Here is a 120349-nt window from a genome sequence, read left to right as displayed (position 1 = left end):
AAATGGAGCATAAAAACTGTGAAAAACAGAGCTGGTCTCAGGTCTAGGCCCAAGAGAGGGTACAACATCACAATGAGGGAAGAAAAACTACCTAATATTAACGATATGACCTCATGCATCAAGTCTAGAATGATGCAACACTCTATCCTAACAGACTAATCAGTCTGAAGATATTTCAGTGTTGTAGATGGTATTGCTTTTTACAACTTTAAACAGTTTTAAGACAATGCAGACATATGAACATATGATAAAAATTTGAGCTTATTGATGATGTCCAATAATGGATGCAGCCAATCGTCGTCTTTGGGATGATGACGAGGGGAGTGTGTAGGTTGATGTCTTTAAATTGGACAAATGGGACTGCAGTCAGCTGCCAGTCTTTTCCAATCTATCATTGGACACATTCAGTGTAGACTGATAGAGATAGAGATGAGGGGGATGATGTGCAGCAAAGGGCCACAGGTTGAACTCGAACCCTGGGCCGTTGCAGCGTCATCCTCTATACATGGGATACACGGTCGACCGACTGAGTGACTGTGGCACCCTGAATTTGCGCTACATTTTTACACAGTGGTGTTTTTCATATTTAGCAACAGCTGCCATTTTTTTTTCCATTTGTTGGTGCTAGACTATACCAGCTCTAGCTAATAAACATTGACTCCCTCAGTTGGTTGTCTCCAGCTGCCTCTTCTGATAACAAGAACCATGCAAAAGGATCTCAATTTTGCACTTGATGGCAAATAAATGAGATAATGAGAACGAAATGTTTGTTTTGTGCTTTATGTATCATTGTCCTTTCTTGTGCCTTGTCAGGTGTATAGCATTGCTGTTGCTGTTCTAATGTATCTATGTGTCTATGGAAGCTGTCATTACACCTGCCCAGGGAGTGCAGTTGAAAATCAGACCAGATGGCTAAACTGACACATTTATAGAAATGTTATTCATGTGCAATCTCCCTGTCACTCTAAACTGTGTGAATGAAAATAAATCAAATTAATGATCTTAAAAATGTTAAAGCCTTAATGTCCTAAAAAGTCCTCATCCAAAGGTTAAAGGGTTAAATAACAACTACAATAAAAGAACAGCTTTGGTTTGTATTGTATGGTTAAGCGCATAAGCCTCAGTATTGCACTATATACATGAAATTATGGGGGGAAAATGTATTTCTACAACACTGTTCAAATGTTTTCCATGGAAGTAGGCTCAATGAGTTACTTGGACATCCGAGGCAAAGGTTAATTCAGTGGCTTTCAAATGTTTTGGGGCAGAGCCCGCCAGCCAGTATATACAGATCCCTTACCACCGCACATGAGATAAATGTAGGCCAATTATCTTCCCTGAATATTAATGATGATTACCATTCTGTGTTAGAATGTCATTGAACCCCAGACAAACAGCTTTAATTGAACAGTTGGTTATCATAGAAGGAGGCGTAAGAGCAGCATACCAAGGAAAAAGTCTGAGGCTACTAGGAGTAAAAAGCAAAAGAATATGTAGCCTACCCAATTTCACAGGCCGATTTGTCTTAACTATCAAAGGAAATGAGCTAAATTGCTAATTATTGTGAGCCCTGCACTATGTGGTTCTCTGTCAGTTTGTTCACTACCGGTTGTATCAAAGTAGTTTCAGTTGTGATGAGTTGGACTGCATGGAGGACCTGGCTGTATCCTTGCATAATGAGATACATTCATGGAGAAGCACAGAGCCTGGTCCTCTTCCAGAGAGCAGGGTAAGGCTGGGCCATACTTGACCCACATGGTGCCCCAGCCAGAGGTGGGGAAAGAAACAAAAAATTCACGGCTAGACAAAACAGTTTTAGAAAGTTGTGGTGAGAATTTGCAGCAGTGGTAACTCCAATGTTTGACATGGGAGGAAATTCAAAGCTTCAGAGCCCTCTTTTGCCCCGATATTATCCTTAAGCAATAATATGGTCAATATCAACTATCTCGACTGCACAGCATATAACACCCACTCTACGGCTGTGTCGTCAAAGGTTTACATGCACTTGTAAAGAACATGTTTATCAAGGCAGTCAATTTCTACAACTTAAATTTTTCTGTGAGACTGTATATTCAAAACACTCTGTGCAACTTTTGAGTTTGACAACCCAAGATAGTTGTATGATTTTGGTGTTAAAACGTAATGTTATGAATATAACTTCTGTTCCCTGAAGGAGAGGAACGAGGTACAACACATATATTATGGGATATCACGCCCCCGCGTGGCCTGACTGAAGACACCTCTATTCACGCCTTTAAGGCAGATGACCTGTGGTGACGTATGTGCGGCCCCGCCTGCACATATATACGTGCACCACCACAGTCATCCTTCAGTTCGATAGCCGCTCTTCACCGAGCCCGGCTGCGCAGCGGGGCAACGTAGTGTTGTACCTCGTTCCTCTCCTTCAGGGAACAGAAGTTATATTCATAACATTACGTTCCCTTTCAGTCGATTCACTCGGTACAACACATATATTATGGGACATGTATACACGCCCAGCAGAGCAGCCACCGAACCGGAGTCAAACCTCCAACACTCTAGTGCATCGTAGACCCAGCAGAAAGGACAGAGTGAGCCACCGTAGGGGCTGTCACGTCCAAACGATAAAACCGAACAAAAGTGTGCGGTGATGACCAACTGGCTGCAGCGCAGATGTCGCTCACAGAAACCCCTTTAAACAAGGCCCACGAGGCCGCCATGCCCCTGGTTGAATGTGCCCTGACACCTTGGGGCAACGAAAGACCCCTGCTGCTGTATGCTACGGAGATAGCCTCCACAATCCAGTGGGACAGCCGCTGTTTAGACAGCGCCTTGCCCTTAGCCGGATTAGCAAAACATACAAACAACTGGTCGCATAAACGCACACCCTTGGTGCGGTCTATGTAAGTGCGTAGTGAACGCACAGGGCACAAAGAATGTAACCTCCTCTGCTCCTCAGATGCAAACGGAGGGGGGCAGTAGCTCAAGAGCTCAAAAGTCATAGAGCTATAGGCTGTGGGGATAATCTTAGGCAAATACGCCGCATTCGGGCGCAGTGTAACCTTAGATCCATCCGGAGTGAACTGGGTACATGTGGGATGCACAGACAGAGCATGAAGGTCGCCCACTCGCTTTGCAGAAGCCAGAGCAAGCAATAGTGCAGTCTTGTATGAAAGAAATTTCATATCTGCAGACTCAATAGGCTCAAATGGGGGTCCACAAAGAGCCTCAAGCACCAACGCTAAATCCCATGAGGGAACGCTGGGTTTAAACACAGGCCTCAGCCTGCGGACTCCCTTCAGGAAGCGCATAGCAAGAGGGTGAGCGCCTGGCGTCACTCCATCAAAACCAACATGGCATGCAGATATAGCTGCCAAATAGACCTTAATTGTTGAGAAAGAGAGACCCTTATCCAGCAGCTCCTGAAGGAATGTCAAAACATCCACAATAGAGCACTGAAATGGGAGTACATTTCGGTCCTGACACCACTGCTCAAACGCCCGCCATTTGTAGGCATATAGGCCCCTAGTAGATGATGCCCTCGCACTCTGGATCGTTGCAACCACATTTGGGGGCAGACCCTGAGCTATCAAGTTGGACCTCTCAACAGGTAGGCATGTAGTCGCCACAGCTCTGGGCGTGGGTGAATCGCCTCCCCTCCCGCCTGAGAGAGGAGGTCCCTGCGAAGAGGGAGCTGCCAAGGCCTCGCCACCAGCAGACTGATTATCTCGGCGTACCACGACTTCGCCGGCCAGCGAGGAGCCACCAGGATCAGGGAGAGCCTCTGCTGGCGCATCCTCTCCAGAACAGACAAAATCATTTCCACCGGGGGAAATGCATACAGCAGCGTGTTGGGCCATGTGTGCGCTAGCGCATCCATTCCCAGTGGGGCGTTGCGGTCCGTTATGGAAAAGAACAGGGGACAGTGGGTATTTGCTCTGGAGGCAAAAAGATCCACTTTCGCCCTGCCAAAGCGGTCCCATATCTGAGCCACTACCAGTGGATGCAATCTCCACTCCCTCACAAGAGGGCCTCCCCTGGAGAGAAGGTCCGGTCCCAGGTTCAAGTGCCCTGGAACATGTGTGGCTCTGAGAGACAGAAAATGAGCACTGCACCACAGCAACAGAGAGTGAGACAGTTTTAACAGGGGGAGGGAGCGTGTCCCTCCCTGCTTGTTTATATAGGAAACCACCGTGGTGTTGTCCGTCCTGATCAGAACATGATGGCCTGTCAGAACGGGACGAAAATGCTTCAGAGCTAAAAGGGTCGCTAATAGCTCCAGGTGGTTGATGTGGAGCCTGCTTTGTGCTGGCGTCCAAACCCCTCTCACTGCTGCGCCCTCGCACAGAGCCCCCCAACCGCTCAGGGATGCGTCTGTGGACACCACCTTGCAAAAAAACACCCTCCCTATCGGGGACCCCTGTTGTAATAAACCGGGTTCCCTCCACGGGAGAAGAGCCGACATGCAAGACGGAGTTATCGTCACCCTCCTCTGGAGGTGACGCGCGCACAGCACGAGAGAGTGAGCCCAGCGTTGAAACGCTCGCATCTTTAACAGCCCAAGCGGCACTACAGCGATCATAGATGCCATCATGCCTGTCAGCTGTAAAATCGCCCGGAAACGCAGTTTGCGTCCCAACTGAAATTGAGCGAGGCAGCGGTGAAACGCAGCCCCCCGAAGCTCTGACAGACGTGCTCGGCTCGAAACGGAGCATATTTCCAACCCGAGGAAAGAAAACTGTTGGCTCGGGGTCAGTGAGCTTTTCTGTAGATTTACTGAAAAGCCTAGCGTTTGGATGTGCGACAGGGTCAGTGACAACTGAGCCGCTGCTCGCTCTCTGGAGCTCGCAATAATAGCCCAATCGTCCAGATAGGCTAATATGCGAACGCCTTTCTCCCGGAGCTGAGCCAACGCCGCCTCTACACATTTGGTGAATGTTCGGGGGCGAGTGACAAGCCGAACGGCAGCACTAGGTATTCGTAGGCTGTGCCCTCGAATGCAAACCTTAGAAACTGCCTGTGGTCCGGGTGAATCGCTACATGAAAGTAAGCGTCTGTCAGATCGATAGTTGTAAACCAATCTCCCGGTCTGACCGCGCTCAGTAGCTGTCTGAGTGTAAGCATTTTGAACTTGTAAGTTCGTAGGTATTTGTTTAACACTCGCAAATCTAGAATAGGACGGAGCCCTCCGCCCTTCTTCGGAACAACGAAATAACGGCTGTACCAGCCTTTGTTCGTTTCCGAGGCGGGAACAACTCGTATCGCTCTCTTGTTCAACAAGCTGTTTATTTCTTCCCTCATAACTGCTGCTGCTTCGCCTCGTACAACTGTGTTTATTACAGAGTGAAAGCGAGGCGGCCGGGCCCCAAACTGTAAACGGTAACCCATGGCAACGGTTCTCTCTACCCAAGGTGAAACTGCGCATGCGCGCCACCGAGGAGATGAACAGCTAGCCGACTGACCTGCAGCACTGTGGGGGAGGGGCTGTCGCCCTCTAGCGTGCCGGGGGGGAACAGCAGCGCTGGTCTGCTCCGGCTTATTTGATTTGCATGTTTTGAGAACAAAACGAAATCTTTATTGGATTCAATAAATGCACATTTACAACATTCACACAGTGAACAGGTACCATTTTTGGGGCATTTGTGTGTGAGAGGGAGTTGTGCTTGGGAGACTGTGTTAGGGGAGAGAAGCGCCTCTCGGGACTTGACCCCTGAACAAAACTTAAACGCGGCCTTTTTGGCGGCAACAACCGAGGGGCAGCAGTGTCTCCCTGCTGCTGTAGCCCCTCTCGAGCCGATCCCGAACTAGGACGACTGCTGCTTCTTATTCCTGGGCGCCGAGCCCCTCTGGAGGCCCGGTGGCGGACCCTTGCTCCAAGCCGAGGGGCGTGGGTTGTGACCGGGTGCATGCTGCTTCACCGGCTGGGGTCCCGACCTCGCCGGCGTCGCAGACCTCTTGGAGGAGGCGGCGGTGCCGGTTTGTGCAGGTTGGCTGGCTGTTTGGGCTTAGCGTCCCGTCTGGGGATGATGCTGCTCAAAGCCTCGGTCTGTTTCTTTCTTAGCTCAAACTTAGCCTGGATGGCGTCGAGCGACTGTCCGAACAAACCGTCAGCCGACACTGGCTCGTCCAAATAAACAGCTCTGTCCCTGTCCGGAACGTCGGAGAGAGTCAGCCACAGGTGCCTCTGCGCCACCACCGTGGAAGCCATCCCTCTTCCCAGGGAGAGCGCTGCACAGCGGGACACTCGGAGGATGTAATCCGTAGCGATTCTAACCTCGTTAAGGAGAGGGGACAGTGGACTGTCAGGAGGCATACGTGACCCGAGTTCCGCCAGACACATAGCTTGATATGTCTGAAGCATGGTGACGGAGCTCAGTGCACGGGCCGTGTGCTGTGTTCGGTAAATCTTCTCCAGCTGGGACGCGGAGAACCTGCAGTGCTTGGATGGGAGCGTGGTGGGGCCGCCGACACCATGGTTCTGGGCCGGGGCAAGATATGCTGCCAGGGACGCCTCCATAGGCGGAGGGTTGACCAAACCAGCTTTTTCAGCTCCATCCAGGTCCAAAAACTGTCCATAGCCGGGCACCGTGGCGCGGGTAGACAGTGGTTTGTTCCACGTCGAGGTGAGCTCCGCGACAAAATCAGGGAACATGGGCAGGTTGTTTCTGACAGTCGTCGGTTCGGGAGGAAGGAAAAACCCCGAGAACCGCGACTGCTTCTGAGCCGGTGGAGGAGAGGGCCAGTCCACTTCCAGTTTCTCAGCTGCACGGCGGTACAGTGAGAGGAAGGATGTGTCGACCTGGTCAACCGGCGCAGCAGCGACGGCGTACTGACCCGACGACAGCGGCTCCTGTTCATCCTCCGATAAGCCATGCACATCCAGGCCGATGTCCAGCACGTCATCGTCCTCATGGTAAGAGGCTAGCCCGGGTAGCGGCTGGCTAGCGCCCTCGGAGGGGCCGGTTCCAACCCAGCTAGCCCGTCAGCACACTCCATATGGTCTGCCCAGCTTCTAACGGGGTCTTCGACCAAGAGCTCCTCGCCGCCGGACTCGGACGAAGCCGGGTCCCTCGACTCGGAGAGGAGGGGGTCGTGCCGTGCAATGGCTGTCTTTCCCAGGACTCTCTCCACGAACTTGACCCGTCGTTCAAGGGTTGAGCCCCGGAGCTGGAGACAGGACTCACAGGACTCGGGCTCGGTCAACGCTCTCCTGGTGTGGACAATCCCCAGGCAGACGGGACACGCTTCGTGGAAGTCCTTTTCGTGCAGGGAGAAGCCGCACCCCTGAGGACAGGGGCGAACAGAAGACTTTCCCTTCGCTTGCTTAGGCTGCGCGCTCATATCGAGACACCAAACCAGAAGAAAGCAGACGAAATTAGCGCTCCGCGGGTAGCCAGTGGCTAACACCAACAGGGGCAGTTAAGCTAATTTCAAGCTGGCAGTAGCCACAACAAGACCAAGCTAACTGGCAGCAGCTAGTTAGCCTGACTCGGTAGAGGTGTTCTTAGCGAGGTGAAGAGCGTAAGAACTGAAGGATGACTGTGGTGGTGCACGTATATATGTGCAGGCGGGGCCGCACATACGTCACCACAGGTCATCTGCCTTAAAGGCGTGAATAGAGGTGTCTTCAGTCAGGCCACGGGGGGCGTGATATCCCATAATATATGTGTTGTACCGAGTGAATCAACTGAAAGGGAACCAATATTCATTGATATAATGCTATATCCATTAAATGTGGTTTGGAAGACTTGTGGAAGAGTGAGGCATTCATTTTCAAGCGACTAGCTAAGCTGGCTTTTGTGGAGCTTACAAAGAAATCAATGATTCCCAGTCGTAATTCTGGTTGGTACAGTAATCATGGTCATTCCCATGTGGCATGAGTGATGCATAACCCTCCAGAAAATGAATGGACCTCTGCCAATAAGTTAATTTAATGTGAAAGTGTTGGAAGACATTCATGATTGGCCAAAGGGGGACTGCACATCACCGGTGACCAAACTAGGGCTTCACAGAGAAGAATAAAAGAGGACCGAGGAGGAGCATTTGGTATTAATGGGTGAATGGAGATGAGCAGAGGTGTGAGGCAGACGCAGAGCAGCAGCAGATGAAGTCACAGAGGAGGTGAGCATGGAGGGGAGATTAGAGGGTAAGTGGGAGGCTGGCAGTGGCAGAGGGGGAGCTTGCAGTTACAGCAGCTCATAATTGTTCTTCATGCCTGGGTCCCTAGTGAGCCACTGCCTGGTCCGGTCCCAGGAGGCTCAGAGGTGTGTGTGTGTGTGTGTGTGTGTATACCAGAGTAAGATACAATTTAACATCCACTGAAAGAATGAATTTTGAATTGTGTCACTGTGAGTATGTTCTTGGTGTATATTTATGTTTGTGTGTGTGTGTGTATTTTGCTCTCATAGCATATGTAATGCATGTCACCTTGCTTCTGTGTTTCTGCATGTTTATATTCTGTGACTACAGGTGTGCAACTGCCTGTAAGAAGCATCTTCTGAGTGGAGGCTGTGTGAAACAGATTTCACGTATGTGCCTGCATGAATGAGTGTGTCCTCATTTCCAGCCAAGCCGAGGTCAAAGGCCTCAACAGAATTTTAAAGTCAGCCCTGCTCCTTGAAGACATGTTTAATTCAACCAGCTTTGTTTCCTTGAAACTAGTCAATGGAGGACTGTGAGACTTCTTTCCCCTTTTTTTCCTCTCTCTTCTTATTCAGACAAGCGCCTCATTGTTTTGTTTACCAAGAAAATAAAGACACGACCAAGCACACTCATCGGACTCCATCACCTTATTCATCTTTGTTCATCTATGATTTAAATTATGATTTAAATCATGACTATTTTCTATGAACTCTGTGCCTGTGTTTGTGTAGTCTACAACGTGTCGTTCAGCGTTTGTTTGTATCAAGCATAATCACAAATCTGATAGTGTTATTTCGTTTCAGCATGAAAGACTCAAATGAAATGACGCCGTTGCTTCCGTCCTGGCAGGATACAAATAATCAAACCTGTCATAAAAGTCAAATTTAGCCTATGTTAAAAAAGAGAATGATGGCATACTTGATACACATCACTCTTTTTTTAAGTGTTGCTGTATCCATCAGTACAAATCTCAGTGTGGTCCAAAAGTATCAGACCTTATTGAAAACCTCTAATATCGTCACTTTAACCTGGAGATAATTTGAATGCTTGTGGATTCAGAAAGTTAGTTATGTTATCAGAAGTCAAATTGTTATTTTATTTTTTGGCATAAAATCATGGCTATCAAGGTTTCTAAGGAACAGTGCATGGAACTGCAAAATGCTTTGCTGACACTGGATCAGCTGTATCCAAAGCACAGTCAGGCAGACCAAAGGTGACCAAACAACCAGAAGATCAATACATCAAGCTTAGTTCACTGAGAGACAGAAAAGCAACCTCACCAGAGATACAAGGCTTGAAATACCAGAATTTTGCTGGGGAATGATCTGTTCACTGATTAATCTAAGTTAGAAATGTATGGCATAAACAGGAGGGTGTATGTAAACAGGCGAACAGTGAAACATTCAAGTCTGGGACTGTTTCACCTCCTCTGGAGTTGAACAACTGGACAGAATTGACTCCACCCTGACAGTCTACAACCCTCTAGTGTGCATCTTCATGGAGTAGGATTCATACTGCAGCAAAGCCCGAACACACCACAAAGCTTTGACAGAACTACTTGGAGCCTAAAGAAGACCAAGGAGTCCCGACTGTCATGGACTTCCCTCTGACGTCTTACCCATTGAACATTTATGAGGGCACTTTGAGACTGAGCAATCTGTGACATCAGAGGAGCCTTTTTTGGAAAACTGTCATATCATATTGTGATAACATGAGTCATCAGGTTTTGCAGCAAAATGTCTCTCCACCTCTCCCTGTTTGGCTTATTCCTTCTCAATCGTTCCTTCCCAAATTGTAATTTTGTAGGGGTGTGGGTAGCACACTCACGTAAGTACACGTAAAGATACTTTGTGCGAGTAATCTTTCCTCAGATGGCCAATTATCCATGTGTTAATCGACCAGCTGCATTAGGCTTAAACAACATGTACATAACATAACAGCAGCAAAGGGCTGCTCTCTTCACTGTTGCAGTTCATTATTCCTCAGATAGGCCCTCTCTCTCTCTCTCTCTCTCTCTCTCCCTCTCTCTCTCTCTCTCTCTGTCACTCTCTCTCTCTCTCTCTCTCTCCCCCTTTGAAGGACATTGGTCAAATTAATTAAATGAAGGAAAGTCTATGACAGTTTGCTTTGATATGATCCCAGAGAGTGTGTGGCAGCACGTATGAGGGATATGGAGTGTTTGTGAATATGCCTGTGTTTGTGTGTGTGTATGTGTGTTTGCATCATGGGAGTCTCCACAGACTCCCTGTGTTGCAGTCTGCCTGTGGTGATAAGCAGAAGTGTGTGTGTGTGTGTGTGTGTGTGTGTGTGTGTGTGTCTGTGTGTGTGTGTGCATGTGTGTGTGCGCACGCGCTCATGTGTGCTACCTGAGCCTGCTGTGCGTTGTTAGACGAGGGGAGAGGGTTGGACACCATTGGTCCAAAGATGTCCAGCTCATCGCTGATTGGTTCAGCGCTGCCCGAGCCCTTCCCACCACTGTCTGGAGCATCTGAGAGAGGGAGCAGGAGAGAGAAAGAGGGATCACAAACACAAAAAGAGTGTCCAGGTGATGGAGACATCAATTTATGGCATCTGATGCAGTTTTTGTAACACCTTTTCTTCATTAGCAATTTGTTTTCTTGACGTTTATGTTGAAACATTGTAGATTCTGTCAGTTTACAGTACAGTACAACCTGATGTATATTTTAAATGATGTTCTATGTGTTCTGTGTGTCCTCCATACTGTATATCCTTAAATGCTTTGGCAACACCGTGCAGTACGTTACCCTTGATAATAACCGATTCAAAGATAACTGCTAAAAACATACATTTTTTAGGACTATTGAAGATATTTCTTGTACACCCCATGGCAAAGAATTCTTTGGCACTGACAAAATAAAATCTTTCTAAAGAACTCAGAAATCGCATTTTAGGATTTCTGATGAAAAATTATGTAATCACATCAAAAGCTGCCGAGCAGCTGCAAAATGGACCTTGAGCTAAAGTTGTTTTCTCAATATATACTTAAGCACATTCAGGGCATTTACAATGTAAGACTTCTATTAGACCAGCATTTATATATTCAGGGTACTCAGGGTAGACTGAAGGCACTGAAAGCATTACCAGTTATTCAATACAACCTTTACATACTTAAATAAGATTTCCACATTCGCACTCATTTGCATGATGCCCCACACAGCTCAATTTACAATTATCATGCTTATTAATTGGAACATCCTCAAGAAAATTCTGATGACTGCACTCCTTCAGTAGTTAGCTTTGCACTGAAAATGATTTCCTTTTATACTTCTCCTTTTGCCCTTGGAAAAGTAATACTTACTAATTGCAAATATATTTAAAACTGTAACACAGCACTGAATTAGTTTCTGGGTGTGACTAAGCTCAGTTGAATTAATTAATAGTCTAATATTATACAACTCAAAAGAGACGTATTCAAACTTTGAAAATTAAAAAAGTTTCAAAAATATGAACTGGAACGAGGATATTTTATATTCCCAGTTGGATCAAAAATGATTTGTTGCCTTTTGGGGGGGTGAAATTAATACACTTTCGTCACAGCAAACATTTTGTTGCACACATTTACCCTTTGGGACGGCTTAATGGCGCATCGATGGAAAAAAGCCATCATTATTACTGTTAGTAGTTTAACATGTGTGTTTTTCTGCTCTGACCAGTGCTCTGTGTGCTGTGAAAGGGTCTATTGTGTCATTGTTGGCCCACTGACAAGATTTTATAGGACACAAAAATAGGGTCCCAATTCGTGGAATTGGTAACAACGGTGCTGTTTTGGCTATGACAACCAAAATGTCTGCAGTGAAAAAGCCAGATGTTAAAAGGATGGTGGACTGGAAGTGAATGATTTGGCAATAGCCATGCAATATCTGTATCTTATTTCTAAGTTTTACAAGTTAAATTTAAAGAAAACAACGGTCTCAAACTGCTGTTGGCTCCTTTTAGTGGCCTTTTACCTCACGATGTCCACCACCTGTGTGCCATTATAGCACTGAATATGACGAGGACTTTTCAAGATTAAGAAATAGTTAACCTTTTCCAGAATGGAAGATAAATTAGAGAATAAATGAACATCTCATGCCAGTGTGTTAAGTACATAACTTATTTTTAACTAGATTTGTTTGACTTTTTTTTATAAATAGTCCCCAGCTATTTCATTTGTTTGGAAGAATGCTGCAACACCATTTTGCTGTGAAGCTCCAGAAATGTACAAAACTTCAACCTCTTTCCATCAGCATGGGGGTGAGTAGATACTGACTGAATCTTCATTTTTTGGTGAATTTTCTGATGGATTTATTTGTCCCGTGGTCAGCTCAGACATGTGAGCTGAACTGAAAATATGTCTGATTTAAGTTTAAACCACAGTATCATTACGGAAGAACTGTGTTGTCCAGGGATGGACCCTAATGCTGAAGAAGAAACTCTGCGAGTACACAATGTACAGTCCTCTGAGATGAGAGAGAGAGAGAGAGAGAGAGAGAGAGAGAGAGAGAGAGAGAGAGAGAGAGAGAGAGAGAGAGGAGAGAGAGAGAAAGAGAGAGAGAGAGAGATAGAGAGAGAGGTAGTGATGGAGAGGCAGAAAGGGGGAGGAGATGGAGTGTGTGAAAGGGAAGAGAGTGAAGAGAGGGGAACTATGTGTGTGTAAGAGCGAGCGAGCGAGCGAGCAGCGGAGGTCATTTATATAACCGCAGTGATGAAACATCCATAATTTAGCCCTTTTTAAAGTGTGAACAAGACGGAGCTCCTTTAGCCAGACTGCAGGTTACAAGGAAAACATTTACCTAGAGAAGCCCGGAAGACCTCCTATTAAAAACTCAAGCTCAAGAACTACTTTGATTGTGACGTCTTCCATCCTAATATTCAAACTACAGCTTGTTGCCCCCAATTCATCCCATCATGCCTTCATGTCACTGCCTGGCTTTTATTTGATAGTTAAATCACTTGTGATACGCTTGTAAAAAAGGTGCTTGAAGAATGAAGCCTATTATGGCTGCGACTGTTACTTTAGGGGCTAACATAACAAGGTGCGTGTCACGTTGTTGCATATTGAAATAGAAGTGAGAAAAATAAGGATCATGTGCATCAATTACCCTCCAGCCACTCTAAACCCCCCTCTCACCAAAATACTCTTCACCCCATTGCCATGGAAATGAGCTGCAGGGAGAAGAGGGCCCATCATCATCATCACTGCCACGTTGGGCAATGCCCCCCCCCCCCCCCCCAAGTGGGATAGAGACGCTTCTTGAGAGCACTCTCGACTTCACCCATGGAAACAATAGTTCAGGCTGGGGGTGTTGTTTTATAATCTACTGAAACCCTTTGCCCCGAGAACACACACACACACACACACAGACACATATATAGAGTTCCTCAGTATATCCAGTGAATGGGAGCGACCTCATTCAGCAGTGGGGGGCCGTCACATGAAGGACTTGGCAACCACCACGAGGTGGTAGGTGGGCTGGTATAAATGTCTGAATTGATTAAGCCCCTGGCTCTGATGCAACATTTGATTAGATTTCACATAAAAACATGTGAATGCACTCTATAGTATGTGACCCAGTGGTTTCGAAACACTTTTCCATCTCGCCAATAACAGATTTCACGGGGGTCTTGTGTCTTTTGAAGTACTGGTACAGCCACAAACCCAAAAGCATTGTTAATTAACCACTTTTCCCCCCAAGAAAACAAGTCAGAAACTAGGGCATGAAACAAATTTAGCTTGACTCTGGTGCGAGCGAGTCCAGAAGAAAAGGGAGCAACAAGCCCAGGTTGTGTCCGCAGTCATTAGCTGCTGGTAGTCAGTCATTAAAAAGAGGGTGGTGTTGAAAACAGAAACAAAATGAGCTGCCGCCTGCTGGTACAGTATGTTGTTTACAAGTGATAAAGGAGTTAAGACGCCCCTCTGCGTCAATCCATCAGACAGATGATGTAATGAGATTGTGATGTTGGGTGTTTTGACGCAACTCCCTATTAATGGATTTTAGAAGGGAGAGAAGAACAGCCTGCAAGTTTCAGAGTTGGAAAATTATGTAACCATGCAAACAAACATCGGCCAACAGACAGAAATGGCGGACAGTTTCTTTGTTTACAATAGTTTAAGCTTGTTACACTAAGTCGGATAACGGCAACAAATTAACAGTAGTCTCAGTCAAGACTGCTTCCGTTGCTGGGACAGACTGTACACTGCATATCAATTGATTTGAGTAATCTTTAATAAGTTTATTTGCAATTTTGAAGTGGCATAGTATAATCAACCACGGTGGCTTCTGCATTATTACCTAATCTTACAGCCCTGGACGTGTAGAGCTGTCCAGTATCAAATATTATTACCAAAAACTTAATCATGTAAGACTATGTTGTGCTCAAACTGTGCAACACCCCTCAATAAAGTTGTAATAATTTCTTTACAACACCATGAAAGCTACTGACATGTTCGTCCCTATGGTCACGACAGGGTCTACGCAGAGGTAGTTGCACCTCTAAGGAAAAAGGACATTTTAAAAAGAAAAGAAACATTTTGCGACACAGTAGCTGGTCAAGGATGCATGCAATGCATTCTGGTGAGAAACGATGAATGAAAGTATGATTCGATTTGTTTACAAGAAGACTCCACAGGGTTCCTTAAATGAGATGATCTGTGTGGCCTTATCAGATATATTAACATTAATAAAGAGTAACCACAGAGAGGGCTAGAGGCGACACAGTGATGTCATTACTGTAACACTGACCCTGACGAGACTAACATCGCTGTGTTTTCTAAAAGACGTGTTCTCCCGGGCAACACTGAAACTGATACAGTATGTGTTGGACGAAGAAGCCAAGCTGAAGGGCCAAAACAGAGTAAAAAAAGGAGTTTTCACATTCAGCCTTGGATGTACTCTTAGCATGCCGATGCATGAGGTAGACACATTGATAATGATCTTCACTGTTTTGGACAGCCCAGCTGTATACTTAACAATTCTGCTGTATTTCTCTCTTTTTTTTTCCTCTCTCAGGGGTAAAGATGCCAGAGGCGTTTGGCAAAAAGATCAATATGTTAGATCATGCATTCAGAAAAAGTTTGAACTAAAATTAAGTGAACTGAAGCAAAAACTCAACAAGAAAAAAAGCTTCATCCCAGGCAATTTCCACAACAATAAAATGTTGTTTCTTTCAATTGAGAATACTGAAAAAAAAAAAAAAAAAGAAGAAGAACCTCAGCATTTCTACTCGAGGTAAAACTAAACATTGCTGCTAGAATAGAGGCGACAACACGGAGGAAGACTGCTGTTTACTCTCCCCGGACCCAAGTTTCAATTCAGCGTGTCAGGACCATTAGAGTAGAGAGAGACCGAAGTAGAAGTGGAAGGGACGCGGAGACAAAAAAAACAGAAACAAGCAGACAGGGGTGCTCCATCAATAAAAGTTTTTCAAATTGATTTAGTGGCTCCTGAAGGGATCTAATTTTGGCAGGATGGAACATCTCTGGCATAGCATTTATCATGCTGGGACACAAAAACTATCCAAAAAATGTTTAAATAAATAAATACAAAACATATTTTTTCAATGCTGATGTATTATTTTATGACCAGAGATATTTAGCCAATATTTACCACATTTTTTGAAAACCAAGAAAAAAGCAATTATGGACAGAAAATCTGTGTATAAACGCATTTCTGAGTGGTCTCACGATACTATTTTAATCTCATTCCAGCAGAGACGGCTAAACTGAATTAAACAGAACAGAGGAATTGGCAGACGCACACACAGAAGCAAAGGGAAAAAGTGTCTCTTTGACAGCTGCAGAGCGAGGTAAGTAGAGACGAGGAGGGATGGACGGAGTAACGAGGGGATGTGTGAGTGCTGAAGGCATACTGCCACGTATTTGACTTATTGATTATGTGTGAAATCTCATCCACTCGACATAGCTGCAAGGTGTGTAGCATTGGTTATTTATAGCGCGGCATCCACTCCCACTCTTCCATGCTGCGGTTGGGAATGTTTGATCAATGCTGTCTCCACCGGCTCTTTCTTCTGTCAGCTCAGCTTACCCTCAGCAAAGTCTAATACAATACAGTATTGTTTTGGAAAAATGCAGGAGGATTGAGAATTAAAGATTTATGGTGAAGAGCCTGAACCGAAGTCGACTTTTCTTTTTTTCTGCTGTGTTTTTAATGTCCAGGTCAACGAGCAGGGAGCAGAATCTCGGGGCGGTTAACGGGCTGAGTACTCAAAATGTCACAGGTTTGAATCCAGCTTGTGACCTTTGTTGAATGTCACATCCTCGGTGCATTCAATCTTTCCAGTGGCTCTGATGTTGGGTTCTTCAATTAGGTATACATGGCATTAAAATGCATGCGTGCATAGAGCTGGGCAGTATATCAGCATTGTATCAAAATTGAGTTATAAGACCGCGTGGCCGCTTAGAATTTGGTATTGATATGACATAAGCGTTGCCTTCCTGGTTGCATGCTGTGGTGAAAAGCAGCAGGACAGGAAACTGCTTGGGTTAGGATTGTAAGCGTAAAAAAATTGCACTTCTTTGCTCGATTGGCCAGCATGCTAAAAACAGTATTCAACAAGGTGCAAATTACACTTAGCTTCATGATGTCATCGAGTTGACGTTAGCTTTTTATCTAACAGTCGAGTGTCAGCACCCACTGTCCCTACAGCCAGGCATCAGCTCTCCTTCTGTACTACTGCAAGTCTCATCTTTACAGTGCAGTTATTTATCCTGAATAGGAGGTCAATCCCACACCCTTCCTCTAACTGGATGGATGCTGCAGCATTATGAACAACATTATGATTTCGAAAGTCAAAGTAAAAAGGATTGAACTTTAAGCAAGTGGAAGGAGGAGGGGATTACATGTTACCCTGTTCTTCACCGAAGTGAATGGGAACACAATTGGGTTTGACTTCTTCCTTCTCCAGCTTCTTTCTACCTTTGTTGTCAGAAAAATGCACCTCAGTGAGTGCAGGCTGAAGTATCACTCCGATTATTGTGCTGCAGTTAAATTACGTATTAAACTAGCTAAAGACAGATGAAATGATCATGTAAACCTTTCTTGGAATCTTCAACCATTTTCCACTTAATTGTTGCACAATTAGTCCATTATCTTCTTAACTGAGTAATAGCGCAGTGATAATGTTTTTCCAGTTACAAAATAAAATGATATTTCCCAATTTCCCCAAAGAACAAAATAGTTTACTCTGTCTGTTCGGATTACAGATGAAACATAATTAGATAGTCGAGTACATGACTGGACAGTTGTGTCTGACATGCAGGTCTGAAGCCATCAGAGATGTACTAACTGCCAGACAGTATAATAAGGTCTCCGTCAGTGACTCAAATAAAGCCTGACAGCATTAAACCTTTCCCCTTATAATGTCACACGTTATTGAACCTACAATTATTACCACATCAATCAAAAAATGTTTTTACATCACCCAGCATAATTGGTTTAATTTACATATCTGACACATTAGGCAGACATCTGAATGCAGTCAGACAAGTTATTATATTGTCCAAGGGTTATTATAAATAGGTAGAAGACTGTACATGTCTTACCCAGGCCCAGCAGGTCCACAGCCAGCTCGGTGCTCTCCATGGTGCTGGCTTTACACTCTGACTGTTGAGAAAGACAAAAAGAAAAAGAAACAAAGGTATGTCAGTATAAGGTCCATTTAGCCCTAGCTCCTATGTGCTCTCTGATTTACATTTTTATAGAATAATCATGGGCAAATAACTGACTTTGGATAAAAACCAAGACAAACTATTCTGCTTTCTACTGAAAAGTAGTTTGTTAGACAGCCAACGTGACTCACCAGTCATACGATGAAAGCCATTGCACAGCTGTAAGACTATAAAACCATTTCAATTGTGCTTTTCATTCATCATGATTAGATTTAGTGAACTACTGTTTTATTATGTAGAAAATGTCCTGCAGTTTTGACATGACAAGAAGTTTGGGGCCATTCTGCTTCACTCAAAGAAAGAAAAGAAAAATAATCCATTATCCTGGATTTCAATGGACAATTTTCTTGTTTAAAGGGACCCTGTGGAGCTTTTGATCACTAGTGACAATGTGGAGCTTTGTTTTGAGGCCCTGAGTCCCTGTTTTGTATCTTGTACTCTACTGTCATGCATTATGCTGACAGATGACGTAACCTTCCTGCTGATGGTTTTAGTTTTAAGGCGAGAAGCATAACAACGCACAAGCAAAAAGGCAGGGTCTAAAAAACAACTGTGACCTGAATTGATTGTCAAAGCAGCAATTAATATTTTTATGACCACTGGTCTGAGGAACAAGTTGTAAAAGCCATATGGACAAATTATGACCTCATAAAATTGATATGGTGAACGTCTCAGCAAACCTATTAACATCAGTGTTTCCTCTACATTCATTCAGGGGTGGCGGCCCGCCAGGGTCGGGTGTCGCGAGTGCTGAGGTAAACTAGATAAGTATCTTGCTCAGTATCTACTCTTTGGAGTAGACACCCCCCCCCCACCCCACCCCCCAACAAGTTACTGGTGCCATCGACGTTAATGACTCGCGAGAGCGCGGCCAAGCACCCAGGCACCAGGTCGGAGAGTCAGAGGAGTGTCATCTTGAAAATAGGGCAACGACTCACGGAGAAAAGGTAGACTTATTAGCTATTAGCATTCGCAAAATATTGATGGCCAGCTAAGGTTACGTAACATATCAGTAGCTTATTAATTGGGCCCGGTGCCAACTCAACTCAGTGTCGCTAACGTTAATTGATAGCATTAAGCGAATATATACACGCCATGATGTAACTGCTGACTGCATTTTCAGATGAGCTTGATCAAATATTTCTCAAAGAAGAGAAAGACACCTGATGAAGATGACGTTAGTCAGGTATCATTAGCCTTTTACTGACTCAAATGATGATGGTTAGGTAAAAAATTGTGTTCACACTTGTAATCAGATGTGATGTGAGTCTAAATTATCTAACGTTAATGTTTTATGTAATCGTATAAGACAAGTAACATTAGACAGGGAGGAGCAGTGGAACAAAGTGAAGGAAGTGAAGGTACAGCAGAGGGAGAGCCAAGTGAAGGAGCAGGAGAGCAAAGTGATGGTGCAGGAGAGAGAGATGAGAGTAGAGGAGAAAAACCTAAAGGGAAGCACAGGCTATCAGGCTGGGACCCTAAATTAAATTAAATTAAAATTAAATAAAAAAAAAAAGCCATTTTCCATGCCAGCCATTCAATAAAAAGGGGGATTATGCTGGGCATAAAAGTAAAATCTGCAGTCAAGTGTCATTTGTTTACGAGAGCCTGCCCCCGCTGCTGAAAAAATCCTAGAGGAAACACGGAACATATATTGAAGGCATGGAGTAACGTGGGCATTATTCGGAATAAAATTTCGTTCCCCCCAGATGAATTTAAGCCCAACATTCTCACTCTTTTAAGCTCTGTTTTGTTCTCCACCAGCCACTGAGAAATCTGGCTCTTTAGCTGCCATATTCTCAGAGATCACTAGCTAGCTGCTAACTTTGCCTGCCTGCTGTTGGCTGTTGGGTGGTTGCCAGAGATTTTCATTGAAAACTGCATAGTTGATCAAAGATGTAAAAGCGAATCAAAACAGAACAGCTGGAGGCTGTGAACCAAAACAATGAGCGGAAAGGAGTCAAAGAGCTTAGAGGGTAAATGCAAAGAGTACTCCCTCTCAATACTTCTTTTAAAGCAAATCAATGCGATTCAGATTGACAAAAACACCAGTCAACAGCAATATCGTTAATCACCTAATCTTTTAAGTCATGTATCGAGTGTGAATTCCACATTTTTGCTGGTTATATCAGCTGTTCATCAGTGGTATATTGCCTCGAAAGTGTTGCATCGGACGAGGAATCATGCTAATTGAGTTCTTAAATTGAAAGCAAATTGGGATAGGATAAAGAGGCATTGAAGAGGAACAGGATGGAGTAAAAAACAAAATGAAAGACAGACGGAGGGAAGAACAAAGATGGAGAAATTTAAAGTCAAAGGGTAGGAGAATGAGACAGGATAATGAAGAAGAGAGGATGAGGCTTGATAGAGTCAGAGTGAGACTGGAGAGAAAAATGTGGTGAGGGAGAGAGAATATACGAGGTTAACGTTCGGGCCACGAGAGATCTACAACGCTGGTAACAAACCCAATTTCCCCCCAACAAAAGATCGATGGACCACATTAAATTCAATGTCGTTCCAATCCAAGGCAATGAAAACAATTACCGTGTCCACGCCTAATCAAGAATGCATTGGCTGTGAATTGATGTGTGTTGGGACTGCAGAAAAGCAGCAGCGAGAATCACAGCAGGAAGGTCGTTTGTGTACAGCAGCGAGAGGCTGATTTGCGCTGTGCATCCATATTGACCGACAGTGAAGTGCAGTTGTACAGGAGCCTAAAATACCTGGTGTCACAGGGGGAACATTACCCTAAGTAGTAAGGGTAAGGGCAAAACTGACTTCATGAGAAATTAGCATGGCACTCAGTAGAGCGCACACCTACAGAAAAGGAACAGTCCCCTTTAATCAAATCACGAATAATCAAATATCAAACTCAATAGTCCTGTATCACCGTAATATTAAACCACCCACAACTGCCTCACTGCAATTTAAGCTCAACAGATCTGTAACAGCCAACCACTAGGACAACAAAACAATGCAGATGGAATCATAACCCTGCTTGTGTTGTGGAAGAATAATAAGCTGATCAAAAGAAAAACAATTCGAGCTGTGATGAAAAGAATGCATTTTCAACCATTTAAGCAGACATCCACAGTCCTATGAGCCCCTATTTCACAATATATGGCGGCAAAAATGATGAAAAATCAATTTCTTTGTATCTTTCTATTATGTGTTCATCCTGAAAAACAAAATGTGTGCTTACATAAGCTTGAAACAACCAATTTCAATCCTTTAATATCATGCAATATCAACCCCTCAATCAATCTTCAACTTCGAGCTGTGAACAAGTTGCACGGAGCGAAGATTTCATGTCAGAAAGATGACATTGGAGCAGAACATTTAGGCAGAGGCCCAGGCCTCACTGATTAAGGTACAAAAATGATCATTTATATTTTCAATCTGAATATTTTAAATTTATTCTGAATTTATCTATCTTCTGTTAGTACCCTACACACCAGTCCTCTTCCTTCTCAAATTTAAAATCTTTGAACCCTGACTCAGTGGATCTCTTGGAATTATTTCTCTGTAAAGTAAGTTGAAGGCCACGAGTTGCTGTGGCACAGCAAGTCCCTGGCTCACCGTGGCGGAATGAATGTAACTTTCAGGAAAAACTATCACTATCTTAACACTATCTATCTAAAAACATAAAGATCTTATAACACAAAATGTTTATCCATCAGCCAAAATTAAAGCATATCGATCAAAACCACAACATGATTGTGGCTTCTGTAAGAGCCCTCACCTCCATTAAGACTTTTTCCAAGGAAGGAGCAACAAAAAAACACATTTTATGGTACGCCTGTCCATTTGATTTCAGACACCTCAGACCATGCAATGTGTTCCAAAAAAGAGATTACATAGCCTTTCAATGCTACAACCCACACAGCTGCTGTGAGACAGAGAAGAAAGAAAAACTCAAATCCTAAATGTCACTCTGCATAAAAAGCTTAAATTCCCCGCTGTATGTCAGAAGGATTTGTATAGACAAGCTGCCAATAGTTTTCTCCAACACTGGCGCACACGTTGGGTTTTCCAGTTGTTATCCGGGATGACACCAAATGATACAGCTGACGGCTAGCGACAGACTGTGATTGGCTGTCAGCGTCAGTTGTGTTTGAGGATAGAGAAAGTGAAATTGGAGAGGAAGACCAGCAATCGATAAACACCCACACTGCCGCCGTACCCCCCGAACAGGTGAATAGAGTCTTCCGTGATGAAGGCGATGCCAGTTTGAATGAAAACCACTGAGCAAACCAAACCCACCGACGACTGCTGTCACATCAGATCGCTGTCAAATACACACCAGACAAAGCTATCAGCTGATGGCTGTCACACCGAGCGTCTGAGTGAGGGCAAAGTCTGCTGAAAGTTCGTCCCTAAAGTACTTCTACTGAAGCCAAGACAAAAGCAGTGACAGTGAAGTACTGCTTAATAATTGTATTTCCCACACAAGGTCAACAGCGGAAAATAATTCCATTTGCAGCTACTTTGATGTTGTGTCATTCTCAGTTAAAGAAACCCAACACCTTCTGCCAAATGAAAAGGGAGCAAGTTATGCCCTTTGAGCTACTAGAGAATCTCTGCAGGAAATGTTGAGTTTATTGACAGCAGTTAAGCAACAAACCCCAAATATGTTTAAGTAAGAGATTGAAATTAATTAGTGAAGAACAAGCTCAACTTAAAGTACACTTAAAGGCTTTCCTTTAGCTCTTAGTCTGGCCCACTGGAAGTATACTGTGGGCCAAAAAGCTTGCCACTGGGTAACTATTTCACTCGGCAATCTCCTCTTTTGCGCTAAATGCATGTCACTCTTTTCAAAATGCCCATCTCTACGAGAAACAACAAGAACATCCGAGCTAGCAACACACACGCATGGCAAGCTACTCTGGCTAACCCCAACCTGGTCACTGAGAGTACAAATTTAAATTAGCTGGCAGCTATAACCTTCTCTTTTGCAGGGATCTAGCCATTTTAATGTCAGCGCTCACCTCCCCACATTCAAACGTTCCACCAAAACAAGTCCCCTTTGACACTATTTTGAAGGGGCACGGTTTGCATTGTTGTCCAGGGCTTTGCGATGCCAAAGATAACATTGATTGGTTTCAGGAACAGCAAACAAGAGCTTTTTTAGCCCTATAGCAAAATGATAATAGGGGCAGTCAGGCCTTTCTCCAGTGGTCTGGTAATGCGAGACTACTGAGCTTTGACAGAAATGGGTCACAGCATTGAAGGGAAAGAGGTCGCATTCAAAGTCACAGTGACTCATATTCCGCACTTAATTCAGAAAAAAAGTGTGGTGTGCAGATTGGAAATAAGCTGATTTGTGGGTCAGTGTTCAAGGTATGGGATAGGGCAAGGTTAAGATAGGGTTAGGGTTAGTGTAAGGGCATGGGTTAGGGTTGGACAAGTAGTGGTTATGGTTACAATAAGTCTCCAGATAATCAATGTAAGTCTTTGTAAAGTCTCCAAAAGTGACATGAATCAGCATGTGTGTTTGTGAAAAGGTGACTAATAACCAAAATGTACCACTACTACTGTTAAAAAGAAAGGCAAAGCAACAGTTGACTAAATTGATGTACTGATGGAAATGTGGTGTGGTGCTGTGGAATTGTGCTGAATTGCTATTATTTTAATATTTATATTATATTTTTTATAAGTTATTCAGTCCAGTTGTTACTGTAGGGTATTATTGAGTCCCATGTATCTTTTTTCTTTAAATCACACAAGCCCAGGATTACAGATCATACAAGAGTTCCAACATCTCAGGATAAGGTTCAAGACAAAAATTTAACAAAAATGACTGAAATGCATTTTTGAAATATTTCTTTAATATTCACATCAGGACCAGCAAGGGACTCGTGAGGCAAAGAATTAATCAAGACGGAGAAGCTAGCTGCCAGACATGGTAATGCTGTGTATAAATATTCATTAGGTACGAGAACATGAAACTGGACCTAAGATCCCTCGGGTACCTGTGGCATCCTAATTACATCAAAGCATGAGATAATGCTATCATAAAAAGTGCTTGATGAGATGGTATGCAGCGGTTTGAAAGCAGGCAGCAGCCTGCGGATCTGAAATGTATCCTTCTGCATGCAGCTTACATTAAGTGGACAGTAGAGAGTGACATCTCAAAAGGAAAACAGCATTCTGGACATGCACACAGAGGCATGACATTTAGCTTCTGGGGATCGCCACCACCTTCAGCACCTGCACAACATCATGGCAAACCATGTGGGAGGAAGAAAAAAAAGGGGGGCTGCGGTCAACGCAACTGAATAACAATACAATAATGAACAAATATCACTGTTTTCATGATGGACTATAAAAGGGCAGGTTTCTCATAGAGGAATTGTCCTGACCTAAGCCAGTACTCTAAGGATGATTTTCAATAGATATCTTCTGTGGATATGGCATGAAAATAAACTTAAATCCTAAAATATTCCTTATCAGTCCTCAAAGGCCTGTTTTATACATATTTTGCCAAACCAGCTGCCTTGAAAAAAAAAAAGGCACCCGTGCAAGTGTGGTGATGTAGAGGAGGGAGGGGATTGCTATCTGCAAAATGGACAGAAAGTTAGTAAAAATGACAACAACGCTTACAGCTTTAATTATGTTACACTACTCGAACCTACTCTATTTAGAATAGGGATGGGCGGGTATCTTAACCTTTTATGACATATTGATATTTTTTCAAACGCGGTTATAGTTTGAGACAATATTATTTATATCCATGGACTTCTCTCTCAGTATGATCCAGGAGAACCAGCCGGGATTGAAAACCAGAGATTTCAAAACATCTCCCTCAAAGGTATCAGCTCTCATTTGAGACACACAAAATGTAACGTGTAGGGAGCTTAATGTGTATACCATCTGTACTGAAAACATCCCTGTTGTGGTGACGCTTGTTGCTGGATATCCCCCTCGATTACCACATTTCATGTCTTTATCTGCTGTTAAGTAACAGCAAACCATCACAAATACTCTGAAAACAAGATTTTAATTGAAAATATTGAACAGAGCCCAGCAATCAAATCCAGTCAGAAAATATTTTTATTGGCTATCAAAAAAACTAATATCACTCATACTCTGGGGAGCTCTGCATCACCGACAACTACTGCACAAAAAATCATGAAACCTGGAACCCACTAAACTTACACACATAGACACAAAAACACACCTCCAGCCCCCGCCCTTCACAGAGCGACTGAGACTGTACTCAATAGCCTTACACAACACAACAATTCACTGTCCTCCTTCACACGTACGAGAGGCAGATGAAACAAACGTCTTATCCTCTGAGGAGAGGCAGAGTGAGGTGATGGAACAAACAAAGAGCAAACAACACTAAAGGAGGGAGAGGAAAAACAAATAGTGTGGGGAGAGACGAGTGGGAGATGAGGGCTGGAAATCAGTTGGCAGGGAGAGCGAGGGGGAGATGGAGAGATACAGAGGGCAAGTACAAGGGGGACAGGAAATAGAGGACACATAGGAGAAGGGGAAAGAATGAACGTGAGGATGATTGAAGTAGGCATAAGGCAAAGATAGCACAGCTGCGGTGCTACGACCAGCACTACTGAAGCTGCAGTCAATCATGGGAGTTGTTGTCTTCATTGTTAAACAACACCCACCGCTGAGGAAAATCTACCCAAGTTGTCATGTTAAGTCTCATCTGTCGACTTCTTTCCTCAAGCGGACTTTCCCCTGAAGACGCGTGACCAAATTTGACGCACCGTTTTGGACAAAATCTGTTAACCTGGAACTCATTTACTACTTTTCCCAATCAATTCACAATTCCACCCGCTCCAGATGTGTCACATTAAAAGCCACCCCGATGAAGGCACGATAGCCAAAGACATCTGACGGATAAAGCGAAAGAGTTGTGCGCCTTCAAGTAAGAAAGCGGCATGTTAAAAGCCATCATCCGTGCAGGAAGTGTTGCACTGACAGTGGCTAAACACTGAATGGAAAACAAACCAGCAAAGTAGAAGTGATTATAACAAATCAGTATATTAGAGTGTGACCAAATTAACTCAACTCGATGTCCTCTCGCTTGCTTTTTCTGAGCTTCCAGTCGACACTGAGACCACTGTTGGACAAAGGTTATTCTAATTGGATTCATTACACATTTATTATACCAGGAAGTCTCATTGAGATCAAGACCTCTTTTGCAAGAGAGACCTGGCCATGGTAGCAGCTGTACAATTAAAGATCCAGTGTGTAAGATTTAGGAGGGTTTATGAAGGTCCACTGGCAGGAATTTAAAATTATGTTCAAAATTGTGTTTTCATCACCTAAAAATAGGAATCTTTGTGTTTTTGTAGCCTTAGAATGAGCCTTTGACAGCTACAGAGGGAGTCCACTGTGTTGTGCCACCATGATTCTACAGTGGCCCAGAGGAGACAAACCCAACACTGGCTCTAGAGAAGGTCTTTTGGGGCCAGCGTAGGGTGAGTTGAGAGTTGTTCAGTTGGTTGATTTCTGCGACTACCCCCCTAGATGTCACTAAGTCCTACACATTGTACATTTAAGTCTGAATTGAGATGTGTTGTCACACAATAATTATTTTATGATTAATTCCGATCACTTTTGCCGTTTTTTCATTCCTTGTTTAGCTACATCCTGCACAGATATTTCTCCAAGCTCCAAGTGAATAATCCAAAGGTAGTGGATGGCCTTTAATGTTCAGCGGAGATCAGCCTTTATTAAAAAGAGAAATGAAAAGAAAGAAATGTGGGAATATGACAGGATTATTGTTGCACTGATGAAATTCGTGCTGTGAAAATGTACATAATGTTGAATTTACCCATTAACCGAGACTACTCGCAGCAGCGAAAGAAGTTGAACCAGAACTGTATTACATTAGTAGTTGCTGTTGCGCTGCAGGGAGCGGATTGTTTTCTTGTGGCTGACAGCTGCCTCATTAACACTATAAAAGAGAATAATAAAAACTGCCAATGGCTGGATGAGCCAGTGACGCCAAAGACAGAACCACAGTTCACTGAGGAGGAAAGGGAGGATGAGGTCAACCTGGGGGGAGGGAAGAACAGGGAAAATAAAGACAGAAGAGAAAGCTGAGTGTCAGATGGGAAGCGAGGCAGACGGAGAGATGGAGGAAATGTAAGCAGGAAAGGTGGAGAGGACGAGGAGGTGGATGATGATGATGACGAGGACAGGCTAAAACAATGACAGGAGGGGATCATGACGAAGGGAAGAACAGGGAGGGAGGAGAAAAGACAGCGTGATGAGTAATGATGAAGACAGAAATGGAAGATGAGAAACAAAGGATGAACTGAGGGGATGACAAGAGGAGAGCAATGACGAGACACAGTGAGGAGACGGTGGGCAGCCGGCCAGTGTGTGTGTTAAAAGTACATTATCAATACACACCGAGATCTCCGTATCATAAAGTCGGCAGCACCCCAGCTCTACCCGGAAAGACAGAACAAAGTCCCTGTGTGTGTGTGTGTGTGTGTGTGTGTGTGTGTGTGTGTGTGTGGCACCGCAGTAAGTCAGAGGCTGTTAAGTGTGCCAGGCTGCTGCAGTTCTGCACCATCCAACACGATCTGTCACTCAGCTGGTGGCACTGACACACACACACACACACACACACACACACACACAAACACACACACACACACACACACACACACACACACAATCTAAAAGGTTTTGTCACAGAGAGGAGATCTTAAGCTGCCACACGAAAGTATCTCTTCCACCCAGTTACATTCATCTGACAGTCATGGAGAACCCATTGCATTTCAACACACACACACACACACACACACACTCGAAGAAGAAAACACCATGACATGAAAACAAACTGGTAAAAAGACACATACTCATGCAAATAAAGGTGAAAACAAACACGAATTCAAGTAACACGCACAAAAAAACCATAGCACGGTGGAACACAACACACACATACCCTTCAAATATTTCCATCCACAGAGACACAAACAACACACACACGCCCACGCACACCAACACACACACACACACACACACACACACACACACTCGACTGTTTGAGGAAGGTCACGGTATGGTCTGACGGCTGATGCGTGACGGTGCTGTTCAGGGAAAAGAATACCTAATCAAATCAAAACACTGGCAGCGAACGCACACACAAACACACACACACACACACACACCAATTTGAACAGGGTATTTTAAGGTGTTTTCAGAAGTGAATTTTATTTGTCACTAAGCAGGAGAGCTTTTGAAGCATCGAGAATCTTGTTAGGCTGTGTCTTGGAGAAAGTGGCAGGCAGCTTCAGGTTAGAATTTGTTTGCTGGATTTAAGGAAAACACACACACACACACACACACACACACAGCGGCTGCTCCGATTCAGGGAACACACACCCGATGCCAAACTTGTCTTGAGGAACACACTTGACGGAGTGGATTAGATGTACGCACACACTCAGGCACGGACTTGCACACATGGATTTGGGCATGGATTTAGGGAACACACATAGCTTGATTTGGGAGAGGCACGCGCAACAAGCTGGATTAGCATGCTGGTGCTAATACGGAACACTGGGCTAGCGATTTCCTTGGGACACAGGGCAATTTCTTCTGGTTTTTGTTTTTTTAACCTTCAGAGATCAAAGTTGTGTGAGTGGTTGTGCGTCTGCAAGGCTGTTTTGTACTTCAGTCAGGCTGTTTTTTTGCTTGACTCTTCCCACGTAGCCTCTCTTGTCCTGCTCCAACGTTGAAGGAGCAGGACTGGACCTCATGTTGCTGCTGTGAACCCACCCTTCTGCTCCTTTGCATAAAGTAATTGGATTTATGATGTTTTACATATGGTGTCCTGACTATACTGAGCCTTCAGCAACAAACACAAAACTCTGGTGCGTGTGTGTGCACATGCATGCGTGTGTCCGTGTGCAATAGAGGAAGTTGACGATGAACTGAAAACTGAAAGTGTGTGAGGAAAAGACGGAGTGCGAGAGGGGTTGTAATTACAGTGTGTCTGCATGTGATAAACTGTCTAATCAGTTCTATTTCTTGCAGAAAAGTTGGTGTTTTAGCAACTGTTGGTGTACAGGTGAGTGAATAACCAATTAGTGTGTATGAGCTTGATGTAGTATAGTATTGGAGTGTGAATGACACAGTAGCAGCACTAGAACGGAGGAGGACAATATTTGATGAGTACATTTTCAATATACCCAGAAACTCTACACTTTGCATTTCCACTGTTTAAATACTTTGTTGGCAGCCAAGACCCCAGTGCAATTTGTTGTTTTTTTTCATTCATTACTCTATCATTACATTACTCATTACTCTAAGTGCTGAAAAGGCCCCTTTTTACTTGTTTGCGCACAAGGTGTCCATGTCAGTATGCAGACTCCGGCTGTTTTAACAGAAACTTCATCTTGTCCGTGGCTCAGGATTTAGAGCTGGTTTTTCACTAATGGGAAGGTGAGTGGTAACCCTAACCCTAATCCCAACCACTAGGGGAAAACTGAACCCCGATGTGCTCACAGTGGCTGCCAAATCAGTGTGTAAGTGGAAGCGTGAATGGCTGACTGCAGAAACATCATGGGGAGCTTTGGTTAGGAAGAGCTGTGAATGGCACAGTGTCACTGTAAATGGGTGTTGTAAAGCACTTTGGATGATCAGTAGACCAGAAAAGTGCAATATAAGTCAAATTAGTAAACCATACACTCATTAATGCTCAACTAGCATACCTGTGCTCTCCACTGCAAAGCAGTTGATCACTTGGAGGCTGAATCCACTCACTTGTTCACTAAAACACTTTTCATTGTCTGGGTTTAGCTTAAGAGGAGAAGTTGAAATACATTTCTTTAGTGAACATCCAGAGGAGGATTTGGTTCACTGCTTTCATTGATCATGGGAAACTACTCATTCCTTCCAATAAGGGATGTCCTGATCAGGTTTTTTTTTTTACCCCGATCCCGATCCGAGTCCTTTAATATTTAGTATCTGCCGATACAGAGTCCCGATCCGATACTTAGCCTTAACTAATATTTTCCTGGATAATACAGCTGCATTAAGAAAAAAGTACCTGCATCCAAGCTGTTCCATAATAGTTTTTTTAATTTTGTTGAAACAAAGTATATACTTTCTATGGCTCTGTGATGCTGCGCTGTGACAGCAGACCCTCATGTACAGCCAGCTGAAGTGTGTGTGAGCGACGCAGCCCACGCTTGGTACTTCCATATCATCCACTGATTTTTCATATTCTTTACATTGTCACGTAAAATGACGTGGACGCATTGCTTGTCTATTTCACACGCGTTCAGCATCTCCTCGCTTGCCTGTTTTACATGCTCTGCTGTATGAGACACACGAAACTAGTGCGCATACCGACACGTTGTAACTCGAAAGGGACACTACAGACACTTTATCCACAGGTTTGCCAGAGTAACATTACGTGTGCGTCTGAGTTATGCCACAAATTGTGCTCTGACATCAAAAAAAAAAAAAAAGAAGAAAAATCGGCCTTGGGTCCCAGTTCAAAATTGCCGATCCCCGATCAGTGGAAAAATGGCCATATCGGCCCCGATCCCAATCCTGCAGATCGGATCAGTACATCCCTACTTCCAATAGCCAAAAAAAATAACACCAAAATAACACGCATATCCTCAGCACTTGATAACATCATCTTAACTATTTATTGTTTAATTCTTAGTGGATTAATGGATAATTTAACCTAAAGTCCAAGTTTCCTCCAAGAAATGGTAATGTCACATAACAAAGACTTACTGTTACTACAATGCTTTGCAAGATGCGTCAAGCAGCCATTTAAACTTCTGAAGAAAATATACATTTTGGGAGGCAGCGGAAACTGTTTAACAATTGAGCGGCTGAGGAAAAGCTCATTGTTCCCCATGACAGACGAGAAAGACCAAGCCTAGTAAGGTAATGTGTATCATTTACCACTTTTAATTTACTTGCATTTGCAGAAATGAGTGTAATTAGAGTAAAATATCAACAAGACGGTATGAAAATTGCCAGCCATAATAACGCCTCGCATTGTACTTGTGCCAAGCTTTTTAAATTTGGCAGGTAATCTGCTCAAACGCTTTGTTGGAAGATGCTTTCAGGCTGAATGATGAGAAGATTAAGGACCACTCGGTGTGATTATTAAAAACAAATGCAAAACAACAACAATAACACTGAAGGTGATCGAAAAATAGCTGCATTAAGCAACTCGAATATTAGAAGACGGCTCTCGACAAGTCCCTTGCTCCTGGCAATATTTACTGATCACTGTCAAAATAAATAGGTTAGAGATCATCACCTTCACACACATCAGCAGGGCCTTGACACAAATCTATGGCTGACAATAAATCTGTGGCATGATATATTTTACAAAGCCCTGAGCTCTGTAAATGCCAGCTAGCTGAGCGGACCTGGCCTACTCTGTCTGGAGAGGTAAGCCAGGATATGACTGTCTCAGCAGTATAGACAGTAGACCCTGCTATTTCACAGCAGGTTTGTGTATTTGTGAATCTGTTCATTTATAGCGGGATGATTAGATGTGTGTGTTTACAGTTGCATCTGTCGTGGGGGTGTGTGTGTGTGTGCGTGTGCGTGTGTGTGTGTGTGTGTGTGTATGTGTGTGTGTGTGTGTGTTTTCTTGGGAAACCGGCTTGATTCTCTTCTTCCAGCAGCGCAAATCCAGCTTATTGACTGGCCTCCTTGTGGCTACATTATCGATCCTTTGACTGCTAAACCTCAGAGAGCTGTTTCTATGTGTGTGGCTTGTGTGTGTGTGTGTGGCGCGCATGTATGTGTATGTGTGTGTGTGTGTCACGTTATTAGTCACAGAATGCTGCTCCTTTAGCTGCCCTTCACACCATCCGCTCAAACTAACTCCAATCGACCACAGATATGCTTTAGCTGCCGCAGCGAGGTGTGTGTGTGTGTGTGTGTGTGTGTGTGTGTGTGTGTGTGTGTGTGTGTGTGTGTGTGTGTGTGTGCGTGTGTTTGTGTGCCACATCCAATCATGGGAACCTTTGAGAGCCCAACTCAGTCCAGATGTACAGAGCACCTAGCGATAACACACTCCCCAAATCCCTGCACTGAATGAATAAAGATACACACACACACACACACACACTCCTTCATTTCTATCTCCAACAAAGGAAAGCGCCAGTGTTTTCCATGAAGGAAAGAAGCCTCTTGTTCTCTTTGATAATTTATTCATAGGCTGAAAGAAAAAGACAACATACGCCAGCAGTCCGATGGGACGGCAGTGATTTAGTGTTTGTAGAGAGAGAGACAGACATGCGGAGAGCTAGAGAGAGAGAGAGAGAGGGGAAGAGAAGGACAGAGGGAGGGACAAATGAAGGAGAGATGGAGATGAATGGAGGTGAGGAGAGGCTGAGAGCATCCAGAGAGATAATAGAGTCACTTCTTGCCTTAAAAAACAGTGTTTTTGTAGCCTGAGTGCAGAGTACACGCTGTCCTTTCCCTTTACTTTGTTGTGGCACATGTCCATTTCTTGCACACATGTATGTCATAAATATTTTGAATTGCTATTCTTAAGACCTGGCATGTGGCAGACATTCTTAGTCACCAACAATGACTGCTTAGTATGTTTTGGGAAAATGTGAACAAAAACTCAGCCAACGAAGGCTATGTGTATTTCACATCACGTCCTCATCAAAGGGACGCTGATAGTCTCGTAATCAGAATAAAAGTGCCTCATGCAACCACCAAATCTGGAGAGACTGATCCATCCTGATCTAAATGAATTCTTAATAAGACTGAGGGGGGTGGTGTAAACCGTTGATAATCCGTACAATAGATAAATATTAGCGCCAAATAACCATGTAAACGTTGATCGATTCTCCAACAGCTAAAGACATTTTTTCAGTGCACATTTTCCTTAAGTGCAAGTAGCATTAGGGTGATATTCTGTGGCGGACACACCTTTGTTGTTGGACTCTCTCCCTGGTAAAAGTTTGTAGGAGAGCTTTATGTGCTGCTGAGGTTATGAAGAACACCAGAAAATGCTAATATTGGTCCCTAGGACACAATGTGGCCCCATCTTGAAAACTGTAGTAAAAGGCGGAGTGCAGGAAGGATTGAATGAATGAGTTGAATTGAAGTTTTCTCAATAAAATTGGAAAACAAATGAGCCTCCTCCTGTTTTATGTGCAGCAGATCACATATTTCTGATCAGGCAGAACCACATTGGGCATAACAAAAGTTTCATTCTGAATAAATGCTTTGGGGCACGTACACACTTATCTTATTGGATCACTTTATTAAGCATCCATGTAAACAGTAAAGTTGGAATCTCTAATCCAAATGATTTCAGCCTGATTGAAGGAATATTGTCCATGTAACCAGAGCTTCTACATTCCAAAACACATTTAATCAAATTTTTCTTAGATCTGCAACGTTAATAATTAAAGTTTGGGCAAAAAGGACTTAGAGAAAGACTGTGTTGTTGGTAGGCAACAGCATCCGAATCACATTCTTTGTTGAGCCAACCATCCATTCAAACCTCCTCCTTAAAAGGTTTTGTGGCACTATAACAAGGTCACATCACGTCTACTTTAGTCTTGAAGAAATGAAAATTATAATGCATTCAGCCACAAGAGGTTCTCAGGTACTCATACAAAATGGTTGTTTTTAGTCATCTGAACAAACAATTTTCTGGTGAGAAAAGTCTCAAAACACGACTTGATTTTGAGAGATTGACAATTTGGCAGGCCTGTGACTCAAAATGAAATACGTCTACAATCCCAACCTTTACCCTCAACACAAAAAAAAAAAAATTGTAATCCTAATCCTCAATCTTAACATGTAAACACTTGTAAAAAAAAAAAAAAAAAAAATGATGTGCAGCCAAATGGCTTAATTTTAGAGGATTTCCTCACCTCAGCTTTCTATCTGTTGTGAGAACACAACACACAAACACACATTCAGATGCCAGCTTTCGATCACTGCTGTAGTCTAATTAGTGCCTGCAGGCCTGGGATAGGAAATATGGAGAAGGAGAAAAAGTTGATCTTTGACAACCCCAATCAAGCTGAATAAGAATGGTTCATTTGAATACAGAGAAGAAAAAAACACAACTACTTGATATTCTGTTTTGCCTGTCAGCGTGAATGTCTGTGCATGACTGTGTACATTCATATCAACACTTGTATTCAGTTTTTGGCCACATTATCTATAGGACTGCCTGAAGTAATCCTCTGTATATTTCAGGGTCAAAATCAGACTATTACCTCCAAAATGGAGTTTTCTCTCTGACTGCAGATGGTGAATATGTTGCTGAGATATAATTTAAGGAAAGCTGAGACTGAAAAGTCAATGCTTGTAGTTAATTTTTCATTTAAATGCCCAACGTATCCCAGAGTTCCTTTCGTCAATTAATAGATACATCACTCCGTCTGCCCTTCGGCTGACAACACAAAAATAAATGATTTGGTCCGCGAGGAGCGAACCTGAGTGGATTTTGAAGGTCAAAATAATTTTGATGTAATAACAACAGAGTGTGAAAAAGGGCACGTGTGAAAATAATGAGTATTGGGACAAAATAATACTAATCTAGAGCAAAACCAAAAGTGCAAGCCATCAAAAGGATGCTCCCTACATCTATCACATCTCGACAATGAACTGAAGACTGTTACACAACATTCAGAGGTCCTATGCTGTGCTGGAACTCAATCTCAACATCTTCTTAAACGCCAACACTGCTGATGACTAACTCAATAGTCTGACCTTTTATGACATCATGTAAATGTACTGAGTGTCATTAATCCAATTAGTATTTATATTTCATTAGCACTGATTAGTATATAACTCTAATGTCACTCTGGGAAGATCTCTATACTGAGCAACTGCACCTTCACAGTGACAGGTTTGATAAATGCTAACTACTGTCCCAGTCGCCCAACAAGCCAAGTTTTGATGGGGGGGGGATTATATTTTCCACATCTCGAATGGTGAGTTAGTTATTTCTAGGGCTTTGACTCCCCTTCTGACTTGCACTATTAAGATTCATGCGCAGGTGAAACTACTCTTAAGGCACTGATATGCTGAGGTAAGATACAGCAAGCAAGCTTCAATCACTGACACACTGGATTGACGTGGCGTAAAGGAACAACGCAGCCTAACATCTGTCCAAACATCTGTCTGACTACACTAGAGAAAAAATCTATACTTTAGTACACTTGATTAAAGAAGTAAAAAAAAAAACACCATCAATTATAAGAACCAATATGTTTCAGCAAATGTCTTCCTACCATTAATTTCCTCAGAAAAATGTGCAATCTAATTCCACGGTGCTGAGGGTGTAACATGGCCTCCGAATCCAAGAAGCCAGCTACCACAACAACATCAGCGGTCGTCAATAGGCATCCGGCCCGCCGGCCTCCTGTTTGTGTCCCCCAAACTATTATTCCTTCACCATGTGTTTTGGTTGAGTCAGCACGTTTATACCGGGACTTGTCTCCATGCCAACGATACACAGACAGCTGGGTCACTCACTGCTACGTGCGCAGTTTTTAACTTTCACTTTCGTTTTCGGAGCAGTTCACGTATTAACATTTTGCAGGTTGTAAGACATTGAAAATGGCATGTTCTAAAAATCAGTGGACAATGAAATTCTGCAACTCAGAGATGTAGGGACTTAAGATTTGCATTCATTCTCCCCCCAACCAGGACAAGACCCACGTGCCTTACTTTACGGCGGTAATAAAAACTTCACCAAATGTAGTGTGGCAAGTTCTACACAAAGACTCATCATATTTCGCTAAAACGACTAGCTTAACAGACGGGGAATTTCTCCCGGCAAACACCTTTTCACTCACGGTGCCAACATTTTTATCATATTGTTAAAACTCAACACCATTTAACCACAGAACAAACGACGTGAATTAACCTACAACCATCTTACACATCATCTTATTCGCAAACACATTCACGAACCATAATTACACCAACACCAACAGAATACCCAAGAGTCATTGCGCCACAGTCCACAAGGGGCGTTACAATATGCCAGGAGAAGCTGTGATTAAGATTTCCAATTTGAAATGGCATGATGAGACATAGCATAGGAATTTTGAAGAGACATTTCCTCAAAATTCAGAGGTAAGCACAACACAAATAAATGCACTGAAATCTTTATATCAAGCTGCAAGCAGGATTCTTGTCACATCTATGGCACAACAACGAAAAGCAACAGAGTGCTCACCTAGAGTGGTGTGGATTTTGGGTAAGCAGAAGAAGCCATTCTCAGCTGCAGAAATAATAACATAATGCATGACTGAAGTGATGGACACAGTGTTTGAAGGCAAACAAAAAGAGGAAATATTCAACTATGTATTTTAATTTATGTTAAAATGGAAATTACATTTTATTTTAGTTTGTATTTTTCTTGTTGTTTTGAATGAAAAGGACATTTTGTTTTGAATATTACAGTATTACTGCATGTGGCCTGACCGACCTCAATACATGGACCTTTGAGTCATTAAAAAAAATCTTTGTGGCCCTTTAAGATTTGTATTTGAGTACCCCTGATCTAGGCTTTCTTTATCTTAATAAGTGTATGTCATCAACGCTGACGCATGCTGCATGGATACACAGACACAGATAAATGAAGCAGCCAGTACAGAAATAATGAGGTAAGTTAATTGAGTCCTTATCGAATAACTCAATGACTCACTGACAAGTGAACAGTACTTTTACATGAGTGAAGAGATTCGTTTCGCAAACTCGAGTCGAGAGCCACATTTTTACGTTTTCAGATGTGAATCTTATAACCGTTGCTTTATTCTCAAGGAAAAACACCCAAGTTTTATGTAAACAAGTGCTGAGAAGAAAAGGACGTCACAACAATTTCAGGTATGAGGGTTCAGGATCGGGTTCATGATCTTCTCGAGAGACATGGCAGATGATAAATTCATGAGGGATTCAACCTTGATCTCTTGGTTAGAGAACTGTCTTGCTATCCTCTCAACAACACTTGCACCTGCACCTGAAGCACAGGTCTGGCCAAAATCAGTCTCTAATGTTGCCTCCATCCTAGCAGGAGTGAGTAAGCGCGGCATAACATTTGCCTCACAGTTGCAATTTATTCTCTTCTCCTCAAATAACACACAATAGCACACACCCAGATTTTTTTATACTCAATTATTCAAAAAAAAAAAAAAAAGCTGCACCGAAAATAAAAGCAAATTGTAATCAAAACAGAAATGGATGGGCAATCAAATCCCAAATAACCCCCCACCAACACTGCTGCAAAAACTGCAGGGAAATAATGGACGCTTCAATCATTTTCTGAATTAAAAGTCTTATGAGACAGAGCCAACGGAGTCCTACAGCAACAGCAATTATTTTTAAATTATTTCATTAAGGCACATGGCATGCTATGAATAATACCTCTGCATTCCACAAACTTCAAGGAGTGGCATTTTCCATATTCTTTTGTTATATTGCATCTATAGAAAATGAAGGAATGGAGGCGTGAATCACCAGTAAATTAACTTTAATGATTTGATCAATTCTGCTTATATTGTTTATGTTTCATAAAAAAAAAATTTAAATCACAATTGGCGTGCATATGCAAGTTTCTGCAATATAAGCAAACCCCCCAACAATAGGTGATTGACTCCTTTTTCATTGGCGAGAGATGAGTTTGCCTTCCTGTTTTGTTTTTCTTAAGGGTTCATCATCACAAACACACTGGAAAACAGGGACAGAGCAAAGAAACAGTTTGTACTCCTCAGCAGACTAAATCTAAAGAAAAAGTTTTAAATCAAAAACATTCTGAATTGAACAAATCCTCACATCGGAGGGGATTGTTTTCTGAAAGAAGGGACAAACAGTTCATCTGTTATCAAACCTGTTGCTGATTAATTTTCGGCCGATCAATTAATCAATTAAACAAGTAATCATTTCGGCCCTTAAAGTTATCTACAATGAAGACAGATGGATGAAAACACTGTAGAGGTGGAAGGGAAAACACATCGATAAATAATAAAGTTTAGGTCAACCCTTCAGGCTTAAGTTAACTTTGGCTAAATGGGGATTGTGTAACATTCTCTTGGGCTCTGGAGGAGCTCTGTCAGGTTTGAGAAAGTGAGCCTGATGCTATCTCAGACTGGATTGAAAGCTTCAAATTTAGAAAGAACAGAAAGTCTGTATTACAACCTGGGGAGAGGATCTAACAAAAGAAAATGATTCTTCTGGTTACATTCATGAAAACTGAGGATCCAGCTTGACACTTTCTATGGATTTAAAGTTGCAATATTATGCGACTGTCACCTGTGAGTCTCAATTGCATGGTGTGCAATTGCAAAGTGTTAAATCAAATGAGCGGAGTACCCCTTTAAAACACAGCCACTGAGGTGTGATACATTTATTATTGATATATTTATTATTCTCCAGATTAATCTAATTTCAGCCGATTTGATACACACGCTATCTATGCATCATTATCTTTAATCATCACAATCCCTGGGATTCACCGGACTGGTATAATATCAAATGCTTACCCAGCCTACCTCACTCAAATTAGTTCAGTAACTGGTGCATTTTAAAGTATTATACACATAATGTTTTTATTTGTTTTAATAAAAAGCCAAGAAAAAGAAGAAGCACAGGTGCTGGTTGTTTAAACCTGGGGGAAAGGATATGAAGTGCAGTGAAAGGAGATGAAATATGTTGAATAAAGCCTGTGTGTGTGTGTGTGTGTGTGTGTGTGTGTGTGTGTGTGTGTGTGTGTGTGTGTGTGTGTGTGTGTGTGTGTCCTCTATAGATATGTACAGTCCATTATCTGCATGCAAAGATGAAGGAGGTGCTTTTCTTACGGTACTTTGTTTGAGAGAGAGAGGTAAAAGGTGCACAGTGGACTGATGGGTGGGAGAGTCAGAGAAGGAGAAAGTGAGTGAGAGGAAAGAAATAGTGAGCGAGAGACTAAAGAAACGAGTGAGTAGAAAAAGAGGGGAGAGAGGAAGACAGAGATACAGAGAGAAACATGGCTGTCAGCATGTTTCCTGCTATAGTGGAGATTAAACAGCTTTCAGCACGTCAGCATACACTTCGACTAACAAGTCTCTCTCTCTCTCTCTTTATCCACAAACACACACACACACACACACACACACACACACAAACACACCAAAAATGTCCTCGAATATCTCCTTGACACTGGGGCTCATCGACAGCAGGAGCTCAGCTGATAAGGAGGAAGAAAAGGATATAAACGACGTTGCATATCTCTGCCAGCACGCGCGCACACACACACACACACACACACACACACACACACACACACACACGTATCACAAACACACACTCACGTCAATGTATAACATATCTGTAGGTCAACTGAGAGCCTGCAAAGTCTTCCTTATTTCCTTTCTTTTTTTTCTCTCACATGAATTACCATGTTAGCAGTCAAGACCCAACTCTGTACTCTTGCTGCTCTGACGCTGAACTGTCACTTCAATGCACAGGTCATACATCTGTTTGGAACCTCTTGTTTAACTCTGACTGGGGGGATGCAGTGTTGATTGGTAACTAATTGATGATGATTAATAATAAAGCTTGAGAAATAAAAACATCTACACAACGTGAAATGAAAAAAAGACAAGGTACGATGTATTTTCTGGCTGCTGGATTACATAACATAGGAAGTGTTAGCAAAACAAGATGGTGAAATGGTGATGGGCACTATATGATATAGAGAGCATAATTTTGCCTATATTTTGCAGGGCTAAACATAATGGCCATGTCTTTATAATATAGGCTACCTTACTGTACCACCAAGTCTCCTCAGCATCCACTCAAGTCATGTAGATATGAGCAGCAAACAGACAGGCCTTGTTTTAGCTTGTTTCTGTCATACAAACAGGACAGGATTCAGGATTTGGTACAACTGCTCGCAATGAGGACAGTCCCAAATTCTGGTCATCCTGGTGCCGAGGTGCTGAGCCACCACAACAAGGTGCTCTCCCTACAGCTATCTGACACACCTGTTGTCAGTTCAGTCAGCTCATTAACGTCACAACATGATTTCAGCGTGGGGGACCCCTGGCGGCTTCATGGCCTTTTGTTACTGCACAGTCTACATGTAGCATAAAGCCCGCTATGGAAACCACGATTACGCAGCTCATGCCAGTTGTTATCTGCGCAACCCTTCCTTAAACACATAGGTAGAAGGCAAAATTGTTACATAAATATGTCAGGACAGAAATACTGCAATAGAATAGAAACGTGACTATAAATTCTAATAAGGTAATAAAAGGCTCTAGAGTTCATGAGCAGATGGAGGTAGAGTAAGAAATGTAAATGCGACCGAGTACATTTCACTCTCAGTTGGGTACAGTTGGCCATAACCCTTATTCCATTTCCCTGTAGAGGGAACACACACACACATGCAGGTACATACACACACACACACACACACATACATATACAGCAGTACCCGTACCGCTGAGAGCTACATTATTCCCTCACCGCTTCGCAGGCCATGGAAATTCTCTGAATTTACTAACCATGACCCAGAAACACAGACATTCACTCCTTCAGTGCTGCCCCCCACCCACCACACACACTCCCTTCCTTCTTTCAAATTCAAGCACACACACAGTATAGATATGCATGACCACATACCAAAGCCCTTGCATGCGTAAACATGTGCTCAGTGAAAGGCCAATACGCCGGCCTCTCTTCCATATGTCAGTGGCTGCAGCTCATTCTGAAGCTGGCATTACATTCTAGCTAAAACACATCAGACTTATCTTGGCAAATAGCAGTCATTTTGTCTTTCATTTTGTCTTTCTGTCAATTCACAGATTTTATTTTGAATCACAGTGTTATGCAAGTTTTTTTTCCTTCATGATGTTAGGGCATCTCTTTCTGGTGCACTGAGCTTTAACAGTCTAGCTACATTTCAAAAACACTAAATTTAGACATTTTTGCCGGGAGCAAGGGCTTCAATTATTACACATTGTGAAAGACAAGAAGAAGAGTGTTCAGACAATAACGTATCATTACAAATATGTTGGAAATGGTTTACTTGTTTGAGGCAGCCAAGGTTTCAAGGTTCACGTTGCAGTATAAGTGCGTTTGTTTGTTTGTCTTGCGCATATGTTGGGACCCACAGATGAAGTCATTCATTGTGGATTTCAAAATGGACTCTGAACTGAACTCAGTGTCCCAGAATTCCCCATTCTTCACACCTAGGTGCAAAATTCAGGTTTGAGCTACTATTGGTCAGGGTGACAGACCCCTCGCTGATCAGGTAGTCAAAACCCAAGAGCATTCATTGTTCTCGCTCTCTCACTCAACTCCCTCTACTCCTTCAACCTCAGATCTTCAAGGGCTCCTCTCCACCTCCCCCCACGGGGCTGCCTGCTTTCAAGATCCCTTCTTCTGGGCCCAACAAGCTGTGGAGAGCTGCAAGCTGCATTGGCAGCAGGCCCAAAGAACTTCTCCTCACTGCAGCGACACAAGGTCCTGCCAATCTGAGGATCTAAGGAACACCAAGCAGGTTAGCATCGAGCTGCTATCTTTACAAAGGAAAGGAGCGACCAGTTTCCTCCTATGCCGACTTTCATCAAAGCTTGCACAGCATGAACAGCTTGTTCAACATTGAAGCCCCAACTTTCTCCTGCAACCACCAGCACCTTCTCTTCAAAGACTGGTAACGTTGAACTGGGCTTAGATAGCAAACCATAGCACGGCTAAGCACAGGACTTTAAACTCTGGTTGATGTAATGTGTTCAATTTATGTGTTTGTTCAATGTTTTGGTGTTATTGTGACCTCAAGTCAAGTTATTGGTAGCTTGCTTTCCTCGACGGCTAATTCGACATTAGTCGAATTATGCTTCACACAGATTCAGGGTCTCTGCATGCAACTAACCATCTTCTATAACCTGGCACCACGTCACACACACACATACTCACAGGCACACACATTCCTTGAGGCTAGAGCATATCACACCCACATGTGATATCCTTGACCGCCATTGTTTCTTTGTTCTTCCAGGCACTCACTCACTCACACAAACACACACACAAAAACACACACACACACACACACACACACACACACACACACACTTGTATATAGTACATGTTAGTTAAATTGTGTGTTTCCATCTTTGTGGTAAATAAAAGACCGTGAACCTTCTAGCTATCTATTTAATATTGTAGAAGAATGAATGTTGCCAACCTCTACACTGTCAAGAACTCCAAAATCCTTCAACCATTACTAGCTGTTATGGTAAATTTGGTTGTAGTTATCAAGTTAATCATTAACCAGAGTTATAAACAGTTCAGTACATTTCTATGAGACTGATTTAGTAAAATTGCTATCTTTTCCCTTCTTCAAGGGTGGTGCCCCGAGTTGATCCAATGCAAATTGGATCATATTATCTATCATAATTAATAATTATCCCAAATAATCATTAATTATTATTGATGGCCAAATTTAACCTAAATCCCCCTTTTATTGTTGTTAAACACTCCTTTACTGGGCCTTGTGTAATGCAAGGCCCAACACATACATAACAAGAATATATATATTTTTCATGCATCACATGTTGACGCTCCCGTGCGTGAATGAAAAAGTGAACCATTCTGATGCATGAAGCAAAACCTAAAGCATCTGTGAACAAACATAAATGTTAATGAGGAGTCTCCCTCGAGGATTCAGCTCCTGCTCCGACAGAGGTGGAGCGACTGCACAGAACTCCCGCCCTTCTCTGTTGTCACACATCGTGCATTCATAACACCACACTGACTCAGACGCCCACAAAGAAAGCGGCACTTCTCCATGTCCTCATTCCGGCCTTCACAACGCTTAAACAGCAAGGTACATGAAGCCCAATCAATGTCGATGGGCTGCATTCTCGCTCCGTTTTTCCTTAGCTCTCCTTTTGTTACTGTTGGTGCACTTACAGGCCTGTTTTCATGGCCGAAACTTAATTCAAGCGCAGACCAAAGACCTCAGCTATTAATGAAAGCCAAGAACCTGAATAGTGAGGCACACATTAGCTTGTTATCAACAAACCAATGTGGTAGAGACTAACACACTACTGTGCTCCTTTTGTTAAAATCAGTTCAGTCAATCAACTAACTCACCTTTTGCCCAGTTACATTTAATCTTTCACTTGTGATAAACGTACCTTCGTGTTGTTATGTCTCTCCCCTTTGTCAGCATCCTTCTCTTTCTTCTTCTCCTCCTTTTTCTTTTCACACTCCTTCTGTGAAGACAAAAGAAAAGAAGGTGTAAAACGGCGGGATCATTCCATATCAAATCAAACAGGCCCTTCCAAGGTCATGTCAAGGATGTTCTTGAAAGAATAAATAATAAAAACTTAATTGAGACTTGCAAAATTCGTTTTAAGCAGTGGATTCTTGAAGTTAGGCTCTCTCGGATACATTTAATCATTTCTGCTAAATCTCTGTGTAAATTAAACCTTACCAACTGCTTATTATTCCACTTGTTTGGGCTGAAATTTCTTTTGAACATCCAAGAAACCTTAAGGATCATTTGAAACATGTATTAATTTTAAAAGTTGTTGAAGAATGTTAGCAGTAATAGAATTAAAGAAAGCTGAATGATGAATGTTTCATTTCAAGATATTGACATCACCACTAGTTTTCACTTTCTAGCAACTGAATTGTGATTCTGCGTGGCATTAATACAGTCAGTATATCACATCTAAAGTTATTTGGTCCTGCATAAATCATTCAGTGCCACAGACATTGCTCAATATAGCTTGAGAGCTGAAAAAACTACTTTTAAAGTCTGTATATTTTTCCAAGGATTACTTTAATTTCCCCAAAACCTGTGAAGTTCACAAAAATTCAAAGATCGTTACATTACTCCCTCATTGTTCAATGATTTTGTGTACTTCAGACTTTCGTAAAGTCAAAAAAAGGATTTGGAGTACATATATAAGACTTTACTGGGTACCATTCATTTAATACAAGTTTTTACATGAATGTCTGAAACAACATATACAGCATATACCATAAATCTATGACATAGCATCCACTGAAAACACATATACACAGTAAAGATGGGCCAATACAACTTATGCTAGTAACTGTATGATACAAACGTATGCACCCAATCTGAATACAGTGTATATTATTATCAAATACTGTTTATATCTACACTCAACTGTATAAATGCAGAAAGTCAATTTTGTGACATATGTCGCAATGATCACTGCCGTGTTTTCTGTCCTGCGACACCATAATCATCAGATAATACAGCTACAGCATTCAAAGCGGAGATACACTCTTCTTCATTAAACCACCATTCAACACCCATTATGAAATATTCTGTAGGAGGAAACATGAAGCCTAATGGTATAGATTTGCTGCACCTCACGGCAGGTTGAAAACAATTAGATCGCATTCCGTAATGTGATTTTAATGCTTTCACAATGCAGTTTTAATGTGCAGACATTATTATCGTGCGGAGCATTGATGGAGTGTTTTTCAGGTTAATGGTTCTGTCTTGCTTTGCTATATGTTAATGATCCAGCAGCGATGCCAGCCACTGACAGGCTTTAGCTAATGACTGTCAGGATGCCAAGGAGAAAAAGCTTTAGCTTAGCGGGTGAAACCTACAATCTAGCCATTGTGGTCGCAATAACAGTCTGTTTCCCCCTGCCTCTCCCTCCGTCTCCATTCTCACTGCAGTTACTTTACTGGCTGTTTATTTATATTTATTTATGCTCAGATGGTTATTTGTCTTGAGAACACAACAAACACAATCATCAATATTTAGAGCGATGCAAATCAGAATCAACAATGAGAGCATTTACCATTATCATAGAGTCACTAGAGATGCACCGATCGATCGGCAACCGATCGCAATCGGCCGATAATGCCCCTATCGGTTTTGATCGGAGTTCTCAAAATAGATCACATCAGTCCGATCAGATGACGTTTAAGTATAAAGACAGTGCATTAACTGCATGCAGGGAGGGAATTTCATGTCCACTGTTGCCCCGCACTTTGGCCTTGATGCCCCGTGAAAAAAAAACTCATCGTACGGCCACAGTGGCCTCTGTGTCCCTGGCCCGGTCAGCGTAGCGAGCTTGCCTTTAACTACAGCCACCTGAGTGCACAGTAGTCACTCACAGTAACTTCAGTGAGTCCGCGGTTCGCGCAGGTGAAGTCTCATCATCACAATGATCTCACGTGAAAGCCTCTCAAACAGCAACAGCATCTCGAAACAGAAGTACGAAACTTACAGCACAGCGAGCGAGCGCAGCCGGTTTTGACATGATACGTAACTGACTTATGTGGTAGGATTTAGTCCGGTAAAGTTGGAAATACATTCACAGATTCGAACTTCCCAGATCAATAACTCATAAGTGAAACCTTGTTAAAACACAAACGACGGGTATTTTCTACCGTAGTAAGGTAGACAACGAGCTACAACCGTATGTTTATCAAAACGAGCGTCTGGACATTAACTCTGGTCTGTATGGGCAGCCAGCTGTGAGACGAGGGCGCAGGGACCGTCTTCAAAGTGCAACACCGAAAAGAGAAACTACAAAAAATTCAATAACTTCACTATTATTCAGAGTTTAGTGTCACCAAAATCACTCCGCACATCAGTGGTCTCCTGCTGGTTATTCTACAATTTTTTGTTTGGAAAAAATGTGCTTTGCCATAATTTTGGGGAATTTCTATTGGGAGAAATATTCAATAACACTAATATTCAGTGAGGTGTCACAAAACCCACCTCACCCTAACACTACTTAACAAAAACTACTTTCTAATGAAACTTTAACTTGATTTAGGTATAAAAAAAAAATGTTTTAATACACAATCCATGTCTTATTATAAATTAGGATGTTATGGTATCAGTCTGAAAGGTAAATCAACAAATTTTACTCAGTGGCCTTTGTGCCCTGTCATGTGGCCTTGGTGCCCCTGAAAAAAAAAACTGAAGACCAAATGGACTTGCCCCTTAAATGACAAAATTACCACCCTGACTGCATGCATTCCCACTAGTAAGCTACAGTTACTCTATGTAAGCTGAGTCCAAGTTGTCTCTAAGAGAGTCTCTAGAGTGTGAAATATTGCACATTGCCTCAGCCTGCAATAAAACGGTGGTCAATTCATGATCTCATCTCCTAATTTTTATACTTAATAATACAATGTCAATGTTGTGTAAGAAGAATCATTAATTAAATATATGAAAGTTACACAAGACAACAATATAGAAGAATTTAGGGATTTGACGCTGTGATCGGTGATCGGCAATATCGGGATCGGCAGATACTGCTTTCGGTGATCGGCCCCAAAAATCCTGATCGGTGCATCTCTAAGAGTCGCTAGCATTTTTGTCCTATGTTTGAAGAGTATTATGGATACTGGCCTTCACTCTGTTCAAACTGATTGATATCATCAGTTGTTCGTCTCACAGCTCACTAGGCCTTATTCTGGCTGCATTTGTGTCGACATATCAATCAGCAACTTTTGAGTTTATTATCTTTGAGGCCCTGGCACCAAGTCTCTGACTCTATTAACCATGAGCTAATGAGGCTAGCATTGCCCAATTTGCTCCAGCTGTATTAGCAGGCTATTATACTCCCATCTGATCCTCACTCATAAAAACGCAGCAAATTACAGCTGGGATCCTCCTCCACTCATTGTGTTGGCTGGGTTTATGACTCTGGTTATTCAATCAGTTCATGTCCGCATGGCCAGACTGACTCAAAGCAGCACTGACCTCGTGCACCAATGTAAAGGACGATGGGTGATAGAGAGTGGCAACCTTGTCAGGGCCTTGTCAAAAAAACACACCCTGACCACCACGGCATCGAACCCTGACCCCTCAGCTCTTTATTATCACTCTTACTAGGTTTTTTTTGTTTGGTTGTTTTAATGTTATTTTGAGCGATCTCAAGAATTTCCTTTGGGATTAATAAAGTTGTATGTTGTCTCATTTTATGCACACCACTTCCTGGTATCGATCCTATCGATCCTGTTTTTTTGTTTTTTTTAAAGGAGTCATATTATACCCTATTTCTACAAGTTAATCTAGTTCCCTGGTGTCCTAATGAAATGTCTGTGACATGCTTTGGTCAAAATACCATAAGGATGAAGCACAATAGCAGTTCATAACTGTTCAATAACCCTGCCAAAACAGCCCTGTTCAGAACAGTCGGTTTTGAGTGCCTGTCTCTTTAAATGCAAATGAGACACAGGTAATCCACCCACTTCTTCCGGGAGGTGTGACGACGCCGGCACGCTCATGCTACCATGACAACAACTGAGCGTGAACCCTGGGAGAAACATGGCTGCAGGAGGAAACTTTGCTGTCCAACCTTACATGTTTGAACCAGAGTCAGACCCTGAACAAGAAGGAGCTAGCGAATAAGTTGCTCAATGTAGACTGCAACAAGACGTTTCTGAATGGTGAGTTATGATCTTTATTTTACTTTTTTCTTAAAAATGTGTATGTTTGTACGTCGGTAAATACGGTCGCTGACTAAATACGGTCGACCGCTGACCGCTCTATGTGTAACTCACTGCTTATAAAAATCTAGATATGTGTTGAGTAAACATAAGTAGCATGCTATTCCCGTTACACGAGTAAATTTCACAAGTCCGCAATGTTTTTTCGGCAGCTACGAGTGGGAATGTAGCACTTTTATCCTCAGCTACGCCATAATAATGCTTCAAAACTCACCTTCCTGCATGGCAGACCACCCTGGCCTCGTACCAGTGTGCATTCTCACTTCAGAATGCACTAAATATCTACAGAGCCTTTACGTCTGAGGGGAATAGAACAGTAAGTGTTTTTTTTTTTTGCATACCGTAAAATATCAAATAATAGCCGGGCGTTTATTTGTTTGTTCCAACCACTTAACAGACCAGGCCTTTGTTTTGGACAGGCGTTTAATTGAGACCCGGCTATTATTTGGTAATATACGGTATAAATTCTGTTATTGTAATATAAATATGAGTAATGAAATAAATTCAATTTTCCACTTTGTTACATTGCTTATTTTTCTTTTTGAAAGGCAGTTTGACAATTGTTAAAATGTTACATATCAAACACTAGAAAAGATACATTTCTGCAAAAAAAATCAATTTGCAAGAACACAGTTTATTAGCAACATCTACACCTAGGTCTATGACAATCTTGCTGCTCATAAATGGTGGAAATACAAATTAGATATTGTGCAGGAATTTATGTTTTGTGCTTTTGGATACTCATCCCACTCCTACGAACCTGTCTCTTGATGATCATAATTCTTATGTCTACATGTCAAACACTGAAAGTACAGAAAACAGCTTATATAATTTTATAAATACAAGTACAGCAAACAACACACAACTATTCAAAAAGTTACTGAATGTACAAGTAGTTTTTATTGCCTGTTGTTAAACAGTAGGTAATGTAAATATTTACAAAAAAATATAAGGTAAATCAAAAACTATGTCTAAATATAAATGTATAACTAAATATATCCACTCTGTTCAGCCGTTACAGATACTTGGCATATAGGAGCTTTGAGAGCTGGTGTTGGGGCTTTCTGGGCTGAAGAGTTTGTGTGGCACTGCCCAGCTGTGTGGTGCTGCGTATACGGATGGAGTTCCCCGGCACTCGAGGCATCTACGTGGGGTTCAGACCGGCCCTTGACTGAACCTTGTCACATAGTGGTCCATCACCTCCTTCTTGTCCAGCGTTTCTAACTGCGCAGAGAGTGCCTCAGGAATGGAGATCTTCAAAACGTCATCTGCGTATGAACCAGGGTCCTGAAAAACCTTCTCAAACATCAGGTCCAAGATGTCATCCACCTAATCTGCAATTAGAAAAAGTGAAATATTGTGCGTACTTTATCGTGTTTTATCGTATATTTATTAAAAACAAAACTAGAAAAAGCCATAGACACTGGTTAATTTATATTTTATTTATTTTACAAGTATTTTTTAATGTCTGTTTCATTTTTCTGTGTGATTTCAATAAAAAGGTTTAAAACTTACGAAAGGTTGGTTGCTCCTTCACTGGCTTTGCTGTGTATTCTCCTCCTTTCTTCCACTTTGGAAATGAAGCCTGAACAGTGGCTCACCAGCTGAGGTTGTTGCCTGTGGACGGTCTGTATTTTCATTGTAGTGCAGGGCTGCCAGGTATAGTCTTGGGAGGAAAAATAATACAATGCTAAATAAGAATGCGAGCACATTGTACACATTGCAAAAAATATTCAGAAAATGGTGATTTATTTTCAAATAAATAGCTGTATTTAGAAAAATGCAGGACTCATGTCCTCTGCTGATGATTAAAAAATCAATTTGATGAGGAAGAATCTGGCAAATCACAAACCCATGCAAATCCCTCATTTCACATTAGATTTTAGTACGTGAGCAAAAACGTACACATTTGCGAAGCAACTTTTCTGTGTCCGTGTCTGCATATAACTAACGTTAATCGTAGCACAGCAGGCAGGTAACCCCTGTCTCCGGCTTCAAAACTAAGTAGTGATTGCTTTACTGCAGGTAACGTTTTGGTACTCTCAGATCGGGTCTCTCATGCAAGCAGCTAACACTACACACGTAGTTACATGAATACTAACACAAAGGAAGTCTTTAGCCTCCTTTAGCACAACATGATAATAAATTAACGCAGCCCACCGTCCGTGAACAACTGAGACCATTTCATACCGTCTGCTCGGCCGTGAGCATGTGGAGGAGACGGTCTCCCATGCGTATTCACGTCGGAGAAGTTGTTCGCGGACGGTGAGCTAGCTAGCTAGCTGCTCGGCCTTGAACATGCTAGCCAGCTAGCTAGCTAGCTAGCATGTTCACGGCCGAGCAGTTGTTCACCGGCCGATTAGAAGCGATCATATATGAATATCCTAATTCATTTTCTCAATTCAGTGCCATGTTTTAAAAGACTGCTGATTAGCATTACAGTGAATCATATGACCAGTAAGCCCAACGTTGCAACTTAACGTTAGTTCAGCCTCATATCTACATCGACGGTTAGCGTTAGCTCATGTGCTAAACGGCAAAGTAACACAAACGAAACTGTTTTTTTTAAATACTTACACGGACAGTGGGTATGGATCCATCTTCTAGGAACAATCTCGTTGCCAGTCCAGCCTTATACTGACCCTGGTTGCTGAAACAGTCCGGCGTGAAGTGACTGGCACAGTCAAAAACACTTTTGCTCACTGAAGCTGGGACGTTTCCCTGAAAAATAAAATTTAGCCACTTCGCTCTGATATCCTCTTTGGTAGGGAAGCGATGAAGGGAAACATGAGTATCCATGCATCTCATGACATAGCAGGAGTGCTTGGCTTTCGGGTTGTACATGGTAGCGGTCAGGCTGTCGTGTACGAGTGAGGCGAGAAAATGGCGGATCATCGTTCAGGTAGCCGGCGTAATGTGGGAGGAGATATCCAGCACGAGGGTGGGAGCATAGACATATATACATAGACGCCTCATTGAGCGCTGGACCGTACGTCGACGTCGCCGCCATATTGGAGGAGGCAGCTCCGCCCCGTGAACTAATACGAGTCAATGGAGTGAACTTTATAAAGCTCCTTCTACAAAGTGCTATAAGTTAATGTGTCTCATTTACACATTCACACACATACGGATATATTCAGGACACAGAGAGGAACCAAAAACAACGTCTGTAACGTTCTCTGAGGATTATAAATGTTAGCTAATCCTCATATGTTCAGTATACAGGTCGGCACCAAACCATTTTATAATGTTTTTATGAGTGTTTACAGCTGCTAATGTATGTAACGCTGTTACTGTGATGATACATGACAGTTAAATATTCAATCTGTCCATAATAACCACATCCTGACATGCAAATGAGACAACTGTCCGCCATACTGTCAACTTGGTTAATCTAATTTAACTTTATATGGACAACTGACTGCATAATATATGAATCAGAATCAGAAATACTTTATTGATCCCCGATGGGAAATTCAAGCGTTACAGCTGCTCCCATTCAAAGTCAAGAATATGCAGAAAATACTACTACTATGATTTCACTAATAATAATGTTGAAAACTATATATGGTGCATATTTATAATAGTAGCCTGCTGATACTTAACTTTTTTTTTTTACCATGAAATGTTATTTTATACCATATTTGTCATGGTGTGTATCTCTTCACTGCTGTTGCAGTTTCTCATCTTGATTTGCAGACTTGATGATATTATTAGTCAAAAATCACTGTATTTATAAAATGACGGTGTTTTTGATTCACACAGATGCCACATTTGCATGTCAGGATGTGGTTATTGTGGACAGATTAAATATTTAACTGTCACGTATCATCACAGTAACAGCGTAACATACATTAGCAGCTGTAAACACTCATAAAAACATTATAAAATGGTTTGGTGCCGACCTGTATACTGAACATATGAGGATTAGCTAACATTTATAATCCTCAGAGAACGTTACAGACGTTGTTTTTGGTTCCTCTCTGTTTCCTGAATATATCCGTATGTGTGTGAATGTGTAAATGAGACACATTAACTTATAGCACTTTGTAGAAGGAGCTTTATAAAGTTCACTCCATTGACTCGTATTAGTTCACGGGGCGGATCTGCCTCCTCCAATATGGCGGCGACGTTGACGTATCGCAGCAGCGGGCCAACCCGCTCAATGAGGCGTCTATGTATATATGTCTATGGGTGGGAGTATTCAAATCACCCGCTCTGTTACGTAACAGCGCGGGTGAAATCCAACTGGCTCCTTTAGAGACACATTTTCTGACTGCGTCCGTTTACAAAACATTGACTTAGTGGTCAAAAATCATTCTTAAGGGGTGGGGAGGCACTCCAGATATGCAAATACACACACTAAAGCAACGAAAAAGTGAGTTTTGCATAATATGTCTCCTTTAAGTATTTTTTGGGCCTTTTTATGGCTTTATTGATAGATCAGCTGAAGATATGACAGGAAACAGGGGAGAGAGAGGGGGAGTGACACGCAGCAAAGGGACCCAGGCCGGGAGTCGAACCCAGGTCCGCTGCAGAGCCTCGGCACATGCAAGCGCGCGCTACCAACTGAGCTAAACAGCGCCCCTGACGATGATGTTTTTAAGGTGGGTGTCACTATAGTGGGAACTATTGACTGTGTACTCAAGGGCTGACCTCAGTGGGACCCGTAGACCAAAGCTGATGCACCATAAGGCTCAATTTGGCCCACCAGCCATTTTTAGAGATTACAGTATAAATACATGTTTAAGCTGCTTTGTTTTTTGTGACGCAAAACTGCTCTGTAAATATACATACACACATTCGTACTTATACATACATATATTCCCAAAACTCAGTAATTATTTTTCAAACTCTGAACAGGCAGGGAGAGTGACACTTTGCACAGGAAGTCAAATTAGGGAACAGGAGATCCCAGCACCATTTTGGATAGGTGTTTGATTTTGGCAAGAGGCCCATTATTACATTTCAGTTTTGGCCCTCCAAGGGAAAATGTCTGAACAGCTGAAGAGGGGAGTGATTTCAGTTGTAGAATGTCAACAAATACAACAAAGACATATTCTTGCTGCTGTTAGTTTTACCTTGGAGGAACAACAGTGTGTATGTAAATTGCCAAGGATGGCGTTAACCATAGAAGATTTAGAATTTCACCTTGTTTGACCCAGATAAAAAGAAAAGCATACAACGAACGTTAGGGGATTAAAATGCAGCAAGCTCAAGAAAATAAAAAAATGAAATCAAGAGAGTAGCATTTTATTTAGGTCGTCTTATGGAGAGTGTTGTGCTCTGGTAGCCGGTTCCTTTTGGCAAAATAACAGGATTTGTCAAGCTCCAATGGCAATTTCAATCATGTTATCTCTCCTCACACTTATTTTAGCAGACAGTAATGTGCAAAACATTCGGGTGCCACGCTTTTCTTTTTCAGCCAGCACTGACCTTCGTCTCTGCCAGTTAAACTGAACATTACCTGCAGCTTTAGGTAATTCAAGTATATCTGTGAGGGCTTAAATGAAACCACTCTTCTGGTTAATGTGCTCTGTGCAAACTGGTCTGGATCCAGCCAAAAAATTTCTTGTGAGAGAAAGGAAAGACCACTCTACAACTGTGAGTGGAAGGTTTAGGAGTTCAACAAGACCAACAAAGTGGCGAGTCCCCTCCAGTTTAATGACCTAGTTAGCTCTGCCATGGAGGTTATGTTTTCATCCATGTTCGGCTGTGGGTTGGTTTGTCAGCACAAATACAGAAAAAATATTGAACGGATCTCCATGAAACTTGGATGGAGGACTGGTCTCGGTCCAGAATCATCCCCAGTAACTTTTAGTGCAGATAAGGATGACAGGGCAGATCCAGGATTTCATATCACTGTCTCTGAGATAGAGTGTTCTTTCACAATTTTATTAATTTGTCAGGGAACAGTCCATCGATTTTAATAAAAAATCCATCATATTTAAGTGGCTGGTATCTATGATTACAATTTGATGGATATCATAGATCTGTCAGCCTTAAATCATGTTTAAGGAGTTACGGGTGGTTTAAATTTTTGGGCCATAGTGAAATACGCACTCTACTGAGTGCAATGCTAGTTGATGATCTTGTGTTAGTTTATAAATATTTGAAATTTGAAATGTGGACTTAATTTTTTTGCATCGGCCTCCATAATCCAGAAACAAGTAGCTTTTGAGCCCAAAATAACATTTATAAACATCAGGAGGCGACAATAGTTGATTAGATTTGAGACAATAGATTAATCAACATTTTAGTTTTTATGCTGCCACTTAACACTTCAGTGTTTGTGCGTTCTCATCTAAAAGCAGCTGATTATAGATTCTCAGTTTTAGTCATTCATAACAACAGTACTTTAAAAGCCAGTCCTAATTACGTTCAATAAGGGATTTGAAAGGCTTTGGATTTAATAGGGTTATTCGATGTTTAATTTAATAAGATGTTGTCAAACTATCTAACACCTCTGTGCTATGAAAGGGTGTCACGAGTCTCCAAATCCACAGTTAGATTTCACTTTCCATTTTACAGTTTTTCCATTTTTCAGTTAGCACCAGCAGCTTTGCTATTGTTATACTATCACATTTGGATTTGGAAAGATCGACAGATCATCGGTTGTCAGTCACATTTTCAAATTCTTCTTTAAAAAGAATTAAGTATTTTAAAGTTTTTTTAATCAATGGATCAAGTTTATCCTGGTGGCTTGTCGCAGATTAGGTCAAAATTGTTTAAATAATCTTCACCAATAAAAAAGATTCTAGAGTTTGACAAAAAACATCACCATTAGTGATTGAACAATAAACAAACAAAGTTTGTTAAATACAAATGTGTCCATACCTAAAGATGTTTTTGTCCAATCTTTGACTTTGTTGTGCCTTTTGTCATGAATATTTAGTATCTAACAGAAATTCACAGTATGTAATTTCAGCCGCTACATATCTCTTAATCAAAACAAAAAAAAGTTAAACAATAAGTAGTGAGGGTTAATCCATCTATATGAGTTGGGCTGATGTGTTAACAGACGACATAATGTTTTTAAAGTTTCATTTATGTCATGTTCACTGACTCTCAGATGCATCATCTGACAACCAAAGAAACGCACCTTTACCTTGAATAACAAGTAGATATCTCTACGTTTGGGAAACATTTGGGATCATTTAAATCCACAGTTCTACCCAACTTTCAATTTGAAGGTCACAATTAAATCAGATTTTTTAAAAATCAGGACCGACCATTTTGCTATTGTTACACTATCACATATGGATTTGTAGAGATCATTGGATTATCGGTTTGATTCCTGTGACAACTGCAACCAATGTTGCCTTAGAATTCAATTGAAATTCAAAGGTCATTACGATAGATTTCTGATTTAGAAAAAAAAAACTCTATCCCTGAGGCCAAAATGAAAGATGCACCATCCCAGGTTATGTTGGCTACTTTATGTTGTTATTTAGCCAAACTGAGTATTGTTGAAGTCAAACAATCTGCTGCTGACAAGTGGGCTGTTCTGACCTTTCACTTGGCCAGACTTAACAGTAACAACACTGCAACTTATCTACAAGGCGACAGCGTAACCACAGCAAAAACACCAGCACACAACAGAACACAGGGGAGAGTTGCACCTCCTGTCTGCTCCTGTCGGCCTGTGAGGTGGAGGGAGGAGCCGCTTCAGACAACTTCTGCTGGAAGACAGAGAATTTCAGACGGAGGGAAAGACAGGAAAGACGGAGACAAGGGAAGAAGTGGAGGCGAAAAAACAGGAAGACAGACAGTATGAACAAGGAGAACAGAGTAAGAAGACAGAGCATCGCAGGGGGAGGACAGAGAAGCAGAGAGAGAGCAGAGTTAATTAGAGGGAGTGAAGGAGGATTTTCTCTCCGCTCCAGCAGGGTGCTCTGCGCTTCAGTAGATGCTTCATGCCAAGGTTATATTCAGACCCACAGCTGCACAGAAAGAATGGTGTCAAAATACGAGCCTTGTACTCACAAACACTCACACACACTTAAAGAGTCCAGAGTGACCTCTATTAACCTGCTGTTGACCTGTGAGTCAGACTAAGAGTAGGCTTGAATTGAACTCTGCAATCCACCACCAACAGTAGCCGGTTGTTTTCACGAGCCAGTTTTTATTTCTCTGCTCATCGGAGTGTTTTGTGGAGTAGGAAACACTGCAAAAACAGCCCTGCAGCCATTTCGGAAGATAATACCCCCAAAAAGTTTTGTGACTTTGACTTTTTGCTCCATTTATTCATGAATATTTCATATTCAAGAAAAATACTTCAATGCACTTTATGTAATTTCTGTTGCTCTGGGTCTCCCAATTCAAACAAAAGACATAAGTAGTGTGGGATCAAGGGAAACTGTGTCTGTTTTCGTTACACAGCCAGCATTGCTGATCAAAATCTATCTATGTGAGGCAGAAATTTCCACGGACAAGGTAATGTTTTAAAGCTCTAATCACATCATGTTTACACATGCTTGCTGACTTCCTATTTCACTCTCTGTAAAATCATCTGGTGTTTTCCCAGACGTCAAAGCGACAGGAGACCCAATGAAACGCTGTGACCTTGAGTAAAAATATGAATTTCTCTGTGTTTGAACATTGTTGGAACGATTTGGGTCATCATGTAAGTACACAATTCAACAAAATACTGCCACTTTGGAGGCAGAAAAAACAAAGTTGCCACACATCCAGTAGTTATGGAGCAAAAACTAATGTGGATAATGATGTTTGTTATACGCTCTAAAATGTCCAATAAAAATTACAGTAAAAGAAAACATCTTTGGCTAGTAAATTCTCCAGTATGTTCACTAGCTAGTGGATATCTGCGTCTGTCTGCTATCTGGGGCTGAGTGTGTGGTTTACAGTGAATTCAAAGACCTGACAGCTGAACAATGAGATGGAGCTCTCTATAAAGCTCTGTAAAGCCAAGGCAAGCTGCACATTCAGCTGATAATTATCTGTAACTCTACAACGTTGATGTAAAAATACAGAATATAGCCTTAGAATATATATTATAGACTAGAGCTTATATCGGGCCCAAAAAATCAAGCCGACCCGACCCGAGCTCGTGCACTTTGTGTCCGAGCCCGCCCCGGCCCGACACATTACCTGTAATTATGAGCCCGAGCCCAGATTCAAACCTGACAATGTTTTAATACGTGAGCAGTTATAACTGACGTTCTCCACTACAATTCCGAGTTGTTTGAACTACGGAAATGTTTTGAATTATCTTAATGAATAATGCAACAAGTGCCGCACTTAATGCACTCGACAAAACCCACACATATTTTGTCACTACCCACGACTTGTTTAAAATGGTTCCATACCTCCGACTTTCCTCCAAAGCTGCTCAGAGTTAATTCTCCTTTTTTTTTTTTTCTTTACACCTTCAAGCTCCATGTTGCATTTAAGCTACACAAGCAATAATGCCGGTAACGCTTTAGTTAGTAACTTACTTAGTAACGCGTTACTCTAATCTGACCACTTTTTTCAATAACAAGTAATCTAACGTGTTAATATTTCCAAACCAGTTATCAGATTAAAGTTACTTATTCAAGTCACTGTGCGTTACTATTATTTATGTCATTTTCCTTAGTAAAAATAGATATTTTAGATATTTAAGTCATGTTTTCAGCATGAGGACAACTCACGTGTAACACCACGCAGTGCCACAAACACAAACAACAAAGGAGGAAGGAGAGAGATGCGTGTTTTCTTGCTGGAAATATAGTCTTTATTTTGAGTTGTTAAAAAAAAAAAAAGAAATTTTTTTTTAAAAACACAAATGCTTGATCAAGGGCCCAGCCTGACCCAACCCCGCCCGAGGATAGTGGCGGGATATATCGACCCGAAAAAAATAGTAATGTTGGGTTCGGGTCGGGCTCGGGCAGAGAATCTAAACTCTAATATGGACAGAGCCAGGCTAGCTGTTTTACCACCGCTTTGAGGCTTTTATGCTAAGCTAACCTAACCGCCTACCAGATCAAGTTCCATACTAAACACAGAGATATGAGAGTGGTATCAATCTTTTCACCTCACTCAAAATAAGAACTCTACCAACTTGTATTTCTGTTTCTGTGTTTTAATTCCTTTGGAGCAATTTTCAGTCACTTTTAGCTTCTTTTAGTCTCCATTAGAGCTTTTCCTAACACTTGCAATAAGAGAGAGCAGAAAACAGTGATAAGGGTCCAGTGATAAAACTACAGTTGGTAAATCTCTCTGAGGTATTCTGTTCCCACCATGTGATCAATTAATAGAAAGAAACATTAATTACTGCAGCTTTAATAGCATCTTTGCTTATGGACAGACCTTTCCTTGTATAAGATGTAAGTGAGCCAAGCTCAATATGCATTTCTCCACTGCCACTGACAGAGATGATCACAGTGCCAGATGGACAGAGAAACTAAATGGATGGCAACAGGAGGGAGCAGGGAGATACACGAGGAGAAAGTCAAGATAATTCCCAATACCAAATTTGCATGTATATTACTGCTTTTATGTGCAGGAGCCTCAAGAGAATTCGAAGGGAGGAAGCATGTTTTTTTTTTGTTTTTTTTATAGATGGTGAAAAGCCTGGCTTATGCATGCAAATACAATCTATCGTGAAAGCAGGCCACTACTAACAAATGAACACACACATTCTTCAATAATTACTTGCCTTTTTCAATCAGTCTTCAAAATCAATACCAATCCAATCTAACAAAAATCCCATCGGCTGCTCAACCACAGAAGTTGTCAAATCTGTCCTGCCTGTAATGAGACATGTCAGTTAACAGATTTAACTAAACAGTTCTGATGCAAGCTTGGCCTCGTCTTTATCACCTCCTTGTTTATTCTTTGCCATCTGGCTGTTTGCTGCCTTCCTGCACGCACCATAGCTTCAGCGACTTCCCTAAAGATTTCTGCCTTGCCTTTACTTACAGCCTCTCCACACGACAGCTGAACAGATTGATTAATTTATATATTTATATACAAATATAAATAATAGTATAAAAAATAGTTTGAATTATACTTAATAATTATACTTATACAACAGCTGTGCTCAGGTACGCTTAGGTTTCCAGGTGCTCATACATTGACATGCACACAACCTCACAAATGGAGGTCGACTCATGGCAATGTTCAGCCACACAGATAGAAATTGGCAGTTGCTCTAAGGTGGACACAGCTTCATGAACCAATGAACAGATAAGTTTGCGCACACTAATGAACTGATGGCAAAACCGAAGGACATAGAACAAATAAAAAGATCTATGCATTCAATGAGTTTAATGATGCTTCCCAAAAGAGTGCATAATAAATGGCTTTTTAGTTATTAAAGTGGAGGTGGCAAAATGCTATTTATCCGTCCATCTGTCCGTCTGTCTGTCTGTCTTTTTAGAAAGTTTGGTCACGTTACAGAAGTACATCTACAAGTAATGAGCCTTTTGCTAGAAGCCATTGCCACATCCTCTAAGAGCCAACTGGCATGAACAGTTAATCAACCGTCATTTGGCTCGTGACCAACCTTCCCACAGAGTCATGTTCAAGCCCGTGAATCCATTTGGAAGTTATGCAGTCAGCAGGTGGACAACAGTTCTTTTTACATCACATAGGATTTTTTAAGTGGCACAGATCCTCTCAGAGCCACATTGCTACACAACAAATATACTTTGAGACAACGAATCAGGTTATAAACGAACAGACAACGACCATTGTCATCAGGTGAGACTCAAAGTGCATGCACTGCTACTGTTGCTGAAATCAATTATTGCACAGGCAAAGAAGTGAGTGTTCACAACTACAGTAAGAAGGGTAGGTCAAAGTGGAACCAGGAAGTTGGGCTGTAAGCTGTGGTGGAGGTTTACTAATGAATGTGTTGGATTGTCCTATCAGTAGAGTGTGCTATGCTATTGCACGCACACACTTGTGCGTCTGTTTTTGTAAGAGGCAGGAATGAGGCTACGGGAATGCAGATCTGTGACTGGACTGTATGAGAGACCCGTTAGCATCTAAGTTACTAATAAAACCAGCCGGAGAGGAATGAATTGGCAGACAGAGGTGACATCATTACCATCATCCCACCTACTTTTCCTCCTGACCGTCTTCCTCCCCTCCTCCTCCGCTCTCTAAACCACCTCAGGGTGGAAACTAACACAGACAGTGTCTTACTGAGGGCAGAACAGAAGAATGTTTTCTCCATTTTTCATCTTTCTCCATTTCCCTCCTCTCTCCCTCCTTAACTGTTAAGGCATCAAACGACTGCTTGCTCTTGTTGCCTGTGGTGGTGAAAGGAGCGCAGCAGAGATGTGAATTTAGAGCATTTTCCATCCCCTACTTATATAGTCGATGTCTTTCAGGTTTTTTTTTTACTCTCAAAACTTCCTCTCTCTTCCGACTTTGATGCTGCCGGAGATGTCGACACAGCACTAAACAGGCGTAGATGGGCCGATGATGAAGATAAAGAGGAAAGAGACTGGAGGGTAAGAGGGAGGAGTGAAAGGGAATACAGAGGAGGGGGCGCAGAATGATAAAGAGTGGATAGATAACAAGAGGAGAGGTGCGAGCTGGGTGAAAGAGGGTGAACAGAGGTTGAACAGATATTAGGATTTGGAGATAGAAGTGTCTGGCTATCTGCTGTGGAGACTACTGATAGTGAGACAGAAAGATGGTTAACATCTTAACTGAAATTTGTCCACTGGGCAGACCTTTAACAGCTTCATTTGTACTCTTACAGAGGACACTCGCTGAGGAAAGTGGAACAGCCACACAGAGACTAATAAAACAAGAGTTATGGAGACGGAGAGGTGACTTTTGATGTTTAAGCTGCAACGTAGCTCCAAAGTGCTCTAAAAGAACATCGAGTGATGGTCAACTGAACGACCTTGAGCTATATATTTCGACCTGGTCACTGTCGGTATCACATACTATATGCTTTCAATCTTAAATGCATCCATGATAGACAACCTTTTATGGAACTGGATAAAATTTACAGACAAAAAGGATCAGCAGGAAACATATACACTGGACCCAATCTATTCTATAAGCACCATACTAAGTTGCAAGCCCTGTTTTTCTTTGTTTGCATATTTGTGTTTTACATATAGACTAGAAAATAGAACGCTTTATGTATTAAATCAGACAGTATCATGAGGAGTACCAAATCATGTTACTGGAATAACCTCCATCAGCAGATTTGCCCACAAAGTGAATCTGCACTGAACATTTCTAGATTTAAACAAAAGAGTCTTCAGCCATGCTAGCAGCTCCGTGACGCTGTTATCAGGCACAACAGTGATATGCGCTTAATACTAATGTCTGTATCTTGGCATTTAGCAAGCAAAATATTTTACGTTTTAGTTCAGCATGTCAGATAGCTAGCACTTCACAAAAACCAGTAAGGGCTGATGGGAGAGTCATTAATGTAAATACCAGACAATTTTGACTAAACGATGGCACAAGATGAAAAGTCAGGTAGTCACAAAAGTGATTACAATTCATCCTGAGGGGGACCATCATTGTGTGTGCCAAATTTCATGGCCATCCCATCCTATAGCTGTTGAAGCATCAACTGAAAGGATCGCCAAAGTTGTATCACCCGGGAACCATTCATGACTGATCCACATTCAAGCCTGCACCAAAATAATGATTACGCTTTACTTGCTGGTGTGATCAGGCCATAATGCTGAAAATGAAAGCTTACCTTGAATTGAAACACAGTGAAAATAGTAATGTTAAAAATTACAGCATCAAATGTGTAAAAGTAAAATGTGTTAAAAACTCAGTGCCGTTAAAGCTGCCTGAGAAATCAATGTGCTACTGTTCAACAATAATCTAAAGTGACCTTAGCCAAACCATGTAGCTCTTCTGCCGTCCACTGACATCAGAATAAAATAAGTTAGTGGAAGGAAAAAGTTAAGTAGGCTGCCACAGCTGGCTGCAGGAACTCGCAGAACTCTGTGGACACAGCAGACAGGATGGCTCTATGACTAACACAGGCAAATAAGGTTGAAAGTCAGCAAAGTCTTCCTCCAGGGTGACTGTGCTGCAGTCTTGTGACATTTTTAGGGCAATCACTGGGCTCATCAAAGAGGGGGTTGCGAGATGAACTCTGATGTCTTGTTGACTCCACTAACACTGAAGTAGTGCGTGGTCCACATACTGTTATAAGACGCACACACACCCACTAATTCACTCATGGCAGAACAACGGTCTCATGCTGCAGGGGCAATGACAATGGCGTGGATGCACTCGCGTACCCCACTGCGAACAATGTACCGAAAGTGTCCAATACAAAACAACACTGTCTTATATGCATTGCAACTTGCAGTCCATGTGTACATCAATAAAGCCATATATTTAGTTTGAGGATACAAACGTACACATCACTGTCAAATGTTTCCCCTTGAACCATATCTTCCTGTCCATTGTGACTTTCAGCATAGCAGATGCATGAATTTAACGTTATGGTTGTCAAGGTGACTCATATTTTCCTACCAACTAATAATAACAACGACTAATGATAAGCAACTATCTACTAATAATCTCAATACAGGACTTCGTAAAACCAAAATTAGATTAGATTAATTAGATTAGAAAATTGTAGCATGTGCCATCTTCGATTGCTTGTTACCAGCTCTAAACTAGAACACAATAACGGCAGTGGTGAAACGTATGGAATGAAATCAAAATGTCTCCTCAGTGCTAAATGCATTTTTATCCGACAACCAGAATAGGAATGATCATTTCTATAAGGAACTCTTCATCCATTTAATACAATATCATCTAACTGTATCACGTTACAGTATTAACTCTGACCATATCCAGTATGCAGTTGCCAATGTCATCCAAACATGTTGGTTAAACAAGTGCAGTACAGTATGATGTAACCACAGTGAAGAGGTACACAACGTGAAAAGCCAAGCCAACACATTTCTCACCCTCATTCCAATACATACACACACGCACAAACTATAGCTCAGGGTTACTGTAGCCCGCCCTCTCCTCTTCGTTCTCCATCTGCACGAAACTGCTTAAAGTGATAATGAGTTGTTTTTAATAATTAATTTGCATATAAAAGCCGAGCCGTCTGTGTGGGTGGCAGAAACAGATCCTAGATCACAGTCTGGCTGCTGGCAACGCTTCAGAGAAAGCCAGAGAAAACAGGGAGAGGCAGGAGGCGAGAGGAAAAAAAAGAAAAAGACAAAGACAGAGAGAGAGAGAGAGAGAGAGAACGAAGGAGAGAATGTGGGAAACTGAAGGGGGACAATGAGTGGAAGAAACAGAGAGATGAAGTAAATATGTGCGAGAGGGAGACTGCTGTGAACAAGACATTTTGCATTAATGTAACGCATTTGGTGTTTATATTTGAGTGTTTTCATTTCCATTTTTCACATTTTTTTTTTTTTAAAGCTGTTCAGTGTTTTGTGTTTTTGTGCACCTTCCTTTCAATTTGTAGCCTCGCTGGCTTGAGTTGAGTGGGTGGCGGTAAGGATAGAAATGTCCTTGTAGAAATGTAAAACAGGCTCTGACATTGGATTGCTCTTAATGGATTGTTCAGCAATTGGTCTAAGTGCAAGTGTTTGTGTTTTGTAAAACTTGTATACCTCTCTTTAGGGCTCAATGATTAACTCTTGAAATCTCAATTTAAGTCTCGATACACTACAAAGAAGTCTTGACTTTGTAACTTATCAAAATGGGGAGTTTAATGTGAAACTAACCAGCAACAATCTGGCAATTAGTGTTGTTGAATTGACTCAAACTTAGGATCAGCTGGTGAAACATGCTGCACTTTCAATTGCAGCCCATTTAATTGTTCAGCTCTACCTCACATAGAGTTCAGCCAGGACCAATCAGTAAAATTGCTCGGGAGTGTTAATGGTCCATTTTTGAAACAACCATGAACATGAGCGCACACACACACATTTTGGTGAGTGTACGCACTACCTTGTATATATCGTAGTATAGAACCATCCCACTCGCTGAACCTCTCAAAAACACACACCTCACACAGTTAATCTCACTGGAAACAAGACAAGGAGATGTGCCCCCACGCACATACACACCTACACTATCACATCCTTTCTCTCCAATCATCCGCACAAGAGGAGGTTCAGTCTTGACACTGACACACACATACACAGCCATCTCGACTTACTGATAAAGACCTGTATCAGAAGATAAAAGTATTTTTGAAAGGTTATTCTCTTGCTGTGTGCGCCAGCTCTTCAGTATTAGATTCCGTAAGACTGTTGTTTAGGCTAAAATCAGGGTCGGAAGGGATTTTGATGCCTTTCCACACATTTCAGCTTAGAAAGCATTACTGATGTGATAGATTCAAGCACAGAGAAGGTCAGGGACTGTAAAAATACAAACTTTACAGGCCTGATGAGTGAAACTGGATGCCAACCATGAGGTCTTGGCACGGCAAGTCAGCGCTGGAACTCATTCAAATGTCTTGTGAAAGGAAATGATGCCAAATATGATAAGTAGCACATTTCAAATTTTAACACAACAGCAGCCAAAACAATGCACACAACCTTTGATGTAGCTTCTGATCATTCATAATGAAGTCTCCTAAAATAAAAGCTTGTGTATGCAGGTACTTGCTACTGTTTTTCCAATGGTAAGCACTTGGTAGCCTTTCAACAAAAAAGGAAACCATAAGTAAGCTAAAGGGATAGAAAAGCTGTCAGTTTGCATTTCAGTTGGTTTATGTCTGTAGCAGATACTGGCATCAAACAGCCTTACATCAAACATCTGCAACAAACCGCAAATGATGAACATGTTCATGAAATGGCCTCCAACCATGGCAGCTCTGTTCACAGTTCTGACAATGACGTGGACTGACGGGCCAAAACTCAAAATGTAAAAACAAGAAGTGACACTGATACTCACTGGAGCTGTAGCCACGGCCTCCATGTCATAGTACTTTTTCCTCTCGTACTTGTCCCTGATGAACACTTCCACCGCTCTGAAGGTTGGATTAAGGACTCAAATACTGCACAAAAATATCCAAATATCCATTATACACACATACAGTACATACAGTATGCTGAAATGATCAAAATGCTGTAGTTCACATGAATGCTGAAAGAAAACATTGTGCACAAACATTGCTTTCCTGATTTTAGTGTTAGATACAGCTGGCAATAGCAAAACAAAGTGATTAAGAGGTTGTCAGTTTGAACTTTTGGATGAGGTTAGAAATACAGATGGAGTATGAGATGTTATGACTGTTCTTCAAAGTAAAACAAGATTACAGATCACAGTGCACTGAGAAAAAAATATGTCCCAACCCAAACCATGATCTTTCCCTAAAAGTTTAGACGAAGAGAAACTTTACACTCCCTGTACTGTACAACTACTGCTAAACTCAATTAGTCTTAAAGTGGGTTTAATATTACCCACATATTATGCTTATTTTCAGGTTCATTCTATGATTTTTGAGAAAATGTTTAAATGCCTTTATGTTTAAAAAAACATTTTCTCATACTGTCCATTGCAGCACCACCTCTGTCTTAACGCTCTGTTTTAGTGCCTCTCTTTTTAAGGCCCCCCTCGGGAAACGCCCAGTCTGCTCTGATTGGTCAGCTCTCACAGGCCTGAGCAGGCACCACCCAGTGTGTTTCCACACTTTCTATAATATGGGACATTTAAAGCAAATCCCAAATGACTTGAAATATAACATACAATTCAATGTTCTGAAAAACAATAGTATGCAATAATATGTATCACACATGCACAATTACATATCTTGCCCAAATTGAAGTATTTAACACACTGGTCTATGAATTTGAGGTCCAGACACATATTGTATATATACCCACAACATTTGCGGAATGATTACAGCTGTCTGTACACTGTTGTCAACACATTCACAATCCCAGAAATAATGCACAACTTTTGAGAACCTTTGATAAAAATGTGTAAAAGTACATAAAAGAATGGTATAATTCAGAAACCACCCCTGATAGATCCATGGGTTGTATCTCCATGCCTAATGGTATAAATGACATTACTTCTATTGTTGATATATCCAAGTGATGGATCAGTAAACTTTTGGCAGATAATTCTATTTTAAAAAAAGCACTCTCGACCTCACAAACATACTCAAACTGAAACAGTCCTAACACCCCTCCAGTACACCCAGGCAATACATCTGCACTAATTCCAACTCTCTTATCTCCCTATTTCAGCAGTGACACTTGTGTCGGATCAAGTAATAGACTTCAAAAGATTGAAAAATGATGACCACACGCATGAGTCGAGCTACGAGATCTCAAACACAGCGCTGATTTATCACTGTTGACTAGACCATCAGAGCAGACTGAGCACAGCACTAAAAGAGTATCGTGGATCAAAGTTTGTCAAGTGACATGGTGGTTATGTACATACAACCACAAAGGGGAAGGATGAAGTCAGATGGTGCAACGATGAAGCACCTACAAAACACAGTAAATGGACCAGAGAGGCTGACATATGGGCCCACCGCCAACCTTTAGCATGAATTATATCCTGTCCAGTCACTGCTGTCTGGCTCTGATGAGATGGATGTCCTACAGTTGAAGTGCTTTCATATTTATTTCATCGTATACAAGATTGTCCTGGTTAACAACAGGAATGATGGTGATATATGATGGGACAAAGGATACTAAAAGACAACTTTCTACAATGCAAGAGGGTGTATCAATGCAAGAGTTAAACTGCATCATATCCTTTTCAGTAACCCTCACTCACATTTATGGATGTCAGTGATTAAAAGGACCATTACTGATAAGATGCTTTGCATGGCTAAGAGTTTACTAAGACATTCTTTAAAAGACAACATTTCTGATTGTTTTGGATGTTGTAATGATCCTATAGGTCTATCTTATGAGCACCGGTTTGAGTTATTTCAACTTTGTTTCTGAGAAGTAATCTTTTGTCATGGTGAACAGGTGAAAACAGAACAATATGATGAGAGGCCAGCCAGAGGAGCGAAAAATTCTTTGTCATTATAGTTGAGGAACAAAAATGGGGCCGTAGTTGCTGAATATACCAACAATTTAATCCACTCAGAACTTAAAAGTTTATGAATTCAAGCTGCAGACAGGTTTCATTAGCAGCACAACTCCCATTGTGTGTCACCTCCTGTTGTCTATGGGAAATATGAATGGGACTATTAAACCTGGGAGGGACAAACATCTGAAATAGCTTCTCCCACCTTGCAACTATGCAAAGTCAGCTCTGATTTATTGTGTCCAAGCTGGTCATCATTGATATCCTGCGACAAGTGAAACTGTTTGTCACTTAAACTGCGCGCGTGTGTGTGTCCTGTGGGTGTGTGTGTGTATGCGTATGCGTGTGCGTGTGCGTGGCTAGACCAAGGTGTCATTTGTTGTGTTGGCTAAGGTTGCGTATTGAGCCCAGAGTAGCTATCACATGCATGTACTTCTCATCTGTTATCATTAAATCTCTATGGCTCCTTAGAGCTAAACTGAGACAGGAGAGTGGAATTGGCCAAATTACTGACTGAGGGTTTCATTGTTGGATTTATAAGATCTGAATACTTTGAATATAATTGTATACCTGAACCAGCAGATTCAGAGAGGTTGCCATCTCCACTGCCCTCCACTCAGTCTTCACACCTTGAAAATAAGAATTCTGCTTGATTTCAGCTCAGCATGAGACTGATTGGCAAACTAACGCTCGTTGCTTGGGTACCACACTCAATCCAATATCCAATTATGCACTATCCAATCGCAAAAAACACCTGAGAGAGATGAGACTGGCAGTCACACCTACAATCCAGTGGTCAACAACAGAGCCACCCCCCCCAGGGTTGTGTGGTAAACCCCTCCTGCTCACACTGTTGAGTTGTGAGTCTGTTGTCTATCTTTGGATGACACCGACATCAGTTGTGCAGAGTGGTGCACAGTTAGCAACCTATCGCACTATCAACATCAAGGAGATAAAGACACACTCCTGTCTACATCAGTGGTGCTGAGGTGAAGCAGGTCAGCAGTTTGATGTTCCTTGCAACCACATCACAGAGAACCTGTCATTGTCAACTCACATCTCCACCCTGATAAAGAAAGATCAGAAGCTACTGTACTTTTTAAAAAAAAACATGTGAAAACAAATTCATATGCCAGGTCCTTCTCAACTTTTACAGACGAGCAACAGAAATCATCTTAATTGTAAACATCACAAACTGGCATGCGGTGTTCACGGACCAGGATACTACCCAGACCATCACTGCTACCCATCTACCAACCAACAGTTATTACTGGAGAGACGTGTCTGCACAGAGCTCATAGGATACTAAAGGCCCCCACACACCGCCCAGACGTCCAACTGCCTTATCCGACCACTCTCCGACTACTCCGTTGCCTCTTGTCTGACCCATTCGGCAGAAAAGGTGCATTGAACACACCGCTTCGACGTGCTGCCTACGCCACAGTAGCGTGTACGTTCTGCGCTTGCGCGAGATGCAATAAGCGGGTGGCGCTTGTGTTGTGAGTTGTAAACGAGAACCTTATGCACGCAACTCTCTTTACTTTTGATCAAAACGAAACTTAACTATTTCCGATAAAAAACAGCTGCATACTAAACATGCAGCAAGGCATTACCAAACTTACACAAATTAATTCGTCCTGAACGGACATAACAACTAGTCTGGTGCCACTACTGCAAAACATGAAAACGGGGAATGACGGAACGGAGTGCATAGAAAAACAATGCGCACACAGTATTCCGTCCCTCCCACACGCCGCGCTGATTCGCCAGCACACCGCCAATCAGAACGGCCATTCAGCTGGCACACAACCAATCAGAGAATCCAATGGCTCAGACGTCCGACGGCCCTCCTCCTCAGACTTCGCATGCTCAGTCGGATCCGACAACGTCCGCGCGGCTCCGAAAGCTTCCGACAGAGCCGAACACACCAAACATATTTGTTCCCGACCTCGTCCGAGTCTCTCCAAACGCTTCAGACGTCCAACGGTTGGGCTGGTGTGTTCCTGCCTTAAAAGACAACACCCACCCCAGCCACAGTGTGTTCACCCTGCAGCCCTCTGGCAAAAGATACAGGAGTATCCGCTGCCGTACCACCAGACTACAAAGCAGCTTTTTCCCTCTGACTGTGAGACTCCTAAATGCCTCCTCTACACTCAGTAGGACAACAACTTGCATTTCCGTTTTGTTGTAGAACAATGAAAAACACCATAAACCTTGACTTCCAAGGGGTTAAGAAGCACATCAACAATACTGTACCTCCGTTTTGCTGTTATATAAACAACAAACAGTCCTTGGTGTTGAAATGTATTTTCTTCTAGAGTCTTGACCACTATAAAGACTAGATTCTTGAGCCTGCTCACATAGTGACTGTAACTATGTCATGGGCTTTCCTGTAGCTGACAAAAGAACAATCAAGGGTCAATTAATGTAAAAGTGATTTGGGGCTATATGAAAAAAACTGATTTGATAGGATTTGATTTGACATGCACTTTCTAAAAAAATGTAGCTTTACATCAGTTGCTACAGCAGCTACAGAGACACCACGGGATGATAATAACAATCTTGCGCTGCTTGTGTTTTCTTTAACACGTGTTTGATGCCAGAGAAGATAGTCGATCGTGAAGACAAGATACAGCAAGTTGTAGAAAGATTCAATTATCATCTCCCTTTTCGGCAACAGACTTCTAGCAAAGATATCTCCACTGCACAGCTTCTAACCACAACACTACCGCTCTCTGTCAGAGTGCATGAAAGAGCGTAAACATGGAGATTGTACAGCAGTAGTCTCTGTGTAAAAGACAAAACAGATGTTACCTGAAAGTAACTGCATTTCTACAGTATAAGCTGATATAACAGGACTGTTGTTACTCCCATTTGTTGCATGATTTCTTTTTTTTTTTTTTTTAAACAGAATTGCATTCTTATCAGAGTTTAATATATAAAGATAAAAATGCAAATACAAAAATGTATTATTCAAGATTTTGTGTTAAGAACCCATAAAAGTCAAACACAAAAGAATATTCATCAATACACACACACACACACACACACACACATACACTCACGTAGGAGTTGAGAACAATATAGCAAATATGGCGAGGGAGTCAAACTCCATTTTTGCATTTACATACATAAGCGCAGTAAGTAGCAGGGCCAAAGTGATGTGTGAATATGAACACAGAAAACCACACACATACAGGCGGTAGCTCCTCTAATCCTGGGTCTGTTATCTGCTGTTTTCAGCCAGCGGCGCTGCTGTCAGAACGACTAATGGACTTCAAAAGAGTGAAGAATGATGACCACCCGCACAAATGGGCCTGCCAGATACAAGATAGGGTATTAGAGCAGCATTTCAAACAGGGAGATTATTTATTTCAGTCTGCTGGTGGAAATATGAACATATGCTGCTGTGTTAACCACACAGCTGTCTTGTCTTGTATCGAGGAAAAGGGCAAACTGGAAAAGTGTTGTTCCATCGTGGTATACACAGACACTGCTAGAGGTGTCCTGTTTGAATGTGTGGAATGACGTTGATGCAGCAACTCTGTCACTTCTCATTTGGTGCTGGAAACGATCGGGGATGTGCAGACAAAGCTGAGGTTTAATGATAATAATGCAGGAGTGCTTTCATGTCGGTTAAACTAAGTAATATGCTGATATACTGGATACAGCAAGTACAATATTTCTTGACCACAAACTAGTACATTTTTGGAAGGGACTGCTACCAAAACCCTGACCCTGACCTCAAACCTAACAACACCACAAAAGCCCTCTCGCACTCTAACCCTGACCCTTACACTTTCCCTAAACTCACATTTCGATTCTGATGGCAGTCTGATGTTCCACAGGGCACGAGGATGACTTTGATGATCATTCCGATACTTTGATAATAATGAAAACGATATGAATCATACGCTACGGCTTAAACAACCATCAAGATCTGAACTGAAGTGAATACCTGGAGATTTTGGAGCAACTAATCGGACAGCGCTGTCAACATAAATATCTTCGGAAGACTGCTGTTCATCACTCCAACAGCCTGTACTGAAGCTGTTCTCGAGGCTCACGGTGAAACAAAACACCTTCTTATGGGTGACAAATGAAAGGAATGTTATACAATTTATGTTGTTTTTCTCTTCCTAAATGTCACCCATCTGTATGTGATGACTGCGGTGACTTGAGTAATTCTTATGCAAATGCACGGTGACATTGTGAGCTTGTATGCAAATATAGGGAAACATATATGGTGATGCAGGAACATGTTTTATACAAAATGTATGGTGACATGCAGTTGCAGTATGAGATCAGCAGTTTATATGCAAGTGTTTCTTAACACCTGTGTATTATGACAAATCTGAGTTTTCATGTTAATTAAGTTGGGACTGAATAACAAAGAAAAAGCAGGCATGAGAAGGATACTGGTCTGTCTGTGGGCGCCTGAAGCTCTCCGGTAGGTGGGCTTCATACAGCTGTTTGGCCTTCCTGTTGCCCATGTCCACCATACTCTGTAAAGAAGGAAGCAAGGAAGGAAGCAAGGAAGCAAGAAAGGAAGCAAGCAAGAAAGAAAGAAAGAAAGTGGAGTGAATACTGGCAAAGTAATCTGTAAAAAGCCTTTAAGTAGGTGTCGAACACACACAGAAAGTTCTTTCATTCATCACATTTGCATGCAACTCATTTCGCCCACCAACTCCTTCCCATGCATGTCCACACACATACAAACACGCAGAGTGAAAGACACACTGGCCGTATGTGTCAAGGCTAAATTAAGAGGAGGGTGATAAATGGGGTGATGATAGGAGAAGTGGAGGAGATGGAGTCGGAATAATCAGCCATCCAGAATTAATTAGTCATTGAAAACAGTGATTAACATTCAGAGTGAGAGCCTTTCTACTCGCACTCAGCTGATGGATAGGCACTGCCTTGAAGATACACACATACACACGCCTTTACCAGAGTACACGCATACACATACACACACGCACATATACACACACCAAACAATTGGATATATTAATGACTGGATGATTAAATAAATTGCTGGCATGCTCAGGTGAGTTACACACACACACACACACACACACACACCAATTCTCCTGATTTATTGTGCATAATTGAATCAATGTGACATGCTAGTTACCCACAAAACACACCTATACACAGACTAATTACTGTTCTCTACATTCCCTAAGCCTGGCTGTGTGTGTCCAAGCATGTGTGTGTGTGTGTTTCACCTTGAACAGACATAGTGCCAGTTTACTTAACAACCAAACACAAAAGTGTTTCGACTATTTACAGGTTTATAGCTTTATCCCAACATGGGTTCCATCAGCATTCCCTGTAAGAGGTAAATCTTTATAGGAAAAAAAACAAAACAATTTTGAATCAATTTTAATTTGTAGGTGTTTTCCAATTGTTTTGGTTTTTTTGCCTGCCTCTATAGGTTGAATATCTGTATACAGTGTGAGTGACAAGGGCCAACAATGGGTGCGATTTCGGTAGGGGTGGGCGATACTGCAAATTTTGGTATTGGTCCTATACCAAGTAATTACAGGGCCAGTATTGCCGATACCGATACTGGTACTTTTTACTTGAAAATTCCTGATCATTGAATGACTTTGTACTTTTGCCTTTAATTAGCTGATCATGATCATGACAATAATAAAACACAGGACAAAGATTTTAGCCAGATAAGAAAATAATATTTAACATAATTAAAGGGATATTCCGGTGTAAATTTAATCCATGGTCTAACACACCGTGAAACTGTGTTAGACTCCCTCTCGAGAGATCAAGTTAGCGGACCGCTAATTTACGGAGTTTTATCAACCTCAGAAACGACCGCACGACAACAATACACTGCAGTAAATGGATCCAAATATAAACCGCCACCAAAAAGCCACAAATAATGCTCAGAACAGCACCAAACTTCTGCAAGAGTACAAATAGGGTCTCAGCACATAGTCTGGGGCATCTAACCTCCGCTAGCTTAGCGGGATTTCTATTGTGAAGCTAAAAACAGATTTCAACTCTCCTCCATCAGCTTCCGGGTCGGGAAGTCCAGACGCGACGATTACCGAGTGCGGTTAGAAATGCTCAATTCCGTTCTTTTCCCTGTCCGCTCTCGATAATAACTGTTGTAAACTGGCAGGTAAGACACATATGAACTTTGATTGCTTTTCCATGAAGTCATAATCATACATTTTCATCCATAAGCTGCGGAACTCTACTGCACTCGGTAATCGACTCGTCAGGACTTCCTATCAACAGGAAGCTGCTGCAGAAGAGAGGTAAATTTTCTCAGCTTTTCAGTAGAAATCCAGCTAAGCTAGCGGAGGTTAGATGCCCCGGACTATGTGCTGAGACCCTATTTGTACTGTTGCTGAAGTTTGGTGCTGTTCTGAGCATTATTTGTGGCTTTTTGGTGGCGGTTTATATTTGGATCCATTTACTGCAGTGTATTGTTGTCGTGCGGTCGTTTCTGAGGTTGATAAAACTCCGTAAATTAGCGGTCTGCTAACTTGATCTCTCGAGAGGGAGTCTAACACAGTTTCACGGTGTGTTAGACCAGTGGTTCCCAACCTTTTTTCCTTAAAGCCCCCCTTGCCTGTGTCGAAGACAAGCCAGGCCCCCCCAACCCCAACCCGCATACACTGAAAGAATAAAGTGATTAATTACAAACTTTTATTTGCAAAAATAAACAACAGTTTTTGCTCTTATTCTCCTTGTTTTACAATGTATATAGATACATTTCTTCCTTTTTTGCGTCATCAGGTGTATCACACACAAACACACACACACACAGTTTACCTACCTACCTGCCTACCTCATAGGGGTGTTGGTGATAAATAGTTTAATGAATCTAAATGTGGACCAAAAATACGTTCAATTTGGATTATACAGATTTTCATTATCCAGTTGGGTGTGTTATTGGGATTTTATAGATTTAATGTGCACAAATATGATTTTGGTAACCTCACAACCTCAGAGCAGTTGTGCGCCCCCGTGCCCCCATCCCCCAATTTATAGAGGAGAAACTACAACAAAAATATCGATCTCATTACGCTAGTATCGATCCGATACCAATACTCACCTTGGTATCGAAACTATCGATATTTGGATCGATCTGCCCACCCCTAGATTTCGGACACAAATTGGGTTCATTTGGTTCAAAGGGCTAAAGGAAAACTCCAAAGAACGTACACAGTGTTGCTCCAGTGATTTTAATAGCCAACTTGACTATTTCATGGTTTCTGCTGCATAATATAAAACCTAAATAATGTTTGAAGCATCTGTGAGAACATTTGAATTTTGAGGGAGCAGAAGGCCCAGACAGAGAATCATAGATATAGATAATGGATACAATCAGTATAATAATTTGTATGTGCCCCTCCCCCACCGTTCAAACTCACAAAAGCAAACTGAGCAACAGTACTGAGAGGCAGTGAGAACGGTCCTCATATGTGGATTGTTATTTATGGTTCCGTTTTCCTTCAATAGTCATGTGCTGGTATGAGAGGTTTTGTGTGGTAAAGGTTTTGTGTCTGGTCCTGCATGTGTATGTTTATACCTGGATCTGCTCAGGTGTCCACTGGTCTAGATTGACAGATTTGACCCTGGAGATGTGGACACCCAGGTTGCGGTGGATGCCGGCACAGCGGATGCACATGAACACCCCGAGGTTCCATGATGCCCATCGAGGACCTAAAATAAGAAAGGAAGAGAAAAGAGAGAGTTCTGCTTCAAAGCTGCACTGGCTAAAATTTTAATGGAAGGGTCCCATTGTGTTATCAGTAGTACTTCATCAGGCAATGTAGATTCACCGCTTTCAATTCTCTTTCAATTAAAATCAAAATATTCTCTCTGAACCTCTTCACCCCGACACAGTCCTAAAAATAAAATTCAAAGGTAACTCTCATGATGCCACACAGTGCGAAGTTGAAGAACAGTTCTTCTGCAAATACAGTCAGAACTCTGCAGTCAGTGTGAGAACCACAGCTACACAGATAAAGAGAGTCCCATCCACAGAAACTCAGCTCAGAAGTCAGAGTTTGGACAAGCTGTTTGACTGACAAGGCATTTTTTGGGAAGCGCAGCTGCGTGCAGACAGACAGTATCGGAATTGAACAGAAACTCAGGAAGTTAATGTGCAGAGATAAAACAGAAACAGCGCAAACATTCAACACCTTTACTTACTTTGGTGAAGTTGTCTCACTTGAAAAACCGACACAGACAAAATGTACACACTTAAACTTTAGGTTACCCTGAAACATTTTTGAAGACATTCTTATCAACGTTGCTCAGGAAGTAATATCCCAAATCCCTTCAATGCATCTTAATGGGATTTTACAAAGGAGCAGAGCGCCAGTTGTATTACAGATAGCATCTGATTATAGTTCCTGTGGTTTAAGAAATATTCTTCTCTATGAAAGTGCAAGCCTGCACTGTCAGTATCACTCATTTTCAAGCAGATGAAAATGTGCACATACATTTTTTTTGACATTAAATGAAAAAGGTCTATGGAATGGCTGCATTAAATCAACTCAAATTAAGAATGCTGATTTTTTTTTTTTCATTGTTAAGAACTTAGTTTTCTATGGTTGTTTCGGATTTGTTCTTTTAAAATGCAGAAGAAATATTCAATTCATGAACATGTACTCTCAATTACTTTCGCTTGGTGATTAATAGCTTTAATTAAAGGTCACTATAATTAACACTCTAACAGGAGGTACAATGCAAAAACCGGCCTGTTAGTTCAATGAAAGCTGCTTTGAGTTTAATAAGCTGGGTTTCAAACGCTTTGATTAACTCAAGGGTCATACATTTTTCTATGCATGGAGCCTAATCCTTAAAAAACAGAATTAAAACAAATAAAAGTGCCACAATATCCATTACATGTAGTAGTATGACAGGCACAGCTATGACTTCAAACTGATTCTTTCCTAGCACAGTAAAGATTTTGATGGTGCAGCTGCATCTTTGCTTGCCAGACAGAGGCCACTGCAAAAATAACCAACATGAGGGTTACATAAAGCCCTGGCAGAGAACTAGAGCAGGGCCATGAGCTTGCTGCACAGAGCCAGAAGATGTGAAGAACCTCCAGGCTGAACCAGACAAGACTTTGATTCCTGTTGACACACAATCGTGCAATGTCTGTTGAGAGGGGGTGGAATTTTGGAATTCTCCCACAAACAACTGGCCTATAAAGGGTCAGGTGGGTCAGAAATTCAGGAAGTCCTGCTGAATTTGCTGATATTTTTAAAAATACATTCAGTATCTTTAATATATTCTAACCTTTGCCTTGTTAACACAACATGCCATAGAACCTAAAAACTGACCACTAGCTGTAAAATGACTGCATATGTTCTCTTATCATACTTAGAACCATTATCCAGTCTACTTCAAACTTGGCAGGTTTGATGCTGAGGACCCAAGGAAGTGCAGAAACACACACAACAAACATTTTCATGACAACAACTGGAAGGTTTTGCATGAAACGCTTATATTGAGTAGTGTTTAATGTACAGAATAGAAGCGCATGTGCACTTTCTGCATGCAAGTCTAATACTTTAGGGCCCTATGATTTCCGTGATCACAGAATCGCAGACGGAATCTCGGAATTGGCTGATTAAAATGGAATCTATATTTTAGTGCGGAATATCACAGAATTTGACATAATTTTACTGAAATGCTGTTTTCTACGGAGCCCTGGAGGTGACATCGATGGGGGTATTTTTAAGGCAGGTCGTGTGACCTCATGTGAAAGCCGAGAGAATGTGGTCTGTGTGAGAATTTCGAGGAAAACTGAAAGTATTTTAGTACATTTAGGTTTTCTGTCACGACTATCACATGAATCTGATACTATATGCACCTGCATCCATTGTTAATCGCTTGTCCTGATTGGCAGTTGTCACTGCTGCAACGTTATTTCATAAATTAATCATAACCAAACTACTATTACCTTGACAACTCCTCCATCATCACTGCTAGCATAATAGCTAATAAAACAAACACCTGGAACACTCATCGTGGATAATCAAAATACTTATTATAGGTACCTCTTACCGTTACACAATAACTATAATTAGACACTTTACTAACTTTTATTAATCAATAAATAAATTAAAATTATGAGATTGTCTCGATCCATCATAACAAGCCTGCATTTAACCGACTGCATTGTTTAATTACGTCAAAAGGTGCAGGAATTACTATCTAGCACGCATGAGATACAGCAAGTCGCGCGCGCAAGATTAAAAAAAACCCGTCCATGTCACCTCCAGGGCTCCATGGTTTTCGTGTGGAAGAGGAACGTATGTCTGGGGAAAACTGCACGGAGGGAAGCAAATCTAGGTGGCACAAACAAGCCCCCTCCACAGACTGAGCCCCTCATCCTTCAAAACATTGTAAGCATGGCGAAGCGGCTGCTCACGTCTCTGTCTTCTAGGGCTTTGACTTTTGGCCCAAAATCATATTCGAAGTTCGTTGGTTTATCAATATTAATATTTGAATATATTCGAATATTTATTAATAATATTTTGACCATTAAATGCCTTCAGTAAGACCTATATTGGTATCAAACTTAAGATGTACATGTTCTTTCCACCAGAGGGCAGTGTATCAATCAATGTCAATGGGCAGGCAATGATGTTTTCAGAAGAAAAGCACACAACTGTTTTTTTTTTACATTTTTATTAAAAGTCAGACCCCTCCTCCTCTTCCAGCTTGCCGGGATGTAGTGTTTACAGGTGGGCTCTCAAGTTGCGGGGTATGTGAGTTTGGTCCTACATATTTTACATATCATTTTGTCCTTAGTCGTGATTTTTCCCAAAGTAGCGCCACACGTTACTTTTCGGATGGTCTGGAGTGTAGATTTCGAACTCCTCAGGCGTAGTTGTTGTAGGCTTTGGCACGGCCATTGTTCTGGTATACAAAATAGGTGCCAGCCAGGACTCTAACGTCACCTACAGGAGCCCAGATGACCAATAATAGCCTTTCTAATGAGCTCGCGATTCACAACTTATCCAGGCGTGAAAAAGCCTCGGAATCTGAATTGAAAACAACGTTTACAAGCAAACACGTTTACAAAAAATAATACCCATAACAGGTTAGAATATTAAGGGCTGCCCTAATATTCGTTCGAATATCTTTATTTTTGTAAATATTCGAATTATATTCGAATAACGAAGTTCGGAGTCAAAGCCCGACTGGAAGCTGAAAATATGTGTAATTACCACGTACTGTCCAAAAGCCATGTGAGAAACAACGAAAAGTACAATAGTAACGCTAGCACGGCCACGTCCTTACAGACGTGCATTACTGCTGCTACATTCAAGTCATCGGACTCAAAAAAAGAGTTTTTTGATTGAAGATTATGTGGCTATGGGAAACTTGAAGAGAGAGAAGCTCACAACTAACTAGTCCTACAGCTTAAATAACTTGTTTGAGTTACTTTTGAAGAAGTTTAAAATGTTTGGTTGTTGTTTTATGACAAGTCAACTAAAGTTTCATTACTTGTTGCTTGTTTCTGATGCACTTTAATGTACTGTACGGTACAGTATTGAGGAAATATGTTGTTTGTCAACTCAATAAATGTAAGTTAATTTCTATTTAATTTGTGTACATTTTAGTCATTTACATTAAAAAAAACACTGTTTTTGGTAGTAAAATAAGAGTAAAAGTTTAAAAAAAAAAAAACAGACTTCCCTTTAGAATGTGTTATTCTGCTCTGGAGTCAGAGATAAACAGGGATTGAGAAATACTAATAACATCATGCTTAATGAGCACACACACACATAACCGAGTGGACTTGCCAGAACTTTCCAAAACGGCGGAAAAACAGGAAACCTACACACCAAACCAATCAGCAAACAGAACAGCACACACACATACATACACGAGTGAACATGCACACACGCACGCACACAAACTTTGGAATGATTACTGGAAGTTACATGATTTTTAGGAAAGATAGGGAACAATGAGGTAATCTTGACATTTTGGTGGTGGTCCAGATCATCACTTAGAAACTGTGTTTACAGCTGAGGTATAAAGGCTTGGTCAGCCCAGCAATAAACGGAACCCACTTTTTGCAACCCTATCTCTGTGTCGATTCTTCTCAGAATTTGGGCTTCAGCATATACATGTTGTATACATTTTGCTACAACACTATCCATCAACACCCTAGAGTATGATCAAGGCTTGGCTTTACGGAATGCCAAAATTTTAATAGAAAGTAGCTAAAGCCTATTTGAAAAGTCACTGGACATCACTAGATGCCATCATTGGCTAATTGGTAGATCTTTTACATCCATATCCATCCATCCATCCACATCCACAACCATACATGAGCTGCGCCAACTCCAAGATTGAAAAGCGGGTTTCAGAAGCTGTAAAATAATCTGACTGCACTTTGTTTGAAGCAAACTAATGCCATTAAACTAACTGAAACCAGTGCTGTTAACACACTCATGCATATATTTGAAGATCTTGTTTGAGCAAAGTCAGGCTGAAAGCCCCCAGAAATCAGCGGTCCAAATTCATTATCGGCCATATATAAAGTGGTACAAAACATCCCTAGCTTTGCCAAACCTCAATGGAGATGAAAAGGAGATGGCACGGAAATGACAGTCAAATCATTTTAATGGGCGAATGGCTGCAGTCCCTCAACGCCATCACTGGCTCTAACCCTCTCCAGAGCATGAAACTCACTATCTGTCAATTCGACGATTGAAAGCGACTTTGAACACAGCGAGTGCAAAGGATCAACTTTTATGGATCCAGGCTACAGAATGGTGCTGCAGTGGGGACGGTTAGATGGCGACGGGAATGCACGCAGTCTAGTGGGCATGCCGGTCTCGGGTAAGAGCATCAGTGTGTTAATGCAGTGGCACTAATGCGCTAGGCGGCCTAAAGGAGCATTAAGGCAGGGATGACTGAGTGTTAAGCCCAAATCAAGCAGCTCAGCCATTGTAAGCTGGACTCTATCTGTATGGATTGGACCTCACTTCGGTCTGCTCTTGGATAACCTCTTTCAAAACAAATGCATGGCAGCCTTTGCTGATTTCTCATCTACATGCAGTGACATAGCCAGCGCATGTCATATTGCACGTGTTTGCATGCAGTGGCTGGGAATAATTTTTTGGTGCAGATCATCCAGATCATACTGAAATGCTCGTAACAGCAGATTTTCATAACGGAGTCAATTCTGGCTTCTGAGTATTTCTATTACTGCAAGAAAATCAAAAGAGCAGTTCAGCGCAATTTGGCTGTATTTAGAAAAGAGACTGGCTCACAAAATGTACTCTATCACAACAAGACACATGCTTTAACGTGTGTCTTTCATTCTAAACTGTGCTGTACTAGTTCAAACATCCAATCACATTTCTCTCTGGGATGAGGGGCAGCCAGCACTGGTGCACTTTGATGCTCTGACTGGTGTCTGTAGATGATGACAAGCAATCGCTCTGACTCACTTGGTGTAATCTGATTACTCCCCCTTTTGCAGCAACCCAACTTCCTACAGTTAATGTAAATGGAGGTTCAAGTTTCCTCTATTCCTTTTGTATTATGTGCATGGAAACCATGTTCCTCAGCCACAGTTCAACCACTAGCTAACAAGACTTTGATGCCCCAATTTCCCCTTTTTTTTTTTTTAAGTTGAGGCTGTTACAAATACGGTGCTGTAGGTGCAACACAGCATGTGTATTCAAGAGCTCAGCAGTCAATTTAACTGAAGGCCAATGTATCAGCTGAAAAATGTCTCCCTCGGTATCAGCAATTATATAATATATTATATAATTATATTCATCCTTGATTAATCTGCCAATTAATTAGAGTAACTGACTAGTTGTTTGATCTGTAAAATGTCAGAAAATGATGAAAAATGTTGATTAGTGTTTCCCAAAGCCTAATAATACGGCCTCGAGTCTTGTTTTGTCAACAAACCAAGGACATTCAGTTTACTGTAACAGAGGAGTAAAGAAATCAAAAAATATTCACATGTAAAGAAGCTTGAGTGAGACAATTTTGACTTTCTTTTTAAATCATTCAAACCGGAGGATCAATTAGTTAGTTTGTTTGTTCGTTTGTCAGCAGGATTACACAAAAACCACCAAAAAGATTTCAACCAAACTTGGACGGAGAATGGGTCTTGGTCAAGAATAGACCCCATCAACTTTCTTTATCATTGCTGGATAGGATGTTTCTTGACATTTCCATTTATCAGGCGTATTTAGGTGGCCGGAATCTTTGAGTGAGTACAATCTGATGTGGAAACAACTTGACAAGAACAACATCCATCTAACCACTGTTAAATATGAAAAATAAGGACCATGCCTCCGGATCTTAAGACGGATCTATAGTTTCACGCAGTCATTATGCAGAGCATGTGGCGTAACCTACGCACGTGGACTACGCAGTTATGAACATTTATACATGAGCATTAGTGCATCTGCATTGCTTTTGGTGGTCCTGAACAGACACAACACTGGCAACACCAGCCACCACAGAGTCGCACCGCTGCATGACTCATCAATGTGCTAAGCATGGAGACAAAAACAAATGAAGGCTTCACATCTGTTTTTTTATTGTGATATATCTCAAAAGTTTTGGAGTGATGTTTATGTTTATGCTGCTCTCTGTCCATTCTCTTACCCTTAAACATGTTATTTGCTATGTTAACCCAGAATGCTCTTGAACACACGACGAACTTTGTTATCCTATGCAAAATGTTTTATTTACAAACAAAAATGAGCAAAATCACTACCTAAATTTGCTTCTTTTCTCCTGGAACTGAGCTCTTTGCTTAAATCTCTGATTTTGTTAAGTAACAAAAAAAGTAATACCTTACTGAGTCATTATGAAAAGTTTTTCCCTGAAGCCACGGTCTGAACTATCTATTTATTTATTATTTAATTTTTCCCTTTCTTCTTCTTCTTTTTTTAAAATTATTTACTTATTTACTTATTTATGTATTTTATTTTTAATTTGAACTCTAAAGCACCCGGCTAGCCTTTCAAGGTATGTGCAAGTGAATAAAAAATCAAAAGACACGGCAACGGCGAGCCAAAACAGATCCTCTACCACCCAAATTGCATTAACGGTGTACAGTAGCGGCTCCGTTGTCTTCATCTCCCAGCCGCAGCTGGACAACCTGGTTCTGCAGAATATTGTGGGAGAGCTGCAGTTTCAATGTTAAAACTGATAGAATAATAGCCGTCTGTGGTTCTATATGGGCTGTGGCAATAATTTTGAAAAATAATAGCTCGCATCAACATATTGAAAAAAAAAAAGAACTATGAACTACTTCATTTTTGGAACTGTGAACTTAGTTCAAAATTTTGAATTATGAACTATGAACTGAACTAGTTCATTTTAAAATTTGTGAACTGAACTTTGAACTAGTTTGTGTAGAAAGTGAACTTTCCCAACACTGAACATGGGTGAGCAACACAAATATCCCCCAGTTATCTATTCTTGCATAACACACACTTTAGTGTAATGTTAAAGTGTTGTGGCAGACGCAGTATCACAGCATTTGCCATCACAGCCACTGTGATTTAAGAGTGCTGACCTCCTGCACTGGTCTGTTTCTATTAACCTACTGACTGCTGCATGGTCTGTCTGCATGCTGTCCAACCATGAATCAGCTGCTGTTGACCTAATGTTCAACAATACCCTCCGTTTGCAGCATCCATCAAAAATGAGTGGTTTGCAAACTTAAAATGATCTACCCCGAGTCTTCAAATGAATGAATAAATGCAATGGATGCATATGATTACAATGAACTGAATATTCCATAGATAAGCAATCGCGTTGGTTCTGATGCAGTAGTATCTGTTCATCTGTGTCTCATGCGGATAATTCAATTCAATAACAGTTTTATTATGCTATTTATCTTTACACTTGCTCTGCATTGAAGTTTGGACAAAAATAGACGGCTGAATTGAGCTCTCTCAGTAGACATGAGCCCTGCAGTCCAAACACACACACACACACAGAATAGAAACACACTACTTTATAGACTGCTGACCTGATTAGACACAAATGAGTTCTTCTCATTCGCTCTCTCTCTCATACACACACAAGACACAGACACACACATACACACACACTGTCAAGCACTTTACTGCAGGTAAATTAGAGCATATCCTGCACACACACAAGTGTTTTTGAATGAACATATGATGTCACAGACACACACAAGTTAATAAATATACACAAATATAAATACACAATGTTACCTTCATGCATACAACCAGAAACATGCTGAGACAAACAAACAAAGTCATCCCAGCTAAGAGACACACAGACAGACACACACACCCTGGAGCCTCGATGAGTGACAGCGAAGGGGGGAGGGGGGCCAGCCGAGCATGAAATTAAAGCCCCAATTGTCAACCTGAGGACAAGACTACGAGTGACGGGTCTGTGTGTGTGCGCACACGTGTGGGTCGGCCACCACAGATAGCAGGTGTTATGTTCTTCCATAGAGATCAATCTGTGATTAGGCATCGGGCGGTACAAAAATGTAATGTAATGATTATCCAGATCTACATATTTGTGATTCACAACATTATCCTGACAATCATCAAAATATTTGTAAAAATGAAAAATAAAACCTAAAATTGCACTCAGACATAGTGGAATTATTTTGATCTTACCTTTTGATAGGAAACAAATTGTTACATTGCATCACAGACAGGACACATATCATTTTGGGGGTGGGGAAATAATCACATTTCTATAAATCGTAAGGTCTTCCTTGACTGTTATATACATGCTGATGGCTTTTTAGACATTGTGTGAAAATGCTCTGCAGCAGCAAATAAGGAGGAAAAAGATCCAGTGATATAATTCCTGCAAGCCTATTTGATCAATATTTGCGAGCGGGAACAAAAATCTGCGACAACACTCTTATTTCTTCAGGGACAGAGTAAAGATACAAAGTTGAAAGCTTTAAGGCTTTAAGAATCCCATTTTGTCTGACCTGACTCATACAAATCCTGCAGGACCAATAATACTGTGACCGATCTGTTCTGAACCACAGGAGCCAGAAATCTGTTCTCGCTACTGTTCCAGAAACCTTTCTCCCTTTTCATTAGAATCATCTTTTGTCCTCATTTTTAGTCTAATTGCTCTCTAGCTGTTATAACCTTTTTTTATTTCATTTTAATGTCTTCTTGTAAAACACCTTGAAAACTCAGCATTACCAGAGCTCTCTCTCTATGTTATTAATTACTACTTTAAATATGTTTGGCTGTATGAAAGCAATTTACTCCTCCTACTTCTTACCTCCAGCACAAAAGAAACAATCGCTAACTACTACTGCATACAGTAGAGGCTGAATGCTGCCACAGGCAAGAAAATAAGCCATCCCTGCAATACTGAAATCCAGTGGTATTCTCCTTTAAAGAGGGTTAACAGCCTCCAGTTCCTAATTAATAAAATGTCCTCTTAGCGAATCATCGGAAGGCTGCCAAATTGTTCAGCCCAGGCAGGAGGAGAGAGGAGAATGAGAGAGTGAGGGGCCGGATGCTAAGGGGGGAAATAAAGCAGCACTGTGCTGCTCCCTGCTGGTCCATTACTGTGAGTCAGTGTCAGCAGTAATGAGGGAGGAGTGGACAGACTGCTTCTATAAGAAGAAATGTTTCCCTCTCCATGCAGCAGTTCCCTCTTTATTATCACAAGAGGAAAGCCTAATAAAAACTTGTCATCTGCTCTTATTGTCTGCTCTTAAACGAATGCAGGAGCGTTATGGTGCAGACAGTCTATAAATCATGGCAGATGGATACTACATAAAACCATTATCAGAGGTAATAAAGACTGAATCAGCCAGAGGGATATACACAGGGACGGAAACCAGAGAATTGAAATAACAACTTTAAGTCTGCAATCTGGCATGTGGCTGGCTTCATTGTGTTTTCTATAGGAAAGAGATTCATTATACTGGAGCATCGGCAAGCCTGCCAGCCACAAGATTTAGGATCTTTTAAATTCAGGCAACAGACAGCAAAGATAATGGGTAAAGGGATAAAGTGAAGATAGGATTCCATCTGCTGGTGACGGAGGGCAGTGTAGTAGGTATGTTAATATTCAAAACCAGTATTGTTGAACTTTTTTTAGAATTGATTCATTTATAAATTAGAAATATTCCCTCATTTATATAATCAACAAAAAAAATGTAAATATTCTTAAGCCAATACAAAACAACGCCACCATAAATGACACGCACCTTCTTGTGGTTTTTATTGCATGAGACTAATGAAGAGCTAAACAGCATTGAAGAAACCCAAACTACCCATCACCTGTTTGTTTAATCTTATCAATGCTGCGAAAATCTATTCAGCCTGAACATCAGATGACAAAGGTGGTACAGGCCAATTTCCTCTTCTCATTGTGCCAAATCAGCCATATTTTTCTCAACAAATCAGCCTCACAATAAGAGTCAAATATAACGACTCCAATGTTATAAGTTTCTTTCAAAATATGTCTAGACATATTATTGTGAAAGGCTGCACAATATGGTTAAAACACATAAAAAGTGCAAATGATCATTTTGGCATCTTAGTATTCATTGTCACTGAATACATTTTAAATCATGATGGTGTGACATTTGTTGACGTCTGTACCAATCAAACATGTTTTCTTACATCTGGAGAACAAGATCTGTAGGCCATGGCACCACTGGAGCATTACACCACTTCATTATAATGCTGTTTTGTCACACAGTTTACCTTTTTTTTCGTTTAATTGCAGCTTTTGTGGATATTGCACCTGGCCATAATGCAATTTTGATTATATTTTGAGTGATTGCACAGCCGTAATATGGTGGGATGCACAGCAGTGTATCGTAGGAAACACATAACATGTAATCATGTATGACGTTTTGAAGTGGCTTTAGATTAATCGGTTCTGAATCTGCAACCACAGAGAGATGTCAGACCATTATCTCTTATATTGTTGCAGTATAATGGCCAGTAGGTGTTGAGTGAGAACACTGAAGAATATGTCTTTGTTAACCAGCCTGATTTATGGCCAGCATTAGCGGGCAACAAAACAACAACAACAACACATCAGTTCTTGGAAGTCTTCTGACGGAAAGCCGCCCTTGAAACTATTACTGCTTCAACATAGAAATGGAGCTTGCATTCTATTTCTCACATTTGTAACATTTGCATTTAACTTGCTTAACAGTCAGAAACAAACACAACTTGTGTGACATTAAGCCAAACCAGCCACCACACCCTTTAAATGCAGGCAGATGCTGTCCCTCTGCGGACACTGCAAGGCTAACCTGTCCTTCACACCTTTAAAATGTGTATAATTGCAGGTGTGTGTGTGTGTGTGTGTGTGTGTGTTGTGCGCGTGTGTGTGTGTGTATGTGAGGGTGGGTGTGCGTGTGTGCGTGTGTGCGTGTGTATATGCAAGCTTCTGGGTCCAAATTAGTGTGAGTGTGAGTGGGCCTGTGCCAGTATTTTATGTGTGACAGCGGAGAGGTACCAAGGACAGGTCGTCAAAGCGCCGAGTGCCCTGCAGGCGCTTGCCAAGATCTGCTGTGCCAGCGCAGAGGAGAGCATGTGCCAACTCCGAGCACCCCCAGCCACAAATCATAACGCTGACACATTGCCAGCCACTGTGTGTGTGTGTGTGTGTGTGTGTGTGTGTGTGTGTGTGTGTGTGTGTGTGTAGCATTTGAGTCACATTGGTGAAAGGATTGTGTTAAAAACAAAATTATAGTCTGGACTCTAAGTAGTAGATGGACTAAGAAGCCAGGGAGGACAGGAAAATGGGTTTGCAATCAATAAGGACTCCATAGCTCTCTTTCTCTATCCCTCCCTCTCTCTCTCCCTCTCTCTCTCTCCCTCTCTCTCTGTCACACACACACGCTCTGAAGATGTAGGGCAGTGTGTGTACACGGGAGACAGGAGTGAGAGTGGAATTACAGCTGAGAGGCTAAGGTGAGTCACCACACTGCAGTGGTCACGGCGGAGCTGCCACACCCAAACACACTGACTGCAGCAGGCAGCATGGAGGACCGGTCACGCCAAACCCTAAAACAAACTGATCAATCACGGAGGAGCTCTGTAATCTGAGCGTTCAATCAGCCACGCAGTGAAGGCTTGTTTTAAAAATCGATAACAGCTAATGCACTGACTCCGCTGTGTATGGAGTGCACCGCGTCCACTGGAGGTGTTCACGTTCAAGCACCAAGAGAGACAATTTAAGAAGTTGACAAACTCAAGTCCAAGTCCACGCACAGAAGTTCAGCTCTGAAAGTCTTGTGCATTTATCCTGGCAAACAATGGGATTTGTTTTCCGAGATACTGAAATTAACAAAGGACATAAGGATGGTAACTTCTGAAAGCCTAGAGTGTCTTCAAATCCTCCCAAATGAGAATCTGGAATTATAATAATGCTAATGTTTTAAAAGATTATCAAAATAGTGTATGCTGTGTGGTTTAAACTGCTATTACATTATACGTATACTACATAATCATATGTTTGGGAGATAAAACATCTATCAAATGTAAATGTACAAACTAAGGAAACAATAAAGTTGCTTGGTTTCAAGGTTGAAACTTTTCTCATTTCATAAACTACAAAAAACTTAACTTCAAAATACAAATCATCTAAAGACACATCCAGTTTACTTGATACAATATTTCTAGGATTACTCAATGTGTAATGATATCTATTTAAGTTTCATATTTACTTATATTTGTATTTTTCTCCTCCGTTCCACTTAAAGAATGCACGTTTTCAAGTCTTGTATATTTTACAAGCACAGCTCGACTTAATCTTGGGCACTTTTTGCAGATGATGGTTAGGCTCGTTCAAATAATATTCAACAAAAAATAAGTTAAAGAAATAATTAAGACCCTTCAGGGATTCAACAATAATAATAATTTTAAAAAGATAGAAATGTAATTCAATCGACTACCACTATCTGTGAATGTCATCTTTTTTGCTGATAGGCTGGAAGCTGTCAACAAAGCAAAGATATCAATGTTAATATGATAAATCGGTGTTCCTCTAACTGCTAAGTTTACCTGATTGCTACATAATAAGTGCTAATTAGGAAGCATTCAATTAAAAGAGGAGTTCCCTGCTCCTGTTGGCTTTGGTTTTCTTTTGTGGTCTTTCCAATAACAGTTACAAGATTGAGATTTCTTATTGATCCCAGACTTTTCAGACTGTGTGTTCCACAACATGCTTGCATCTTAAACTTGCTGATATCAATTTTGATCTTACGAGGCTTTTTCACAAGACATCTTGTTGTCTGGATAAAAATAGCTGTGACACAGTGAACATGAGTCATAGGGCAGGGCTGAATGTTGCTGCTTTATGACTGAGATCAGTAAACATGCCTCAGGCTGCAGGGCGCAGGTCGCAGCGTCGCTGACTGATGCAGAAAACACTAATCTTTAGATCGCGTTTTAATGCAGTTCAGTAAAAAAGGATTATTTACTTCATCGGTTGTTAAAATCACTCATGGCATGGATAAAAATCAGGAGTGACATGACATAATTATAATAAAACTGTTATATCTGTGGTAGAGTATTTATTAGTGTTGGATGCTCGAGTTACATAAATCAACTTAAGACTTTTTAAAGACAGTTCAGGTTGTAATGTCAGATGTCAGATGAACGGTTTGTTGATTTTGGTCAAACATTTACAAGTGTCTTAACTTGAAAGCAAACATTAGACTCGCCTGTTGTCAGACAGATCATGAGATCATCAGATGTTGGCTTTTTTTTCAAAAAATGACCAGGAAAACATGGAGAACAAAGCAAGGGTATGAGAGAGAACATATTCACCTTTCACTTATCACTTTCACACATGAAGAGGCCTCAAAGGCCAGCGATATCACCTCCCAAATCCCTTGTGCGTATGCGACAGTGAAGGCGCCATAAACAAAGGCAGATAGCGGGGAACAGGCAGATGAGGCCAGGAACAGTTTGTTTTCTTCAACAGGGTGACGTCTTCAGGAATCATGGTTCGTGTGCCAAGAAACTGGGACCAGTTTGTGCACCACCGATGGGAGGGCTAAAGTCTAAACCACGGTTTCTCCCCATCTTTTTTACTTGATTGTCCAATAATAGTATTCTTCCTATCTATATGATTGACCAATGACAATTCAACACATACGTTGTGACAGCAATATATAATGTATTACATGCTGAAATTCTATCTCTTTTGTCTTTTGTCTGGGCGACTCGTTGCAGTTAACAGCGTTGCTGCTTAGGGCTCTGCTGCCTGCGAATTTTCAAACAGAGAAAGACCTTGATCAAGCTTTTTGCTTAATGATACAATTCTTCTTATTAAATAGTTAACAGTACGTCGTAGTCTGTCTTCTCTATTGGTCTGTCTACTTTCACCTCTCAAACAAACAAACACGCCTGACAGATTCAATATTTCCCACTCAGCTTTAATACTTGAGAGGAATTCACAGGTACAATGCTGCACAATAGCTGCAAATCAACTCACGTGAACACTTCTAACACCACTGATTCTATGTAACGCAAAATACCCGACATTTAACAAAGCAGCACAGCAATTACAGCCAGTCTCTAACCCACCAGCTGTCAAACAAAAGTGGTAGTAACAACATTGTCTTCCTCAGTTGAAGCAGTTTGCTCAACAACTGAGACATACAGCACAATTAGGAAACAAGGTTTCAACCACATCTCATGGGCTTCCTCCCCCATTACATCACACATGCAGTCGCTCAGGTGTAATGGAATGGAGGTGATGTTAGAACAGACTTACACATGATAACAGGTGGTCATACAAACCACCTCCTTGACTGTTGAAGCACAATATATACTGAGCTGATAATTTATTGGTCTGAGAATGGAAAATTGAAAATAAAATATGAAACAAGCATAGCACACTGTTGTAATGCATCAAACTGCTGTAACTTGGTAGACTCATGCAGGTAGAGAGGAGTGTCTGAGAAGTGTCAATCATGCTTGTGCATACGCCACTGGTAGCCCGCCTCTCTCCAACAGTGCGTACTAACCAAGTGTTGACAACTTAGCAACTTTGTTGCTACATTTAGCGAGTTTTCAGACCTTATAGCAACTCTTTTTCAAAAAAGCGACTAGCGACAAATTCAGCAACTTTTTCTGGTGTTATTGGAGACTTTTGGAGACTCACAGGCAGCCCAGTCCTCACGCAGCAGTTCGTCCCAGCTGTATTCAGAGCTGGAGGAGATGTTCTTCACGTCCAGGCTGGGAAATCGGGCATGCGCCACTGGCTGATCCGATGTAAATGTAAACATGTTTCTGTCTAAAATAAATCACTGCACTAATAAGTTTATTAGTCGTTCTAAACATAATAAGGGTGTTTTTTACTCCCTCTTTGTCCCTCCCACTGCTTATTCCTCTCTTCTACAGTGTTGGTTACAGTAATACTCGCAGTAGCGCACATGGCCTTAAGATGTTGCAGTCAAGCTACATAGCTTGTTGGTAAATCTAGCTTGTTAGCTTGTATGCTAACTCCAGTGTTTAGCTTCGTCTTTATGGCCACTGGTTAGCAAAAGTGTCTTTCAAGTGACCAGGCAGTTATAACGTTAGTTTGTGGTCAGGACGCTCTGAAGAGGTTTAATTAATTATTGACCTGGTAATTCCGTCTACTGCGATGTGGGGAATACTGTTTGCTGAGCTGAATAAGTTAATAATAATTCATGAATAATAACATATTATGTAGCATGAAACCATGATAATTTCTGAGACACTATCATACATGCTATTATGCAACCCTGGTCGTCTTTGATAATGAATTTCAGAGGAAAACATGTTGGTCATTGTTTTTGTTAATGTAGTGATGTCAATTACATTTGTATGAGTTGAGCTATGGAGTTTTTATAGTAGGGGAGACCAGGGACATTTGTAACAGGGGAAGGTTGTAACACCTTGAATTCCTCCAATCAGAAACAACCTAGAGTGATGACACTCACTGTGCTCATGCTCAGTTAGTTTCCCTCCATTTTTGCTTAAAAGGAAACCACATTTGAAACTTCCTGATGGCGTTATCTACAAAAGGTTGTTTTTGAGGTAAAAAAAAATTACCTTTCTTTCTGATGTACATTTTTGGATGCTGTTATAAGATCAAATGTCTATGAATTCAAACAAGTATTATTAGAATCACTGTTTTGTAAGCTTCAAATAGAAATGGCTAACAAGTGTCAAACTAGCAGTCAAGCTAGCTCACATGAGATGAAAACATGGTTGGTGATACTGGGACGGTTGTAACGCCCCGTTATATGTATCACCAACCAAGTTTCACTTAAATTTTAAAAACTAGCCAAGGTTAGGGATAGAGTTGCAGATATTGGTATTAAAGAGAAGCTATGCAGTTTTGGCAATTTCTTTGCTTTTTTCTTACCGGCCCATAGTTGCATGGCAGGTTTTTCCGCTCACAGAAACTGATCCAGTAAAGGGTCACTGTGGCTGCTGGGTTTCATTCCAACCAAGAAAGAACACACCTGATTCGACTTATTCAATCAACGGAATTGTCTTTACACAGTTGATTTGTTGGATCAGGTGTGTTCTTGCTTGGTTGCAATGAAAACCTGCAGCCACAGCAGCCCTTTACTGAATCAGTTTGACACCACTGCGCTAGGGGGAAACGAGACGGCCACCATTCACCCCAGAAAAAGTCATATAACCATTCCAATGACCCCAAAGCTGTCAAGTTAAGGTACATTTATGTCATGTTGTATGAAAAAAAAGGTAATCATTACTTAAAACCATGAAATTAATAGTCACAATAACGTGACTGATAAATAATATTTTCCATTTTGACTATATGATTGATTCATTGTGTATATTTTAGACATGTTACAACCGTCCCTGACATGTTACAACCGTCCCTGTACACCGGGACTGGACGGTTGTAACAGTGGAGAGACTGTATTAAAATCAATTTTGCAACCTGTACATATTTCATAAAACCACTATTTTAGCAGTTGACAGATTGAACTTATAATATATAATATAACTATAATATAACAAATTGGTTATTCCAGTGTAAATGGTTTTTGATGTATTGCTAAAATTGCAAAAAAGTGTTAGAACTGTCCCTGGTCTCCCCTAATCATCTTTACTCACAACATGTCAGCCTTTACTCTCCAGCGTGCATCTTTTTTTAAAATAGTAAATTAATTATCCATGGAAATCCATAGTGTGCATCCCTAACCATGACACCTGGTTAAAAGCTTCAGAGCAAACAAATAAGCGGCACCTTGTCCTGTGTGGTTTTTTTTGGTTTTTTTTGTGAAACCATTGTTTCGGGTCAAGGTCAAGCATGAAAAGCTCAGCTGATATATGTGACAACTAAGCAAATCCACTGAGAAAGACAGGCAGCTGAATGACCTATAAAAAGCCACTAGTGGGCTTTTTTTTACTTTAACTTTGACATTATTTTTTAAAGACTTTATTTACAATAATATATGAAATGTCTCTGTATGGCGTGAAAAAAACATTCTACTGTGTGCCTGTAGGGAGCTACAACACCAGGCTGGAATCATTAAATGTTATTTAGATCATTAGAACATCAAGATGTGAATGAAGAAGAAAAGATGCAGCATCAGCAGCAGGCAATGGGTATCATGATATAACCTGATTCACTGGCTGAAGGAGGTCTTTACTACAGATTTACAATAGTCAGATGGCAGCATAGGCATGGTGATGACGCAATCGCCATTTAATCTCCGTCATAGGTAGCCCCGATACGAGCCGTTCACAGTCCAGTCAAAACTCGGAAATTCATGCTTCCACACTTTTCGCTAATGCAAAAGTCTCGATCCTATGACAATTTTGCACACTCTGTTATGCAAAACATTATGAAATTAATATGCACTTTTTAAGTTGATTCCGCTCACCACGGGTAATTCTTTAGTGAAGGCACGCAAATAAAAAAAGTTGGGATGCATTGCGGTTTGGTGTATTGAATGTATGCCGAATTACAGACTGGTTCTTAACCTAAGGAACCTCCTTGATTTAGGTGTAGCTTAGAGTCTGTGCGAGGGAACATAGAACGTTTCGGGGGGGGTTATGCTCTGCATGAGGAGGGTGTCAGAGGTAAGGTGTTGGCTGCAGCAGGCAGGTAGCATCTGATGCTGACGCGGGACGTCCACAAAGGAAACGACACCTGTAATTTAATGTTCCCCACACGGGACACGCACGTTTTCCGCTCATTAATAAAACAGTCAAGGACATGACATCGATACTGTCTGGCAACATCTGCGCCAAGTTACCCGCACACACGCGCGCATGATGCAAAAGCGGAATAACTGTCCATCCGATTTCAAAATAAAAGCTCCTAGCATGGATTTTCCAAAACAAACTTTTAAAGCAAGGTGAGAATGATTACAATATCCATACCATTATAGCCAGTGGGAAATAAAACCCTACAACATCAAAATCTCAATAAAATGCTGATCCCAACATTCCTCATCACAGATTTTATTACAGCCAAGTGAACAATTCACACAAACAGCAACAATGATGCATTAACTAAGTCACAACTTCATTTCTGTTTAATATAATTGTACGATAAAATCATTCAGATAATTACACTAATTTAAATCAATAACATACAACTATGAGTTCTTTCTTGTGGTATTTGTTGCCTCACATCTTCATTTTTATTATCATCATTATAATTATTCTAAATAATAATATCATAATTATCGTGTTAAAGTTATAATAAGGATGAGGATCTTACTTAATTATTCCCTTACATAACTTCATTATTATTATTATTATTATTATTATTATTATTATTATTATCATCATCATCATCATCATCATCATCATCATCATCATCATCATTGTTCATATTATTACTTTCCCTTTTTAAAGTAATAATAATAATTTGAGGGTTTTACTTTGAAAGTGACAACGGAAGTAGTGCATCTTTTGTGGTTAGAAAAATGTCGGCTAACAGTTACATATATTCTGGCTTTATTCTGACAGGACCAGCAATAACGGTGTTTACTCTGAGCAACATAAATATCAGTAATGAAGACATTCATAATATTAATCGGAATGACACGCTAACGGGCAGCTAACGTAGGCTAACAGGGAGGGATGTAAGTGAAGCATAGCCGCACACAAGTGACTCCCATCAGTGTAACGTTAACGTTCCAGTATGCTGCTAGCTTGATCGCAGCCGTTAGCTGCCAACTTCCCACATCATCCCATCCCTTCACACACACACACAGACACACACCTCTGACATACAGGTGCACAGCTGAGGGGCTCACCTTTCGCCTCACAGTCGGCACAGTACTTGTTGTCGTCCTCCCTCAGCAGTTTAGACAGGATGGCCTGATGCTGCTCGTTCAGTTTCTGGGCTTTTTCTCTCTCCGACCGCGTTGTCATCTCGCCAAAAGTTTAGGATGCAGTCCTGCTTGTGTCGAGCCGATTAAAAAAAAAAAAAACAGCGAGTGCTCAGCTTGTGTTAAACAGGGTGGGACATCCCCGTGTATCCGCACTGTACCTACCGCCTGTATTCAGCTAGCTTGCAACCTGCTAACAAGGTAATATGGATCTAAGGCAGCATCATCCCTGCTGCCTTCAGGACTGTCGGAATTTGTGGCTGCAGCGCATGATTCAGAATCAGCTTTACTGGCCTCAGTGTGTTAAGGCACATAAGGAATTGGACTCAGGTTGCCAGTTACTCTCAATTTACTTACACACACGTAGAGATATGGCAAGGCAAAGCGAGTTTTATTTATATGGCATGATTCAGACACAATGCAACTCAAAGTGCTTTACAGGGGCATACAAATTGCATTAAAAGACATTCAAATTTGCATTTAAAAAACATTAAAAACAAGTAGGAAGACGTCATGAAACAAAACATTAGAACAGGTTAAGAAATAGGAAAGTAAGTTAAAATAGTATAGGTTTAAAATCTTAGCAGCTAAATACACAATCTTCTAAAGCAAGAACAGCAGACATAAACTGATATCTAGTATGTACAGGCATTCATGTAGATGAAAATAATGCACGACAAGCTGCTTCTGTATGAAGCTTGTAATATTTTTGTGTCACTGGTTAGGGTGCTCCACTGCAAGTGCCTATAATGAAATAAGGAGTGTTACCGGCAGAGAAGAGATTAGATGTTTAGATGAGGACAGGTAGCCTACATTTTTCTCTGTAGGAGGCCCCTGCAGTAGTTACTTGTATGCACCTACGTGTATTCAAGTTTTTCTCAAAAAAGAAAGATCTGAGTTTCAACAGAAGCCCACAGACGTACTGAAAATAGACTGAAACCCATTTAAACCTACTGAGAATGGCTCCTCAAGCAAATGTTTTCACCAGCTGTATGATGAATGATATTTCTGTGCAACTTTTATTTATACAGAATATAGTTATAATAAGTTAGGAGCCCCTCACATGTCTGTCTTGGAAATGAAAAACAATTCCGACATTTTTATTGTTTATTCTAGGTTAAAAAAATATTATTAAAAAAAACGGTCATCCCAAGTAGTAAATATTGTGTAATGACAAAAAAAAAAAAAAAAAGTTTTTTAGCTAATGGTTTGACAATTTTAACAATGTCTTTAGATTTTGGCTAAGGCACATATGATATTACAGTCTCGTCACATTTTGACATTAGAATATTTAAGGAGGATGCCCGAAACTGCAAGACTAAATCAGTAAAGATTGTGTGTTTGCATACATGAAAAAAACTAGTCTTAAGCATGTGTATTATGTCTGGTGTTAACCTCCCCTCTCTCTTCTGAGTGCCTGCCACATCGGTGGCCTGTGAATAACGTCCCAACAACAACAGCCACCACTCACCCTGCTGCTCCTTTACAGCAGGTAAGTCCCTGGTTAACCACACACTCCGATGTGGCATTGCTCTGGAAAATGATATCTCTGCTGGAAATCACAGCTGTACAGAACAAACACAAACATCTATTTAGGTCTTCGTCCAGCTAGTCCAGTTCAAAACCCCACTAGAAAAATGACACATTTTAGATCAGTTTGAAACAAAGGGGTGGCCATACAGTCCTGTAGCTCCGATGCATTATTTAGGATAAATAAACAAAGTTTTAAACTGGCTGTCTGACACAGAGTTTCAGTCGTCAGGCTGAGCTCAAATACACCTTATAATTCATCTGAGATGCAGGATGATTAGATCTGCATTGTAATGTCCCCAAAAAAAAAACGACTAGATCTTTGTTGAACATGTTGCCTTGGCGATAGATCTCACTGCGATTAATGTTTCCAACAATGTTCAAACCCACCAAAACCAAAATTCCACAAATTTGCTCAACAGTGCAGTGAATTTGGTCTCATGTCGCTATAACTTCTAGCTGCTCTTCTACTGAATATCAGTGGTGGAGACCTCTCAGAGTTATCTACCTGTGCCTCATGTACTCTACAGATGTCACTGGAGCCCGTTCATGCAGCTACACAACCAAAAGAGAGGCGTGAAACTCTGACACCTGGTGGACAGACTTGCATCATTACAGGTCGTGTAATCGCCTGTTCTGTGTGTGTTTGTGTCTCCAATGCAACCATGTACCAGCGGCGAGGCTCCCCTGCAGGCGTGGCCCACAACCTGCGATGTGTTGGAATGCTGTAAGAAACACACACAGAAGCACAAACAAACACACACGAGTGGAAACTGTTTCTCTTGTCGATTTTATTTTTGTCTCTCTGTAGGGATGGAGAGGTGTTGCAGTTTGGTTCCTTCTTACTGGGCTCCTCCTCTTCTGTATAGCCCTCCTCAGAGTAAGTGGTCTCTTAATCAGGGGTTGTGACACACAAGTGATCCCAGTGACCTATTTCCATTATTGATTCCTTTGCCTATTTGAATTTATTTGAAAACCATAATTATAATCAATTATCACGGTACATTAAAGATACTGATATAATTATTCTATTTGGAATTTCTGATTCTTACCAGAGAGTTCAGGCTCACTCTGACTGAAACCATTTCTTTCTTCCTGTCAGCAGAAAAGCTTCTCCAGGGCTTTTTCCTAAGTTTTACCAGAAAACAACTCTAAACAGAGGATTTGAAGTATTTTGTTGACGCAAATGCACTCTGGGAGTTGTGGATCTGTTGATATGTGTTATGCTCTTATCTGTGTGTTTTCAGTGGGTGAAATGTAGTTGTGTTTTCGTCCGTCCACGGCTGCCGTCAAGAGAAGACCAGGACACATATCACCAGCAAGTGGCAGCAGAGAGATTGCTTCATGTCCAGCAGAACCTCCAGTAGTGAACTGAAGACAGCAACGTATTTACACTCTGCTCACATTCATCTCATACATAAGATGGAAAGTCTCATGTGCTTGTTTTTTTATAGGGCAGAAAGACAAAGAGTCCGAGGAGCAGGATTCTCACGGAGGTCAGACAGTTTTTCTGTGGACCACGGCCAGTTTTCATGTGAAATGTGATGATAACAGCATGATATGTAACCACTCAGCATTATCTCTGCCAAGGTTAGATCACAGAGTGTTAAGGAAATTATTCCCAAAGATCAATTAAAGAGTAACTTGATACACCCTGAAGATCTTGAACCTGTTTGAAACTTTTAATCACAGAGGGCAGCGAAACGCTGCTTGTCAGACAGGTGTGCAAGGTGCTGAGTTGCTCTTTATGTAGTCGTTGAAAATAATTTGACAAATGTTATTAAATATTTACATCGTACAGAGGGTGAACTAGGTGGCTTAGACTTTTTGGCACTATTTTCTCTCATTGGATTGAAGCAGAGAAGAAACAGGACAGCAGGGAAGAGAGAGGGGCAACAAAGGTCGAACATTTGTGAGCATGCAGCACTTTTATGGTCATCTCAAATGATCTAAACAGTACTTTTGATCAGATTCAATATCAAACAACACACAGCACTACTTCTTTTTTTTTTTCTTTTTCAAATGAAAATTATTTACATTCGGCATTGGTATCAAATATATGACTGACCAATGACCAATGCAAGTTTAAGAAGTGTTTTATAGTGGACTGATGTCTGTTTTTGTTTGTTTGCCTGAAGATGTCGCTCAACAGACATCAGTTCACACAGCAGTGACGGAGCCTTAAATCGAAGAGACTCTGCCCGTGAGTGATGTCACCTACTTCTTGGTTTCGAGGTCTACTTTTCCGGCCTCTACGAGACCAGCTACCACTGCGCTGTTCCTCCCAGCTACACTTCCGGAAACACAGATGAGTCCACCCACTTGTTCACAGCTTCTCTTTTACATTGCTGCATCTGTAGCTGTTGATCGTGTAGCAGTGTGAGAATATGAAACAACATGCTGATGGTGAAATGCTTAATGGAAAAGGAGGTCTGCTGACTTCACCAACCCATCAGACTTACAAACAGCACTTGTGACAACACTTTTAAAAAAGATACTGTTGTATCTGTATCCCATCAGGGATCAGTCTTCTCTTATACGCCCTTATTCAGTCCCTTCAGAAAAACGCGATTATGCGATCGCATAATTCAATGCATAATCAACCAAAGTCTGCATATTTATGCCGGGCTGCATTTTTTCAATATGCCGCACTTTCGCCACATAAATTGAAGATTTCAGCGCAAAACATGCGGGGTTGCATGACTTCATAATCCCCGCATTTTCGTTGCAAAAAAGTCACAAAAAAAGGCAGAAAGTTGAAAAATGTTGCATTTACTTCACCCAAGAGCACATTTCCCCTGTTGCCATGGGAACGTTATGAAGTGACGTAATTACGTGACTTGAACATCATCAAAAGCTGCAAACCCCCTGATGAAGCCATCATGAAGCCCGCAAATCAGTCTCATTAGCCAACAAAAAAGTCATACTAGTTTCAGAAACCTTACAGTTGTAAGTATATTAGTAGTATGTAAATGTACGGTACAGTAGGAGATTGCACTTTGTGCATTGGAAGCACTTATTTTAACAGAAGATGTCTGTTTTATATAGCTACCTCTGTAAAACAGAAAGCAAACATTTAATTTTTTTTATATTTTATTTATGCATTTTTTCAGAAGTTGTAGCATATTCCTTTTGTAAAGCTACAGAACTTGTTTGACTCATCAATGTTTTGTAAGTTTGAGCCATGTGTTTATTGAGGTCTAAAATAAAACAAGATGAGAACTTAAATATTCCCAGCACTTTCTGTGATGTAGTATGCTTGCTTATCATAGGAAGTAATAAGAAATGACTCTTTACTTTAAGGTAGTAACCTAGTGAGAACAGGGTGTTGGGGGAATCACTTTTTTTTCTCTTTTTCATCAAACCGCAGTTTTTGCAAGTTCCCGCAATTTTTGCAAGTTCCTGCAATTTTTACAAGTTCCTGCAATTTCATTGCATAAAATTGCATAATTATCCCGCATATTCCATCAAATTTTTTGAGAAAACGTGCCACATAAACAAGGATTTTTGCCCGCAACAATCACAAAAAAACTCTGCATTTTTCTGGAAGGACTGCAATATATTTGACTTTGTATTACTTGTAGCAGTCAAGTTGTTCAAGACTTGCTATCTTTCTTTGTTTGGGGCTGATTTTCAGGGAATTCAGATCACCTGTGCGCAGGACTCCACCCTGTGGAGTGGAAGCAGCTTGGGGCGTTTCTCTGCCAGCCAATCATGGTGTGACAACAACCTTTTAGTGAAGGCTTAAAACAGGGGGGTGGCACACAGGGAGTCTCATCCGTTGGGTCTTCCCTTGGCTGCCCACATCTTTCTAGTGAGGAAACTGTGTTTATTTGGGAACCCCTTAAAACCCAAAAGCCCTTATATACCTTCAGTTCAACATTTTGTTTCCCCTGGGGCTTGTAGGAGGCATTTGTTGGTTCTCTTTTTTCCAAGTAGTGGACATTGGGCATTTCCCTCCTAGATTTTCCTGTTTTTTGTTTACATTTGTATGTACAGTGTGTACGGAAAGTATTCAGACCCCTTTAAATTTTTCACTCTTTGTTTCATTGCAGCCATTTGCTAAAATCAAAAAAGTTCATTTTATTTCTCATTAATGTACACTCAGCATCCCATCTTGACAGAAAAAAAACAGAAATGTAGAAATTTTGTCAAATTTATTAAAAAAGAAAAACTGAAATATCATATGGTCATAAGTATTCAGACCCTTTGCTCAGTATTGAGTAGAAGCACCCTTTTGAGCTAGTACAGCCATGAGTCTTCTTGGGAATGATGCAACAAGTTTTTCACACCTGGATTTGGGGATCCTCTCCAGTTCTGTCAGGTTGGATGGTGAACGTTGGTGGACAGCCATTTTCAGGTCTCTCCAGAGATGCGCAATTGGGTTTAGGTCAGGGCTCTGGCTGGGCCAGTCAAGAATGGTCACAGAGTTGTTTCGAAGCCACTCCTTTGTTATTTTAGCTGTGTGTTTAGGGTCATTGTCTTGTTGGAAGGTGAACCTTCGGCCCAGTCTGAGGTCCTGAGCACTCTGGAAGAGGTTTTCTTCCAGGATATCTCTGTACTTGGCCGCATTCATCTTTCCTTCAATTGCAACCAGTCGTACTGTCCCTGCAGCTGAAAAACACCCCCATAGCATGATGCTGCCACCACCATGTTTCACTGTTGAGATTGTATTGGGCAGGTGATGAGCAGTGCCTGGTTTTTGCCACACATACCGCTTAGAATTAACACCAAAACGTTCAGGCTTGGTCTTATCAGACCAGAGAATCTTATTTCTCATAGTCTGGGGGTCCTTCATGTGTTTTTTGGCAAACTCTATGCGGGCTTTCATATGTCTTGCACTGAGGAGAGGCTTCCGTCGGGCCACTCTGCCATAAAGCCCTGACTGGTGGAGGGCTGCAGTGTTAGTTGACTTTGTGGAACTTTCTCCCATCTCCCTACTGCATCTCTGGAGCTCAGCCACAGTAATCTTTGGGTTCTTCTTTACCTGTCTCACCAAGGCTCTTCTCCCACGATTGCTCAGTTTGGCTGGACGGCCAGGTCTAGGAAGAGTTCTGGTCGTCCCAAACTTCTTCCATTTAAGGATTGTGGAGGCCACTGTGCTCTTAGGGACCTTGAGTGCTGCAGACATTTTTTTGTAACCTTGGCCAGATCTGTGCCTTGCCACAATTCTGTCTCTGAGCTCCTTGGGTAGTTCCTTCGACCTCATGATTCTCATTTGCTCTGACGTGCACTGTGAGCTGTAAGGTCTTATATAGACAGGTGTGTGCCTTTCCTAATCAAGTCCAGTCAGTTTAATTAAACACAGCTGGACTCCAATGACAGAGCAGAACCATCTCAAGGAGGATCAGAAGAAATGGACAACATTGGAGTTAAATATGAGTATCACAGCAAAGGGTCTGAATACTTATGACCATGTGATATTTCAGTTTTTCTTTTTTAATAAATTTGCAAAAATTTCTACATTTCTGTTTTTTTCTGTCAAGATGGGATGCTGAGTGTACATTAATGAGAAATAAAATGAACTTTTTTGATTTTAGCAAATGGCTGCAATGAAACAAAGAGTGAAAAATGTAAAGGGGTCTGAATACTTTCCGTACCCACTGTAAGTTGGGCTGGCCCGTAAGCATTTTACTGCTAGTACTGCTACATACTTACTGTACTTCAGATAATCCAAAAACTGCTGAATATCTATTCAATTGTCCGACATGCATTTATATACATGTAAATATATCTGAACTTAAGTACGTATCAGATAATTTAAGACTTTTCTAAGAACTATTCATGTGTGTGATTTTCTCTTTGACCAAAATAATATTTTAACAAAATAGCTTTACTTTTACTCAAGTATGACTTTTACAACACTGGTTATTTATTTATTGCTGTATTTATAACCAATAAATCACACTTATAGCCTTGGATGTTGGATGTTTATAGCTTTGTGAATAATAATGACTGACACAATAAATGCCTTCATTATATTCTATGCATATCAAATGTAATAAATGGTCCTGTCTAACAGAGAATGGCTACTCAGTACAAGTTCTAACTTCCAATTTCTATATATTTTTTAAGCATATTTCAGGTTTAATGAGTATACATGAAGCTGCTTCTTTTCCATGCCGCTGCAGGCAGTCAGACAATAAGCTTGTGTTGACGAACACCTCCTGTGTCATACACTGGATAATAACAATATGAACTTACAATAAAGCATGGAAAAAACAGCAGGCTTTGAGTTTGGGTTGCATGAAAAGTTTACGGTATCACCTTTAATGTTGACAGACAGCAGGACCAACAACAAAGACACAGCTGTACAGTGTTAGACATAGATATGGCACAGGCAAGTTAGCGACAATTACAAAACAAAAAAACAAAAATTAAAGTAGATTTCTAACAACAGGTTTTCAGCAACGAGTGGCAGAAGAATTCATTAAAAATCTTATCAATAGCAATAAAAAACCGACACCGAGAAAAAGCGTTAAAATGAGGAAATACAAATGATACAAAAAGTTAAAACAATTACAAATAAATTAATATCAAATATATATAGAAACTGTACCACATGGCATGTAATTACATGTGATTGCACCAGATATACTGAACAAAATCTAGTCATAAAACGCATCTTTAGGTTAACAGAGCAGTTGTTAGCTTAGAAAAGTCATCTATTAAATCTCAAATGTTAAGAAAATTGTCCAACATACCATTTTACCTTCTGTTTAAAGCAGACAGTTTCAACATTCGCACCGTGACCCAAAACTAAAGCAGCACCACCACATCATAAATGAGCATGTCAGACAACAGGTGACAGCAGCATGCATTAAGTTCACATACATGACGTTCCTTCATCTCTAAGTGGTCTTTATTTTATAATACACATCACAAGACTCATCACTGGAGCAGTCTCATCACCATTATTCCCTATGAAAGTTAAATAAAAGATCAAATAAATATTACTACAGTTATCTTTTTTTTTTTTTTTTAAAAAAGCCAGCAGAAGACCCAGAGTGTCTCACACAGACAAAAAAGCACAGGCTCATCCTGTCAGAAGAGTCCTTCCTTAGTCCAAACTCAATGCAAAACCATCAGAAATTTGGCACGTTTCTTCATGGACATCAACTATGACATGGGGCAACTCTTTAAAAAAGAAATTCAGAGATCAAGGAAAAGCACTGGGCCTTTTAAGGCTATATATCTCTAAAAATCCCACGAAATGGGCCATGACATTCCTTTTGAAATAATTTATCACACAGACTAAATCAAAATATGGTGTGAATCAGCCAACACTGAGCTTATATCTGACGTTACATTTTTGCCAATAACGGAGGTAGAGGTTTTGGTGAAAAGTCAGAGATGGTGACATAAAGTAGCTCAAGATGTGCTGAATCATCACCTCAGGTCTTGACGGAAAAAATTGACAAACATCATAAAACCTCCCATGAAGATTAATATAATGATGAAAGCATCAGAACTAAAGAGACTTAAAAAAAGGAAGGATTTACAAAATAATGACTTACAGTATGATGTGAACTCATTGCGCATTTTGGTCCAATATTTGTGTTTTATTAGTAAATAAAAGTGAATTTCTTGATTTGCTGGAATTTCTCATAATCTCAAATTTTGGACCTCACTCACAACCAATAATTAGGCTGATAAATTTGAGACTGGAGTGTTTTTTATGATGTTAAAACACGTGTGTTTACAGTACTTCCAAACGAACGCTCAATTATCCACAAATTGTGTCCCATAAACTCGTCAAGATGCCTTCAAACTAGAGGACTCCACTTTTTGGGCAACAATAGTGGGCTATATTGGGGCTGCGTAGCTTCTAGTTTGTTATCTCGTCAGGACTTGACATATGGAGTTCATTTCTGTTCTGTGTTTTGACTGGGAGCTGATCTCAACATCATAAATAAATCTTTAAAACTATTTAGTTTGTTACATTTGCTAGCCAACTTGAGCGTACGTCAGTTAAGCACATGTTAGCCAAGAAATAATAGCACTAGTTAACATTAACTAACTGATAGCTGCATGTTAAAGTGCCGGAAATTTCATTCTACAAGCTTTTGTTGTATCATGACAATGATATTAATCTTGAATGAATGAATGTTAACATTGTTTTAGCCCGCTGATTAGCTTGCAAACAAAGCCCAAAGTTAAATGGCTATTTTATTAGACTTCTTGGTGACATCCTCAAAAGCACGTAGCAACAAAGCTACCTGCTGCTTTTACGAACAAGTCACAACAGTAAGATAGTATTATGTAACAAATAAGAAAAATGACAATACATACAAATTTCTGTAGCTGACTTGCCTAATTTAAAAATGATTAATGCATAAATGCAGCTTTTGAGAGCTAGCTAGCTGAGAAGTCTGCGTGCTCAGTGGGAAGCCATTATTGGAAGATACTACACAAACTTCAGGAGCAAATTTGTAAAGCAACTACTGCTGTTGTTCCAAAATAAGAAAAACGCACTTGGAGAATCCTGATATCGCTTGGGAAAACATTATGTACCTCATCATGTTTGCAGTTGGCTTTTCTCATGAGTTCTCTTTTTCCATCATAGATTTAGATAACCATTGTTGTCTAGATAACCCCAAAATTCGGTGCACTCAGAGATAAATGGAATGAGTCTGGGAATATAACACGTATCAATGGGCTTTCCCACATGAAACCATAAAGGCAGTGCAGGTCAGACAAACAAACTGGTCCAATGTCCAAAACAAAGTCCCTTAGCCTGTGTCACTAGTTCAAACAGACTTCCCAAAAATCTGTTGAAAGTCAGTTGAAAGTTGTTTGCTGACTGTCAGCTGACAATGTTTGACGTTGTTTGCAGACTGTCAGCAAACAAAAGTCAGGTGACTTCTAGTAAAACGCCCGTCTGATCGTAATGTGGGACCAAACAGCTCTCTTTCAGATCTGGATCTGAACTTCAACTTCTGTTTCCATCCAGCTCAAAATTAAAAGTAAATGTGCTGAACAAATAAAATGCAAATACATTTGTTTCGACCAGCTGAGCAAATGTGATTAAACAGGCATTCTGAACGTGTGATTAACTTACAACAGACAGTGTCAACCTTGTTTTTTTTTTAGATTCAGACTTGTCAGCATTTGGTAAGTTGTTAGTATTCTATTATGAATGTTGGTCATTGTATTTGCTGTCTGTGGACGAAGACAAAGAAATGCACTTGATGATGTTCAAATGTACAAACCGTTATGGCTCTGAGCATCTCACACAGTGCTTGAGACAGCAGATTACAACATTTATGGGAATGTTTTAGGAACATGTTACACAATGTGTGTTTCCATCCCTGTTTTTTTTGCAAAATGCTTTTATCAGAATTACTCAAAATATAAAATAATTTGCCACAAGTGAAGCCAAAAAACCTTTTAGCTAGACTGAGGAAAATGTTTTCAAAATGTATAATTCTCAAATTCATCATATCCGAAGCCCAAGAGGCTGAATTTCGTAAACACTAGTTGCATGGGAGACAGTCAACGCTCTAGATAGACTGTTATGATGGCACTTTCCTCACAAGTGAAACCATGAGTGACCTTGTTTTTTGAACGGACACTGAGTCAGAATGGTGTATCAGCAGCAACGTCAGAGGTGTCAAAAGGTCAGGGGGCAAGAAAAAAAGTCTTGGTGAGTTCACAGGACAGACTCAATGGCTTCTGGCGTGGCCCCTAAGGCTTTGGTTTGGTGCGTGACGAGCGGCGAGGTCTCCTCCTCCGCCTGGGCGTTGGCCACAGCCTCCACCCGGACTTCGGCCAGCTCGCCCTCTTGCTGCTGCTGCTCCTGCTGCTTTTTCATCTCCTGCTGGTTGATGTGGTGGAGGATTCCAGCACCCAGAGCATCGCCTTCAACGTTCACCACCGTGGTGGTGCGATCCCTGTACGCAAAGACAGTAAGTTTAGGTCAAACTGCTTTGAGAAAACAAAGAGTTAACAACCGCGACCACAGATCATCTGTCTTCATGCTTCCACTAGTTTACCTCATTACTTACTGATTCATATTACTAGTCTCTTATTTTAAATTACATATACAGTATTTTCTCATAAAGAATACTGGTAACACTTTATAATAACCATCATTGATAAAAGCGAAATTTAAAGTTAATTAATACTCAGGTAATAGTTATTTCACTGTTAAGAGACTATGGAATGCTTTATAAACCACTTATTAAGCAGTTGTAATGGTTTATAAACAGCAGTTTATAAACTTCATAATCTCCATCGAAATAATGTTATATATGAACTACACAGTATTTATTAGCCATTTAAAAAGTGTTTCAAATATCAGTTTTTCTAAACAATTGCTTGATGAATGTTTTACAAAGCATTTCACTAATAAAAGTAAAATTCACACTAAACTTAACATTTGTTCTACAATGTTCCTCAGGAGGGACCTGACAGGAGTGCCCGTGGGTTCAGGGGCGTTACTCACACAATCCAGTCAACAGCCAGCATGAGGGACAGGTCGTTGGTCGGCAGACCGATGGCCTCCAGGATGATGGCGATGGTTATGATGCCACCGGCTGGAATACCCGCTGCACCAACGCTTGAGGCTGTGGCTGTCACCCTAGAAACAATAATGAAATTCTCAAATGAATGACATAATACCATTTGTCACAGAAGAAAAAATAAAGTTGACTTCTTTACTCTGCTGGTAAATGTGAGAGCAAATCTACGGATGGAGGATTCTAGTGTGATGTAATCCGTTCATCACTATGCTGAGCAACAAGAAGCAAACGTTGACATCACCCCGCGAACTCACAGGATGGTGAAGATCTGTCCGGCGTTTAGCTCAGTGTTGTTGAGCTGAGCAATGAAGACAGCGGCGATGCACTGGAATATGGCCGCCCCGTCCATGTTAACGGTGGCGCCGATGGGAAGAATGAAGCGGCTGATGCGTTTGTCCACACCGTTGTTCTCTTCGACGCATTTTATCATAGAGGGAAGAGTTGCTGAACTGGTGAGAAGAAGAAACAGAAGGAACAGACAACACGGTTCGATAAAATATAATGAATCAACTGCAAATGACTCCTGGATGACCTTAAAGGGGCTGTACGGCCCTTTTTTAGGTTATACTATCCCACACTGTATTAACTTAAATCATAAGGCTGGGGTTGGTTATTTATTCTGAAAGCTTTTTTGTTTTATATTTGTCAAAAATGTCATGACACCCCAGCAGCATCAATAAATCATATGCTCTGACATTTTTTTTATTTTCTTATCCAGTAGTTGTATCTGTTGATGGCCCCTAAATCTATCCATGTGTGTGCACTCAGTGTACATGACTGCTGAGACCAGTGAGTACAAACAACAGCCACGTTCAAAATCAACTGGCTATGGCTCTATACAAGAAGCATGGTGTGTGAAGGCTTCCCTCTGAAGTCGCTTATCATTTCTTATGTTTGGGACACACTAATGTCCGACTAGGAGTGTTTACTCTAGTCAATAAAATCATCCACCACAAGTGCCCTGGCCAAAAGTCATCCTCACTGAGTAGAGACACAATCAAAGTGTCATCCATAAACTTTACCACATGTCTGCAATCGTAATGACACCAATACTCGTGTTTAAAACAAATAACACGGGAGAGAGGTCACACCCCTGGGACAGCCGGTAGAAGATAAAAGGACGTTACATAAAATGCTATTGACTCTCACTCTAACGCTAACTTGAACTCTATAAAATGATTACTGCAGTGGAGAGTCTTTGCTCAGTGCCTTGCACATCATCAAAAGTGTCGGAAGAAACATACAGGAATTGTAAGTACTTTGCTATTCTTTTCATATCAAACCTACCCATACCAGTTTCTCACAAACGTCATGAAAGTCACTGCAGCCCGAACATGTTTAATACATTTGATGGAAATCTGCTTATTACATTATGAGTTATCTTGCATGCAACGTTGACAATTTGCCCGAGTGTGGCACTAGAGTAAAGCTTATGCAGAGAAAAGGCTTTGCCCTCTGCAGAGCACAATAACGCTCAGTAAATTTCATAGTAAACTACCAAATACTCCCGTGTACAAACTGAAGTTGTCACTAGATAGTGGGGCTAGAGGAAAGGTCAGGTCAGTCAGAAGTGAAGCAAATGCTAAAGCTAAAAAGGGTTTGCTTTACTGTGCACTGCGACTGCTCCCCTCCTAAAATATGCTCTGATACTGAAATCCACTTGACATTTTGTTGTGTTTATCACTTTAAAGCAAACTCTTGTTCCCATTTCAGTACGGTCAAGAGTTCATCTGGGACCCTGTGACTTGACAGAATACCTGGAGCAGGTGGCGAAGGCAGTTGTGAACGGCGTGATGAGGCCTGACAGGAAACTGAAGGGGTTCTTGCGTGTGAAGCCGAAGTAGATGAGCGGCAGGACGATGCCTCCGTGGATGATGTGGCCCAGGATTGAAGCAAAGATGTATTTTCCCAGACTCGTGACCAGAAGAACCACATCCTCCATTTCCACAATCTTGCTGCCCACCAGGAACATGATGCCAAAGGGGATGTACCTGTGAGACACAAGAGGTAAGAACTTATTGGGAAAGAAAAAGTCCAAATACACCACCTAAAAATCCTGTGCGAATCCAGCTCCACTCACCACATGATCCAAGACACCAGCACCATGGTGGCCTCGTTGAAAGCATTGAAGAAACGAATGAGTTCCTCGCCCTCATCTCCCAGCTTCCTCAGCGCCACGCCGAATACCATGGCAAACAGCACCAGACCCAGGATGTTCATACCATCTGTTTCTGTACCAACGGGCACCTAAAACAAACAGCAGGGTTAGACTGTATGAGACTGGACACAGTGAAGACATTGTGGGAGGAGGAGCTGCATCGAACCATCTCAGTGGTTCATATAAAAAATGGAAGAACAGACAAAACAGGAAACTGCGTGCAGCCGTGCACAAGTACAACAGTTTACGACGTTTCATTCTAATACATTGTATACCTTATTAAAAGTTTATTGTTCTTTTTTGAATATGGTGTTTTTAACATTTTTGATCATGTAGGTCTTTTTGAGCGAAGTAAGCCTGTCAGCACATTATGCATAATAGTAGAACCAGTCACCCTTCCCATTGATTTATGATTTAAATCCCTTATCCAGGAATGGGGTCAGAGCTTTACTGCTCGCTTTCACAAGACAGTGTTCGTCAGTCACTTTCATTTTTGGCAGCTCTTCCAAACACAGAGTGACAAAAAGAGCCATAGTGACCTAGCCTAAATAAACACAACATACAAAAACAAACAGTAGATTATTAAGAATATATACTGTGAACAGTATTTTACAGATGAAAAAGCAGCAAGTTAACTATTGACATATGCTGTTCAGTTGGCACTGGGAGCAAAAGGGTGTGTAGTTTGTCAAATGGATATACGTCACGCTACATTGTGCAATTGGAGAAGGGTGGCACCATAGAAGTCGGGAGTCTGCCAAAGTCTCATGGATGTCTGTACCCCATTTTTTGTGACAATCTATGAGATTCACTCAAATCTCCCGAGGTGCTAAAAGAAATGTTGAGGGATCACTAAGTCCTCGGGCTTCTTCTTCTGGGGACAATGATGTCTACACTGAAATGTTTTACCTTTCCGTTTGTTGTTGATATTTCACTCCGAACCAGAGTGATGGAGCAACAGGACTGATGTACTGACCCATGATCCACACCACTTGCATGGCTTAATGGCTTATAATGTAAACTAAACAGGACTGGTTTTCTTAGGACATGAAACATTTTCACTCGACAGCAGTTGTTCAGCGATGGTCACACACTGGGACCTCTCTCATTACAGAGAGGGGAGCTTGTCACACAACAGTGTTGATACACTGCAGTAGTTTATACGACACCTCCTGCTACAGAGGGTGCGTGCGTGGGCACATAGGTCTGGAGCAGCTGAAGGATTCACTGAACTGGGTGATGGATAACGAATAAGGACAGGGACAAATCCTGAGCTCAATCCCTTTCCATTGTCCTGAGCTCTCCCACAGCTCCACCAGCTTCATCCCCTGGCACTGGGGGGACTGTCCACCATGACCCACGACAGACAAATACCATGGACAGGTGCCAAGATCAGATCCAACAACTGTTCCCTTATACTGGGTCACTGGGGGCAAACCATGGCCACTGGGGACACGTAGTTGGATTTAAAAAGTTATTAGGTCAACTGTATGTTAAAAATTCAGCTAATAAAATAATACAGAAAACTCTGACCTATTTAAAAAAACTCTCCCTCATAAAAGTTATTTGAACACAGGTTGTTCGAATAACTTTTGTGCCTTTAGCACAAAGGCCAATAACTTTAGCCTTTTGTGCTATCATGTCCAAGGCTTTTGTTTGACAGTCATCCATCTGTTACACTGTTTCTGGTCTTCTGTCTCTCACAAACTCATCATAAACTCATCTATGATCCAGCATCAACTACGTGACAGGTCATTTGTAAATCTGCAGCGAGAGCTTGTACTGGGCCTTGTTTTTTCACTGTTTACACATTATCTTCCTCGCAGGCTCAATTGATATGTGTTGGGTCAAGCCGACCCCTGGCCAACACTGTTGACTGACCCGAAAACAGAAACCATGTTGTCATAAGTTGTCCCAGGCGATATCTGAATGTCAAAACACACCACACACCAGTCCAGCCCTGTTAAACCAGATGTCAATCCTTAACTTTTGAATGCGCCGTCAGCATATGTGTCATGCATATTATTCTATAGGCCCGTCCCGTATCCTGCAGCATATTCCAACACAGAATAAACACAACTGTGGTTTATATATCTGAACTCAACTGTGTGTTATACGAGATCTCACCTGGGGCTTTGCTCTTTTATGAGCAGAGTAAATAAAAGCCTCCCTTTTCTCTTTTCTACCTTCACTGGTTATAAAATGCACGCTAATGATCTATTTCAAATCAGATTTAATTGTCATGAAATTAAATAATTATCTAAATGAACGCATACTGTTTACTGTTTAAGGTTAGTTAAGTGCTTTTAATTTATGTAACCCAGAGACATTTTCAATCTATGAATAAAACGCAATTAACCTTTGACAAGGATACAGCTTCATTTCTAATGGCTGTGTAATAACACTCTAAAATAAAATGGCTTTGTAAAATGACCCTGTTTGAACAGCTCTCATGACCATGTTCACTCTCACTCAGCATTGCCTAGTCAACCTTGAACCCATTCTCCCTAAAACAAGTCACCCATTAGTCTCTCACATCGAGCTTCTTCAGTGAGTTTGCACCCATGGGTGATTAACACACACACACCGTTCTAAGCAAACATGTTCTCCAAGGATCAACAGTGACCTCCTGTTTTCATTCTGGGAGAGATAACTGACTCACGTAAACACAGAAAAGAGCATTTTTTCTTTCATAGGGGGGTGTGTGTGTGTGTGTGTGTGTGTGTGTGTGTGTGTGTGTGTGTGTGTGTGTGTGTGCGTGTGTGTGTGTGTGCGCGTGTGTGTGTGTGTTGGGATGCTTCCTGCTCCTACCTTTTGATAGAGGATGGTCCCGTTGGTGTCATTCCCAACAGCAACCATCTTGTAGTCAGTGACATGCTGCAACATAAAGGAAACACTCGTTCAGCCATACATTTATGTTTGTTTGTTGCCCTGTAATGCTGAAATGTGCTTTTACAGTGTCAACATGCAAATATATGTCAGTATTTCTCAACGTCAGTTGTCAATGTAACTGGAGAAAAAAAAAACGACAGGTAATTGGTATGCATGTAAAGATACTACGAGGATTAGTTTGAAATTTTGGAAGATACAATTATTGCAATATCAATGTCATGTCTGTGTGCTGAGTAAAGAGTTAGAACAAGCACAGCTTAGCACAAAGCCCTGCAGCAGCTTGAAATGTAAACATGAGAATTGTAGTTTTAGAGAAAGTGACATGGTGTTACTACTTCTTGACGCCCACCTCCTGTTCTGTATGTAGCCCACAGACAGAAGAGTGGTGTCAATCAAACTCGGAGAAAGTGGAGAAAGGTATTCTCCAAAATGTCAAACTATTATTTAAATTCTAATTGTTTAATTCTGTCACTGAGTGAAAACCTTAAATTCGCTGAATTATGCTGCTCATACAAAGTCAACACTTCCTGTATCCTTTTCAAATTAAAAGCCCTACAAGCATTTCAGTGGACAGAATCCCTTCATTTTCTTAACAAGGCTTTTATTGTAAAACATTATCATGAACGTGTTGTTGAAAACTTATGACTTTCACGTACTTTACTACATGAAATGTGCTGCTATCAAATTATCTCCAGCTACACTCAGCTGAAGTCTTTTCCTATTTATGATTTTGATGTTAAACTTTAGAAGAAGACAAGTTAAGTTGAACTGTTGTCGTGAGAAATGAAAACACGACATGTTGCAGTTGCTCTGACGGACTGTGGTGCTGCTACACTCTTATTTATGGACTCTCGTCATGTCCCCTTTTGGAGCGTCTAATCCATGTCCTGTATTACTGGTTTGGTTTATTCTAAGGCCTAGTCTCAAACCATCAGAAAAATTTTAAATCGGCCCAACCCTAACTGAAAATATGTCCGAGTGTTTGAGGCATCCTCTAACATGACTTAGGATGGCAGATGAGCAAGTTTGTAGTGAGTTATTTTCATACGTTGTGTTGATACGTCCATGTTGTTTTGGATGATTTAAATGATTTGTTGCTGTCTTTTGAACAACGAGACTTGTGTGCTGTTATACCGTGTTGTTGATTGTTCTGCCATAGTCAGAGTTATTGCGTTACTGCTTTTGCTATCAGCACTGTCGTTAACAGCCGGTTTGCTTTGTCTGTGGCCTGAAAAGTATATATTTTAATAAATATATTGACATCATGAATGTGCAAGGACTAGGGGACTTTTGGCTTGATCAAATGACTGCTGTTTGACTAAGAAAATCTTAAACCTTTAAAGTGAAATGACTTAAGAACAATATATGTTCATTGCTCCTCTAAGGAATGCAGTATGTGCTTGGAGTTTGGGGGCCAGTTTGAAACTGTCCACTGAAGTTCAGACTGTCTTTCAGCTGTAAAAGGAATCAAGCAGCTCTAATACAATGATGTCTCTCTCTGCATTTCTTTAAACAGCCCCATTGGAAAAAGGTCCCCAACATCTTGGCAGATCTATGGACTTTAAATGAGGCTATAGGTTCTTGGGACTGTGATGTATTTGGACCTGCAGAGACATAATAAGTGACTATAGTCACAAAACTAAAGGGAGAGCCTCTGCCACAATCTAAATCGTACACGTCATTTGTCTACATGTCTTTTTAAGCATCTAGCTGCTTGTCATTTTGTGTAAATCTCCCCTGTCCTCTGCTTTCTTGGTTTAATCCACAGTTGGCCCCATTCCACAGGGGCTCTACCACAGTATAGGCTGGGTGGGATTGAATATTAAACTCTATGACCCGGCTGCACTTTGAAACTCTGTTTACTCTCCTAAGTTTATAATTCACTGGCCTGGTTTCAAGCAAGTTTAAGGCAATTGGTTGGAATATGAGTGCGTGCGACTAAGTGGCCGTTCGTGTTCTCTCCTTTTTGTGTGTGCACAGACATTATGTATCCCCACATCCCAAATATTGAACTTTCCTGGGTCTTATTTTAGCCTGAACAGACATGTTCATAATTCTAGGAAGTGGAGTGGGCCGGGTTTAAGAGCAGCGAGGCGAGGTGGGTTGCTAGGCTGGTTGAAATGGAATGGTTTCGCCATGGTAACGGCTGGTAAGGGACAAGAAAAAGAGGCATTTGGGCAAGCAGCAGTCTCCGAACAACTGCTCATTAAGAGGCATTGTGAGGCTCTGGGCACTAAGGCCAGAATTTATAGCCCAGCAAATGAACGTGGAGTGGCATCCGCGTGGTTGGTGAAATAAATTCTGATGAACAATCCACACAAGACACAGGTGGTGAGGAAAAAACAGACATGAAGTGGTGATACTGGTGAAAAATGAAGACCGTGTGGTGTGGTGAAGTGAAGGGAGGTGCTGGCACTCACAGAACGGAAAGCAGCAGCCACCAAGTTCGAAGGGAATAAATTCCTGAGGAGGGAAGAGGCAAACAAGTTAGAATCACAGAAAATGACGTTACTGCTGTAACTTTGTGGTTTGTTAAGCAATCAAACAACAACTGAGCACTAGTCCTAGCAAGTCTTTTAAAACTGTGTGGTTAACTGATCTCAGTGATACATCGTTCTCAGGATTGGTTTGTCATCACACTCTCATTGTACTTTGGCTCTTTTCCCAGGACCTTCCATTAAGTCCACTGTTCCCTGCACATGACGTTCATAAAAATTAAGTGTTGGCACTAAGTTTTCATTTTAAATCTGCTCGTCACATACCCATACTTGCCATTCTATTCACAAGACTTTGACAAGGTAGTTTTACTCGACTCAGTGTACCAATATTTTTGCTCAGAAAACCCCTGTTGAAGCAGCTGGATTCATGAGACCACATGATGTGTGATTTTAGTCAAACACATGTGATATCACAAATCTGTCCTCCTTGGCTTCGAGCAATGTGCTTGTGGCCGAACACACAAGTGGCTCAACCAATCAGCGTCCACATGAGGAACTACTGGCTGCTACAGGCGTGGTTTAGATGTGCTGACCAGTGAGAGAAAGTGACTGTTCGTTGTCAGCTTAGATGCTGCTCTCGCATCACTTATGTCAGAACTGGAGAGTATATTTCATTGAAAAAAGAGCAAAGAAGATTTTCTCAATGGAAAAAAATGTTTTTGCGCCCTTTTCCCAGCTGACTTTGGTTAGAGTTTAATTTACAAACAGGCTCCACTGATGGCAGCGCTCTCCTACTGTTTGTCTGATTGGTTGAAGTCAGCCCATGGTTGACGGAGGTATGTAACAAACCATCTCACAGGTCAGGTTACAGAAAACCCTCTTTTGAGAATATACTATAAAAGGGAAAGTGTCAATTATACACAGCACAATTTAATTAAAACTCAGTAGTGTTGCAGGTCTTCTTGTCAGGTTGCATGCACCCTCAAAAAGACACAATCAAAAATATAACTGTGTCCCATTTCTATTCTACGTATTCATTTTACACCCTATACCATAGCACAGTTTAGTGGCCAAGTGTCCGTTGAACAACTGTGGTTGGTTTGTTGGTTGATTATAGTTAACTCATAAAGTGGTGAGTAAAACCTATGTTTGTTTTTTTTAAAAGTTGCTTAAACTGACTGACCCTGGTTCAGTGAGCTGACTTGGCTAGTTCGTTATCTCCTTGCTCAGGAAAGCAACGTTTCCATTGCACTAGAACCTTATGGGACTGTTTCAGCTATTAGTCTAACCCTAAGACGTTGCCAGGGAAACAGATTGATGGCTCATTTTTCAAACATATGGAACCCATATACATAAAGGGTTTGCTGAACATATTAATATATAAAGAAAATGCAATTTAAAAATGCTTGTGAAGTTGAAGAGTTCATGGTTTCCTCCTGTCATATGACCGAGGCGAGGATCTGGATTAACCCTGGGAAACCAGACCGGAGAGCTGGCATGCTTTTCCCACGGAGCCTCCTCTCTCTGATTTCTAAAGCCCAGTTACATAACAACTTGATTTCTTAAAACTTCTCAGCCACACATCACGCATGAGTCTTCAAATTCAAAGCAGCTGCAGAATTAAGTTATTCAGCTAATGCGGTCGGAAGTGTTTCTGGCTTTCTGGTTTCTCTGGGCCACTTTACATTCTTAGTTAAACACTTAATGCATTATGGTGACAGCTTTGATAATAATTGCAATCATTGCAGTGTGTTGCTACCACTGGCCCAAAATATTATAATAACAAAGACAGTAGCTCTTCATGACTAAGACCAGACCAAAGATAAGAACCTACAGCCATGCTAGCAGCTCTGTGAGGCAGTATTTGGAGCTAAATGCTAGCATCAGCATGCTAACATTCTGATATTGTTAAGTGTCTACAATGTTTACTATGATCACCATCTTAGTTTAGCGGGTTAGCATCCTTCCATTTTCTCATTGCCACACAAATTACAGCTGTGGCTGTAGAAATTTCCCAAGAGGAGCGACATCATCAGTGGTTTCGGTTAGAGATGCATATAGTTGATTATTTTCGCCTAACCGCTAAGCAGTAATTGCCAGTTTCTCATGGCTGACACTGATAAGATCACTGTTAATTTCACATGTTTAAGTGTTATCCTATATGTCTTAATCTCATCGTAACGGCAGCATCAGTGGCAAACACAGCCACTGTTGTAGGTATTTTAAATGGTATTTTAGAGTTTGTAACTTCCTTGAAACTCACTAAAAATGTCCGACCTCAAGTATTACTGTACAAAAAGGTAGGGTGGACGTATGGGTGAACAAAACATCAGATCAACCCTACAGTGTTTTTCAAAATCTCACTTCAAGTACATTAAGTATAAACTGATCCAAAGCAGATACGGCCTCTACATGAAAACAAGCCGTGTCGATACGTTTAGGAGAGTGAGAGGCCTCGTATGATGTTAAATGAAACTTTGAATTTGAGCTGCCCTCCTGCTAGACACGCCATGTTTGTCCATGTTATAAGAGTGTGTGGACAGAGAAATCATACTAATCCCACTTGACCCTCGCAGAGAAAAGACAATATTTGGACTTGGCCATTTCTCAGAATTATGAAAGGTAGAAAAAACTATTAGATTTTTAAAATGTCCACAGGAAGTAGTCAGGAAGACTATCTCTCTTTGCTTCCTCCATTCACCTGACATGGGTGTTTCTTCCTGTTGTCTCTCTTCATTTAACCAACCAGATTCTGAGATTTCTCAGTCTTTATGTTCACATCGCAATGAATCTTCATGTTCTCTCACAAAATACGAGTCTCTCCTGACTGAAATCCATCCTGAAGGGCTTTGAGCAACTGGTCACCTGTATACAGGAAACACGTGAGTCCACAGTGTAAGACTGGGGAATAAAAGCAGAGTGTCCACCTGCTATGGTGATAAGTAAGAAGTGCTGACAGCAGCGGAAAGTGATCGTTTGGTACTACACTGTGTTGCTGGGTTCAAACCCTCCTCCTCCTCCCTTTCCTCAAAATACACTCAACTCTGTCAACAGCTGTCAGCTTTCCAGCACACTGTGGGAACTTTATATCAGGACTCGGCCTGTATGGCTCACTGAAGGCCAACGAGCAGGCTGATAGTCAGGGCCGCCAGCAGGGGGGAGCACCAGTTCAAGAGAGGGCCCCTAACCCTTAAAATAATCTGCGTTGGGGCAGTTGGAGATCATCTTGCCATGGACACAAGTAAGACTATCGGCAGCCCTACTTGTATTTATAGGCGAGGTTGCCAGGAGCTGGGGTTTTTTTTTTTACCTTTATTTAAAGATCTCCTCCACACATGGACTAAGGTATTCAAAAATGATGTGTCTACTGTGTGTCTGATGTGGCTTTCACAGGAGGAAAACTAAGATTACAACATTAAAATACTTGGAACAATATAGAATTATTCTCCCTCATTAAAACCCCCAAAATATATGAATAAACAAACATTTTCTATTCCAACTGCAGGACACAAGACATCTTCTACCACACTGTAAAGTCTGATATACAATATGGTCCAAAAGTCTGGGACCACATTTAAATAATCACAAAGCTTGAAGGTTGATAAAGTAAGTCAAAGTGTCAAAGGTCAAGTTGTTATTCTGGCAAAGAGGGCCTTTGTCAATTCATGGCTGAACTAAATGTTTCCAATCGGGCAGCACATGGAACTCTAAAATACTTTACAGAAACTGGATTGGTTGTATCCAAAGCACGATAAGGCCACCACCATCAGAAGATCAATATATCAATCTTAGCTCAGATAGAAAAGCAACCTTGTTCACAGACACATTCTTTCTTTCTCTGAATAAACAGTAGTTTTGGAAGAACTACTTAAAGACTAAAGAAGACCAAACATTCCCAACTGTCATGGACTGTCCACCACAGTCAATTGACCTCAACCCTACTGAACATTTATGAAGACACTTGAAGACAAGCCAAGCATTCTGTGACATCCCAAGAGGCTTTGTGGGCCAACTGCAAATTGCGCTGGGTTTACATGAGTCATCAGGTTTTGCAAGAGATTGTGGAGTCCAAAACGAACACAAAATATAGTGGCCTCAGACCTTTGGACCCCACTGTATGAAGAAGCGCCTTTTCAATCCAATGAGCTTTGCTGGCCGGGCAGTGACACCCAAAAAGTTTTCTAGCTTCCATGTTTGCTTCCTGGTTATTTGGCCCACTGAATATGTGCACAAGTCTTTGCTCTGCCCACAGACTTTACATTTTGATGATGTCACAGATCTTTTTAAATCACTCTGAGGAACGTTTTACAAACATTAAAAAAAAAAAAATTTTAATCATTCATAGAAGTTGAACTTGTTTGCAGTTGGAGGGAGGTGTCCTGTCAAATGTTTCACAGTCTTTTATGAAGATACTTACCCTGCTCCTTTGAGAGCAACGCTGCCAAATACTTGAACACAAGACTCTTAAAACTGGTGATCGAGTCCGGTAATAATTATGGTGCCCACTCAATCAGCCCACAAGATCTTGACATGCCTCTGCAAAAGTTCTCTCTGTACCTTGTTATTCCCCTTTTTCCTCCCCCCCGGCAGGACAAAGCGAGAAGAAAAGCATGAATGAAGTGGCACTTCAGCATTGCCTTACGCTGCAGAACTCAGTGGAGGAATAAGTATTTAGATCAACTGAGTGAAAGTAGCACTACAATGTAAAACCTCTGAGTTATGAGCACACGAGCTGTGAGTTACATGGAAGTACAGAAGTATCACAAGTAAAAGTACTCTGCCCGTTTGAATGTTTTGTCACATCTTATGTTACTTATAGAGCTGGGCAATATATCATTATTATATCATTATCATGATAAGAGACTACATATCATCGGTTATATCGTGATATTACATAAGTTTAGTCTTTTCCTGGTTTTAAAGGCTGTAATACAGTAAAGTGATGTCCCTCTACTTTGTTCTAATACTTGTCCCTATTAGCTATTGTACATACATTACTGATGATTATTTTTCAAAAATGCCTGTCTTAGGTATTTGCCCAAAAATATTGAGATATTTGATTTTGTTGCCCAGTCCTAGCACTTATGATGAGATCCCAACCAATAGTCGATATTTGGGGCCTATGCTGATACTGATATTAGGGAGTGAAAAATCCCGACGTAACAGCTGATATACACACAATTTATTTTTAAATATATGTATAATTTACTTTTTACTTGTACTTACAGTACATTTACTGAAGTTGTATATGTATGGGGGGGCTTTGAGTTTACCAAAGTAATATTAGATCATATTACTCCAGAGTGACTTTTTGGCCAATATCAATAATCGCGAAACAGACCTAAAACATGGCACATCGCCCAGAGCTTACTATTAATGTAAGAATGACTATGCAGCATATTAATGCTGTAGCTTCTAAAGGTGGAGCTAATGAGATACTTTATATACTTTAATCTGTAACAGTGAATTTTATTCAGTAAGGTCATCATGTGTTGGAATACATGCAAACTCACGTGTGACAAACTAAATATAGAAGCACTCAAGCTGAGTACAAGTATCTCATTACTGTTACTTAGTTACTTTCCCACCACTGAGCGAGCTGCATGTGGAGGAGAGGACTCCAGTTGCTGCTTTGTCTTTGTTAAACTCAAGCAGTTCAGCTTCAGAAAGGATGCTGGAGGCAACAATATAACTACCTACAGGTGTGTGTGTGTGTGTGTGTGTGTCTCAATTTGAAGTGCAAATCAAGGCAGGTTTAAGAAGTTAGACAACACACTCATGGTTGAAGGAGACCTGCAATCTACATAGTATAAACCTCTATACACACTGGTGCACTATACAGTGCATTTATTTGAGCTTAATCTTGTTTATTTATTTTATAACCATTTTCTTCTCTATAGTCTCATGAAGTCAGTCTATGACCTAGGCATTCAAATCAACGTGTGCCACTGCGTGCATGCATCAGTGAGCGTCTTCAGGAGCGCGTGCGTGTGTGTGTGTGTGCAGCGCTCCATGCTTTGTGTGTGTAACTACCCAGTGTTCCCAGTGCGCCTGAGGCACGCTGTGCCACAACTCCCCTCAGAACTGCTGCGATATCACAACAACCTGCTTCATATTATCCAGAGCTGGCCTGTATGTATGTGAGTGTTTTAATATTTAAAAAGAAATAAATGATGAAAGTGGCGCTTCGGTACCTGGCCAGATCCAAAAACGAGTCCGCGGTCTCCTTGTTGTTGCTGACGCTCTCCAGTCTCAGGCTGTTGGTGTTCAGACCTCCTGCGCCCACGCCGGGTTTGATGATGAAGGCGAGGGCCACCCCGATGCACGAAGCGATCAGCGTGGTCACCAGAAAGTAGGTGACGGCGATGCCCCCCAGCTTACCCAGGGAGCGGGTGTCCAGGCTGGCGGCGCCGGACACGAGGCTGCAGACGACCAGCGGCAGGATGATCATCTTCAGCATGCGGAGGAGCATCTCTCCGGGGAAGGCGAAGTAGGTCATCTGCGCCTTGGTCAGGTCCATGTTGCGGACCATCATCCCGAGCCCGACGCCCACCAGCACCCCGGACACCGTCATGATCACCAGGAGGTTCTTCCTCAGGAACTCCAGCAGCTTCTCCCTGCAGCTCTTCTGCGCGCTTTTCTCCAGGATCCGGTCGGTGGAGGCCGAGCTGGGCATGGCGTGCCCGTTGATCTCGCTCTTTTTCTCCATCTTTTTCCTCCGCGGAGCAGCGTGAGGAGGCTGAGTCCGGCTCTCGGCAGCGTGGGATAGATGCACACACACACACGTCGGGCGCACGCACTGTGCTGTGTGAGGGCTGGCCCGGCGTTAAGGCTGAGGGGGAGCCAATGGAGAGGGAGCGACGACACAAAAAGCGAGTGGAACATGCGCACAGGAGCCGGCGCTTTATACCCACAGCAAATGATGCAAGAGCAGAGGAGATTGCCAGGGTCTTTGGCAATGTGGCACATTTTCCTCCACAAACCCTAACCCTAACCCAGAAATATATTCCTCTGGCTCTGTGCCCTCACTTCTCCTGCTCTTGGAAAGATCAAGAGTATCAAAAGCCATTCCTGCAATGAGCCACACTACCTCAATGAAACAATACACATGAATAATGAGGACCAGCTGTTTTTTCTCCTCTGCTCTTTTGCAACCACATTTTGTCAACACAAAAGACCCATTCTTCTTGCAGAAGTTCCCGT

At 41.3% G+C, this 120349-nt stretch overlaps 2 protein-coding genes and 2 long non-coding RNA genes across 6 annotated transcripts; 1 reads left to right on the top strand and 3 right to left on the bottom strand.

Annotated features, from left to right (window-relative positions):
- Window positions 1-10328: 10328 nt before the first annotated feature.
- On the bottom strand, window positions 10329-93871 carry LOC115597187 (stromal membrane-associated protein 1-like). 2 transcript variants are annotated; one of them, XM_030442939.1, is made up of 7 exons: window positions 93531-93871; window positions 73824-73957; window positions 70676-70761; window positions 64154-64229; window positions 42949-43023; window positions 17684-17744; window positions 10329-10609 (listed from the first exon to the last, which is right to left on the bottom strand). In XM_030442939.1, the coding sequence occupies exons 1-7, from the start codon at window positions 93646-93648 to the stop codon at window positions 10344-10346; spliced, it is 816 nt and encodes a 271-aa protein (XP_030298799.1). In that variant the 5' UTR covers window positions 93649-93871; the 3' UTR covers window positions 10329-10343. The 2 variants fall into 2 exon arrangements, with proteins under 2 accessions (XP_030298799.1, XP_030298798.1); XM_030442938.1 differs by having other exon boundaries at window positions 42949-43026; window positions 93531-93870.
- Window positions 47890-50217, bottom strand: LOC115597190 (uncharacterized). Its single transcript, XR_003987041.1, has 3 exons — window positions 49853-50217; window positions 48791-48941; window positions 47890-48609 (listed from the first exon to the last, which is right to left on the bottom strand). It is a non-coding gene; the product is annotated as an uncharacterized LOC115597190 (long non-coding RNA).
- Window positions 93872-94898: 1027 nt separating the features above from the next.
- On the top strand, window positions 94899-97922 carry LOC115597035 (uncharacterized). Of its 2 annotated transcripts, XR_003987001.1 has the most exons (5): window positions 94899-95097; window positions 95666-95862; window positions 95947-96015; window positions 96383-96520; window positions 97274-97922. It is a non-coding gene; the product is annotated as an uncharacterized LOC115597035 (long non-coding RNA). The 2 variants fall into 2 exon arrangements; XR_003987000.1 differs by lacking the exon at window positions 97274-97922 and having other exon boundaries at window positions 96383-96666.
- A 3449-nt stretch (window positions 97923-101371) lies between these two features.
- slc1a4 (solute carrier family 1 member 4) lies at window positions 101372-120013 on the bottom strand. Its single transcript, XM_030442166.1, has 8 exons — window positions 119341-120013; window positions 113129-113171; window positions 110628-110693; window positions 107739-107905; window positions 107416-107649; window positions 105913-106107; window positions 105583-105717; window positions 101372-105028 (listed from the first exon to the last, which is right to left on the bottom strand). The coding sequence occupies exons 1-8, from the start codon at window positions 119853-119855 to the stop codon at window positions 104788-104790; spliced, it is 1596 nt and encodes a 531-aa protein (XP_030298026.1). The 5' UTR covers window positions 119856-120013; the 3' UTR covers window positions 101372-104787.
- Window positions 120014-120349: the final 336 nt, after the last annotated feature.

The sequence above is a fragment of the Sparus aurata genome, chromosome 15 (genome assembly GCF_900880675.1).
Source record: "Sparus aurata chromosome 15, fSpaAur1.1, whole genome shotgun sequence".
Classification (NCBI taxonomy): Eukaryota; Metazoa; Chordata; class Actinopteri; order Spariformes; family Sparidae; genus Sparus; species Sparus aurata.
The sequence above is the reverse complement of the archived record's forward strand: the minus strand, read 5'-3'. Positions and strand labels throughout refer to the sequence as shown.

Coding starts and splice junctions, on each gene's coding strand:
- LOC115597187 (XM_030442938.1), bottom strand. CDS start 93,648: ATGACAACGCGGTCGGAGAGAGAAAAAGCCCAGAAACTGAACGAGCAG. Junction 73,958..93,530: donor TGCCGACTGTGAGGCGAAAG/GTGAGCCCCTCA, acceptor TTCTTATTTTAG/GTCCTCGATGGGCATCATGG. Junction 17,745..42,948: donor AGAGACATAACAACACGAAG/GTACGTTTATCA, acceptor CTTTCTCAACAG/TCAGAGTGTAAAGCCAGCAC.
- slc1a4 (XM_030442166.1), bottom strand. CDS start 119,855: ATGGAGAAAAAGAGCGAGATCAACGGGCACGCCATGCCCAGCTCGGCC. Junction 110,694..113,128: donor TGGCTGCTGCTTTCCGTTCT/GTGAGTGCCAGC, acceptor TTTATGTTGCAG/CATGTCACTGACTACAAGAT. Junction 106,108..107,415: donor GCCTTCGCCACCTGCTCCAG/GTATTCTGTCAA, acceptor TCTTCTCACCAG/TTCAGCAACTCTTCCCTCTA.